Below are 138,435 nucleotides of genomic sequence, written 5' to 3' on the forward strand. Positions count from 1 at the left end.
AATCAAATAATAAAAACTTTTTTTTTGGTGGAAAAAAGTCTCACAAGACAAGAGTTATTATTTTGAGTTTTTTAATAAATATGGTATACGGTTATCTAGCATATTATACACGTTATATTATCGATTGTAATAAATATGATAGGATGTTGGTCGTGTATTCAATTTCGAAATAAAAATTATTATTTGCATATATTTTAGGGGCCAAATTTTTCGAGTTCGCTTTGGGCCACCAGAAACTCAGGACCGGCCCTGGTCCGGATGCTAGGTTTTCTCTCTCTCTCTAAAACTTTCTGGTTCTCTCCTGATCATGGGAGATAACAGACTGCTGCTGTTTCTGTTTCAGTTTTTGGTCCCGCGAATTCGCCTAGTATGAAAATTCAAACTCACACTTATTTATCATGCCAACAGGGCAACTAACTGCAGCTGATAACTTGATATTTTTGGGCTCTATTTATAAGAATAAGAGCAAGTCCAATCCCATCCTGTCTTAGGCCGAAAAAACCACTTTTTCACCTAAAATTATTGGCCTCAGCTCAGCCTCTAAAATTCAGCTCCACCCCCAGCCTCTCTTGAGGCCAAAAATTTGTTCATGTGGGAAACGCGTGTGTGCACTTTTAGTTGGTGTGCGAAAAACGTGTGTGATTTTATGTATATATAAAATACGTGTTTGAACTATTTTTCGAAAAAAAAATTTAGTCGGGGACCGACATTTGGTGGGATGTATTTTAATTACTAATATTTATGTTTTCCTAGAATTTTTAAAAAAAATTAAAACTAAATAGAATTACAAAAAATGTATTTTGATTTTTAAGTTATTTTTAATTTTTTAATTATTTTTAATTGTTCAATATTTTAAAAAAAAAAAAAAAAAACAAAACAGATCTGGTCGTTGGATAAACCAACGGCCAGATCTGTCCCCAATGTGACCGTTGGGGACCCCAACGGTCACATGGGGACCCCTTCAGTCGCCCCTAGGGGCGACTGAAGGAGGAGCCTCAGCCGGCTGGGGCTGGACTTGCTCTAAGAACACAAAACGAAGATAATCGAAGAAATGTTAAGGTCGTTGACTATGAAAAGATGTTAATAACACATATGGGTTAAGAGGACATTGTAAAATTTTGAACATGAAATTACTCTTGATTTCTTTCAATGCTTCATAACCTCTATTCTTCATTTAGACGAATGAAGTTAAACTAAATAGAGTAAAAAAAATAGTCTCTCATGTCCGGGTATCATCGAGGAACGCCTTACTCTACAATACCATCTTCAGAACTTCCACCAGAAAAATTAATTATGGCTCCTCCATCAATAACAAGATGATCTAACCTTTGAAGACAGCGAAGCGTTTCAGACAGACTTGGACATGTTCACACGAAAAAGAATTTGTTGATTTACGACCTGTTTCAAGAAAAGAAGTTAGATTTCCGTGATCATAGATCTGATTTGCCCTATACTGTATAAAAAAAGCAACTTGATTCTTATTCCTTCTAATTTCTGTGACCAAAAAGAGGAATTTTATTCATCTTCATGCCTGACCTTGCACATTGCAATGTTTGTGCTCTTGGTTGCATGTAAGCAGTAAGCCTAGACATTACATATTAAATACATTACCGGATATTGTTTTGCATTCGGTCCACACTTACAGAATTACAAAAAAAATTATATTCTAGTCACTAGAAGCTCAAAGATGACTACGACCCGCTCATTCCTAAAAATCCAGATGCCAAGATATAGATCCACAAACATATGTCTATTTCACAAAACCAAGTTAAAACTATCTTCATACATCAAATCAAGTGAAGAATGAAATACTAAAATCCATGTCGAGATGCTTTTACTTAACGGCTTAAAAGCTTTCAGGTGGTCCAAAGCGAAGTCTTCATGAAATGGGGAGTTAGACAAGATCTCTCAGCTTACTGCGATCGAGTTTTTAGTAGTTCAAGTAATCATAATGCTCGAGTCTGACGCCATTTTAGTTTGGGGAGCTAGTTTTTTTCGTTCAGCACGTTCACATAACTATACGACGATAAATGTGTGTGCACATGCGTTGCATTGGTACATACACGTATACATATGGCTTCTCAAGAAACAAAAAGGGATACTCCAGTGTACAAAAGGTGTGATCACAAAAATATGTTGGTCCGAAATCGTGGGGAGTTTAGAAATGTACCAGTATCCGCTAATAGAATTCTACATGAGACAACCGACGTAGTGAGTTCGGGGATATTGTCTTTGCAGTTGAGGCCATTGCACAAATATGAGATCGGCAAGATGGAGTTTGTAAAGAAGCAATCCACTTAACGAGAGCCTCCTCACTCTTGCAATACTCTCAACATAAAAGATGGATGACCATCTAATCCCCAATACCTATAACAAATAGCAGAATATTCAATAATATTTCCCTTCACGTAATTTTTTCAAAATATTTGTTTCCGTCGTACATACATCTTAGGAAATTTAAAACTCTAATAAAAGAAGAAAAGAAGTATTTCAACCTTAAAAAGGACTGCGATTACACAAAGAGGAAAACAAGTCCCGGGGCCATTGCATATGATCTGAAAGAATAGCCTCACTTGTTAAATAATCCGAAAATTTTGAAGTTAGTTCGATCATGATTGCGAAGTTATATTCAAAGTAAACAAAATGATAGGAATTAGGATTGAGACCATACCACTTGAGGCCTGATTTTTATCATTAAAGAAAGAGCATGAACCAAAGCAATTAGCGTTGTACCAACAGATGTAACATATGATTGACCTACTTCGCGGCTTCGATAAATTTGCATGAACTGAGCTGCCTCTTTTCCCTTCTCAGCACCTGTCTGCATTTTCCAACCAATTTAACAAAAGTTATTTCTACAGATACCAGTTTTGGAAAAATTAAAAATTCTATTTATCCTTGGAGCATCATCATAATTGCTTTTAAGTCATAACAATAAAGGAAGAAGCATTTTTTAACCATGAAAAGTTATTTTTCTCACTACCATTATTTGGAAGTTGGAATTTGGAACCTACAGACCATTAGAAGTCAATTATGCATTTAATTTTAAGTCAAGTAAAATTTGTACATTTAAATTTTGTTTTAGTGATTGTAGTTTCTATATGTTTTGTCGTGCATTCCTTCTACGTTGTATATACATCTGTAGATTATAGAAGTGGAAGTTGTTTCACGAGGATGTCAAAAATACCCGCCCTACCAAAGCACATACGAAGATGGGGAAGATAAATCCCTTTCATTTCTTCAATCATTGGAAAGAGCTTGGAAACCAAAACTTCACTCCGTAGACAAGCTAACTTAATAAAGAATGGCAGTTCCACGGTGAAAAGGTAATATTTATGACATACCTGATCACCCACAGAGGCTTCCAGTGCCTCAGCTTTTTGAAGACTCATATTATCAGTAGCAGCTGCGATATAGAATCGTGGAGTAAACCTGTCCATTTGAAGCACGCGGATGAGATTGAGCATTTCTGCAGTATGACCTCCTTCATGATTACGTCATATGAGGACCATATTAATTATGGTTTAAGATAAAACAAGAAACTACTAAAATAAAATCAATATAGATTCACGAGCTTACCTGAACCTAGGACGATTAGGGTGCTCAAAGGTTTTGAAGGAATGGTTTGACGAGGCTTTCCATTTTGGCGTAAAACAAAAAAAATGCGAAGCACAAAGATGACAATAATGGAGATGAGAACAGTCTTGAGATCCGGCATTGTCATTAAGGAGAAGCAACAGTCGTGCACCTTCTCCATAACGTGATTTAATATCTGGTTATGGTAACTTCTGAAAAAACTTTAAACAAAACAAACATTCACCAACAGAAAATAAAAGTAAAAGTAACTCATTCACTTGTTCGAGAACAATCAAGTTAAAGGAATATCTATCAATGTATACGAGACAAACAAAACCCAAATAGAGATAGAGTGATAGACGTAAACCGTTTTTCTCTCAACGAGAAAATTCCACATATAAGCACAAAATTTCTCAAACTATAAGTAACTACCTACTAAGTACTAACTTGCATTTAGTGTCATATTAACAACTAACCTTCAATTTATTCCAGAACAACATCACAACTAACCTAGTGCATAACTAATCAAAAACATATTGAGCATCTCCCAATACTGCCCATTTACTACAAAATAAACCAAAGCTGTATTAGCCATGCCCGACTAAGCATGCAGTAAGCTTGTTTAGTATGTTGTACTGAAGCCAATCTTGCACATATTAAAATAATAATCGAGTACGTACAATTATCCATTTTTCTTAAACCTGATTCTTGCATCTCGTAATACATAGTTACATACTTAGAGCTTCCTCACTAAAATCCATGAAGATCAAATCCAACTATGATTGCATGACACCCGACTACAGTCTTCTATGGCGTCTCAGAAAAACTAGTTTGAGCATCACCAATGCTCCAACATTTCCTACACATATTAATCAAAGCACGGGATACGAAAATATCCGTCTCAGTCTCCATTTTCATGGCAATCAAGTTCCTTTCGACACAATTTCTAAACCTGCCGAAGCTTTGATCATCCTCGTGACTACACGAGAACATCCTACTTGCTCAATATTGATCCCGTTCTAAATTACTTTCATTTATGAAATTGAATACCCTTTTTAGTATAACCGATTTCAAACCCATAAAAACAAGCATCCACAAGAGCATTATAAGTACTGCTACCCACATCATTATCTTTTTCACTTTCCAATGTGTCAAATATTCGACTTCATATCATATTTCATGGATTATTTCAACCTAATCACTGCTAACGTAATTGGGTTTAAGATAATTTGTAAACTGAATTGAAAAAGAAGGAAAGAACCGGGGAAAAGTGAATTGTAGAACTAAATCAAACAACAAAATTCAGAGTTGCTGAGTAAACCCTAATATACATATACATATAAACAACAGTACAATCTTGTATTCCCTAAAAACAAACAAATTCAAAAGTTTAAAACAAAGAAATGAGGGAAAGAAATTGAATCGGATCCAACACAGTAGAGGGAGATAGAGCTGAGAGAAGATTTCAGATCCGGGGACAGACCTCTCACTTGTTCTTAATATCCAAACAAGTACTAAATTATGGAGATGATCAGTCAAATACCCATTCGGCGATTCGTAGTTAATCTAATTCTATAATTCATAAAAGGAAGCAGTAAATTACATTAATCAGCAAAACCCTAACATTTGTTTATCACAAGAAAAAAGAAGATTGAGTAGAATAAATAACTTTGAATGAACAGACTAGTGTGGAAGGAGAAGAGTTGAAGATTATGCTAACCTGATTGGTTCGCCGGACTGATCTCTCGGCTGAAGAATGACTGCCGTTCAGGGAGGAGCAAGTCGAAGACGAAATTTTTTATAACATAGGCAATTACAAAATTACCCCTACCATTTTTTGTCTCTTCTTCTTTTTACAGGTTGACTAGGATGGTCTGTTATAACAAATAACATTGATACATCAACAAGATACGATAAAAGAATCACACAACATTCAAACTTTAAGTGAGTTACCCCTACCCGTTATGTTGTCGAATTGATTAGGTGTTGCTGCAAACTTGACAAAACATAAAGAGAGAAGTGAGAAAAAGTGAAAGTTAGACGGGGAAGAAGATGAGTTGGTGAAATTTTTCTTTAGATTTTATGCTGTGACAAATCAAAATCCAACAAAATCGTAAGCTGGCATTTACTTCAACAAGGAAAAATAAGTACATAAAATTTAAAGTTCGTGCCATTTTCATTTCTCAAATGACCAAAGAATTCAGATTTCCGTCAAACTCTATTTTTCCGCGTAATCCTACTTTGGATCTTTCTATCCAAACATACCATTAATCCAACATCAATGACCAAAAGAAAATCTTAAAAGATATTCTAAATTTTTGACTAAAAGCAGCTTCAACCTGTCTTTCTAACTAAATATAGAAATGGACACAGTGTGATTCCTAATTTTAACATAAAAAAAGGGTTTTTTTTAATGACCCCCAACTTTGTGACCAGCTTCCCGCCTGGCCCCCTACTTTACGAAAAATACTCATATGGTCCCATTCCGTTATAACACCGTCAATCTCTCTCCTCCATCATGTTTTCTCTCTCTGTCAAGTCATGTCACATCATCTGTTACGCCACCTCATCACATTCTCCGGCGAGAGTCCCCGGCCGGCGACTTCAAACCTAAAAAAAAATATATATTTTTTCTCTCTTCCTCTCTCTCTCTAAAATTTTTTTTCTTTCTTCTCTCTCTCTCTAGAACTGTTAGATCTAGAGAGAGAAGATTCATCACGAACAGAGATCTGTTCGTGATGAATCTGTATGATCGTGATGAACAGATTCATACCTCTGTTCGTGATGTTCGTGATGATCGTGATGAACAGATTCATACCTCTGTTCGTGATGATCGTGATGAACAGATTCATACCTCTGTTCGTGATGATCGTGATGAACAGATTCATCACGAACAGATCTCTGTTCGTGATGAATCTTCTCTCTCTCTCTAGATCTAACAGTTCTAGAGAGAGAGAAGAAAGAAAAAAAAAATTTAGAGAGAGAGAAGAAGAGAGAATTTTTTTTTTTTTAGGTTTGAAGTCGCCGGCCGGCGACTCTTGCCGGCGTAACAGATGATGTGGCATGACTTGGCAGAGAGAGAAAACATGATGGAGGAGAGAGAGTGACGGTGTTATAGCGGAAGGGGGCCATATTGGTATTTCCGTAAAATAGGGGGTCAGGCAGGAAGCTGGTCACAAAGTTGAGGGCCATTAGGGAAATGATGTCATGTCATGTTAATATGTCATGTCTTTTCTTTGATGAAATGAAATATTCAGCATTAGCTGCTCATTATATTCTATGTGGAAACAGCACTTGTATCTAAAGGGCACTCCACTAGGAATGTGTCCCCTCAACAGAACCTCCTATTTTTGTTCCCATTATTTATGTAGTTTTGACTAGAGCAAATAAAACCTGCCCCACCCATTTCTTCAGTCTCACCCCATTTTTGTGCACTCCATTAATTTTGGTTTGTGTCCGGGCTGACCTAGAAATACACTACCAATTTATTTTATCATTCACCTCCTATACCCACCACCTATAACTATAATTCCACTACCATGTCTTTTCAATGGCTTTGGTGAGGATATCTGAATATTTTAACCTAATTTTGTTTAGGATTTTTGTTTAGAATTAGGTTCATAACTAGATTTGATTAGGGGTCTTTCCACATTATCCTAATACTGATTTGCCTAATTTAGTACAAGAATTGGAACCATTTTTATTTTATGAGTTCCTATTTTAGGATAGGGTTATTGAGGAGTTTTGTCGTTTCCATATTCCTTACCAAAGTGGTCGTTATTTTCACTGTACTATAAGTTTATAACATAAAATAGACCGTCGTCCGCATAAACACTTTTCTAGGCTTATCAGAGTAGATACAAAAATAGAACCTTCGTAGGTACTTTCACATATAGGATTAACCACATCAACATAAAAGACTCGAATTTATCCAAACATGCTCTCAAGTAAAATGACGTAGCTATTCTCCCCTTCTGAATCCACATTTGTGAATAAAATTAATAATTATGTATTTCCCGTCTCAATCATCTCATGCTGAAAATACCTTGTACTTCTTGTCCAGATTTCTTGAAGAATTTATACCGTAGATAATTAATTCTTGGAAGGTTTTGGATCACTAATAGTATCATAATTCCCTTTGAAAAAGAAAAGTTGAAAGATAGAAAACAAAATATAGTGGTATATGAAATTGAGTGCTAATAATTAGTCGGCCCACAAGTCATTTTCTATTCATCTCTTACCTTAAGCACTTGTCTTTGGAAGACATTGTGATTTGATGTTAGGTACCCAAATAATTTGACTTAGAAAGTTTCTTTTGTCAAGAGGAAAATATCCCTTCAACAAAAAAAAGAGAGAAAAGTATTCGAACAAGAGGTGTGAAAGGAATTTCTTTTAGTAGATTCACTAATTGATCTAAAGTTGAAAGTTTTAAATCTTATCGATAGAAACTGGGAAAATAGACAAAAAGATCTAAGAAAACTACAAAAAAGAAGTTTAGAAGATGTTGCAGACAACCGTTATTTCATTACACCAACCGTTTTATAAACATAGTTTGAGCAGACTATTAGACTTTTCAAATATTGTGGTCGACTCCTTTGATTTTATGGTACTCGATTAGTTAAATATTGATGTTTCATATGTCATCGATGTTCTTCATTTCCTTGGATAAATATTCTAACATTGAGTTGTACCATGGGCATGGTCAAGCATTGACTTGTTCCAATGTAAGATATATCTACAGGGACATGAAGAAAACATCACATATATTACTTCTCTTTTCTCTGATTTTGATTTTATCGTCGGTGTCATTTACTTCTTTGTATCTATTCAAAAACCTACTGCTGAACATACTATACCTACAAAAATACTTGATATCATTTCGATTTGTTTTCCTTAATCAACAGAAAAACAGACAATATATTCATAGATGTTGTTAAGATAACCACAACACCTATTACTTTACATTATCTTACAAAAACAAAAAACATTACTTTTCATTATATGTGAAGCAACATTTCTACTCCAAGAAACAAAAGGGATGGCATTCTTTACTTGATTCAATTAACTTGTAACTAAAGAAAACATAAGATAATAGTTTTATTTGGGGAAAACCAACATAAAACTATTACCTTGTGGATGGAGGGAACAAAAACTAATAGGATCTTGATTTTCAATTACAAGCTAAATGGACATGCATCAATCATTCAAATCATTGTACTAAATTGAATTAAAGTATTGTTGATTGGGAATCAACTCTAAAACTACTTATACTAAATTGATTATGATTCTGCCAAATGAGAATTTAGATAAGAATGTGGAGTAACATGTATAATATTGGGCAAGTATCCAAAATCACACCCAAGAGAGGGAAATCAAGTTCTCCAATTTCTCTTAATAATCACGTATTCTATTTTTTTTTTCAGTTTTTTAACATGCCGAAGATTGCAAAAACGGCTCAAACGAGAGAAAGCAATCGACAAAGGGCGACAGTGAGTGATGAACGACCAAGATGAAACATCCATCTCCCGGTGTGAAATCGACTGGTTCATCCTAGTAATTCTTATTTTCAACTGTTTTTTTAGCCTTTTCATCATTTTGTATCTTCTAAACTTTATTGTTAAACAAAAGTAAATGAGCTTACATGCATCTTATCTTTATAGTCTCTACCTAAATGGATCTTAATCCAAGAACACTAAGATTTGAAATAACCCTTATATTTTCGATATACCAATCACATTTCTTTGGGGCGAAAGGATGTCGACATTTATTCATTATCGACACTCGTTGATCTAATAAAAATCAAGTCTTCATATATCTTCAAAATAACTAAATATTATTTTAGAAAATTACTTCGCTACAGAAACAAACAAAACAACTTCAAATATTTACATTACAAACGAAAAAGAAGATCTAACATCTATGTTTTTTGATATCATTAGAATGTGTAGAAAGTGAATGGGTCTATTCTTCCACAATGATATTCAAACCAGGGAAGAAAATACAAACACACCAAGGAAAGAAAGGAAGAGGAGATTGAGACTAATTTTATACACTTTATTATATTATTGTAATTTTATTTTCTTACCAACACAAATAAGAAGATTTCAACCTAAAAAGAAAATATAAAAATTAGAAAAGAATACAAGGGTAAAATCGTCAAAAAGAGGAAAACTATTATCACCATTCATTCTAAGAATTGTAATTATGCCTCCCAAAATGAGTAAGCTTTCTCGATCTATTTGCACAAAACGAAGCTGCTGTTGAAAGATTAGGTTTATTATTCGAAACCCTACCAATCTCTCCTGAAATTCCCACCGGTATATCTTTCTGATTCCGGTGATTATTATTAGGGCTTGCCCTGACCAAAGGACTCAAACAAAAAGCCATTCCAGATACATGCCGACTGTGCGGAGATTGTCCTCTCCGACGAGACACTGGCGGCGCCGTCGTTGATTTTCTCAGTCCTGGTGATGTTTCTGATAGATAATCACTTATTCCTATTGGAGATTCTTGATCTTCTTCTTCTTCACATGAAGGAGACATTCCTCGATCTCTAGCTCGGCATGAACGCCGATTATGATGATGAATCGAAGAATTCGATGAAGATTGTAATTGTGATTGCTTATTGTGTTTCTGATTTCCATGGTTGAAGGATGAGAACCAGGTGGATGAAATCGGAGATGAATTTGAAGTAGATGCAGTTAAATTTGCCCTAGAAATTGATGAAACTGAAGGATCTGGAGTTTGATGATTATCTCGTTTCTTAAATCTAGTTGTAAAACGGAACAAATTTGCTAGAAGATTGAACTTACTTTTTTTCTTCTTCTTAATTGTTGTGGTTGAGGTTTCAACGGCGGATGTGGATGAGAAGGTAGGAACTACTTGAGGAGTACTGAAGAATCTATGATCACTTAATTGACGATGAAGATGCCGGGAAGAAGAATCGTCGTTACGACGACAAATATAAGGAGAAACAGAACGAGGAAAGATTAATGGAGGTGGAATTGGATCAGAATTCCGACGATCTTGTTCTTCAGAAAGAAGAAATTGTGATCTTAATTTTGATTGTTCAGCGATTAGAATGAAAAGACGATCACGAAGACAAGAAGCACAAACACCGACGGTGCTACTTCGATCGGAAATATGTTTCTGACACCTCTTCATCTAATAAAACTTTTTACTGATTCTTCTTCTTCTCTGATCATAATCATCCTATGATCTTCTTGAAAGGAAATCCTTTCTGTTCTTTCTCTTTTGAGATTTGTTTGGTCAGATATTTTAGAGAGAGAAAGTAGAGAGAGAGAGAGAGAGTCAGAGGGAAGGTGTGTTCAGTGGGTGCGGGTAGGGGGGGGACTATTAAATTGAAGGGACACGCGGATTATAAAAAGGTCACCGTTCCCGTTTACTATTTTATTAGGAGAGAGAGAGAGAAAGTGAACTTTTGCTGACGGGAAATGAAAACGTGTGGCAGGCGCGTGTGTTGCTTTTGGAAGGAGTGCCCTTATGGTGTGTTTGGTTGTAGGATTCCTAAGTAGGATTCCTATCAAAAGTGGGATTTGGTAGGAATCATGAATCCTTGGTCTGTTTGGCTACCAAGAATCCTAGGACTCTTGAATCCTAAGGATTCCTAATTCCAAAATTTGTATTGGACCAAAATCCCACCCTACCCCCTAGGATTTGCTAGGATTTTGGATTAATGAACCTAAATTTCAAACTTAAAATCAACAAAAAAATATTTCCTTCTACAAAATCATTATTTTTTTTCAAAATCATTATTTTTTTTCAAAAATCATATTTTTTCTAAAGACGTTTAAAAATACTCAAATAATAATAAATCATAGGATTCTTAGTTGCCAAACAAGCCAAAAAATATTACTTGGATTCATGAATTCGTGGAATCATGAATCCCAAGGACTCATGAATCCGCGGATTCATGATTCCGCCATCCAAACACACCATTACTTTATTTCAATTTTCAGCCGGTTCTCTTTTGACTTTCAACTTTGGGCTTCGTTTTGGTCTTAAATATTGGGCCCGGACCTGGGCTTAGACTTGGTTTTGGTATTTCTAGCAGGGAGGGAAGTTATATGATTACCATGGGTTTTACAAAGCCCGTGCCCGTTCAAGGTAACCTCCCAAATGTCTTTTCTAGTTGGTTCATATGGTAGCCCTTTTAATGGAAAATAATGTAGCCCATTATAAAAATTAAATAATAAAATGAATTTTCATTAAAAAGAAGGTGCATTAAGGAGTGGGAGGGACATTTGCATTGAGAAAGGTATTTTGCTTTTTTAAGTTTAACAATTTAATTAAAACTTATACAAAGTTAAAAGTAAATAACTAAATTAAATCTGCAAAATATGAGAATTCGACTACGATTTATGTCAGTCGTTACAAGGCATTGATGCATCATGAAGATGTAATAAACACGATAACTGCCTAATTTAAACCAAGAATGAAAGAGCTCTAAAACCCGACAACGAAGAGACTTAAAGTCCGACAAATTTTTACATTATTTATAATCTAAATTACATAGGATAAATCTTGATGACAACTACTTTCACCGAAACTCGATCAAACTACTTCATTGGCTTAAGAGGGATGTCCAACCGTTGCAACAAAGGGTGGTGGACAGATTGTAGTTGTATTTGAATTTTTGTAAGCATCCAAATGATATTATGTCATTTAGAAAATTTTCTATGTACAATCATTTCATTAGATAATTAGTAGTGTTGCATCTTAGTCGGTTCGACCATAAAAAGTACACTCCTGAATAGAATACACCTCAAATTCTATCTCTAAGTTAGGTCAACCCTGGAATCACCTTTAAGCTTTAACAAATAATACTAACTTCTTTTATTCTGTGACTTATTATGAATATATGAAGGGCATGACTTAACTCGGATATTGGATAAATCATTAACTAAATATTTATTTAAGCAACTATCAATTGACCTCATTGACTATTTTATTCAAAATTATTTGAAGGCAAATACTTATTTGTCAACAATGTTGGAAGGTGTAGTAGTAAAGTTACATACATCATACATGACATGCGTATTGTGACAGGAAAACCTACAACAAATCGCAATAGATCTAAGGTGAACTAATTAGTTAAGAGTTTCATGCGGTACCAACGAAAGAATTGTCTCTACGAATCTTTTTTTCGAGATTTTCGGCCACATTTTTCTTTCAATATACAATGTGAGATATATTGATATGACTAGCAACGGAGTTACTTTTTCGATTAAGTAAATAGCACACCGGTATGACCAATGTTCCTCATCAGCTGTCTACTATTTGAGACACATAGCACGTACAATGCAATACACATCTTGATATAAACAGAACGACAAATAGAACGACAAATTACAGTGATTTATGTTCGGATTGTGTAAAAGGTTCCAGACAGAAGTCCACTCACTATGTTACTAGAAAAAAGAAGAAATTCATACCGATAATCAAACATCATACGAAGAGCAAAACCTTCTTGAAATATACACCAAGAAAACACTTAATATCTAAGTTTAAAGAATGTTTGTATCCTTGTCCCAGTATCTCACTTCATATGCTACTAACTATTCCAATAAGCATTTGAACAAAACCCTCAATACAATTAGTTTATACAATTTTTATTACTCCCACTAAATAACTTCTACCCTCTAAGACTAGACCTTCATGTTAGCTTAAAGAAACACTTATTACTCCAATCAATATCATTTTTATTACTCCAACTAAATCTTATTAAGTTAAACCTTATAATTAGTTAAACCCGGCCTGCTAATATTTTAGCTCCTCCTTGCAATACAAAATACCTGTGGAGGAATTTTTACACTCTCTGGTTCCAAATGTAGCTATAGTGTTGGGAGGATTACAACTTGAGAACTCAAATAAATGAACTTGAACAAGCTAATAGTATGATTATTAAGGAAGTATGGAGTAATATATACAGGTTGTATGATAAATGAAAAATTGTTTTACATATTTGTGGTGAAAAACACAATGACATGTTCATCAACAAAACAAAAATGATAAGATGCCCGAAAAAGTAGGACAAATCTAGGTCGGAATCCCACGGTGAACGTTTCCAACCTACATACTGGATTCAACCCCAGGTGTTGGGAGGATTCAACCCACTTTTTCTCTTATTTAAATACTGGATTGAATCCCAGGTGTTCACGCGGAGTTCGAGAGTAGGTTGAATCTAGGTTGTCCACGCCAGATTCCAACCTACATTCGTCCCACTTTTTCAGACAAGTTGTCATTTTTGTTTCATTGAACATGTCATTGTGAAGCTGCTTATGTACCCTCGTAGTTCTGTATCCAATTATCTAATTACATCACCCCAAGTATCTTAACTACGTAAAAGAAAGTCAATGGCAGTTTCTCTGAGAAGCAACAACGCCCTTCTTCGTAGGTCTTGTTCCCGACCTCTACTTGTGTTTGAATTCTTTAAGCAATTCGAACCTCCTTCATTATGCGTTGGCACACATTTTGGATCTTCGGTTTAGCTTGACAACGATTAGTTGGGTGGAAGATCCTTAAACTCAATTATCTATATGGTTCTTTGCTTTTTCTTTATTCTTTCGTACCCATTATGAAGTTTTCTCTTGTTGGCTTCAAGTTTTGTTTGGCATGTAAACTCTTCGTCTTTGGAACTTGATCATTTTTGTTGTTGGTAACCAATAACTTTTTCTTTTTCTGCTTCGTCTTTGCGTTTGTAGGTTGTGCTTCTGCAGCTATATTTTGTGGTGGTTGGTGTTTCTGAGATTCACATTTTAAACGAAGGATGATCTTATTATTTATCTTCACCCTTGTTGATTACTTTATGAGTAGCAACTTTAATAGTAACACTAACATAGGCCGCTTATATAACAATGTTAGCCATTTAGTTAAGAAGAGTTTGGGCAAGTTGACAGATTTGCATGAAGTTCGATTTTGACTTGATTTGAGTCAAAACTCTTAGTAGTCTGTAAAAAAACTCTTAGTAGTCTGTAAAACGATGATATCAAAATCAGTAATGGGTAACTAGGTAGTAGCTTTAAACTCTTCTACATTCTCAAAACCCAAAGTAAAAAAAGAAAACAGAGAGAGAAGAAGGTATATTATATATAGGCTGGAATGGGAATGAATTGAAGGGACCCCAAGCTTTCGACCTGTTGTTTAGCAGGAATTAATAAAAATGGAGATGCGGGGTATCGATCCCCGTACCTCTCGCATGCTAAGCGAGCGCTCTACCATCTGAGCTACATCCCCTCCTACATGTTTTGTCCTACGATTACCCAACATGTACAATGATCCTAGTCTAAACCCTCAGAAGTGTGCACTTTTTCAGTGAACTTTTCGACCTTGTTGGGTGTCACTTTGGGCATAGAAGTAGGCCATAGCCCCAAACTAAAGAGCCTTTGATGCTTATTGATGTTATTAATAGCATGTCGCATAAGTCTTAAACCTAGACTTCACTACTTTTCATACATCTGTATGAAAGAAAGATGGTCAAGAGTTCGGGCATTCTCGGTCAAGGCTCGCTCCTAAAGAAGTATATCGACCTGAAAAGAAAAAGAGATGGATGATCTCTCTCTTCCACTCTCTAGTTTTCTTTTGTGCATCTCCTCTCAACCAGATTTCTCTCTGATTCGACCTCTCCCTCTCCTTCAGCAGTATGCCACTAACATATGGCCCCATCGAACAATCGTTCTTTTTCTCATTTTTCCTATGATGGGGTTTGACAAAAGAAGAGGTCCAAGTCAAGAGAACTGGGATTGGGAAAAAGAATTTGAAGATGGAGATGCGGGGTATCGATCCCCGTACCTCTCGCATGCTAAGCGAGCGCTCTACCATCTGAGCTACATCCCCATTCACGTCCTTATCTGTGATCTCTATGATCAAGATACAACCTTAGATATTATAAAAGGTAATGCCAAAGTTCACCATTTTGGAACCCAACTGTGCATATTTTTTACATGCAGAATGATCCTAGTCTGAAGAACCCTTGTTATGGAAACTGAGTTGTGCACTTCTTCAGTAAACGTTTAGACCTAGTTGGGACTATCACTTTCGCCATAGAAGTAGGCCATAGCCCCAAACTAAAGAGACTTTGATATTTATTGATGTTATTAGTAGTCTGTCGTATAAGTCCTAAACCTAGACTTCAGAATCTTTCATACAACTTAAGAAAGATCATCTGGCTATGAGGACAAAACCCCGTATGCACTAGTATCCGAGAACAAAACCTGCATAAAGATGCATTGCCACCATTAGTAACATGAAGCAGTTGATCGCTAACCAAAAAAAGGAGCTTGAAGTATAGAATCGTTGTTGTACAAAAGTATTCCTTAACCAATAAAATTGGGATTATGATCAACTCGTGGTTGTCTTATTTTTCATTTTTTTACTGGAGGAAAGCAGAAATTATATTCGGAAACCACTGCGAAGATGCATTAACAAACAGTACAAATATTTAGAACTAAAAACTAATTAAAAAAAATACAAGTATCGTCCTACTAGGTAAAATTGCAAAAGGTTCACCAGAAGGAAATTTTGTGAAAGAGATCCATAAAGTATAAACTTAACTTCTTTCCACTCTCTACTTCCCCAACTTCGGCACCAACAAACAAAACATGTAACAGAAGTATTAAGTATTGTTATCAACAATGAGTAATAGATTTTGAGGCAAGCTATTGTTGTTCCTGTTGCAAAACTATACAACTAAAGAGTTGGCTTACCATTGCTACCAACGTGTAAAAGAGAACATGTAACGACAACTTAAGGTAAATGAAAGAGTTGTCCCAACAAGTCTTTTTTCGAGATTTTCGACCACATTTTTCTTTCAATATACGATGTTAGATATATTGATATGATTAGCAATTAAGTTACTTTTTCGATTAAGTAATAGCACGTCAATATGACTATCCATTGCTACCAACGTTGTTCAGTAGTCTACTATTCAAGTCACATAGCACATACAATATTGCAATATACATCTTGATATAAATAGAGCAACATATTACAGTGATTTATGTTAAGATTGGGTAAAAGGGTTCGAACAACATCCACTAACTATGTTACAAGAAAACGAAAAAAATGGTTCTTACTGATAATCAAACATCATTCGAAGAGCAAAACCTTCTTGAAACGTACACCAAGAAAACTCCACTTCATAACTTAGAAGATAAAATTTTTATAGTGATATTCAAGCTCAAGGTAAAAAAGTTAAACCCCAACCAAGATGCCCCAACCCCTACCATTAGCTTCTATTCTGGAAGCTGACTCCACTGAATCGAGTCAGATTTTAGATCTAACTAAAAGAACAAAATATTCCTTCAAACACTCTCTCGCACCGTCCCGCGCACTCTCCCTACCTCCATTAGAAGCCCTAGAAAGTTTTCACACCGTCCTCTTTGGAGAAACCCTAGAAATTTTGTGCTGATTCTCATCACGCATTCTCTCTCCATTCGCCAATGACAGAAATTCTGCCAATGGCGGAAATCGAATCCAGAGCTAATCGGCTCGGAATCGATTTCTCCCATATTGATTTTGAATCTATACAACTCCCACAGGGTGAAGATTTTGGCATTAAAAGGTACGAAACCCTAACGCTGCTGCATTCATTAGCTCTTTTTTCTTCTTCTCTTGTTTAAAAACTCAGTATGATTTTTGTTGATTTGTCTAGTGATGATGAGGAAACAATTCGTGATGAAGATGCTCTTCTTGGTTATGAAACTGGATTAGGGAACATTATTGTAGTTGATAATCTTCCTGTTGTGACTCCAGAGAAGTTTGAGAAGTTAGAAGGTGTTCTTAGAAAGATTTACAGTCAAATTGCTGTTATCAAGGAAAATGGACTTTGGATGCCGCTTAACCCTGATACACAGAAAACCCTAGGCTACTGCTTCATCGAATTCAACACTGCTCAAGTAATATCTCATTTTCGTTCTCTATTGGTAGTTCTGTAATACATGTGAAACTCTAAAAGATTTGTAAAAGTTCAATTTAATTAAGTCCTTATGTACTTTTTCCTAATATAGGTGTGAAATTAGTATGATGATCGAAGCAGACTATTTAGTTAGTATCATAGATTAGTCTACTACTAGTTTCTGATTCAGGATTTGCATCCAAGGAGGCTAAATTAAAAGAAACTAATAGACTATTTTGCCGAATTCCCCATCTATAATTTTACTCCCCAATGCTAAAATCTACACTTAGCATATATAATAAACATCTATCTCTAATAGTTAGTATGAACTTGGAAGAAACATATCTACCAAATATTCAACGAAGAGGTTGGGTTTTCTTCCTGATTGATTGCACATTATATAATTTCATGGTACGTACTCACTACAATAAGTTATATATTATTTATTTGAAAGTAGAGTAAATTGTATATATCTTGTCATAAGGGAAAAAACTTTTGTAGAGCATCTTAATCCAATCCCTTGATATGGTATCGTTCTCAAGTTGGTACATCATTGCTATTTAAAAAAAAATAATTAGTCTAAGCATAACTCTGAACCTATTAAATGATCTGGGCAGTATTCAAAAAAATTAAATGGTATGGGTTCTGTTTTGTCTGCACTATTTGTAACTAAGTTATAGTAAATGCTACACATAATGCAGTATGTTGGAGAACTACTTTTTATTCTACCTTCTTTAGTATGTTTGATGTTGCACTCAGAATTTGTACAGTTAAGTTTTCCCTGTATTAGACAATTGATATCTACTTCTTTTTCCGTGATAGGAAGCTGAGCTTGCGAGGGAAAGGACGAAAGGTTATAAGCTTGACAAAGCCCACATATTTGCTGTCAACTTATTTGATGATTTTGACAGGTTAATGAAAGTTCCGGAGGAATGGGCTGCACCAGAAACTAAGCCATATAAACCTGGGGTAATCCTCTTGATATGTTCTTTAATGTTTAGATCTTACAAATAAATTTTTATTTGTGTGATTTCGTCCTGAATCTCTTATACTTTTCTTGAAAGCTTAAAATATTTCGAGTGGGCGATATAATTTTGAACTTGTACAACAATGTCATGCGCATTCCGTTTGGCTTTGCCTCTCTAGTGATAAAGTTTTGACAAGACCTGAAACAGTTAAACCTTTTTGCCTCATCAAGTCATCAATTCCAGCTTGTTGTGTTTTTGGATGACTATATATATACATACATATATTCTTTGTCATATCTTTGCTTGTGTTTTTGCTTCTTTTCTTAGAGTTTTCAAGTTTGTTAAATTGATACTTCATAACTAGTAAAAATCAGATAAAGGAAGTGATCTTCGATTTTGCATTACTGCTGATGCAGAATACTTGAATATATTGGAGCAATGAAATCTATACTTTATCTTGTTTATGATTGTGTAAGTTGTAAATGTTAATTATATTGGTCTTTGATTTGGATGTAACAAACATTGATTATTCGTACTTTCAATCGAGTTGGTTGCTGTGCTGTTAGGTTTGATCCTAAACACAATAATACATGACATTCATATTGTGACAGGAAAACCTACAACAATGGCTCCTAGATGAAAAAGCCCGTGATCAGTTTGTTATTCGTGCTGGTGAAGAGACTGAGATCTTGTGGAATGATGACAGGCAATTAAAACCTGAGCTTGTTTATCGTCGTAAAGTAAGTAATTGTTTGTTAGTCTTATCATCATTTCTATAAAACTGAGCTTGTTTGTCATTTGCTGACGTTTTTGTCACATCTTTGAAAAGCTAGTTTATCATCGTTTTGTTTGGCTCAGAAATGGAAATATTTCGGTGGAAATTTCGCAGAATTCAATAACTTGTATGAGAAGCATGATTTGAGTTGTAGATAACTGGAGAAAGGTGTTTTTAGTATTAGAAGGATGGAAGTCAATGTACACTTCCGAGTGCATTTAGTTGGCTAAGTTAGTTACTCCAAGTTTTCGGCACTCTTCTTTTGAAAATCTGTACTGAGCTGTATTTTGCAAATGATTAAGTACCTTTACTCCCTGCTATAGCCGCTTCTGTTAGTTTGGTGATGTAAAGCTTATCTTCTCCTGAATATGATCTTTGATTGGCAGAACTGGACTGAGAGTTTCGTTCAATGGTCACCGCTTGGGACATATATAACCACTCTTCACAGGCAAGGTGCTGCCCTCTGGGGATGTGCTGCTACCTTCGACCGTTTTATGCGTTATGCCCATCCACAGGTTGTGTCCTATTCTCGGCTGTTCTCTCTCTCTCTCTCACACACACACACACTAATATCGTAGTTTCTCTGACGTCTGGTGTAGGTCAAACTCATTGATTTCTCTCCTGGTGAAAAATATATGGTTACATACAGCAGTCATGAACCTAGCAATCCTCGTGACACACATGTAAGCAGTCATCTTGTTCGTATATATATTAAGTGTATGGTATCTATGCCTGTTACCAATGCTTTTTATTCTTAATTTCAGAGGGTTGTCTTGAATATTTTTGACGTGAGGACTGGAAAAGTCATGAGAGATTTCAAGGGAAGTGCAGATGAATTTGCTACAGGTGGCACTGGGGGTGTTTCTGGAGTGTCATGGCCTGTTTTTAGGTGATCTTTTGTTCATGTGCATCCATTGGTAAACTCTCGACATGCACTCGTGGACGTGTATAACAGCTTTACAGTTTTATCTTTTCAGATGGTGTGGTGGAAAAGAAGACAAGTATTTTGCTAGAATTGGGAGAAATGTGATATCTGTTTATGAAACTGAGACTTTCACTCTTATTGACAAGAAGTCGTTGAAGGTTGAAAATGTCCAAGACTTCAGTTGGTCACCCACCGACCCCATTATTTCACTCTTTGTTCCTGAGACGGGTGGAGGCAACCAACCGGCTAGGGTGAGTTCCATAAAATTTCCACATTTTATTGTGAGATGCTGATTGTTAATGTCTCATGAGGAAAATTATGCCCTTTATTCACAGGTGAGTCTTGTTCAAATTCCCGGAAGAGAAGAACTTCGGCAAAAGAATCTCTTCAGTGTTAGTGATTGCAAAATGTACTGGCAAAGTAATGGGGACTACCTTGCTGTTAAGGTTGACCGTTACACAAAAACAAAGAAAAGCACATATACTGGCTTTGAACTTTTCCGCATTAAAGAAAGAGACATACCTATTGAGGTTTTGGAGCTTGAAAATAAGAACGACAAGATTATTGCTTTTGCTTGGGAGCCAAAAGGTCACAGGTTTGCAATTATCCATGGAGATGGCCCAAGGCCCGACATTAGCATCTACACGATGCGTACTGCGCAACATACTGGTCGTGTCTCAAGGCTAAAAAAACTCGAAGGGAAGCAAGCTAATGCACTCTTTTGGTCTCCGACTGGTCGTTTCATTGTTCTTGCTGGCTTGAAAGGTTTCAATGGGCTATTGGAATTTTTTGATGTAGATGAGCTTGAGACCATGGCCACTGGCGAACATTTCATGACAACAGACATTGAATGGGATCCAACTGGAAGGTACCTACGTCTATTCTCTGCCGAAACTCTTACCCTATTTATGTCTCACAATTCTATTTTCAAAATTTATTCATCTAGAGTTTGATTTAATGACGTAGCACTTTTTATTACAACATAGTCAAATTCATTGATATTCGGTTACGCCAAAATATTTTTTTTAGAAATTTCATTGTCTGCGTGACATTTTTGCAGATATGTTGCAACTTCAGTTACTTCAGTTCATGAGATGGAAAACGGGTTCAACATCTGGTCTTTCTATGGTAAGCTACTATATCGGGTTCCAAGGGATCATTTCTTTCAGGTAAGACTTCTTGGACTACTGTGATATTAGTGTTTGATCTCAAGTCATATGATCATTTCATCTGAATAGTAACATAACACTGTTGTACGAATGAACTTGAATGCTATGCAGTTTTTGTGGCGTCCAAGGCCTCCGTCTCTCTTGACTGCAGAGAAAGAGGAAGAAATTGCAAAGAACCTTAAGAAATACAGCAAGAAATACGAGGCAGACGATCAAGATGTTACAAAGTTACTAAGCGCACAGGACAGAGAGAAGCGTAAGACGTTGCAAGAAGAATGGCAAACGTGGAACAAGAAATGGAAGCAAATGCACGAGGAAGAGAAGATGGATAGAGAGATATTGCGAGACGGTGAAGCTAGTGATGATGAAGAAGAATATGAAGCTAAAGAAGTAGAAATTGAAGAAATTTTAGATGTTACAGAGGAGATGGTTCAGGATTAACTATTTTAAGTTTATTCAGAGTTTTTCGTGAGATTGTTTCATATTCTTTGACTGAGACTATAAACCATAAATTTGTTATAGGAATTAAGGAACGAATAGTGGTTGAGTAGAACTAACTATTTATGAAGGGTTAATGACTTAATTCACATGTCTCTTTATTGGAGAGGATTCCATTTTTGTAACCAGAAGAATTTGTTTGACCAAGTAAGAAGAGATTTTTTGGTAGCCAGAAAAAGTCACAATTTTAGTTTTATTGATTCCATTTATTGTTTGATTGTTGAGGTAATGTCAAACTCTTTTATTCAGTTCTTCCTGTGTAATTTGATACGGGAAAGAAAATTCTTTAACGAAGTTGTTCGGGTCCGCTTGATAGAGCATTTGATTGTTTTGAGTCTAAATACAGTATGTCTCATTAGAACAAATTGTGGAGTAGATATAACTTTTGAACAATTAGAAAGAGAACTTAAAGAAAGGGTTGAAGGTCATCCATCCACTTGCAGACCATAAGAAAAATAAAACCAAGCTATTACCAACCTCTTAAAGATCAGAAGAAAATAAAATTAAAACTCAAATTGAATATAATTAGTTCCATTTTGTTGATAACAAAAGGTATCGGTAAAACTACTTAAACAAAACATAGAATCCAAAACTTAACAAGTAATTTTAACTATCATAAGTTGAAACTCATCATCATTCACTTCCGAGCTACAAACACAAGCACTCATCTTGTGCAGCAGTTGTGATTGAATCCCGCACCCTAGGTCCTCCGACTGATCAGAACTTCCTTCTTTTCTTTCCTGCAGACTCTCCTTGATTGAATCCTCTGAAATCATCTGTTGTTGCTGCTGTGTTCTGCTTATTCATTCCTTTCTTCCCTCCAAATCCAAATTTCGAGTCCCTTCTTTCCCTGTTATTTCTCACCTTGTCATTGCCGCCACCGCCTTTCTTACCACCCTTGTAACCACCACCTGCTCTTGCCATTCCACCTGATCTATCACCTGGGCGAACTCCAGGTCTCTTCCCCTTAGACTTCCCGTATGTTTTAGGAGTACCATCTTCAAATGACAAACCCAATTCTTCATCAGCTTCTTTCCCTGGGGCAAATCCACTCTGTTGTCTTTGCTTCCTCCACTTCTTAACATTTTCAAAATCGTCTTTCTTTTGTTTGGATTTCTCTTTCATCTTTTGTGATTGCACTTCTTTAGCCATTTTCTTAGACTCTCTATTTTTCCTTCTCTCTTCAGACTCCTCTATCTTTTTCTTCTCAACTAAGAGCCGACCCTTCACTTTCACCATGTGTGAATCTGTCTTAACCATCTCTGCGTAATAGTCGGAAGGCCTGAGGAACGGAATATTCATTTTCTGTAGCTTCTCAAACGCTATTTTTGTTCCTACCAGTGCTTGGTTATAGAACGAAAGTTCACGAGCTAAATCATCATTCACGTCCACCTTTTCCTCTTGATCGATATTAACAGTCAGTTTATGAATCCATTCTAACTTCTCAGGCCAGCTCATATCTGCAAGCTGCTCATTGAGACCTTCTCTGTTGTATATAGAAGTTTTTGAAGGCTCGGCCAATTTTACATCTCCCTCTTCTTCTGACTCTTGTTCAGATTCAGGTTCAGATTGAGACTCAGAATCTTCACTCACAACATCTTCCTCAACTGGTTTTTGAAAGATCGAAGGTTTTCTTTTGAACCCAACCATTTCAATCTGATAACAAATCAATCAGGAAAAAAAAAAAAAAAAGAAATTAAAACTGAGGATTCAATTGACAATCAACAAATATGTCTAGTTTCAAATAACCACTCCTCCAACCCTAACCCCTAATCGATACAGTATATTACAAAGCGAAACCCTTTCTAGTATTTCAAGGACTGGTGATGAAAACTAGGTTAAGATTTGCACGATATGGGTCTTTAGGTATACATAAAAAGATGTATCCCTATCGACTCCTAGGTTATCTATCTATATGAAGCAGTAAGTAGAAACTGAAAAGATATTCAGTACTAGAGACAAACTCATAGAGACTAATAATGGGGTTATGTATTCAACAGTTTCTGTAATCAAACTATAAAACAAACGAAAAAAAACCAATTACCCTTCAAATAAATCGAAAGGTGTAAACCCTAAAACCCTAAGAGTGACTAATAGAATCCAACAGTAGTATGGAATCGGAAATTATGATGTGAAACGAAGCCTGAAAGGAGAGAAATGAGAAGTTTACCGGATGGGATGAGATGAGAGCTATACGGCGGAGCCTCGGAGAAAGACGAAAGCAAAAGTGAAAAACTCTGGAGGAGATGATGAAGTAGTTAAAAACCCTAAACCCTAAATATTGTGTCTACGCCGGGTCCCCTAAATATGGTCTGGCCGTCTGGGGCATCCAATTTTGGTTGGGGCATGTCGGCATGAAGATTTTAGTCAATCAAATTTGACCACTAAATTGAATTAAGTCAAGTACTAAAAGGGGATTAGTTAAGAAATTTTATTGAAGAGCTAAAGGGGAGAAGAAGCTTTAGAATAATTAGAGGGTTGCAACTTCAAATTTGAAATAAATAGTAAGTTATTATCACTTAATCTTATGTCTTTAGTGTTCTTTTGTGCTGCTTTGTTTGTAGTTTTTGTATTTCATGATCAAATCTAAAGATTTATTAGGGATTTCAAATTCAAAATCTAATCTATTAGTAAGTTATACTTATTAATTCTGTAAATATTGTTTTTGTTTTAATCTTTTTTGTATAAAGAAATGAGTTTAGATATTCGAGTTCATGTAGTTATTTTGTCAATATACTTGTGTACGTGAAGTGTTTGATAATATGTCTACTAATATCTGCCTAGCATTGCTAATTGTTTTTTTTCTCTTTATTGTGTATAGCTATAAATAAATTTAAACTACGCCCATGTACTTGTGCACATAAAGTGGTTGATAATATGTCTAGTAAATATCCATCAAACATAGCTCATTTTTTCCCTTTATTATGTATAGTTTTGACTTTGGACAATGTTTGTAGTTTCTAGATTCCTATATTAAAACTAATCAAACTTCATTTATTTTTGGTATATATATATACACATCAAAGATACAAAATAGATACTTCGTGATTTATTTTGTAAGTTTAGAATTTCAAGTTTTCAAGATAAATTCATGGTAAGTTCGTCACAAGAAAACAACTTAAGTAAGGGGTTAGTCCCACCGAACTAAAATCCTAGTTCCGCCTACCTCCATTTTCCTATCTTTATGTCCTCATTTCTCTGTCTTTCTCTTTTTTCTCGACTCGTCTCAAACTCTCTACCTTCGTTGAAAGAAAGAGAGGTTTGAGAGGAGCAAAGAACAAGAGAAGAAAAGAGAGTAGGAGAGAGAATGATGGAGGTGCTATCCGCAAGTCGGAGAGGTGGTTGGAGGTGGTGCATCAACAATTCTTAGTATATCTGCCCGAGCCCGCCCAATAATGACTTTAGTGTTTGTAGGTGCCCGTCTAATTTATATTTCAAACCTGATTCGCCTTAAATCCAAAATTCTAGCCCGACGACGTTCTTCTTTTGATTATTTGCCATGTGGTTGAATCCCTAGTTTGTGACCAGTTTTTCTTCTGCCCTCTTAGTTTATAGAAAATACCTAGATGAATCTGTTTTTGTATTTTCAATTCATTGTCGGAAGAGTCAACATTTCACTTTCCTATGCACTACTTTCATTTTATTTATGTTCTTTATTTTCTCTTTTCCTATCTCCTTCATATCTCTTAGCTCTTTGTCGAGCCCTAAAATATTCGTTTAGTTTTACTAGACAAGAAGATCTTGTTTTACCAAATAAAGACTTCGGCAAATGGCTTCCCCTAGGGGTGTAAACGAGTCGAGCTCTTAACGAACTGCTCGAGTTCAGCTCGACTATTGCTCGTGCTCGACTCGAATATTAACGAGCACGAGCTTAATACGAGCCCAAAATCATGCTCGTTTATGTAAACGAGCCGAGCTTGATCATTCTTTAGTGTATTACGAGCTACTCGTGAACAACTCGTTTAACATACTTTTATAATATTGTAGTACATAATTACGTATTAATATTGAAACTTGTACATGGAATATCAACCACTAAAAAATTATCGGAATATGAATCATTAATCATTATTATTGTATGTGACAAATGATCATTGAAGTGTTTTGATAATGTAGAAAGATTTCATTTGAAGTATTTTGATAAACGAGCTTAAAAGAATGCGAGCTCGAACTCGAGCACTTTCAAACTTATACGAACCGAGCTTGAACAAGTGGACAATTACTCGAACGAGCTCGAGCTCGAGCTCGACAGTCAATTACACGAACCGAGCTTGAACATCTTACTACTCGGCTCGGCTCGACTCGAGTACACGCCTTCCCCTTCCCTCTACCAGACAAAGAGGAGTGCGAGAGAGTGTGAGAAAAGAGAAATTAAAAAAAGAAAGGTCGTAGGGTGGTGGTGGACTGACCGACAACTTGTTGTAGGATATGAAGAGGAGAGAGGGGATGAAGATGAAGAGGTTTGAGAAATAATGAAATGTGAAAATAATTTGTTTCAAGAGGGGTATTTTTGGAAAATTAATACGATGAAAATACAAAAGAAGGGCCCAATCAGATATTTGGCATAAACTAGAGGGTCAGACTGAAAATTGGTCAGAAACGAGGGGACCAAACTGGAAATAACCCTTCTTCTTCCTACTAGCAAAACTTTCATAAACAAATCTCTAACTCCCAAAAGAATTTTTCCAGATTGATTTTCTCTCTCTACTCCATGGACCAACATCAAAGAGACATTCTTTTAGAAGCAGCTTCTCGCTACCCAATCCCACAAGGTACTAAAAAAAGATCATTTTTAGCTAAATTTCCTTCTTTTTTAACTTATAATTCTTTATGTAATTTGGGTTTCATGTTTTTTGATTAATTTTAATTGTATTAGGTGTGAAGATTTCATATGGGACTGCTGGATTTAGAGCGGATGCTTCAATTTTGTCTTCAACAGTTTTTAGAGTTGGAATTTTAGCAGCTTTAAGATCATTAAAAACCCAATCTTTAATTGGATTAATGATTACTGCTTCACATAATCAAGTTTCTGATAATGGGGTTAAAGTTGCTGATCCTAGTGGAGGTATGATGACCCAGGAATGGGAACCCTTTGCTGATTCACTTGCTAATGCTGTCGATGCCCAACATCTTGTTCAAGTCAGTACTAATCTCTTTCTCTCCCTCTCTCTCTAAGTTCAATTTGATATTTTTTTCATCATATTTGTTGAATTTGTTAACATTTTGATGTTAAAAAGATCTTGCTTTGTACTGGGTTTGACCATTAATTAAGTATTTTGGTGTTGATTGTCTGGCTTTGTTTATGTTGAATATAAAACTAGAATTAGATGATCACTACATTTAGTAAGGACATTGTGTGGATTGGGGTGGTGAGTGGAATATCTAATAAGAGTTGCTACTAATTCTAATTATTTTTCATTCTTGTTTATTCGATATATTCTGTTAGCTTCAAAATTGTACTCTCTAAGTGTTACGATCAATCATTTCTAATAGTATTTAACTGCAAGAACTAGAAGTAGACGGGATAGAGACATTCAGTTATGTGGTATTTTGTTTTCATTAATCACGAAATGTTGATTTCATTGTATTATTTATAGTTTATCAGCATTTGCTGGATTTTACTTTTGTCATGCTCAATATATATTTATGTTTATCGAGAAAGTTGAGTGCGGGGAACTTTGGAGTTTGGTGGTTCTGTGCTAGGTTAATCCTTTATAGTTAGTCTAACAGTCCCACGTTGCTCAGGAGGGAGTCAAAAGCCTGGGCTATAGGTGTGCGCTTAAGCCTAGACGTGGCCTCCGTATGTGGAACAAAACGTCACACCATGTTAGGTGGTGGCTAAGTGAGGACAAAATCGAATATGTGGGATGTCAACGGTGTCGCTGCCTACACTGATGGGTAGGGCAGTCGTGTGTCTTCACCAATGTCGAGACCTTTTTGGTGGACTGATGGAGCCTTTGCCAAGAACAAAACCCCTTGCCAGTGGAGGATTTGGGTGTCAAAAGAGGGGAGAATATCGATAACGTCTAAGACTTGTGGCGTTACAGTTAGCTTTTTTAGTCTGTAACTAAATGAAGATCGAAGAATGGGAGAATCTGATTTAATGCAGTGTTGGTGGGTAAAGTGAAGAAACAACTAGTGCATTTTGATGTTTTTTTATCATATTTGTTGAATTTGTTAACATTTTGATGTTAAAAAGATCTTGTTTCGTACTGGGTTTGACCATTGATTAAGTATTTTGGTGTTGATTGTCTGGCTTTGTTTTTGTTGAATATAAAACTAGAATTAGATGATCACTACATTTAGTAAGGACATTGTGTGGATTGGGGCGGTGAATGGAATATCTAATAAGAGTTGCTACTAATTCTAATTATTTTGATTTCTTGTTTCTCCGATATATTTTGTTAGCTTCAAAATTGTACTCTCTAAGTGTTACGATCAATCATTTCTAGTATTTAACTGCAAGAACTAGAAGTAGATGGGATGGAGACATTCAGTAATGTGGTATTTGTTTTGATTCAATCATGAGATGTTGATTTCATTGTATTATTTATAATTTATCAGCATTTGGTGAATTTTATTTTCGTCATGCTCAATATCTATTCTTTTTTATCTAGAAAATTGGGTATGGGAGACTTTGGAGTTTGGTGGTACTGTGCTAGGTTTATCCTTTATAGTTAGTGTAATAGCCCCATGTCGCTCAGGATGGCGTCCAAAGCCTGGGCTATAAGTTTGTGCTTAAGCTTAGACGTGACCTCCATATGTGGAACAAAACCTCACACCATGTTAGGTGGTTGCTAAGTGAGGAAAAAATCAAACATGTGGAACAAAAATGTCGAGACCTTTTTGGTAGACTCATGGAGCCTTCGCCAAGAACAAAATCCCTTGCAAGTGGACTTGGACTTGGGTGTCAAAAGCGGGAAGAATATCGATAACGTCTAAGACTTGTGGTGTTACAGTTAGTTTTTTAAGTCTGTAACTAAATGAAGATCGGACGATGGAGAATCTGATTTAATGAAGTGTTGGTGGGTAAAGTGAAGAAACAACTAGTGCAAGATATATTTTAATAAACTTCTCTGTGCATCAATTACTTACAAATTTTTTGGGTGGTGTGCACAATAAATTCTAGAATGTGTGTCTGTTGATTAGTTCTTATTTCTGTAACACTATTTTAAGACTGTAACAGAGCTTCTCTCTAACATATCAAGCAGTTGGTAGCTGAGTTTGCAAAGAAAGAGAGCATTCCTCTTGGTGGAGTGCAATCTGCGGAGGTGTTACTGGGAAGAGACACTAGACCAAGTGGACCATCTCTTCTTGAAGCTGCAAAACAAGTACGATTTGTTTGTTACTATGAACTTCGTAATATGTTAATTTTTCATATTTGTTCGTACTATTCACATATTTTTCGATAAACAGGGAATCAATTCCATTTTAGGTGCAGTTGCCACTGATATGGGGATTCTGACTACTCCACAGCTCCATTGGATGGTCCGGAGTAGAAACAAGGGCATGAATTCATCCGAACTTGATTATTTTAAACAACTTGCGAGCTCTTTCAGGTTAGTGCAGAGAACCTCCCTCAGTTCTCACTTTTTCGTTCTAGTGCTTATTGGTTAATGTGTTTCGAGCATGAACACAGGACCCTAATTGATTTGATCCCTGTCAAGACGACTGCGTTTCTGAGTGACCAATTGATAGTAGATGGAGCTAACGGTGTAGGTGGAGAAAAACTTGAACTGTTGAAAAAGCTGTTGAGTGATTTGGTCATTCAAGTCCGTAATTCGGGTAAGGAAGGAGAAGGTGTTCTGAATGAAGGAGTTGGCGCTGATTTTGTGCAAAAGGAAAAGGTTGCGCCATCTGGATTTGGCCAGAACGACGTTGGAGCGAGGTAAAGCTTGTTCATGTTCAGGAGTTAGCAGTAGTTGAAATCTGACTGGTTGAATATTTCTTTTTTGTATTTAACTACATAAAAGAAAAAGAAACTTTTCGGCTGAATGGTGCATTATAAAATTATCTGAATAAATTGATGGGAACTTGACAAATTGATAACCAAATTATACGTATGTTGAACCTATAAATATGTAGACATGGAGGGATAGTGGTAAATGGGGATTGTAAGTTACATAATGATGTGTTTCTCTTCAAAACGACATATCAATGCTCACTTTATCATATCGGACTTTAGTGTTTTTGAATCCATGCCAGCTTAGATTAACTCTTAATTAGTGAAAAAAGAAGCATATTCTTTGATAAGTAGATGCATCTCGTGTGAAGCAAAGAAGGATTTCAGTAACCATCTCTTCCTTCATTTTCATCTTGCGAGAGAAGTGGTTAGGAATTTGGACAATTCCCGAGGATTTGAACAAAATGCTCTGTTCTTGGGGAAGTGATTTTAAGCTATGCCAAGACCTTTATTAACTTGCCACATTTTTAAACACCCTGGTAAAATCTTATTATGGGATTAGTCCAAGTTCATCGATGCTAAGTGTACTGCTCTTTCTAGTGTTTCAGGTGCGCGAGTTTGGACGGAGATGCCGATAGACTTGTTTATTTTCAAGTTCGGCCCGAAACTAACAACGAGATCGAACTTGTTGATGGAGACAAGATACTGTCCCTTTTCGCTTTATTTATCCGGGAACAATTGAGCATTCTAAACAAGAAGGAAGATAAAGAAACAAACGACTCCGAACGGCCAGTATCACTTGGCATTGTACAAACTGCTTATGCAAATGGTGCATCGACAGATTACCTTAAACATCTCGGCCTAGAAGTCGTGTTTACTCCTACAGGAGTAAAATATCTACATGAAAAAGCTACTGAGTATGATATAGGAATCTATTTTGAAGCAAATGGACATGGAACCATCTTGTTCTCGGAAAATTTCTTATGTTGGTTGGAGTCGAGAGACAAAGAACTTGCTTCCAAATCTGAAGGTTTTATTAGCAACATAGTTTCAAGTTGTTTACAGGTATTTTGGACCTTAAATCATCTAATCATTGACAAAAATCTCATTTCAATCTTTCAGGGTCGGAGCAGCATAAGTCTGTCAAGAGACTGTTGGCAGTAAGTGAGCTGATCAATCAGGCGGTTGGTGATGCTCTAAGTGGCGTTCTTTTGGTTGAAGCCATTTTACGACATATGGGATGGTCGATCCAAAGATGGAGTGAACTTTATCAGGATCTACCCAGTAGACAACTCAAGGTCAGTAAGTTTAGCCTTATTCACAAAACGATTTATATTTTGAAGTTGCTGCAGTTTATCATGTACTATGTCGAAAAGATCACGAAAGCAACGGAAGTTTCTTTATCATCTATTATGATTAGTTTTCATTAATCTTGTGTTCATTATCTAGTCTGTAAACTAAAACTTCGTAATTTTATGTCACACAACTTCACTGCTAATAACAGGTTTTGAACACTTCCCAAAAGAAGATGCATTTAAGTTCTTTCACCGTGATCTTGATCTGTTAAATGCATTACATTTCCAATTTTCTTCTTAAATTTCAGGTAAAAGTTGTGGACAGAACTGCTGTTATCACAACAAATGCTGAAACTTTGGTCGTGAAACCATCGGGCCTTCAAGAAGCAATCGATTCGGAAATTGGTAAGACAATCTATAATCTAGGCTTTGCGAAGTTCTCTCTCTCTCTCTCTCCCTTCAATATATATATATATGGAGTCGCTTATCTCTCACTTGGTATTTTCTATATACAGCAAAGTATCCAAAGGGGCGATCATTTGTACGACCATCAGGTACAGAAGATGTTGTACGCGTATATGCAGAAGCATCAACACAAGAAGCAGCATATAGCCTAGCCAAATCAGTGGCACAACATGTGGATCGTTTCCTAGGGTTTAGCAGCGACTAATTCGTTCACTTTTTAAACTCTAACTATATCAACTGAACCAGAAAACTATCTGATTTCTGAGTTAAAAAGTTGTAAGCTGATTGATAATTGACTATTTTCCCAGGTTTCAGACCTGTTAGAAATTGAGTTTTGGCTTTATTGATGTTCTGTCCTCGGTGTAGATGAGATTCACTTTCTTTTGCTCGAGTGTTTAGTGTAGAATTAGGACCTGGAAATCAAATTCAAAAGCTAACCAACTGATCGTCGTACCTATTTCGCTATTTGCTGGCATATTAACCCTGTGCATACCCCAATCTAATATGCTAACGGTTAGCCATTAGTCTTCATGACGATATCGTTTCAATCCTGTAAGATTTCTCCTTCTGTTTGATGGTTGCTAAGGCATCGAACTAGTAAAGAAAATTATTTCCGGAGCGAATCTGAATGATTTTGTCGTAGGTACAAAAGGTTACTCTCTCTGTACTTACCAAATATTTTAATTCTCAATTCTTTTTGCTGCTGCAAGTTGGAGGGTTTATACTTAGACCTTGCGTGTAAGCAACCATCATCGCACAATTTGTATATTGTTTTTACGGGTGACCTCAAAAATTTATTCTTATAGTTAATATTATATTTTTCAAACAACAATCATGTCTACAAATACAAAAAATACCATCATCTAACAACAGGAAAAACAAAACCTGATTTTGAAACAATCCAGACTTAGTGTAGTGCCCCTTATTACGGTATAAGCAACTCTTTGTAGTGATGCCTTCTGAAGTCGTGAGTGGTGAAACCTTGAGGTACCAAAGCAAACAATATCGCTAACTGTAACAAAAGCAGATCCTCCCAATACTATAGGAGCCCCATATGTTGCTAAATTTGGGCCAGTAATGTTTGTAATTGGGTTCAGACACCTTATAGTCTATTCTGATTTTTGCAAAAATAATAATAACGTTTAGCATTTTGGCATATTTTAAGAGTACGAATTTAGGGTAAAGATTTGTCTCACATTACTAATTGTCCTTGGGCTACTACCATAAAGACATGCCAGATTAATATGAATCATAAGAACTCAACTTGAAAATATACCATTTAATTCAAAGGCAAGTACCAAACTGAAAATAGAACACAAAAAACAATGACTCGTAAAATAAGAGTCAGATAAAACCAATGTTACTGTGACTCTATTCAACAACAAAAAATGTTAATGTGACTCTAAAGCATCCATGGTGCCGACAAAATACGACCAAATTATCCCTTACACATCGATAAAGGAAGAATATAAAGAGAACTATCTCTGTGGATAGATTATTACGATTTGGTATTAAGAAAGTTCGGTCACATTAAGGATAACAATATAAAGTAAAAGGCATAAACTTGCCTAGTAAAATTAATGCTATGCTATAATTGTAAGTAGATATGCTGCTTTATTGCCATCGTTCAAGTGTATCATTAATGCTACATAATCACCACCTGGAAGAAAAACACAAACCCTAAATATTAAATCATAGTCGTACAAAATTGGAGTACTATTCAGAACTTAACTTATTTCAGATTCGGAAAAAGGAAAAAACACAAACCCTAAATATTAAATCATAGTCGTACAAAATTGGAGTACTATTCAGAACTTAACTTATTTCAGATTCGGAAAAAGGAAAAAAAACACCCCATATCAATGTCTTAAAAGCGGATCTCATGACAGAAATGACAGTTATTTTTAAGAAAAGATTCTCCACCCGTCATGATTTTTCTTCTCCGCTTTCTACAAGGTCATTCTTAGTGATACATACATAAAAGGTAAAAAAGAACTTCTCTTATCGTGATATTATAGTTTAAAAAAGTCCACCTTATTTTCGCTTAGCCTAATAGTTTAAGTCCAATAACGATCAATATTTAGCCACAATAGGACCTCTCATATCTAAAACTTCAATCTTATTGCTTGAAACAAGTATACGTGCATATAATGAGGATTTTGGAACTTCTAATTCAGTATAATATGTAATATTGACTTTCAAAACACTAACATTCACACACCACTAAACCTTCCTAGTCTTCTAAGATTGATTTGAGGAACAGCTCGATCAGTAAGATTCAATAGACGGTCTGTCAAGTATGAAGACATACCTCAAATACGGTGGTGTTGTGGCTGCCATATAATCTCTAAGCAGCCTGAAAACATGCAAATATCGAGTAACTAAAGTATAAACGTAAACAATGCTTGTGGAAGGTGCATGTTGAATTGTGTGGTTTACAAGTGGAGTTTTCAATAATCTAAAGACGTATAATTTAATTTTCTTTTCTCTTTTTTTTTTTTTTTGCCTTTTTCTATCTTTATCAAGAGAAAAAGGTATAAATTGCATTCTTTTTAGGAATTTTAGTATGTTGGCAATCATGTTTACTCCTAATGCCAGTGACTAGGGAGCATTAAACCTATTATGAACCTTCAACCTAACTTTGTGCTAGCTTTGGTCGGATTACTTCACTAGTGGTGATGGATAATGAGTGTAATCTATTAACTGACAAATGATAATAGACCGAACAGAAATGCCCTTTTACCTTCTCATGAACTGGGGCAAAAACAGTTTTGACCGACTCAAAAACCTCTCCAACAGGTTTTGCGGCATCAATCTGCAAAATAATAAAAAGAACGATTTTTCAAAAAATAAATAAAAAGAATGATGGGTTAAGTCAAAGCCTTTCATAATTATTGAACAAGGATAGAAACAAGATATTACCTTTCGAACCTTCCCCTTAGATCCATAATAGTCAACCACGGGGATACTAGATTCCACAAAAACCTTGAAGCGTTTCCTGATTGTTTCGATATTGTCATCTTCTCTTCCCTTCATTCCAACCAAGTGAAGAGTTATTAACATGAAAGAAAACAAAAATAAGAGGGATATAGACAACCTTTATGAGAGGTTGACAAAATTTCTACAAAGATAATTAAAAAGAAAGAAACAAAGACAAAGAACAATTAAAAGAAAGTTTGTATCTAGAGAACTTGTAAGCTGGCTAAATTATCTTACCTGGTTCCTACCTAAAAGACGCTTTTCCATTTCTTCTTCTGAGCAATCAAAAAATAGTACAAACTCTGGGATGATCCCCGTCTGTGAGACAAATAAGTAACATCCTTGATAAGAAATACATAATCACTAGCATCCAATTTATATAATTGTGTTTGTATATATATATATATATAAAGTTCACTAGTTCTGTAAAACGCTTACCACTTTTTCAAATGCAGCACGGTTTTCTTCATTGCGAGGGAATCCATCTATAAGGAATTTGTCGTTCGCACTTTCCTCCATAGCCCGTTGGAGAAGTTTAACTGTAACTTCAGAAGGAACAATCTTTCCTTCCTTTATCATGTTCTGGATCATGGTACTAAAGCAAATATAAAATGACAAAATGAATTATTCCACAGTTGATATTTAGTTTAAGAAACAGTTAACAGAGATGTTAATATATATGGGTGGTAGTAGATTTCAGTTGTAAATTTGCAACTAGAAGAAATACTTGGATTCAAGATAACAATGTCTCATTTTCCCAAGAAACCGTGGGATACGTCAAAACAGAAGGTCAGTTTGTCAGTTTCACCCAGTGTATGTGACTGTGCCTTGGATATGGTTATATGTAATATCCCTTTGGCATATTTGTTTCAGTCTCGAGAGTATTACGAGTAATTAGTGTCCTATAAAGTTACGTTCCAGTTAGCTTCATGTCTCTTTCTTATGTATTGGACAAGGATGATTAGGTAGAAAAAAAAAGTAATTATGACGTACCCATTTTCAGAACCAGATTTGATTTCTGCGCGAAGAAGATCTCCAGCACTGAGATGGGTGAACCCGAAGTGTTCAACAATATTAGCACATTGGGTTCCCTTTCCACTGCCTGGACCACCTGTTATATAATCACAATCACATTTTCAGTTAAATAGCTCTCTTAAATCCAAGTATTTCTTCCAGATGTGAAGTCACTGAAACATAATCTTCATTTGCACAATTGCACCTAGATATATACAACTGTATAACTCTCTGGATAGCTTTTTTCAGAGGATGAAGTTATACTTTTTATTGCTTAAACAGACGGAAGTACGGAACTACTGGAACTGACATTAAAGTATGATGACCAAGGAATAACTGACTAGACGAATACCCATCTATAGAACAATATCGTATTGCAGGCATAAATTATAGTAGCTTCACAAGCCATCCCATAACCTGACCAAATTAAGTTGATTCAAAACAGTTGGTATTTTCCTTTATTCGAAGTATATCTTCTAAGTACAACTGTTTCCTGTAGGTATTACATTATATCAAAGGTTCGAGACCAAAATCAAGATCTAACATTCCAAGGTCAAGATTCAAAAAATCAAATTAAGATCTCCAAGGTTCTACAACATATTTTTTTTTTTTGAAAATACAACATATTGCTCCAAAATATTTATTGTTTCTCAATATTTACTAAGTTTTTGATGATTCATATATCTAGTCTCCTAAATAGGATAAAAGTCCATAGAAGTAAAATCACATAGATTACTTATAAATATGTGCGGCTTCTGTAATTATCCATCGAGTTGTATTCAGCCACCAAGTCCAGCAAGTTGTAATTAATCGATCATACAATTGCGGAGAACAATAGATGTAGTCTTCGTGACCCTTTTTGTGGATCACAACCTACATCTACTAAAAAAAACCACAAGGATGCATATATTATTCTCTACAATTGTAGGAATGATTGGTTACAACTTGATGGAGTTGATAACTAAATGCAGGAACTCAGACATAATTATAACGTGGTTTAAGTGTTTTTATTTCCTAAAACTTCAACTTAATCTATTAAACTAGATCTACATGAATCTTCAAATATTTGGAAAATATAATAAGCCATAGTATTATATATCTTACAAGATTACTACTAATCTAGAAAACTATAGTATAGAAACTTGAATTTCTCGAAAATCTTAATTTAATTTGTTGAATCTTGATTTCGGACCTCGAATCTTCAATATACTCTAACAATAGCTACTCTCGTATTTTAAGTTTTAACCACTTGAAAATATAATCAACACAAACGGAATTCTTTATAGAGGTTATGAATTTTATGGGCATTTATTATACTTTTCTAGTGAAACAGTTGTGGACTTACCCAAGACGAAGACAACTTTGACCTTCTTCTGGTTGGCCAAGCTTCCGATTTCCTACAACAAAACTTGAGTTAATAATATAGAAGAAACTAAATTTACTGTACAATATATAATAATGACATAGGTTTACTAAACGTATGAATTATAAGCACCTTCCTTCAACCTTTTATGCCTACTTTCCATTCATTTGGTAGGATGGTATAGGTCAACTAAATTATGAGATAGTATAATTGTAATTTACTACATATTTGAAGGATAATCATATTATACACACCCATGCCCATATTAAACCATAAGTACATTTTTCCATCTCCAAATTATGAGCTTTGATCGTAGATGTTTAACAAGGCTACCTTCGACAAGTATAATAAATATATGGAGAAGTGGTGAATTAGAAAGATACCTGAGATGTAGCATCAACAACGGTACCCATGACAGTAGAGAAGGATGAGCTGCATTCCATCACAACGATTGTCAAATTTATAACTCAAAATAGGATGAATGAAGATGAAACTAAAAGAAAGGTATCATAGATACCACAGTTTCTGTGAAAAAAGAAAATTTGAACTTGAAATTCCTAAAATCCAACAAATGCAGAAACAACAATCCAACAAAAACCAATTAGAAGAATACCTAAAATCCTTGATCACATAATGAAAGAAAAACAGAGCTAGATCCGACTAGATCTAAGCATAGTTATTGAATTGATATTAAATTTTCTTTAGAAATAATGAAGATCTTTCAATAACAATTTCAAATCACTTGAATTTCAGTATTCCTATTACAAATGTCACAGATCTGATAAGAAAACAATCATTGAAAACAAAAGTTTAGTTGAAAATTTCATATACCATTCAGATCCAGATGAAATTTGTTGAAACAGCTAAATGTAATGACGTAAATTCAAATTAAAAACGCTTATAAGCATCAAAATGAGATTTGCTCAGAACTAGGTAAAATCATAGAAGATCAGAGCAAATAAAGATCAAGAAAAAGAAAAAAAGACAGAGATCTGTGAGTTACCTGATCGGTTGAGTTGGAGAGATGAAGCTTTGAAACGTATAAAGGATAGAGCGAGAGAGAGAGAGGGGAAGGGCAAAAAGCGAGGGAATTGAATAGAGAGTTTTTGGCTTTATATAGCCGATGCCGATCTCAATAAATTTTTGGTTTCCCAAAACTACCCCTCTCTATCGGGATTATGAACTTCAGTGACTAACTTGCGCGGTTGTGCCTAACACGTTCTGGTGGAACCTCATTCTCTTTTTGGACCAATCAGAATATCAGATGTCGTCGGTCCATAGAAGCAATTTGTTTCAGCATTTTTACAAGTAAATTTTGTAAAAAAGAACATTGAAGAATTTTTAGCGAATGTATTAGAAGATTAATCACAAACATTCTTAGGGTCTAGATTTTGGATTAAATTGCTAAACAACACTAAATGTGTTTTTATTGGTTTTATCTAGTAAATATTTTGTTGAATCTTATATTGTTAAAAATTATTTTTAACTGTGGAAACTATTTATTAGACACGACGTCTATTTGTTAAATTGCTAAACAAAACTAAAATCTGTTTTATTAGTGTTATCCAACAAATATTATAGGCCAGCGCTTTGGGGAAAGCTAAAAAGTTTCCGGGGTGTGAAGACTTGGTCAAAAATTGGTCAATTTTGTTTGACAATTTTATTTAGGGGGAAAGCAAAATACTTCTCCACCTCACCTCACTCTCTCTCCACCTCACCTCTATCTTCTCCGATTAGGTCGCCGGCCGGAAAATTTTCCGGCCGGCGACCATTAAAAAAAAAAAAAAATTCACCCTCTCTCTCTCTATAAACTCCGGCGAAGGAAACCCCTTCGCCGGAGTTTATAGAGAGAGAGAGAGAGTGAAAAATTTTTTTTTTTTTTTAATGGTCGCCGGCCGGAAAATTTTCCGGCCGGCGACCTAATCGGAGAAGATAGAGGTGAGGTGGAGAGAGAGTGAGGTGAGGTGAGGTGGAGAGAGAGTGAGGTGAGGTGAAGATAGAGTGAGGTGAGGTGTAGTGTTTTTTTTTTCCCCCTTAAAATTTATTTCCCCGGAAAATCTCTAAAATTTTACATATTCCCTTTAAAATTTCACACCCCGGAAACTATTTAGCTTTCCCCAAAGCGCTGGCCATATTATATCGAGAATCTTAAAAAAGAATCACTCCAAATTACCTCGAAAAATAATAACTATAAAATAGAATTTCTCTTTAAAAATGATTACTAATTTGTCTTTAACACAATCTATTTAAGAATTTCTTTTAAAAAGATTACTAATTTGACTCTAACACAATCTAATTTTCTTCTATGAAACCTAAATATTGCACAAAAACTCTTAAGAAAAATCATTAAGGAAATTCGTTGGATTAGACACAACTGAAGGTACCTTATATCTTTTTTACTCTTACGATAACATATATTCTGTTTACCTATTTATTGTGTCGAAAAATTATAATTTGATTCAGTAATTTTATTAATGTATTGCTTAATTAAATGAGTTAGATAAAGAAATAATTAATTCAAATCCACATATAAAGTGGACTCCGAATAATGTAAGGGAGATTTTATAGGCCCCCTCATTTTTGTTAAAAGGCCTCCCCTCAGTGATAATTTAGCAAGTAAAATGGTTCATGGGGAGGCCTTTTAACAAAATTGGGGAGGCCTTATAAAACTTCCCATAATGTAATCCCTGATAAACCAAATATAAGTAATCTACCGCTAAGAGGAGATGTCCCAGTACAACAAATTGCACTTGTTAAATCTAATAAAGGAAATCACTTTGCTAAGGTAATTTTGAAATAAAATGATCCAATTCCACAATTATATATAGGTTGGGGTCGCTATTATCAACCTTGTACATTCAAATTGGTCAATTTAGTTTTACCTCGAATTACAGCATGGGATGCTCTGATTGGATTATAATTTTTTGGTTATTTATTAATATTTGGTTATTTTTTTAACTCAATGTTCGATTAAATTTTATTTATGAACAATTAATTGTGGTAATCTTGTCCAAAGAAAAAACTGAACCCTCAGATTTTTAGGAGGAAAAACTCGGTTATATTTTTATTTTTGATGTTGATTTAGCAATTTAAGATAATATTTCATTATTTTTATTTAGTTATTTTTGTCCAATAATTTTTTTCATTGAAATAAAATTGTGCATAGCATGAAGGAGAAATTCGAGTACTTTCAATTTTTATTTTTTTGGTGTTAGTTAGCAATTCTTTTTTTTTTGTTAAGGATATATATTTATATTAGACTACATAATAAGAGTAGCATTACAATACATATTAAGAAGAAAATACGGAATATAGGCCCACTCTTTAGATCTTTCCTTCCTGCGCGCCCATTTAACTAGCTTGTCAGCTTGATTATTCTTTTCTGGTTTGATATAGCTGAATTTCACCTGCTGAAGCTCATGCTTTAAATTTCTGATTTGACGAATGTGCACCAGCGATTGCCATTGAACTTGATGCTTTGGGTTATTTAGGTGTTTTATCAGGTTGATATTGTCGCTTTCAATGATGACCTGCATATGATTGTTATTTTTTGCCCAAATAAGACTGTTGAGAATGGCTATTGCCTCACCTTCCTCGCTGTTTCTTGCTCTCGCAATTTTCACATTTGCTGAGACAAACTTCGACCGGGCATCGTGAACAATGAGACTTGTTCCTATTACCTGTTCCACATTAATAAAAGATGCATCCACATTAATTTTCGCGAAAGGGTGGATTGGAGGTTGTCGTTTGACGCTAGCAGTGTTATCATGTTTTAACTTATCATTGCTAATTTTTGGAAATGTTTTAATTAGATCTAGAAAATTATCCACGTTGTATAATGTTTGTTGAAAGCAGTGACCACATCTGGTTTTCCGTATATACCATAAAATTGTGACGAAATGAATATTATCAGCAGTATAACTGGTTTGATCCGGATTTTGCCACGACATAATCCATTCAGACAAAGAGGGAATATTATTTGAAATAATATTAAAGTGAAACCATATCCTTCTCGCTATGGGACAGTGTAAAAGAGCATGCTCTATAGATTCAGTTTCAGAACAGTTAGGACAGTTAGTAATATTACCAATATATTTTCCTATGCGTTGTCTGACTGGTAGTGCTTTAGTGCATATTTTCCATATAAAGAGCTGGATGCTAGGAATAGTGGGTATGTACCAAATGAAATTCCAATTTACTTCCTCCTGAGAAGTAGATTGGTCGACTGAGCTTAGGTGCTGATTCATGGATTTAACCGAATGGTTACCAGATTGTGTTAAATTCCATTATCTTATCTGTACCCTCAGATTGAATGGGAATAGCTTTAATAAGATTACAAATATTTTCAAGAAAGGTGTGACTCAGAATGTTATCATCCCATTTATTATCGATAATAAGTTCAGATACTTTATTCAAATCTGAAATATTTATATTCTGTAGATGTAGAATTCCCCCAGGGAACTATATTAATTAGTTGTATTTAGTTCTTTTGTGTAAATATAGAGTTGCGTATAGCATCCAAAAACAAATTCCATAGAGAATCCCCGTCTCCGAGAAATAAAAAGAATAAGTATTATAATACTGCAATTACCTTGTTACCCCTAATAAAGAGATAAAATTACAATTCTATATAGGGTAGTTGTTAGGTCTGGTCTCTTAATGGATCCGAGACATTGAAGAAGGTGAAGCTATAACCTTTCTTTCTGTTGTACAATGGGCAATCGCTAGAGGCCGCAAGAAGTACTTTTTTTTTTTTTTATGGAGACACAAAGAACATCACTGGTGTGGTAAATCGAAAAGCCTAAAAAATACACCAACCCCATTGCCCTACCTTTCAACAAAGAAACCATTGAACTAGTAGTCATATTTCAAAAGATATTAAAGAACCGTGTAAAACCATTGTTTATGTAGAATTAACTATATCAATTAGTCCCCAAATAGTGTAGGGACAAATTTGCAAAATGGTCTAAATTGCATAAAGCACCAAATCATAGTTAATACAATCAGGTGTTAATCCAACTTCATATTGTAACCTCAACTTCGAGTAACCTATTGTAGTTTCTCTTAAAAGAATATTAAGTTTTTGGCACATAATGGTTTGACATTATGAACGATTTTTGAGTCAACGGTCCAAAATCTGGGGGTAAATCCAAAAAAAAATCCACTCTTGCTCAAAAATTAGTTGCAGGTCCAAATGTCAGTTTTTTTTTATCCCCCTCTTGTCCTTGGACGGGACATGTGACGTTTTCCTGAAAAAAAAAACTGATTGGTAAATAAAATAATTTACCAGTATACGAAAAATTCGAATTTTCAAATTCCCGCCCAGCAAACCATCTCTTCCCGGTAAATAAAATAATTTCTTGTACACAAAAAATTCTAGTTTTCAATTTTTTTTAAATTTTGAAATTTCAAATTCCCGCCCAAATTTTCAAATTTTTTTGAAAATTTTAAATTCCCGTCCAGGAAAAGTGTCTATTACAGAAAAAAATTTCCAATAAATAAAATAAATTTCCGGTCACAAAATCTTTTTTTTCGAAGTTTTGAAATTTTCAAACGAAATTTCAAATTCTCGCCCAGCAAAAGTGTCTAGTACAGAAAAAATTTCCAGTAAATAAAATAATTTCCCGAAAAAAATTTCGTTTTCCGGGATTTTTTCGGTAGTAGTTCCGTAAATTTCTGAACAATACAGATTCTGATGGACGGGTTGTCAGATTCTTTTTTCAGAAAAAAAATCGTTTCCCGAGAAATTTCGATGGCAATTTTGTAATTTTCGATGCCATGAACGGTAAATATTTTATTTTTCAAGGGCCCTTTACGTAATTTTGAACCCCAAACTGACACATTGGACCTCCCTTTCATTTTTAGGCAACCGTGGGTGGGATTTTCATTTTGGGCCCCTTTTGGACCAAGGGCCCAATCCCTCCATTATGAACTAACTGATCAATATGAAGCCAAAAGAAAACCATATTAGTTTTAAAGACAAAAAAAGAAATCCAACAAAAAAAAATGTACGATTTGGAAATCAGAAGATTAGAAAAAATAGAAAATGAAGATGAAGAAATGATGAATATGATAACACAAACAAGTGATGAAGATCAAGATACACACAAACGATAACACTAGATATACGAAAAACGACAAAGAAAATAATAATCATACAAGATTATTAATATTAAGAAAAACGTAAAGGTTTTTATGCTTACCCCCTCGACGCTAATTAGAAGATTATTAATATTACAAAAAACATAAGGGTTTTTTAGCTCCATTCCCTCAACGCTAATTAGTAATTGAGTTTATCCCTTCCAGTAATTAGTAATTGAGCTTACTCCTTGAATGTAGATTTTTTGTCAAAAATACTAAGAATATGTTTGACACGTAATAATAAAATCATAAATTAAATAATATACAAACAAAAACAATCTTTACTAATAATATTCCCGATCAAATCAAACAATAAAGTAAGGTGGAATAATTACCACCTTACTTTTGATGAGACATAAAATGTATATATCAGAAAAATAATATGAAATGTCTTTTACGTCTCTTAGTTGTGGTATCTCGGGAGAGCTAAAGACTCCCCTCGTAAAATTCTGATGAAACATTAAGCAATAGGCGAGATTTGATTTTACCAAAATTTATCAAAAAGTATGAGAGGTTCATATGGAACTAGCCCAAATTGATACAATTGGAGAGAAACCAAGTTGTTATAAGATTATCCATGAAGCTTTGGCTATCCAGTTGAATTTTCATGGTACATTTATAAGTCCCTCGACCTCGGTAAGAAGAAATGAAGAACATAGGGTCACGGTTTGGGCTTCACGGGAGAGAGGGAAATTAAAAATCAACTTCGACGCAACATTCTCGCAAAGAAGAGCTGATTTGGCGGCTGTGCGTAGAAACAAGTATGGAGAATTTGTATGGGCTGCTACAAACACTGTTAGTTCTTCCTCGGCGATGGAAGCCGAAGCTAGAGTTGCCTACTTGGCAATTGAAATGGCACTACAACTACCGGAGTATGAATGCGTTATTGAAGGAGATGCCTTAGCTATTATTAAAGCATGCACAGAAAAAGAAAATGACATTCCATGAAAAATAAGATCCATACTAATGAGAATTCGAAGAGAAAGTATACCGCTACATGGTTGCACTTTTGCATTTTGCTACTGTAATGCAAACTAAGTAGCACATCTTTTAGCAAAGAATTTGACACAATTGAATTTAATTTTAAGAAGGGAGATCATTAAGACTCTCTCTCTTACATTTACATTGTAAGTTAATTAGCGGCAGATAAAACCAATATTTCAGCGTGCTTGAGTAGCTAATAAAATCGATCAAAAAGAATTGGAATCTTATAGTTTTGTCACGTGGAAGAGACTTCTTTTGTTGTTGAAAATGTGGAAGAGGCTTGAAATTCAAGTCAAACCTTTGAGGAGTGCGTCTAATGTTACCGTTTATCAATGAAATTTGAAGATGTCGAGGTCAAAATCGAGACCACAGGCTATCTTAGTAATTTTTCTAAAAGACGAGGGTTGTTATTTCACCTCCTTTAATTTGGGGACGGGCAGAAAAGGGAGAGTTTCAGCTTCTCGGATCGACAACAGCAAGGAGGAGCTGAGCAAATCAACTGAAGTGACCAACACTAGCACTAGGGTTTATCTTAAATCTTCACTTTCTCTCTCAAGGATTCATTTCAACTCTCAATTTTGGAATACGCCAACGTTGGGGACACTCAGATTTCTGGTGAGTGCACAATAAATACTTGATTTGATTCTAACCAATTTGATGTGTAATTTGCAAAAGATTCTGAATTGTTTGAATTATAGAGAATTGTGGAAATGGTTTAGGTTGTGTAGCACAATTGTTCGATGAAATTCCTCTTTTAAGTTATTGTTAGACTACCTAAGACTAGAAATTGCAAATTAAAAGACTTCAATCGACTGATGATTATGATTTATGAACTATGATTCTTACTTTCTTATAAGTTATGAATGTTAGATAAGTCCAAATGTTGTTAATTAGTCAATGTTCTTTTTGTCGATTGATGGTTATGATTTACGAATTATGATTCAACTGCTGAAATTATGGGGCCGCTGATTTGGCTCTGCCACATCCATGGCATCGGGCCCGAGTTACCCGACTAGCTCGGTCTCGATATAGTATCAGGCCTTGCGAGCAAGTGGTTTGCAATAAATGCAGTTTACACCATTTTAGTGTCGTCCCAATCAAGAAGAATGATATAGTTTCCGAACGATTCTTGTTGAAATTGTGAATAGGCAAATGTGAACTTTAATAATTGTAGAAGAATGAAGAATAAAAGTTCCATCCATGGAGTAAAGTTTCCTTTTTCTATATCCATTATAAAGAATTATTCTTTAAAGTATGTAAGAATTTGAAGACAACTCACGGTTGAGGTACAAATGAAAGAGATACTTGCTCCACTTTGTTCTTAAGAGATCATGTCTTTTTTGGTCATGCGATTCTTATTATTATACCCCCACTATTTAGTGGAGGAACTAAGGTATATCCTAGTACAACTTTTCGGTATGGTTGCTTAACAGAAGATATAGCTTTGAAGTTGGAATGAAGTTGGATGTTGACAAGAAATCTGTTCTCAATCCCAGATTGTCGGAATTATCATTGTAGATGCTGGTGATGGTCCAACTTACAATTACTTATTACGGTGACGCATTTACTTATTACTGTGCAGGCAGTAGCTTTGGCGATTCACTTGCTTGAATATTTGGCGGGAGAGTGATGAGAAGTGATCAAACAATGTATGATCCTTCTTTTCTCAATAGCCCAAGAAGGATCCTGAGTTTATCAAAAGAGAGAGCAACTGTGTCTTTTTCAGATCCGGATGACAAAGTTTCTGGTTTTGCTGTATCTGAAGAACATGGCCCGAAGCCTTCAGAAGTTTATGGCTTTGTGGGATCTATCACAACCATTGTCGCCACAGGAAATTCTAAAGCTTTTCCATGATACTCAAATGGGTCTAATGGCTACCCAACTGTCATCCTTAATATTCATGTTTTTGTTTCTGATGTTTCACTTTTCTCGTAAAAAATAATCTTACAGTCACTTTTTCTCTGTTAACAGTTATATACTTTATATGGGCATATACTCCTGAACAATGGCTACATTCTATAGGAATCACTTACTATCCTAGCAGGTCAGTGAACTCTCATTTTGTTTGCATTTCTTTCTATATTCTCCTACCATGTTATAGTAATTTTTTTTAATTTACAAATTCTTCTTGAAAGTTGCAAGGAAGGATCTAAGAAATGACCTGTTTATGCATCATCTTCTGAACAACATCCAATCTCAACATTTTTTCACTTCACACGGTATCATTATAGTATTGGAAGTTGATTTGATCGAGACTGGTTTCTGAAGTTTTGCAGGAAAAATCACCAAAGTTGTCCTAATTGTGCATAACTTTTTTTCCTTCTTATAATGAACTGTTACTGTTTTAGGTATTGGGCATTAGCACTACCAGCTTATGCCATGGTAACGATAGTTTTAGCAATTGGATTTTACATTGGCTTGAATTTCATGGCAACTCCTCCTCCCACTTCGTTGAATACGATATTTGGTAAGTCTTCTACCTGCTTATAGGAGCAAAGGATTTTTATCCTCTCAGATGGTGGTTTTGTATCATTGGTTTGTGAACTGCCATTTTTACGCTAAAAGTTAACCGAAGCCAGTCTCGACCTAAGAGATTAAACCATCTAGGCCATAAGTATGGGAGCCTTAAATCATGTTGTCCATCACAAAGCATCCCAAGTAGGGTTTTATTTTTGTGCATGCAATGTGAATGATGTACATATAGACTTTGATATCTTAACGCCATCTCATCCTAACGCTTTTGACTTTGGCAGATGAGTTCAGTCGAGAACACTGCAGTTTTGGAGCTTCAAAAGATGGAGATGAGCAACCTATTGAGCCGATATCAGATATTGGAATAGATCGAGTAAATGCTCTCATGTTCAATTCTGCAAATTGAGCGAAGGTATTGAAACTCCAAACAATCTAATGCAAGTTGATTTAACATTTCAACTACTTTTTATTAGCTTGATAACACAATTAAGAAAAAGAAAAATTAAGAGATTACAAGCTACATTCGAAAAACAAATACTAAGGTTGATTAAGAATTATAGGCGTGCACATGATTATAGGATTAAATGAATCATTAGCTAAATTATATTTCTAGATTAATTAGTAACTAAACTTGAATTCCTGAATCATATACATCTCCTGCTTTCCAATTCGATGGTATGTTATTAACAGGAACCACCCACTTCTCATCGTCGGTATCAATATCAGACAACAACATCCTTATCGATAGAGGCCCGCTCGGAGGGGAGACTATGGTCCATACAGCCCCATGGCTCCGATCTAACAGCTTGCAAGATAAACTTTGCGTCTGCATTTTCAAAATCAAATTTAATTCTTACTTCATTAAACTGTTAACCGATGAGTAGAAAGACTCAACATTTAACTAACCGTAAAAGTTTTATAACATCGGGTTTAGGTTAAAGATAATAAGGATATGGTGAAGGAAGTGATTATGTACAATATATACCTCACAGAGTTGAACAGCAGTGATGTCCTTCTTGCCTTGTTGATACCAAATAACAAAGGCCAAGTAGTAAGGGTAATTACTGCTCTCATCAATTTTGAAAGTGATATTGTTGTTTGGGTAGCTGCATGAAACCCTGCATGCATAAAAACATAGAGGAAATTATAAACTTTGCACAAATGGGCACATAGTTCACACATGTTTGTACTGAAATCAACAAACATCGAAATGTAGGGACGGTCTATTTAACCAAGACAAATATAAGCTTTTCTTTATGTACCTTCTATATTCGATATCAACCACACCGCGGTCCAATAAAGAAGGGGCTAAATCTTTGGTTTGAGCCATCTTCGCGTAGGCGTGCCTACTAAGTATGAAGTCAGAGTTACCACTTGAACCACTATCAGTAATTACTACAGTGACTCCATTATCTGAACAGTAGTCACTATTTGTACATCTCACCTATAAGAAAAGAACGATAAATGATTATAAGAAAATAATTTAAACATAACGTACAAAATAGGGCTAAGTATTTAAAAATCATGTAGTACTATGTATTTTCGTGATCAAGTTGCAGCACCTGATAGCATGCTCCACAACCTACACCATCTCTGTATAGAGCAGATGCAGCCGATACATCTCCACCGTTGATTTTCGCCCCGAAAACACCAAACCCACATGCTCCATCTGCCATAAAATACCACCAAAACATGTAAAAATAACTTCAACATATCATACTAATTAGTTTCTATAAAATAAAAAAGAGAATTTTTTAATAGAAAACTTGGAATTCTTTTTCACCCTGTGTTCCATTTTCATCGGAGTTCGGGTAGTAAGCTGCTGTAGAGTGAATGAAACAGTTGTTACATGTCGCGGCGTGAGCCACAGGTCGCCCGAGAATGAAAAAGAGTAGTAACAAAAGGGAACATTGAAAATACTTGGCCATTTTAGAACAATTTAGGTTAAGATGGGAAATGGGAAGCAATCAGACAAAGAGAAGGTAATACTAGCTATTAGTGGATATGAGGGAAATACACAAGAGTTCAAGTATATATATATACACACAGACACTAAATTGCAGACTTTGGTATAGGGTAAAAATTAAGACTTTTGAAATTTAGTTAAAGTATTGGAATACAAGAGTAAACCAATGTTGATGTCTAAAGGGTGCTCTTTAGCAACTTTTTTAGACTTGAAGTTTTATGTACATAATGAAGATGACTTTGGCTTTCTTATCCTATACTCCTAAATCTATACCTTAATTTGTACTTTTTTGTTTATCAATTGATGGCAATCCCCTTAATTAAAAATTTGGGGTCTTAATTAGGAAACATCTAAAAGTAAGTAGTAAGATATTCATTTGAATTACTACTTCATTTGAATTGCCTCCATGGGGTCGAACGCATGCAGGCAACTGGATGTGGCTCTCGGAACAGGCATATCGGGAGGCTTTTCTTTCTGGTTAGTTTTTGTTTTCTGTTTTCTCAACAAAAAAAAAAAGATATTCATTTGAATTTTTTTTGGTAGAATCTATTTCAAGGGTAGGTGGGAAGATTTTTCAGTTTTTTTTTTCTTACCATGTATAGTCAATTTTGTGTTTGATTAATATCTTGATAAGGAAAAAATTAGTGTAATGCGATTACGATTAAGTTCTTTAATCATGTGAAAACTAGTAGCTACGAATCTTTGAAATTCGAAGGCGACTTGGTGGCTGATATTGACCTTGATTTACATAATTAGAAACTAGCTAGCTACTAATGAAAGTCACAAGAGAAGGATGAGATATGTTATTCGTGGTAGTGGGTTTAGACCTAATAAAGATTGAATATACGGTACTTTAGAATTTAAATCTACCATATACATGTGCAGAAATTTTTGTTTGAAAATGACTCAATTCATGGATGTTAACATGACAGGAAGGAGACTCGTAGAGTATTCCGGAAGTGAACTAGGATTGCTAACCCTAGGTTAGGCTCGACTTTGTTAGGTTTAATCATAGATTAGAAATGCTCAACTTCATTGTAACTTGTACATTAAAATGCGAATACTAACTGTAATATTGTTAAATCACTAACTAGTTCGACTAATACATCTAGTTTGCATTCTTTGTCATATTAATCTTTAAACAAAAATAGATATCCTTCAAGAAAATCCAACGAAGTTTTGTAGGAAAAATCCAATGAAGTAATATACCCTACCCTCTAGTAGGAGGGCCGATTAGATAAATACTTGCTTAATGAATGATCATGGCAGGCGTATGTTGGATATTTGATTAGATTGTCATGATTAATTCCGACAGTCGTTAGGATATTATCATGTGCAGAGCTTTTCTTTCAAATGGTTATGATGATTATCCATTTGATCAAGGTTTCTTATTCTATATATATACTACGTTCCTTCCCCGTCCTACGGACGGGAAAGATCCCTCTTGGCTAACGCCTTCGAGGAGAAGAAAATAAATTTAAATCACAACATAAATAAGATAAAATTACAGGGGAGAGTGATAACCACGTGTTTGAAGAGTAGAGAGGGAGAACCGTATTTATATAATTTTGAACTGACTTAGAAGTCTAACCGAATCACTAAAATTAAGGGGAAAGTGGATGTGCAATCGTGAGTGAGAAGATGCCTGAGATATAGTTATTTTAGGGAGATTGTAACCGAATATTCAAAATAATTAATTGTTTACACTAATACCCTTATTTTTTAAGTCAAATTACACTAAAAAGGATTTTATATCAGTCGTTCGATCTAATCAAAGGTAAATCTCTAAAATAAAATGGACGGCCAGACTTATCCCCTGGATAACCGACTGATCTGTTTTAATATAATATACTAGGTATCTCCCGTCGGGCGCGACAAAATGCTAGCACGTCTAGGTTTTTGCTCGGTCTGCGTGACGTTAGACAACGATTTAGGTAGGCATCGCGTTATATGCACTCCGGTGAACATTTAAACTCGTTATGTTGGACGACTGGCGTAAGCCCGACGGGATTGACCGCGCCCGCAGGGCGCGGGAGATACCTAGTCAATAGTAAAACGACTAATTCAAAAAGACCACCTTGCATTACAAAAGAAATTACAGGTTTAAGATCCAATAATTTAGGTGTCAGGTCTATATAAAAGAAAATGACAAAAAATTTAACAAAAGTTGTAAATCTTAAAATATTCTGAATATTCACTTGTGCTTGACATAAAAGAAAATGTTTATCATTTGAATAATTGTAATGTTTAGAAATTGTCAAAAACAAAATAAGAACAGAATAAAGTTCACTCAACAACAACAATAAATTAAATATAAGATAGTAAAGAGTTAATGCATTAATTAACAAAAGATTAAGGTACAAAATAATGGTAAGAATTATAGTATTTGAGATATCTTAATTATTTGCGATAAATTTTTTCGACACATAATATTCCTTCACCAATCACGAAGGAACAAATGTTACAGATTTTTAAGCAAGAATTTATTCGTTACAAATTACATAAAGAAAATCAAATTCTTAATTATTTGCAATAATTATTTTCAGACACAGAATATTCCTTCACTAATCACGAAAGTACAAATATTACAGATTTTTTAAGCAAGAATTTATTCATTACAAATTACATAAAGAAAGACTTGTAAATTAAAGTATTTGTTGTTCATCAACCATGTCTAACACAAAATTAAAGAACTGTTAGTAATCCAGCAACATAATTATAATCTATATAGATTTTTTAAGCAAGAATTTATTCATTACAAATTAAATAATTATTATTTGTATCGTATCTGTTTATTATCTAAAGATTTGCGAAGCTTTGAACTGGTTAAAAGAAATTGTGTTATCTTGCTATGAACCTTAGCAACATCTCAAAATTAGAAAACTACAAATCCACTTTTTTACTTTAAATTTTCTCTCCAATTATCAAATTCGGGTTAAAAACTGATCCACACTCCACCATCCATTTTTCCAACTCTCTCTCCAATAATCAAATTCTGGTTGAAAACTGATCCACACTTCACCATCCATTTTTCCAACTCTCTCTCCAATAATCAAATTCTGGTTGAAAACTGATCCACACTTCACCATCCATTTTTCCAACTCCCTCCTTGGATAATGCATGAGAACTTCATTTAAGTTGGACATTCCTTCGTCGTTAGTTATCAAATTCTAAATAAACAAAGAAGTATTAGTTTACAAAAGTAATGAAAATTGGTCAACCCCAACTTACAATTAGACAAATTAAGAATAATCAACACCATTTTACAATTAGACAAATAATCCATTAAAAGTTGCAACTAATAAAGAGATCTAAGGAAAATGGGGATAACCATACCATCTTCAAAATAAAATAAAGGGAGCCCTTAAAAACAATTTAATTAACAACGATTTAATCAAATGAGAAAAGACAGCCATTACAAACCAAAAAAGAGAAAGAAATAGAGAAGCTGAATCCAAAATTATATTAAAACCTATGCTAGGATCCACGGTGATTACCGTCTTTTTCTTTCTGCCTACAAACAAAAACAAAATGAAAAATAAATTATCTTTTAAATACACATCAAATAAAGATAATATAAATCAGAACAATTGTTAGTTTTAGGAGCAAGAAATTAGAACAATTGTTAGTTCTCAATTATAAACCACAACAAAATAATGAACTTGAAAATATCTACCAACATGAACATTAGTCCCAGAGTCACCAAGAAAATGGAGAGGATTGTTGAATAAATGAGAGAGAAGAGAGAGCAAATGAAGTAATCGTATAAGTTGATATGAGAGAGGGAAGAGTATACTGTATTAGATAAGAAAGGGAGATATTCAGTTTCTATAGTGAGAAAATCAAGGATTTGGAGGAAATCATGGGGATTTTGTAAGGCCAGCGATTTGGGGAAAGCTAAATAGTTTCCGGGGTGTGAAGACTTGGTAAAAAATTGGTCAATTTTGTTTGACAATTTTATTTAGGGGGAAAGCTAAATACTTCTCCACCTCACCTCACTCTCTCTCCACCTCACCTCACTCTCTCTCCACCTCACCTCACTTTCTCTCCACCTCACCTCTGTCTTCTTCGATTAGGTCGCCGGCCGGAAAATTTTCCGGCCGGCGACCATGAAAAAGAAAAAAAAAAAAATTTCACTCTCTCTCTCTCTAGAAACTCCGGCGAAGGGGTTCCCTTCGCCGGAGTTCCGGTCTGTTGAAGAACAGGCCATTTCCGGTCTAATTTCCCCGGAAAATTTCTAAAATTTTACATATTCCCTTTAAAATTTCACACCCCGGAAACTATTTAGCTTTCCCCAAAGCGCTGGCCTTTTGTAACTACCTCTCTAATCACGTAAGACATAAAAGGGAGGTTTAAAAAACCGAAATTTGAAATAACTTAAACCATTAGATCATAACCTCAAGAGATTGAGTGACCAAGATTTATAAAGCCAACTTATGACATGGCAAAGAAATCTAGCCGAATTGTTATTATAGATTTGTAACTACCTCTCTAATCACGTAAGACATAAAAGGGAGGTTTAAAAAACCGAAATTTGAAATAACTTAAACCATTAGATCATAACCTCAAGAGATTGAGTGACCAAGATTTATAAAGCCAACTTATGACATGGCAAAGAAATGTAGCCGAATTGTTATTATAGATGGTTAAAATATGGTTACTAATTTATATAGTATACTTATTTTTCTTAAATGTAAAGCTAAATTGCTAAACAAAATTTCTGAATAATCAATTGTAAAGACAATAATCACTTGTGTGGTGTTTCTTTTTGTTCGACAGTGGATTTGAGATCTGATTAGAAGCCTAACTTGACTCGGGTCAAATTTGATAATACTTGTTTTTCATTAGAATTTCTAATTTGTGTTTTAGACTCATCGAAAATGACTGATTTGTATTAATTTAGTCATTTTTCAGATACAATATAAATATGAACTAATACAACGAACATTCTTATCAAATGAATTTGAATCAATTTGAGACAATAATAAAATGAAAACTACTTTTGTTAGTTTTTTTTTGTTGAATGTACTTTTGTTAGTTAGGACTATACATTGTTAATAGGTCCCCCAAAATTTAATGTGGAGTGCTTGCTTTGTACACTTTTCATAAATGGATGAGTGGCATTTCTTATATCTAACTTACAACTCCAAGGAGATATGTGCTTCTACAGCTTTCGCTATTATTGGCTACAACAAATTTTAAGTAGGATACCAATGAACTCTTTAAGAACTTTTCAAAACTTTTTGCATGTCACCTAGCCATTTGCAATTTATACAAACATGTGTGTAGCACTTATTATGCTTCGGCCTTTCGAAGAATAGAGTATTTTCATCTAGTTGGCACTGTGTCGTGATTTTAACCAAAAAAAAATAACATTAACATGAAACCAAATAGTTGAATGGGGAAAGTATTCCCCCACTATAGTGGGGTTATTTAAGGAATTTGGACCCTGTGGTGTTCATCAATTAGCCAACTACTAATAGTTTTCTTCATCATTACATTGGGAATCTTTGTGGAATGTTGAATTTAACTATTCTTCAAGAAATAGAGATACAGACACAAACATATAAACTAGATAAATTTGGAACTCCTGTGTTCCTTGTCATTGATTTGTCAATAAATTTATCCACTAAAAGGTATTCAACAAAATACCACAATGAAACTTTTTCAGTTGAATTGCATTGGTGAATCCAAATTCTCAAACTTTTTTTTAGTGGCCAAGAATTTGTAAACTTTGCAGTTAGTATAATTTTGTTGGGCCGCGACTTTGGCGCATAAAGAATAATTTCTGGGGAATAAATTCTCTAGAGAATCCATATTTTTCTGTAAATTCTCAAGAAATATTATTTTTTAACTAAAAAATTAACTTGATCAAACATTGTCTTCTAATCTTCATCTTCTTTTCTATCACTGCCACAACTTCCCACCACTACCATTTTGACCACCATTGCCTCCTCTTCTCTCTCCCCTCTCCTCTCTTCTCCTCTCCCACTTACTGTTACTCTCTCTCTCTCCCACTCTCTCGGTCTCTCCCACTCTCTCTCATTATCTGTCTATATTGCTCTCACTATATGTCTTTCGATCTATCATTGTTCTCTCTTAATCTCTCATTATTTATTGATCGATCTCTCATTGTTTTTTTTTCTCTCTCTCACTCTCTCAAACAAACACTGATCCGGCGAAGGGAAGTGTTCCCTTCGCCAAAACTAGACCTCGAGGAGGGGTTTGAGCGAAACCCTTTGAGGATTTCGTGGTCACGAAACGTTTCGTGACCACAAAATGTTTTGTGGTCGTGACCATTTCGTGGCTACAAAACGTTTCGTGGCCACAAAACGTTTCGTGCTACGAACTCTGTGAACTCCACAATGAGATCTATACATACAACAAGAGAGAGAGGACGAGATAGAGACTGCGAGAAAGAGAGATAAAGTCTGCGAGAGAGAAAAAGAGAAACTAATCTACAGAGAGATATGTCTACACCAAGAGAGATGGGAGTGATCTACAATGAAATAGAAAAATAGATGTAGAGTGAGAGCGACAAAAAAGATAGTCATTGAGAGAGAGAGAGAGAGAGGGAGAGAGAGATAGAGAGAACGAGAAAGAGACAATATGGGACCGTGCGAGAGAGAGATGGTAAGTAAGAGAATGAGAGAGAGAGAGAGAGAAAGGGAGAAAGAAGATGAAGATTAGGGGGCAATGTGGGACAATGGGAGAGAGAGATGGTAAGAAGATCAACGTATCTTCCCATGGTTCAACAAACAACCTACTTGCCCCCTTTGCCGCGCTACCCTGTATTCTATTAATCCATTATCTTAATTTTTCAACATTGTGTGTACCCTTCTTTGTTACAGTTTTGTTGGTTCCTGTACAACCGGCCCATTTGAACCGCCCAAGAGACAAACTTTACCCGTGACGTCACGTGGAGAGAGAAACCAAGGTTTGTCTCTTGGGCGGTTTAAGGGCAGTTCAAATGGACGGGCTGTGTAGAGTTTTTGTTAATTTTATGTGAAGTTCATCAATTCAAAGTACGTAGTTTAAATTCACTTCAGTGAGGACTGACAAAGCTAAGGTTTTAGTTTACTTGGTGCGTTCACTTGGTATTTATGACATGTTTTTTATTTAATTTTATTTTGAAAAAAGATTTATAGAAAGGGTATTTATGACATTTACATTAAAAAAATGGTCTATATTTGAATTTACGGAAAGTATGGGGTCATAAAGGAAGCTGGTCACAAAGAGGAGGCCAAATAGGAATTAACTCTTTTCAAATTTGGCAATGCTTCTTCTTCAAATCTTCAAGTCTGACAAATCTTACCAAAATGGAACGATGTTTGCATGAATTTCATACTGAATGTATCATCCCATGGTTGGGCAAACAACCTACTTGCACCCTTTGCTGCCTCACCATATCTTTAACTAATCCTTAATCTAGCTACTCTACGTAGAGCACTTTAATTAATTGAAATTTTTTATTAGTTAAATTAGCAGTCTTATTTTTCAACATGGTACGGTGCCTAGATTTTTCAACATTGAGGAAGAAAAAGGTAAAAGAGTAACAACAGAAAGTTAATATTTGATATTTTTTCGACAAAGTCGTGAAAAACAAAAAAGATGCCATCTCCATATTTATGTAAACTTAAGAGATTACACAGGAAGTTGATCACACTTTAGGAGGGCAATCGAAAAATAACCCTAACTTTAGTGTTGATTGTCATCTTTTGTGGTCTAATTAGGTCTAATTTTTTAGACTTATTGCCACCCCCGAACAATTTGCATCCTTTCTTATAGGCCCAAAGGAAAGAGATTGTGCTAGCCCATATAGGCATAAATAATTGAATTTATAGGGGAATGTTCTAGGAAGCCGCCACAATAATAATCCACCACGACAGGAATACTAACTAGTTTAGAATTCGTTCAACAAAAAAAAGAAACTAGTTTAGAATTAGAAGTTGTACTTATTTAGGATTTATTAGAATTTGCTTCGATCCCACTCTAGTTCCCTAACTATATAGTTAACACTCAACCCCTTCTTCTCATCTTGCTCCTCACTTCAATCTTCTTCTCAATATTACCCATAGAGATCAAGTAAGAGATTATACCAACAACAACAACAACATAAATTACCATGTCGCATACCTTCACGAAATCGTCATCGGGTGTCGTTATACAATTCCAGAAACCATATTTTTCGGATTGTTATAACGTCATTGAGAAAGTTCCCGAAGAACCCCAAGTTTTTGTCGAAATTCAAATTATGTGATGGAGACCATCAAGATGGGCCTCACGGTCGAACTAGTTAGAAGGCCTCATGGCCGAGCCCATTAGGATTAGAGTTTAGGAGTTTCCATGTTTTAGTATTTCCTACTAAGTCTAGGTTTAGAAGTTTCTATATTTGAGTATCTTTGATATTTAGGAATCCTAATTTGAGTCTATCTAGAAGTTTCTAAGTTCCTATAAAAGGAAGTCAGGTATGTCCTTGTTATTCAGATCAGAGAATATTATCAACTGATGAGACATGGAAATGTCCCATCTGAGTCTCTTAATTTAGACGAGTTAGTCTCTCTAGAGCAGTTACTCTCACGAATTACTCTCTTTTATGTTCAGATACCTTTTTACAGAGTTACGCGTGCAAAACGGATAAAGTCGGAAAGAATACAGACTAGGGGCATTTTGGTCATTTATTGATTCTGACTTCTTGGTCAAGGTTAGTGTTTGGATGGAAAGTAGAGTCCAAGACGAGCCCGTAGGCGAAAACGGAAGTCAAATCGGAGTCCGGATCAATAAAATAGAGAAGGTCAAAGTTCGGGTCAAAGTTCGGGTCAAACTTGGTGGACTAAATGACAAGACGGACACATGGCATGCATCCAGGAAACAATCGCACGAACCAGAAGAGACGCGGGCTACATTCGGGTACGGAAGGATGGCATTCGGGATTTTCTGTGGTCTTTGATTCCATATGATGCGATCCAAGATAAAGTAGTAACCCGTGAGTATCTAATGGCCGGGTTCATGTACGTGACACGTGTGGACATCTAAAGCAGTGCAGTAACGATCTTCACTCTTCCGCGAAACACTGGATCATTTTGATCCCTCCTCATCAGTACGTGAAAATTGAAGTTGCTATTATCTTCTCCGTTCTTTCTTGCCAAATCGAAGATACTCTTGAGAAGATTGTCAGTCAAACCGAGAGAGAGAAGGAGATATTTTAGAAAAGAAATCAAAACAGAGAGGGAAACCGAGAGAGAAGGAGAGTTGGATCACGGTTGTTAGAGATGGTTGTTAGGATTTTAGAGAGAGAGAGCACCGAGAGATTCGATTCAATTCGAATCAAAACAGAAACAAAGAATTTCGATTGGGTTTTGGTCTATAAAAACAGAAGAGAAAAAGAGATCAACGGGGACACGGTTTTAAAGAAGAAAACAGCTTGTAGAGAGAAGAACAGGAGAGAGAGAGAGAGACAGAACCGAAGCTAAGGAATTCGATTTTCTTGATTTTTGATTTTCCTTTTTGTTTCCTCTGCTTCTTAGTGAGAGAGAGAGAGAGAGAGAGAGAGAGATTACAGAGGAAGAGAGAGAATTAGAGAGAGACAGAGAGATTAATAAGAGAGTTATTGTAGAGAGAGAGAGAGAAACAGAAACTCGGTTTTAAGAAATTAATTTGATTTTTCGTGATTTTTTATTTCTCTTGTTGTTTTCTACTTCTTAGTGAGAGAGAAGGAGATTACAGAGAAAGAGAGAGAGAGATTACAGAAAGAGTGAGAAAGAAACAGAAAGGTTAGAGAGAGAAAGAAAGTTGAAGAAGATGAGAAAATAATTTTCTCAGAGAGGAAAATATTTCCGGGAAGACGAGAAATCGTTTTCCCTGGGGGTGCGTTTGGCAGAATTCTCTGGAAATCAGAAGGAAATCACTTCCTTAGGCTCTGTTTGGTGGGAAAATCGCAGAAAAGTTAAGTTTCTTTCTTCTTTTTCTTATACTAATTCAAATATTTATCGTTTCTAGCATGAGTAGCTAAATCTTTTCTATCTAGGGTTTTAGATGAAGTCATAATAATTATTTTCTCGATAAATTTATTAAAGTTTTTACTATTTTAACGATAATATCTTCCGGGTTTTTAGACCGTTCATGGACTAAAACCTGAGTTATATAAAGAACTATCTAATTAGATCAAAATTAAATTGTCGTTAGAATTGTTAGAAAGACGGATTCGAAAACCCTAGGTTCCCTTTTTCTGAATACCGACTTATTTCTTTATTTATTATTGAGTTTTATATTTTATTTTTATTTTACCACCATCAAACCATTTTTAAATCTCAATAGTTTTAAGGTTAGAATTTAGTTTAACTTAGTCTTTGAGGAACGAACCGGTCTTACCGGAACTATTACTTAGACGCCCGTATACTTGCGGGTGGAGACCCTTTAGGGTAACCTTTTAGGCCCATCATCAACCAAGTTTATTATTAATCAAGTTTATTGTTTATCGTTATTTTATCAGTTTTATTTCGTTAATTTAGTTTATTAACAATGGTGGATTCCATTACTTTTACGCTTCCGCAACAATCTACATCAGCTGGTATTCAGAGCTTTAAAAATCTGGGAACAAAAGATGAAATTTTTTTCATGGATACATCTCTCCTTGAGTGTTGGAAAATTTTTCCACGTTTAGATTAGGATCCCTTTCGAGATTCAAAACAATTTTATGTTGATCGAAAATATCAAGAAAAAATTAATACCGTCTCTAAAATTCCTTTATTCGACGGTCAATATCATATAAATTTTTGGATTCAACATATGGAAGATTGGTTCATAAACCAAAATATCCATGATGAAGATAAGGTTTTCCTCATCGAACAACATATGTCCGAAAGAATCTATGAACAATTCAATGCAATGCAATGAAGACTTATTAATCAAGGGAAAACATTCATAGACGATTGGACTACATTAAAAAGCATCTTCAGGTATGTTTTTCTCCCTTTAGATGAATACTTATCTTACGAAGAATCTCGAATCGAATCGAGAAAATTTTCTGAAATTTCTTCGCCTACCGTGACCATTACTATTGAAGGAGGTGTTCTTGATAAAAAAAATACTAGTTTTTCCAATGAGGGATGAAGAAAAATTCGTTGAGACAAATAAAGAAGAAGTGATCCAATTGGATAACACAAGCTCCGACGATTTATTTGATCCATATATAATCCCGGGAGAAGAATTAGTTGTTTCGAATCATAAAAATTTTCCGCATCAATTATGTCCCACATCACCTCAATCGTCTTATTATTCTACACCTACGAAAGTTACTACAACTTTCGGAGCCAAATGGGAGAACACTGAAAGAGAACCTGTCAGAGAAAGTTCACCACCTCCATACGCTTATTATACACCACCATCGTATTCAACACCTCTCATACCATCTTCACCACCACCACCACCACAAACGTCTCCTTCTTTTTCAGAAACGGGTCAATCGATGAAGTCCGGTTGCGATAAGATACTACAAACTTGTGACAACATCGCGACAATTATATGTCAACCATCCTCCTCACCTAGTATATCTTTCAATCATGGAGAAGAAAAAGAAGATCACGAAGAAGTCGAAGTTGAAGAAGATGAAGATAAAGGTGAAGAGGTAGATGAGTCTTCCTCTAAGAAGAAGGGAAGTGATCGTCCAACAGAGAAAGATAGAAAGAAAGATGTGCTCCATCCACGTATGCAGTTTGATGAAACAAAAAGTGTGGAGACAGCCCAAAAACGTGTTGTTAACCAAACCGAAGCTATAAATAGAGTTGGAATATTTAGGCATCTGCCTCAGTATGAACATGGAATGCAGTTTCCTGATCTCGAAACCAAGTTTTTTCAACTTGATCCGATGCATCTTGCTGTATACAAGGTTGGGTTCCGTTATTTAGCTGGTGATATATCTGGTGGCATTACACGTTGTATGGCAATGCTGGAAGCATTCAAAGATGCTATTAGAGATTACTCAACTGGGAAAAAGATCTTATTAGGGATTTAACTGCACAAATAGGTAGTTATGTTTCTTTTCTGATAGAATGTAAGCCACTTTATATTAGCATGGGTATTGCAATTAAGTTTTTGAAGAAACGCCTCACGAAATTACCTTTGACTCTTTCCTAATCAGTAGCACAAGCAACTCTTCAGTCAGACATTAATCGTTTTATATATGAGAAGATTATAGTCGTGGGTAATGTGATCGTGGAGCATGCAGCAACAACGATTAGAGATGGAGATGTGCTACTACCATATGGATCACCTACAGTTGTTGAAATTGATGAAGAAAAATTACGTGCTTATGAGAAGAGTCGCTTACGGTACTATTATGCCGTCGTGGAGTGTGATTCGAGTTCTACAACCGACCATCTATATAACAATTGTGATGAGCTTGCTGAATTAGAGTTCAATGACATTTTAGCTTCTGGTGATGGGGTTTTGACAATTCTCAAAATTGAAGTAATTGAAGGGGATTTATATAAGAAACAAGCGATTGAACATCAGTTTGATAATATTTCTAATGAAGAGTTTGATAATTTGAAGCGTGTTAAAGGGTTGGTTACTGATTTTACGAATATAGAGCAGTTGACTCATCAAACATCAAATTGTGTTTATTCATTGAACCAATTGAATTATACCGATCACATCTTCGATTCAATGTCCCTTGATGGGGTTTCACCTACTCGATTCTTTTCATTCAAGGAAGAAATTAATAGGACACTGATTCTTGCTTCCCAAAATACATCTACTACAAAACTGAATTTTGGTGATGTATTGGCTAAGGTGGTTCCAAACTTGACAATTTATGATGTAGTTTTGGTTTATAAGCATCACGAAGATGAACGTGGGAAGATCGTTCAAGTGAAGAAATTCAAGGTTGATTTTTCCATAAAGTATTATGTGGTGTTTGTGGTCTTCTTCATCAAATTAAAAGATGACGGGAGATGTTGCAATTTGTTGGAAGTTTCTTTCCTAAATTTATTTTTGCAAGCTTCTTTACACTATGAGATTGAAGCTAGTGATTTCGTCCAAGTGGGTGTCCTTCAACCCCAATGCACTGTTCATTCGAAGTGGGAATTAAGGATTGCATTTTTGAGTCTCACTTGAGGGCAAGTTCGTTCTCGGTCGGGGAGTATGATGGAGACCATCAAGATGGGCCTCACGGCCGAACTAGTTAGAAGGCCTCATGGCCGAGCCCATTAGGGTTAGAGTTTAGGAGTTTCCATGTTTTAGTATATCCTACTAAGTCTAGGTTTAGAAGTTTCTATATTTGAGTATCTTTGATATTTAGGAATCCTAATTTGAGTCTATCTAGAAGTTTCTAAGTTCCTATAAAAGGAAGTCAGGTATGTCCTTGTTATTCAGATCAGAGAATATTATCAACCACGTTTATTATTAATCAAGTTATTAATCAAGTTTATTGTTTATCGTTATTTTATCAGTTTTATTTCGTTAATTTAGTTTATTAACAATGGTGGATTCCATTACTTTTACGCTTCCGCAACAATCTACATCATTATGCCATATTATACGCTTTCTGATACTATTAATGAGAAGTTCCAAATTCCTATGGTCATGAAAATATTCCCTATCTCTTCTTCTGATTTAGTTTCCGATGATATCTTTTGTCATACCGATCTTGACCCACTCTTGTCCCTCATTTGTTCCGATAATGATTCGCCATGGTGTTCGTTCAAACAAACCGCAACAACACTTGGTAACGAAGTTGCCAAATATATAGCAATTACAAAGCCTAGAGTTGTATCCATTATAGTAAGAATGTATATTCTAGAAGTACATTTCAATGATGAAAAAGATGAAGAAGAAGCTCTGAGAGCTATTAACAATTTTTATGACACAATAAGTCTAGAGGATAGATGGACTACGAAATCAATAATTTCTTCAGAATCAAATATGTTAGAGATAAAGACGTTCAGCGATAACATCAACAAAGGTGAAGAAGAAGAAGAACGAGGCGAGTGTGCAATTTGTATGAATGAATTTGAGAAAGGGGTGAATGTTACCAAGATGAAGCAATGTTTCCATGAATTTCATACTCAATGTATCTTCTCATGGTTCAACAAACAACCTACTTGCCCCCTTTTCCGCGCTACCATATCTCTAATTAATCCTTGATCTTAATTTTTCAACATTGTATGAGCCCTTTCTTTGTTACAGTTTTGTTGGTTCCTTTACTAGTGATGATATTGTTGATATATATAATCAATGAATTTTGTTTAGTCGATTATCGGTATTAATAGCTTTTGCCGCTATAATTTTTTTTAACCAAAACTAAGTGATGTCTCAAATCAGTTAACAATATTAAATACAAAATAAACAAAGACGGCTACAGGAGTTTTCTTTAGCAATTTTTATTAAACAACCATGAAAATTGTCATGGGGTAGAAACAACTATCAGATTCTAAATATATATTGAACTTGTGAACCAAGAAAAAACAAAATAGTGAAGACATGTAATTAATAAGTTAGAGAATTCCCGATATATGAAAGATGAAGAACTCTATGCGTATTCTCATACTTTCACTCAGTTTAGACGATTAATAGTTGTTTTAGAGCATCTCCAGTAGAACACTTAAAGGAAAACTCTAAAATCCTAGTTGTTAAGTGCGAATGGAGATTTTCTTTTCAAAGTGGTAATATAAACACTCTAAAATTTTTCTTTTGTCTCAATGGAGATCTTTAAAATGCCTCTACTTAACACATGCAATTAGGAATACTAACTATACATGTGTTAGTGTCTCTACATGTCAACAACATTTGGTTGGAGTGGTTAGTAAGTTGATCTCTACCTTCTAGGTCAAGAGTTCGAGACACGGAATCATACCCCTTAAAATATGCTGACATGTAAAAAAGAAATGATTGTGCCTTTACCACAAAAATATATGAGGTTTTACCCAATTAGGTCAAAAATAATATTGGAAATAAGTATTGTGCATTAACCACAAAAATATATGAGCTTTTAACCAATTAGGTCAAAAGAACTTCACAAAAAAAAACGACATTCTTTAACCTTATCTGTTTTAAGCTGAGTTTGCTCTTAAAATATAGCAGACTCGGTTTGAATATACATTTTGCAAACTAAGTTTGCTTAAGTTTATAGCTGCAAATTGGGTTTGCGAAATTTTCCAGCCTAAAACTTAAAAAATTAAGAGAAAGAGAGAGAGATATGGAGAACGCGATAAAATAAATCAAACTCATTCCCTCTCACACGGTGGTGGATCCACATGACCTCCATAAAAAAAATATAGTGAAAGTTTATTTATTTTTGAAATCTGACGAAGATTGTTCTTTCAAATTTGTGGATGCTTCTTCTTCAAATCTTCAAATATGACAGAATATTACCAAAATGAGACAATGTTTGCATGAATTTGATACTCAATGTTTCTTCTTCCCATAGTTCGACAAACAACCTGCTTGCACCCTTTTGCCGTGCTACCATGTTTCTAATTAGTCCTTAATTTAGCTACTCTATGTAGAACATTTTAATTAATTGAATTTTTTTATTAGTTAAAAGCAATATCCATTTTCAACATTGTACGTATCCGCATTTGATTATCCCGTCAATGCTTTGAGTAACACAAAAGAGAGTCATCTCGGTATTTATGCAAACTTAGGAGGCCATGTGGAAAGCTGATTACACCTTAGAAGGGCAATCGAAAAATAACCTTAACTTTAAAGTTGATTATCATGTTTTTTGGTCTAATTAGGATGGATTTCCTCTTGTTAGGAGTGTGGTCATAGGTAATCCGATGGAGTATGTAAAACTTTTCAGCCTTATTGCCACCCCCAACAATTTCCTTTATTATGGCCCAAAGGAATGAGATTGTGCCCGCCTCTATAAAATTGAATATATAGGGGAATGTTCCAGGAAGCAGCCACAATATTAATAGTAATCCCATTAGGACATGAATACTAACTAGTTTAAAATTAGAAATTCCTAACTTGTTTAGGATTAGAATTTGCCTCGATCCCTCTCTAATTCTCTAACTATATATTAACACTCAACACTTTCTTGCTCCTCACTTTAATCTTCTTCTCCAAAATTACCCACAGAGAGTACCTAAGAGATCATACCAACAACAACAACATAAGTTACCATGTTGCCTAGCTTCACGAAATCGAAAGTGAGACTCCGTGTACAATTTCAGGAACCATATTATTCTGATTGTAATATCATAGAGAACGTTTCGGAAGAACCCCAAGTTTTTGTCGAATTTCAAATTATACCATATTATACGTGTATGGATACTATTAATGAGAAGGTCCAACTTCCTATAGTCATGAAAGTATTCCCTATCTCTTATTCTGATTTATTTTGTGATGATATCTTTTGTCATACGGATCTTGACCCACTCTTGTCCCTCTTTTGTTCCGATAATGATTCGACTTCGAGATGGTGTTCGGTCAAACAAAACACAACAAAATTTGGTAACAAAGTTGCCAAAACTGTAGCTATTACAAAGCCTAGAGTTGTATCCATTATAGTAAGAATGCCTGGTCTAAAAGTATATTACAATGATGAAAAAGATGAAGAAGAAGCTATGAAAGCTATTGACAATTTTTTAAACACAATAACTCAAGAGGATGTGTGGACTACGAAATCAATATTTTCTACAGAATCGGATACGTTAGAGATAAAGAAGTTCATCGATAACAACAACAAAGGTGAAGAAGAAGAAAAACGAGGCGAGTGTGCAATTTGTATGAATGAATTTGAGGAAGGGGTGAATGTTACCAAGATAAAGCAATGTTTCCATGAATATCATACTCAATGTATCTTCTCATGGTTCAACAAACAACCTACTTGCCCCCTTTGCCGAGCTACCATATATTCTACTAATCCATAATCTTAATTGTTAAATCCTTTTTTTTCTTACAGTTTTATTGGTTCTTGTTGCTGTAATCAATGAATTTTATTTAGTCGATTATCTGTATTAATTAATGATATTTTCAATCATGAGATTGATTTTATGTCGAGATAAACTAAATGTAGTTTAGATTCATTGACAAAGCTAAGATTTTAGTTGACTTGCTGCACAATTTTATAAATGAAATACCAATAATGTCCATAGATAATGGTTTTTGGGGCTATAATGACAAATAATAACAACCATTTTTTTAAACCAACACTAAGTAATGTCCCAAATCATTCAACAACAGTAAATAGCCGAAGATAGTTACAAGAGTTTTTTAGCAATCTTATTAAAAATAAATAAATTAAGTATTGACTTCGTAGTTTAGAATGTTTAATTCCAAGCGGTTATCATGATTATCACATCTTCTGTCCAGACTGGTCTAGTCCGAATTCCCCTTAAACGGGTCGGTTCCACCCATAAGCACTATTATGTTTATGTAGAATAATAGTCATTATGTAATGTAAAAGTATAGTAAGTGATACGGGGGACGGAGGGGTTGTAGGATCATGTGCCCCATATGCTACAAAAATAAACCGTAATGACCGTGATATTAAACCCAAAACCATTGAGCTACAGCCTAAAAACCTCCGTAACTCCGAGCATGAGTCGAAAGAAATTAAGAAAATACATGACATAGCGAAGTTACATAGCCTAGCACCAGGAATTTTTATAGGCCGCGATTTTGGGGAATAACGAAAAATCTCTGAGGAATAAATTTTTCGGAGAATCCATGTTTCTTTGTAAAATCTCTAGAGCATATATTTCTATAGGGAATACAGGAAAATTTACATCCATTCTTATGGGCAAAGGAAAGAGATTGTGCCAATGAGATGTTTTTTTTATTAAACCATAATTTCATTCATAAGTGATAACGATTACAAAATTACATGGTAGATAATTCTTATTCCTCTGAGAACTACATGAGAGTTACGTAAGTAAAGTTCACAGAACTTTCGAATGTAAAGTGCCTTATGAAGGAAAAGGAATTGACAAGACACAAACTCAAAGAAAAGACCGTAAAAGTCGAAAAAAGTGATCCTTAAGATCGAGAATGAGAAGACCCTAAAAGTCGACAATATTGAAAAAACTTATTTACATCCCTTCACACGCATCAGTATTGATTGCTCTTATTTACAAAATAGAACAACTGCCGCCATCATCGGAAAATCGCTACCACTACTGAAAGACCGCCACCACTACGAGGAGACTACCGTCACTGAATCGGAATGTTGATGATCATGTTTTCTAGTCTAATTAGGACGGATTTCCTTCTGTTAGGAATGTGCTCGTAGGTAATCCCATGGAGTGTGTAACATTTTTCAGCTTTATTGCCACCCCCAACAATTTGCATCCTTTCTTATGGGACAAAGGAAAGTGATTGTGCCAGCCCATAATAATAATCCAAGAATACTAACTAGTTTAGAATTAGAAATTGTACTTGTTTAGGATCCTACTTGCCCCCTTTGCCTAGCTACCATATATTCTATTAATCCACAATCTTAAATTGTCAAGCCCTTCTTTCTTACTGTTTTATTGGTTCCTCTACTAGGTAGTGTTGATATTGTTACTGTAATCAATGAATTCTATTTAGTCGGATTATCCGTATTAATAATATTTTCAATCATGAGATTAATTTTATGTTGATATATACTTAATGTAGTTTAGATTCATTGACAAAGCTAAGATTTTAGTTGTCTTGGTGCACAATTTTATAAATGAACTACCAATGGTATAATATCTATAGATAATGGTTTTGGGGGCTATAATGACAAATAATAACAACCATTTTTTAAAACCAAAACTAAGACGGTGTTTGATTTTGCACTTATTAAGTGACTTTCACTTAATAAGTGCGGGACGGCAATTTTAGGCCGTTTGTTTTTTCACTTAATAAGTGAATATCACTTGTAAGTGGGACCAAAGTAAGTGCAAAAAAATAAGCTCCAAGTTGGAGCTTACTTTTTTGCACTTACTTTCTAAGTGATAAGAAAGACATTTTTACCCTCTCCGAATATAATAATTACCAATATAATTATAACTAAAAAGAAAATCTTATACAATTAATAAGTAAAAAATCTTTTACGACTTTAACGATGACTCTTTTCCTTCTTCACTTATCCTTCACCTAAGCTTTTCTCCTAAATTTTTTGCACATCTCTTCCTTCATCAATCACGGAACCACCCAAACTCCATCATGCAACATAAGTTATTTCTCCTTCATAATTTTTAATTATTTGGGGTTAATATTTTCAACACACAGTATTCATAAATCGTAATTCTCTTGTATCCAAACTCGTGAGCATAATGATTTAGTATGAAATGCTAATGTGTAAATACTTTAAGGTCAAAATAGACAATTTCTCATTTTTATGACATTTAGAATTAATATAAAAATAAAAATCAAGCACTTAGAAGTGATGGAAAACAAACGCCATATCACTTACAAGTGATATCACTTACTAAGTGATTAGCAGTTAGTAAGTGGTAGCACTTATAAGTGCTAAAAAATCAAACACCCTCTAAGTAATGTCCCAAATCAGTCAACAATAGTAAATAGCCAAAGATGGTTTATCACATTGTGGTTGTTTCCAAGTCTTGCTCGACTCATCTTTGATTTCGTTCTCTATATTAGGAGGGATTTCTGTTTTTCCTCTCCTTTGAAAATCTGACCACATCTTAATGGCGTCTTTAATCACCTTGATGCTCTCTGGAACTTTGTTTTCAAACACTTTCTTGTTCCTTGTTTTCTAAATGTACCACAATAGGTAGAACTCAACTGAACACCTTCATCTTCTATTTTATGATTGATCCAATGTTGGAGTGTTTCAACAATTGTTTTCTCTGCCTCAACTTGAAAACTGAGTGGTGATTGAAACCAAACGTCGATGGGGCACACAAAGAATCTAAAGGGTTGCAGTTGCTGTTATTAGAGATGAAAATGGTGAGTTTATAGCAGCAAAAGCGATGTGGTTTGATACTAATTATCCTATAGAAACAGAAGCTCAAGCAGTTCTAGTGGGTATAAAGCTAGCGATTCAGCTGAACATAAAGGAAATAGAGTTTTTTTTTGTTGAGAGATAAAGGAAATAGAGTTGGAAAGTGATGCGATCAATGTGATCTAAACTTGTACGACAGGGGGATTTGATCCTTGAAAATAAAGAACCTGATTACTGAGATAAAAAAGAAAAGCTACAAAAATTGAAGCACTTACATCTCGACATATTCCGAGAACCCCAAATAAAGTCGCTCATGCTCTACCAAAAAAGAACAACAATATTTTTTTTAACCAAACTAAGTATTGTCTCAAATCAGTTAACAATAGTAAACCCAAAATGGCCAAACATGGTTACAAGAGTTTTCTTTAGCAATTTTATTAAACAAACATGGAAATTGTCATGTGGTAGAACCGGCTATCGGATTCTAAATATATATTGAACTTGTAAACCAACAAAAAACATAATAAGGAAGACATGCAATTGATAAGTTAAAAGAATTCGGAATGACAAGGAAGATGAAAAACTCCAAACCCTAGAAGTCCCAGGTTCAGTTCTAAGTAGGGGTGTACACGAGCCGAGCTCTTAACGAGCTGCTCGAGCTCGGCTCGACTATTGCTCGTGCTCGACTCGAATATTAACGAGCTCGAGCTTAACACGAGCTCAAAATCAAGCTCGTTTACATAAACGAGCCGAGCTTGAACATTCTTTAGTGTATCACGAGCTACTAGTGAACAACTCGTTTAACATACTCTTGTAATAGTATAGTACATAATTACGTATAGTGTTGAAACTTGTACATGAAATATCAACCATTAAAAAATTATCGAAATATGAATCATTGATCATTATTATTGTATGTGACAAATGATCATTGTAGTATTTTGATGATTTAGAAAGTTTTAATTTGAAGTATTTTGATAAACGAGCTTAAAACAATGCGAGCTCGAGTTCGAGTTCGAGCTCGAGCTCTTTCAAACTTATACGAACCGAGCTTGAACAAGTGGACAATTACTCGAACGAGCTCGAGCTCGAACTCGACAGTCAAATACACGAACCGAGCTTGAACATCTTACTACTCGCCTCGACTCGACTCGAGTACACCCCTAGTTCTAAGAAGAAGTGGATTTCATGGTTTATTCAACTTGGGTTACTAAGGTACAAATAATGTTGTTGAATTTTAGGCCATAGTTTAGTTGGGTTATAAACCCTTTCTTGTAGGAGTTTGAATTAGATAGTTATCGTGTTTATTACATCTTTGATGATTTATTGAACTTGGGGTTAGTAAAATAGGCATTTCCTATCCAACATTATTTTTCTGCCTACAGCTCTATACCACTTTTTTTTTGCCTATACCACATTAATATATAATTTTTGGGGTTCTAGTCCAAAAATCTATACCTAAACACATATTTAGTTCACCCTAATATTAATATAGTGTTTTAAGCCAAAATAATAATTATAATGGATATTTAGTCCAAATTGATCTATCGCTATAGAAAAAACATATCTTTATCATTTCTAACCATTTATATAAGAAAAACCCCACTTTCGAAAACCAATCCTCAAAATTCTCTCTCTTTTTTTCTCAAATTTTTTTCGATTGATTTCAAACTTATTATCTGTTTCTCAATATACACGTTATTTAATATCAATTACATATATTTTTACAACAGAACACATTTAGTATAGTTAAAGTATGTCTAGATGTCAAAGTTAAAGTGTTTTTGTGTTTAGTGATTCTTATTTTGTTTCATAAATAACACGTAATTTTTGTTAAAGCTCCATACTTTATTTTTTATATGTTTGATACATAACACATGATACATCACACATTATGTATCAACAATGTTTCTTCTAAAAGAGAAAATGACTAAAATCTTCTTTTCTGAGAAGATTAGACCTTAAACTTTTTTTAATTTTATTTTGGGCCTAAAACCCAGAGCCGTGGCTGAGAATTTGAGGGCCCAGGGCAAAATTTAATTGCGGGTCGTTCGTACATAAATAAATTACGTTCACAAAATCGAACAAAATGTAAGATGATGAAAATCATCAGTGATTCACATGTGTATTTATGTATTATTATTTTTTTGTGGAAAAAACATTTAACTTTCTATTTTTTAAAAAACAGTTAAAAAATTAATGAAATACACCTAATATAAGAATGGTTAAGACAAAGTGTAGTGGAGCAAAAAATAGAGATTGACTTAGCAGTTATATTCTCATCCAAAAGAAAATCAAAATGTAGCCATCAGGATTTGAACCCGCGTCAAAAACATGGAGGAACATCACCCTTCCCACAGAGCTACTGGTAATTAGATGATTAAGGTGGTATTGTAAGTTATATAACTACTCTGGCTCTTTAATAGAAAGTGGGCCCTTTTGAGGTGGGGGTCCAGGGGGGACGCCCTGCCTTTCCCCCCCCCCCCCCCCCCCCTTCAAACACGGCTCTGCTAAAACCCGTAGACTCAATAATATATTGGCCTACATATGCACACACATGCAAACAAGTAGAGACACATGTATTTCCCCCACTCAAACGTGTAAAGATTTGATTGCCAAAAATCTAACAGATTCCACAAAAATTTGATTCCAACCTTCTAGCAACCCAAGTGCGAATATCTTTTGGAATAATACTACAGTGTCATCTTTTGATCCCCAACAAATCCCCTTCCTCTTTATTTTCTCATTGCCTTCATTTTGATCTAAAAACCACCATCACCTTTTTCCTCCTTTTTTATCTTCCCATCTCACAACAAAAAATCATAATTTCTGCAGATTAATCTCATATCTCAAATATGACTATTTCATCAAATCCCATATCTGGAGAGAGGTATTTGATTGATCTGTTTAGTTATTTAGATTGAATTGTAGTTTGGGTATGACTTGTTTTGCTTAAAATCAGTAATGGGTTGTTATTTAATTTAGATTTAGAATGTTGGATGGATCTAGATTCAGACAATTGTTTAGTTCTTCTCTGTGTTATCTAGGTTTAATTCTGCAATTTTAGGAAGAAGCTGATCTTTCATTATAAAAAATTATTATCTGCTTTATTGGCTGTAATTTATTTGTTTTGGCTCAAAGAGCTTCTTATACTTCTTGGAGTCCTTATATATATCTTCTATTAATGGTTATTTGGTCTTTGATCCAATTCAAGAAGCCTTGCTTATGGAAGAAAAAATAAACCCAAACTTTGTTTCTTGAGTCCCCAAATGAATGAAAACTAGTGCATAGAATTGGATCTCCAAAATCGTATAAAGTACGAAAAATGAGGTGCTAATAACAGTTTTGTCTAGCCTGATTTGAATTAATATGATGTGAAATTAGGCAAGTTTTCTTGATCTCCTGGATTGTAAAATAACTTTACAAACATTTACATTTCGTGTATAATGTTTACGATTACGATTATGTGAGTGATATAACACATATGTCGTAAATTAGCAGCATCATAGACATTTTTGTGTTGGGTATTAACTTGTTCTCTTCATTTAATGAAAGCAACAGACGTTCTATTTCAAAACTTGCCCCTCTTGAAGCGGTATTATTCGATATCGATGGGACATTGTGTAATTCTGATCCTATCCATTTGCTAGCTTTCCAAGTGATGCTTCAAGAGGTATTTATTCTCTCTAATGCCTACAAAGAATTTCTTTATATTGTATCTTGTAAGATGAATTGATTACAGGTATATTTCGCAGATAGGTTTTAATGGTGGTGTCCCAATCGACGAAGAATTTTTCATAGAAAACATCAGTGGGAAGCATAATGAGGATATTTGTGGGGTACTCTTGCCTGACTGGGAACATCAGAAAGCATTAAAATTCATGGACGATAAAGAAGCAATGTTTCGCAAGTAAGACATTCAGCATCGATCTCCTTAACTTGCATATTTATCTTCCTTCTTTTATTTCTCCATCAATGAGGTGTACCTTCTTTCCTATACCTAGATTGGCTGCAGACAAATTGACGCCTGTAAAAGGTCTAGAAAAGTTGCGTAAATGGATTGAAGGTCATGGGTTGAAGCGAGCAGCAGTGACTAATGCTCCACGACCAAATGCTGAGCTCATGGTATCAAGCCTAGGTTTATCCGACTTCTTCGAGAGTGTCATCATTGGCGATGAATGTGAGCGAGCAAAACCTTACCCAGATCCTTATTTGAAGGGTCTTGAAGTCCTCAAGGCTTCTCCTGAGCATACTCTTGTTTTCGAGGTAACCTAGAAAATTCACTTCTTAAGGATTTTAGGTTCGGTATGACACGTAAGTTGAATTACAATTTGGAAACAGATTTTCGACATAGATATCTTACACCTGAGTAAAGCCCATATTTTGAATTTATCCTAGTTCGTGAAAATTCATTCTGATTTATGAAAAACTGCGACTTTTATCGGGTATCTTTAACCTCTGATAGTTCCATTTCTTTCGTTAGGATTCTGTATCAGGGACAAAAGCTGGGGTAGCAGCTGGGATGCCAGTTGTGGCTTTAACTACCGGAAATCCTGAACATTTACTGATAGAAGCTGGAGCTTCTTTGGTTATCAAGGATTTCGAGGACCCGAAATTGTGGGCTGCCTTGGAAGAACTTCAAGGCAAAGCAGCAAAATCGGCAATCGCTGCTTGAAAAACGGTAATCATCATTTACAAAAATAGTCCCATTAGATCATCTGTTGCAGATTTTAACTCCTGCATATAGGTAATAACAGAACAATTCAAATAAATGAAGTTTCTCTCTGAATAAGAATTTAAACATTTCAGGGAGGTTAAACCACTTAGACGTTATGTTTGTAAAACCATATTTTATGTGTCCCTCTGGGATATATATACCTAAAAACATTATCTTTTCTTCGTTATTATCATTTAAGATTAAGCTGAAGTATGTTCCGCTTCTATACTTGTATGTCTTCAAGATATATCTGAGTTTAGCATTGTTATTTATCGTGAAATCTATGCTTCTAGATCAGTAATTGTCTAGTAGTTTATATACATAAACCATTCTGTAAGTTTTATCAGGATAACGAAACCATGGTGAATATACATCATACATGGTAAGAAACTGATGTGAAACAGAACTTTCATGTGCAAGAAACTTAGTCCCGCGTTTCTTAGAAAGACGTCCCAGACCTGAGTTATAATATAGCACATTGTTCAGACATATTGGCTAGGCCTTTAGGTGAGTTTGGCGCGTAGATTGGTCAGGTGGAGAAGGTAGCCTGGATGGTGTAAGGCAGCAGGCTCATGCCAAGGAAAGCCTGTTCCATCTTTTATGTTGAAGCAGAGATGGGCGTTAAATCAGAATTATGTTCTCAGTTTAGGACAATGTCGATACAGTGACATTAAAGAGTTTATTTGTGTTGGGGAAGGGCAAGCACCGACCATGATCATTTTTTTCGATATTCTCATATACTAAACTACAAGTTTGCCATAGAAGCCTAACTAGCCTAAGCGTGTATCAGAGTAGAGCAGTCGGCATACGCGAGATAGAGCCAAAAGCTGTGTTGAAGGCATGTAGTGATAGGGAAGGCTTGTCACTGACATATCTCATGACCCTTTCTCAGTGTCTTCTCTGTTCTACCCTTCTTGTTTTAAAACCACTCTCACATAACATTTCCATCACCAAGGATATTGTTCATAGATTTTGAATCCAATTTTCACAAAAACAAAGTAATAAAAGTAACACCTCTTCATATACCCTAATACAATAGCTGCTCATAGATATCTTTTTGCTTATGATTTCAGACTCAACTGATTCATCTGAACTTATTCAACGGTAAAATAGTAATTTTAACTGAGCCAGATATATATATCTTCCAACAGATAACATATCAAATCAAATATTTATCCATTATATTGGAAGTATTTCAACAAGGTAAGCTCAAGAGATCAAATAATCTTGTATTTAGGCAGAGACCCAGCTCGACTAAAGTTGTATCTGAAATTTACGAACGAGTGTATGAAACTAAGCGGATAAATGTATATCTACATATAGTAAGACAAATGTACATCTACGTATAGTAAAAGTTCTCGATACTGAGATCAAGACATACAAAAAATCGTGTATACCACCAGTGGTTATTTTCACAACAAATTTAGTAAGCTGGTGGCAAATTGTAACATGATCCAATCTTCTAACAAATGTAGAATAATCTCATCTTGCCCAGGAAACAGAGTCTATCTCGTTCCTAGCCGATTTGTATAATTCCAGCCTCTTAGCACACTGCAGTCTTTGCTCCATCAAGGCAGGATCTTCATCCAATAATTGTGCAAGCTGTTTTCCCTGTTTATCAGATCGCGAAAACCAAATTACAAAACATACTAAGTGAATTAGGTATCTTGGTCCAACAGTCCATACTTGACGTGAGAAACCCTAGCTTACGAACTTGATTCTTTAAATAGGAGGTCCGATATTGATTGCTCAGGGACTCCAGGGAGGTTTGAACTAAGCAGTTAGGGGCGGGTCTGGGGTCGGGGCACCACCCATCTGAGCCGAGCAACTCGACGAGCTTCTACTAACTCATATTTATACACACACAAACTACTCCAATAATTTGATTCAATATGAACTTTGGAATTCCAAAGTTTCTTACATAACAACTCACTCGCGAGTTAAGGCATAAGATCAGGCTCCCCTGATCCCCGAGTTAGTCGCAATCCATATGATCTCAAGGTATGCTTGATTTTGATTGTGTAGTAGATAGAATTCTATTCATGCAACTACTACGGCTATTCTCAAGTTTTCTCCAAGTTCTAACCAACCAAATGTTATAATTTACAGGAATAGTGATAACATATAAATGGTGTAACGTTCTAGATTAATCTAGAATCTACTCTGGTCTAGGTATCATGCAAGTGTTACTACTTCAAGAGAACACAAATATTGCAAGAGATATTACCTCCATTTTACCCACTCGGGTATAGAAGTAGTGGAGTAAAGACAGCTTCGCCTCCCTAACTTGACAATATACCACTGATTTTGGTATGTTGTTCCTGAGAGTCTCAGAAACCATGCCTACATACGAGGAAACATTTGATCCAATCCTCCTGAAATGACCTTCTGTGTATCGATCAACTGTGGAAGCAGCTGGATTTCCTCCTTTTTCCACTTCTTGAGGGAGTTTCCTGAAGAAATCTACTGTCAGATAGGAGGATTCCATATCCACTAGCCGTAAAGTTGTCTTGCGACTGTCTTCACGAAACCTTTCCAAGGCTTCATTCGAAGCAGCTGCTAGTTCAGATTGAAGGGTTGGAAAACGCCTCAATTCCTGCTCCATATAAAAGCGATTAGTATCATTTACTTTTAGTCACCAGCAGCCAGTAAAACTTTTAATTTTCTTTACCTCGGTCTCTCCAATGGATTTCCTCACAAGCTCCTTCAGCACGAAGTGTACCTGTTGATTAGAAAATGATCATTTAAGTTCAAGTGTAACATCAAAGACAGACATTTTGTAATAATATTTTTGGTTTTTCTGTGTTGCATGCAAGAATCATCTTTTTCAACGTGACCTAACCAAATGTACATGATTTGCCAAGCAAAAAATGAATTCAACCTAGAGAAGAAACAATTGATGTGTAACTTCTAATGCCTGTCTACGGGAATAAGGAAAAAAGAAATAGACGTCATCAGAGTACTAACAGCATCAACTGAAGCTTCCGCTGGTCCTCTGAAGTAATTAAGAGCTCCTTCTATGAGACGCCTGTAACCTTGCTCAGGAGCAATGAGATGAGGTTGATAACCATCTGCCTCAGAAACCACTTTTCTTACATTTTGTAATGAGAGATGTCGATCAAATGGGAGCTTCTTCAAAGCAGCGGGAAGCTGATTATCAAAAACCCCATATATACGATCACCACCAGATCGTCTGTGGTAAGAATTAAAGAGATATGTGAGAACCCAGAACACTTCAATCTGGAAAGGTCTAGAAAAACTACTAGCATGGAAAAGATGAACAAAGAATAGTACGAAGTATATTGGATTCAAACAATAGACCATCTAAGGACTTTTTACTGCTGCTCTCAGCGTTTCATAAATGACATACAGACCCAATAGTAACGACTTCACAGTTTTGCTGTCAGTTGCAGTTGAGAGAGAACTTCGGACTTCGAAGGGACTTTCTAGATCAACAAAGATGGAGAAATAAAAAAACATTCACTAGAAGACTTTACCCTCCATCTAGGTGCTCCTTAAAAATCCGATCAAATGCACGGCAGACCTCCAGAATGGTGTACAACTGAGCCTGGAGATTTCAGAAAACAATGAGGTTATGAAGTAAATTTAACTAGTTCGACAAATGAATATACGTAATGAAAATTCCCTTACCCCTGCATCAACTGCAACTGGTCTACCAAGATGATCCATCTCCCTTTCAAGTTCATCAATTGTGTTATTTATCAAGGATGTGATGCTAGGTATACGTGACCTAATCACAGCCTCCAAGTGCTGGAACAATATACACTTGTTAAAAGACTATTTCTCAAACAATCCCAAATTTTAGTTGCAGACAAGGTAGCAATAGATTTACCTTTGAAAGAAGTTTAGCAAGATACTCTGAACCCATTTTACTTGCTAAGTGTCCATAATCAGGACTTGATTCGAAGTATTCCCGCTCCCTACGTCGTGCAACAATCATGTCAATATTTCTGTTGATATCAGCTTGAGAACGATTTACAATTCCAACCCAAGGATGTTGCAGCCGATATGCTCTTCCCTCAAGCACCTTCAAGAACAAAGAGAAGTTCAAGTAACATCCAAAATTTCAACTCTTGTGCACCATGGAAGCTCTGATTACTTATTCGGAACATATACCAGCAAGATTCTTTGTAGCATAATTCTTTATGCAAATTTTAAGCTATACCATTATGTTTCTTACTGACATGGAATAGATACAGGAACTTACATCAAGTGCATTTGTTCCCTTGTCCATCAAATCTAGCTTGGTTAACACCCCAAATGTTCTTTCACCTACACAAGATTGATCATAAATTTTATCTGGACGGAAGAATGAAAATATTGAATGGAAGTTCGATAAAGGAAACGAAAACACAAACTTATTTTGCGCCACATGAGATTTATAAAAGAAAGTTTTTATCCCAAACCACAAATGTTCACCGAACCTGCGGGGTCAACTTCTCTCGCGAGTTTAATTGCATCTGATGTCGCTATATCTTGATTTGCAGGAGATATTGCCAGTATGATGCTGTTAGGCTACAGAATACATGCACCGAAAAGTGGGTTAAAATAAAACAATTCAGCAGCATATTGAACAAATAGTCCATCTAACAGTACATTTTTAACTCTAAAATATGCTACAAGGGATGTGCTGGTTTTCCAATAATGTAAAATAGTTCGGAACCAATACTACGTACCTTCTCAACATAAGAGCGAACCATGTTTTCAATGTCTTCAACAATACTTGGCGGCTGTCCCTCTGCAGAGAACAACCTCATTCATTTAAAATTGTTTCCATACTTGGTAGCTCATTATTTGCAGATGGAGTGCTGGAGGAAAATAGCATGAGAAGAAAATATTACCTATCGCAACCTTAGTTAGACCAGGCAGGTCTATCAAAGTTAAATTGACAACTGCAAAGAAATAAAGGCATTAGATAGTCAACAACAAATAGATAGCATGTTAACTTGATAAAGGAAAAAAGAAAACATTTGGAAAGAGAAAAATTGTTGAAGTCTCAATCCTCACAAACGACATGGATGAGCCCGGACAAGGCCCTGCTGTGCTACTGCTGCAGGAGTGCAGGACTCCTGTCTACAGTCCATAGATAGTTTGTCTGTAAGAACTCCAAGGGCAAATAGGCGAAGGAGAAAAATATAAAAACTCAGCATCCACAGTCTGATAAAAGCGGATAAGGAATTCGGTGACCAGTTTATATGATATGAAGGCCCTAGCTTGCTCACTAAATGTTGTGTAACGAGGACATCTCTTGTACTAGTGACAGCCCAAAAGTAGCACAAAATTAGATGATCCTGTGGTGGACATTACCAAACTCCAGTGAAGGATAACCGAAGAACTGAATTCCACCCTAGAGCACATTTCCTTTATGTTATTGATCTTGCAAAAGGATCAATTTATTGTATTCACAAGTCATCAACTGAAAATTATGTTCATTGGTATGTCATAGTTAACACTTATTTTCTTCTTAAATGAGCAGCGAAAGTTGAATACGACTTGTCCAATTTAGGGTAGGCAATAAACTAGTAAGAATTAGTCCACGTTATAAACAAGCAATGATATCAAACAATTCTAATTTGACCCATTATAGTTACTAAGCCAGCGATAATTTAATATCTAATAACTTCGTTAAGTAGCATTGTATGTTCAATCCCTACCTTTGGGAGAGTAGATGCTCAGATGAATAGGAATGGGTGAAATCTGTTTGGATTTCCCAGTAATTCTATCAGTTTCATCCTGAATTTCATTTCGTACCATGCCTGTATAAGAACCACATGAAATAATCCAATAAAAATATAGTAATCAAAACACTGGAAACAGTCAAATAAACCAATTAACAAAATGAGGGTAACTATTTGTTTTCGGATTTCGGTATATTTTTATTATCGAAAACTATATTTTCTTATTTCAGTTACTCGATTTTCTTTTCGTAAAGCTTCTTAAGTGATCCAAACTCTAAGAACTTATAGAATTCAACTCCATTAAAATATCACTAAATCATTTTATAATGAAAATAAAAGAACAACAAATCTTCTAGTCAACTATAAAATTCAAGATAAGAGCTACTACTATTATACTACCCAAAAACAGAATCAGCAAAAGGAAGAATAATCGCCCAAGAAACTCAACATACCAAAATCGGTAAACCTCTTTTTTGGTAAGTGAAGAAATTCTGCGTACTCCTGTTGTCCTTCTTCCGTTTTTTGAAGCTGTAAAACTAATGGCCGCCTAGTAACAATTCCTGAAAACACCACAAAAATCAAAATCAACCTAACGAAGTAAAAAAAAAAAAAAAAAAAACTAATAACACAAACTAAAACCAAAAGTCGAAAACCCTAACCAGATCCTCTTGGAAGAAAATCACGTCCAACGATGCTCTCCAAAACAGAAGATTTTCCAGAACTCTGTTTTCACATAAGAAATTGAAGTACCAAATTTAAAACAGATAATCGGATTAGAGCTATAAAGAAGTAGAGATCAGTAAAAGTATAGAGAGAGAAGAAGAAGAGGAAAAACCTGGCCTCCGACGACGGCGACGGAAGGAAGAGATTCCCAGAGAGTAGGTAAAGCGTTATCACCGCCATAATCACCAAGAACAGTACAAGCCCTCTGAATTCTGTTAACAAGACCAATCAAGCTCTCCATAGTAGTAGTCATCTCTTACAAAAAAAAAAACCTAAAACTGTATAATCTGACTGATCGGAAGGATGATGAGTAATTACTACAAAGTAGTAGAGAGAGAGAGAGAGAGAAAGAAGAGAGGAAAGCGAGCGAGTTTGGAAATGAAATTACTACTGTATGAAAGAAGAAGAAATTGGCTTGTCTCCCACGTTTGAAATTTGAATGGGGTTTTTATTATTAGGACTTATTTTTGTGGAAGCACCCAAGAAGGTTATAACTAGGGGTGGGAAACGGGCCGGGCTCGGGTACCCGTGGGTACCCCTGTCTCGGGTTCGGGCGTTCCGGGTACCCACACTAATTGGCTACATGGTTTAACGGGCGGGCGCGGGTCGGGTAGATTCAAAAAATCTCTGCACAAAGCCCGCCATGGGCACTAGCCCGTTAGTTCCCTGACGGGCTTCGGGCGGGTCGGGCTCGGGCACCATCACTAACAAAAAATCATAAACAGAGAAAAGATCTCTAAAACCCTAACCCATAATAATTTCAAATTATAGCTTCAATTCATAAAACATGAAAGATCTCTAAAATCATAACCAAGAAAGATCAAAATCATAATTAATGCACAAATTTTCTTTAACATTTTTCTTGATCATCAACTTTTTTTTTTTTTTTTTTTTTTTTTGGAAGTCGACTACGATCTACGTATGTCGTTACATTTGGCACTTGATACATCATAGATGTGATAAGCTCGATAACCGCCCACTCAAACACTAACAGGACCGGGCCTATAGCCCAACTAGAACATGCCCTAAAGGCCAACAACATTATTTACACCCTAATAATCCCAATTCAAATAACCAAAGATTCCACCTTCTCTGGGATTCGAACCTGGGACCTCCAGGGCTTTCTGGAGTTTATGTCAACACCTTGGAACCACTTGGGCTACCAACTGTTGACTTGATCATCAACTTTTATACATAGATATAGGGTGAGAGAGATTCAAACAGAAAAATACTGAAAACTATACAAACATTACAAAGATAGATAGAGTGAAAGATGTTACAGATCCTAAACTACACAAAAAAAAAAAGTTATATTATCATCTTCATCATATGAAATGAGAAGTTACATATCTGAAAAAATATAGATATTAACCTTTCAGAAAGAAGAAATACAAGAAGAATATACAAGGTAAAAAGATCGTTACAGATCTGAAAAAAAACTACCTTTCACTTAAAGATCTAAAACGAAACTAAAAACCCCACCATCATTTCTTCATCGTGATTTCTTGACCCTTGTTTCTTCATCTCTGTCCCTCTCTCTCTCTCTCGGCTCTCTCTTAGATGGTAGAAGAGATTTCTGACGGGAGGCAAAAGAATGACTATGGTAAAAACTAAGACTTTTATAAAGTAAAACCCTAAAATAGTGGTGCCTATAGTCGGGTAGTTATAGCGGGCCTAATGCTCGGGTGATAAGATCGGGTAAGGGATTTTTGCATGATGCCCAAGCCCGCCCATTATTTAGAGGCGGGCCGGGCGGGCGCTACCCACCTCGGGCTTCGGGCGGGTTTTTTCCCATCGGACTCGGGCGTTCCGGGCCGGGTTTCGGGCTCTGGGGTGAAATTCCCAGCCTTAGTTATAACATACTACATAGTAACTTAATACGTAAGTGTAAGGGCTTTTAACATTTGACTTGGTAAAGGTGGTCGGACCAAATCTTTGTTAACAACCAATACCAAATTGATGACCAGCAGTTAGAAAGAAAAAGATTTTAGGGTGGATACTGTTAGTGTGAGAGACAATTGAAAAACATACTAAGATCATGTTTGGTAATCGAGTTTATCCTCTCGTTTTTACTGTAACTCTTTAGAACTAATTGGTAGTTAAATTTACCCTTTCCTTGTGTTAATATTGATGTAAAACTATGAAAAGTGTCTCTCTTAAGAACAAAAATACGATTCTCTAAGTGAAAATATCATTTCTCAACAAAAATAAATAAATAAAATGCAATATATAGTATAGAAGATCGTTGAACTCCACAAAAAATTGTCTTCTTTTTTACTTTAGCCTCCCTTAAACATTAATCCTGCCTGAATCCATGATCCACTTCGTTTTTATTCATTAATCTTCTAGTTCTGAAAATATATTGACAGCAATAAAGTCTATATGTGTAAATGTTGTATGGCAATTAATCAATAGAAATAATGGCAGAAAAATTCAAAGAATTTATGAGTCGTGCTAGTAAAGGGGCAGCATACCATTCGTCTTGACTATTACTTTCTGGGGTTGGGCTTAGTGATTTTTTTATTTGTGATGCATTTATAACAACCCTAACCAAGGCCCATAACCACGTATGACCTAAAACTAAAACACCCAATACACCCACCAAACTCGAGCGCTTCCAAAATATCAAACTCTCACAATCCTCTTAAGAATTCCTATTAATACTTTTACCAGAAGTTTTAAAAGCACTCCCATAAGTGCTAAAGGCGCCCTGACTACACAGCTTTCTTAAATTTCATTCATTGATGTGGAAAAACAAGTCCACGTACAATTTGGTTTTTTTTTTGTTAAGAGACGTACAATTTGGTTTAGTAACTAGCTTTCTTTCATGTTCAACAGAAAAAAAAAAAAAAACTAGCTTTCTTTCACCATCCATTAGTAAACGATGCCGTGACTTAGACTTCGGAAAATCCAGTAACACTCGTGTAGATTCTTTACCGTTTCTATTTACATTACCGAAAGGTTAATCTCTTTTAATCATTTGAGTTCTACTTGTATTGAGAAAGTCTGGCTTTGCCACTAACAACTCCCACGTCTCATTTTAGGCTACGTATGTTCATTTCTACGTATTATTGAATTGGAAAATCTGTCAGAGTGATTTATTATGTTCACGTTTATTTCTTAGGTCCAAACCTAATGAAGCCAAGGAGGGTATGACTATTATTTTGGCATCCCTCTACCAGATTTTCTTTTTTTTTGAAGTTGTTATTTGCTGGTGTCACTTTCTCTCGAGTAAGCTAGGCGGCTGTCACGCTTACCAATCATATCATATAGGTCAACAGTCAAATTTGTTCAACTCTTTGACCTTTCGGTCCGATACGACGTATACAACTTTTTCGGTCCGATATGACGTATACAACTTGACTGCTATAATACAACATTAAAGTGTTTATTAGTTCACCCTAATCTAGTAAGGACTTTTCTTTTGGAAGTCGACTACGATCTACGGACTACGATCTACGTATGTATACATTTGGCACTTGATACATCATAGATGTGATAAGTTCGATAACCGGCCACTCAAATACTAACAGAACCGGGCCTATAGCCCAACAAGACATGACCTAACCAACAATATTATTTACACCCTAATAACCCCAATTCAAATAACCAAAGATTCCACCTTCTCTGGGATTCGAACCTAGGACCTCCAGGGATTTCTAGAGTTTATGTCAACACCTTGGAACCACTTGGGCTACCAACTGTTGACTAACAACTTTCTTCTTATTCCTCTAGAAATGACAATTTTTGGATAAATCCAAAATTTCATGGCAAAAGAGTTACTTATTCAAAATTTGTGTTGGAACTATAATGAAAATTCATAACAAGTATAGGTGGTTAGGATGGTACCAAGAGCACTTGTTTGGGACTAGGGTATAACCCGTGTCTCCGCCACGGGATAATTTGCCGATCATATTAGTAGATGAAGACAAACTACAATCATACAACAAAAAGAAGTGTCGACCAAATTCCTACAAAATTCGTCTCTTGAAAATCAAAATAAAATTATTTTTTACCTCAATATTAACATGAACAACACAAATTTAAGATGAAAATTGTAGGTAGTTATTTTAAGAATAAGTGGGGAGTTATATGTTGAGAGGTAGTTAAATTAGTGGGAAAAAATCCAATGGTGAAAATTGAACTATAGATATTAACGGATGAGATTTATAAACCAAAGTTATGACATGACACCAAAACCTATGTCATTTGTTATATAAATGTAAAATCTTTTCCAAGTAAGCTAAATTTCTTCATAAAAAAAAAAGTAAGCTAAATTTGGTATATTTTCTTCAAACCGAAAGCGAAAAAAGAAAAGAATTTTGTGAGAGTTTTTCTTTTTTATAATTATTTTTTTGACCCCTTACTTTGTGACCAGATTTTTTTATGGCCCCCTAATTTTTGAAAATTCAAATATGATCCCTTATTGTTAACACCGTCAATCAAATTTTGTGGTTAATTTTTTTTGTTTTCATATTTGCCATTCTTATAAAAATGTTTTGTAAATTCAAAATTGACCCCCTAGCTTTTAAATTTGGGTCAATTCCCGAAAAATTATATCTATTTTAGAACAAACTAGGGGGTCAAAATGGAATACATTTAAAAATTAAAAACACCTCATCTCTCTCCTCCATCTCATCGCCTCTCTCCTCCACATCATCTCTGGCCACATCATCATTTTCTCTGACGAAAGTAGTTGACCGACCAAATTTTCCGGCGACCTTCAAACATTTTTTTCTTCAAATCTCTTCTTCTCCCTCTTATTTTTTTCATCTCTCTCTATCTCTCTCTAACCCCTCTCTCTCTTCTAAATACATAAAATTCAGTCTTTTAGGTCTTTAAATATCTTCAAATATCTTCAATTGTTATTGATCATCGGTTCTACACCTCCTTGATGGCTTGATCAGTCACGTATATGGTGTGTCTCATTAACGGCACAATCACATTTTTTTCCCATTTCAAACCAGAAAAAAAGATTTGTAGTCTATGTGGAGCCTATACATGACCTCATAGATGATCTTTTCTTTCATTCTAGAAACAAATCACTATCTCTTAACAAAAAAAAAAAAAGAAACAAATCACTATCAAATATATCAAACAATCTATTCTATATTTTATACTCCATATAATTCATTTATATGATAAGAATTGGAGGCAACATAAGAGGCATAATATATGATGCATGTATGGTCCAAGTAAGAAAAATGTCAAGAGAGTGTTAAGCATCCTCCCCTTTTATCTTATAAAATATTTTTCATCTCTTGTGACACTATCTAGAATGATCCTCAAAAATCAATGACTTGAAGTAAATGATTCTAATATATCATAATATTTAAATAATATATTTCAACAACCAAAATGAGAAGTTAATGACTAATTTGTTCACTAGCTCTTTATATATAAAGAACTCCACCTCATTGCATACAACACAATCTTTTGTACTAATCTTAATACAACAGTAGTAATGGCGACTACTCTATCCTCCCCTTTCTCTTTCTTGTTCTTCACCTTCTTCTTGATCTTAATCTCAGACACCCTTATCTTGTTTGTTCAATCCAGAACGTCTTGTGGCCCGACTCATCCGATCGGGGCAATCCCTATTCACCCCGGAGACATTGATAACTTGCAATTTGTTGAGAATCTTGAACACTTAGAAGCTGATTATTTCTTGTATGGAGCGTTAGGTTATGGCCTTGACAAGGTGGCACCGGAATTAGTAATGGGTGGACCACCACCTAAAGGAGCCAATAAAGCCAATCTTGACAATCTTACTCGAGATATTGTCACTGAGTTTGCATATGAAGAAGTTGGTCATCTCAGGTATATAATCTTTTCTAGATGCTGATAGGTACACAAAAAAAAACGTCTTTTATAGTATTTTATTCCACCGAAATAATATTTTCTATTTTTTTTTCTTTCTGAAAAGGTAATATGTATTTGTGTCTCCAACTCTAGATTTAAATAGAGAAACTAACTTGGTAACAGTTCCAGCTAAGAATTGTTGACAATTTTTCTGTTATTTTCAGGGCGATTAAATCAACCGTTGGTGGGTTTGCAAGGCCATTGATGGATTTCAGTGTCGAAAATTTTGCGAAAATAATAAATGATGCATTTGGATATAAATTGGAGCCACCATTTAATCCATATGCAAACAGTATCAATTATATGATAAGTGCATATACAGTTCCTTATGTGGGACTAACTGGTTATGTGGGTATGAATCCATTCCTCAATGGCTACAAATCTAGGAGGGTAAGTATCAGACTTTATTCTAATAAATTGAAATATAAATCTACAAATTAGAGCTACAAAGACGGATCAACGATCCAAAGAAAATACAAAAAATGTTTAATTTTTTATTATGTATTGCTTGCAGCTAGTCGGAGGTTTATTAGGGGTTGAATCGGGCCAAGATGCAGTCATACGGATGTACCTATTCGAGAGAGCAGGAGAACAAGTACACCCATACAACCACACTGTGGCCGAATTTACGAGTCGTATTTCTTCTCTAAGGGATCAACTAGGGAGATGTGGTCTCAAAGACGAAGGTGTAATTGTACCATTAAAGTATGGGGCCGAAAACAAAACAACTAGCAATGCTTTGTCGGCGGATTACAACTCATTGTCTTATGGGCGAACAGCGGGTGAGATATTACGGATAGTGTACGGATCGGGGAGTGAACATATCCCCGGGGGCTTCTTCCCTAATGGAGGAAATGGAAAGATTGCTAGACAATATCTAAAGAAGGATGATACTCAACCTTAAGATCTTGATTGTTATAGTTGGAAATTTAAATAATACATAGAACCTACGATATATTTGGATGATGTGTTGTTACTTCTTTGTTAGCTTAGAAAGTATTATCATGTACTTGACTACAATAGTACGATATCGTAGGTATCCAAATAAAGTCAATAAAAGTTTGTAGTATATTTTGTTATTTTATATATTTTCTGATCTTCTCTTCTACCACATTGATTCTAACATTTGTATTTTCATCTTAAATTCTCAAGCGTTATATGTTTTCTTCTACACCGTCAAATTCTATTGTCCAAAAGAATTGAGTAATTTCGATATTCCACAATAGTAATTTCGATGAATTTCACCAATTGCGTAGACTTGTCTGTCAACCCCAAATTTCAGTAAGTTGAAATGTCAAGTCGGTTTTACCCGAACATTCTGAAACAAACTAAATTGAAGCCCTGTTCTAACATCTAGACCTATAATTCTCCCTACTAAATAAATTGTTCATTGCAGTATTGACGTATGATCTTTGGGTTAAGTTTGTGGTCATTCAACTCAAAACTAATTGAAAATAAGTGGAGAGGACCTAGACCTTATATTATTGGTTGCTAGATACCTCAATTCTCCCATGTGAGACTATTCTCACACTTTGCCCCTCTTAATATTTAGAATCCTCTAAAGCTATACATATATATGTTTTGTGAATTCATCCCAACTTCGAAGATTAATCGTGTTCACAGCATTCTTATTGCACAATTGTGGCTCAAGGGTTTTATATATGTAGTGTTTGTGCTAACCGTTAGAATCCCTCGCACCTGGCACAGTCCAGGTACTAGTAATACTAAAGAACGGAAGAGAGTAACATGATTTAAGAAAAACTCTTTTATTATTGGATACGTGAACATTACTCTCCGTTGTGATTTGATTAGATCGGGTGGGAGAGAAACTTTCGTTTACGATGGATCAAAGCAGCGATACTAATAGCATTGCTCTTTACATTATTACTCACACAAGGTTACAAGGATATATAACAAAAGACAACAACAACGACGACCCAAGACAACATTAACATAGACATAAAAAGCGAATGGCGGTTATGACCCATTCAGCTGAAGGGAAAAACGGTAACATATGTAACTACTAGTGATTACAATTAACCACATATATGATCCTCGAAAGTACAATTAGGTTTTGACCTTACTATCGCCTAAGCCACTGGACGTTGGCAGTGCTTCCTGGGCGGAGTCTGCTTCCGCCTCCCTGGCCAGAATCTCATTGTATTTTTTCCATTTGCCAAAACAACAGTTGTGGAAGTGTTGGTTGTTTTCGGGGTGGACGCTGAACTGTGAAAAGATGAAAAATACACAATGTGACGAATCGTGGAGCCTTGAAAGAAACGACTCCCCGCAGGCTGCCAAGCATATACACGAGCACCTAGCTAGTTAGTGTAAGACGGTCTTGCAATCTTAGATAGTACAAATTTTTAAACTTTGGTCAATCAGTTGTCCTTTTAAGTCAAATTTAATTCACTAAAATCCTTATTAGAAAACAATATATTGGAATGCTCCGAAGTTGCAGCGTAAAATAATAGATAAATTTGTGAGGTGGAGTATTTGAGATTGAGGTTTACTAAAATAAACAAAAACTTACAAGTGTCGTCACTGTGATATTTTTTTTTTATCTTATTTCATTCTAGTGATAAAATAAAAAAGATTAAGAAAAATCATTTTTATTCATAATTAAATTATCTCCTAAGTTCAAAGTCTTGTATTTTTTTTTTAAATCAAATCGATGATGCATCAAGTAAGCCAATTTTTGGTTATTTACCTTACCACCTTAGCTCAACCAAAAAAAATTCTTTAGATAGTTATTTTCAAATCTCCAATCTTGATGAAAGTATTGTTCGGCTGCCCTGCCCTAGTCTTACAAACAAAATCTCGATTAAGCTTAGGTTTACAGACAAAATTTAGAGAGGTCTCTTTAGATCTTGTTTACCGACTAAGTTGCTCGAGATTTTTCCAACCTAGGCTCGTGTAGTTTACCATTTTTGTTCTCAATAAATATTAAAAATGACGAGTAATTGTTAAATGAAGGCTAAAAGTTATAGAACTTACGAGTACGAACAGTCCTCCCATCGGATACACCAAAATCTAATAGAAGTAGAAAACCTACAAAAACAAGGGAAGTAACTGAATTAGCCATCAGGGAAGTTTACGATGATGTTGTATTTGATCTAGTTAGTTTGTGGGAAACAGTACATATCCGGGAAGAATGTTATCTGTTTTTATAGTACAAGAAACTTCTTTTTATTACTCAACAAAAAAAAAAAAAAACTTAATAATAGATCAGAATGGAACACATGATCATATTTTATTAATTAGCTTAACAATGATCAGATCCACTAAGATAGTAACACATTCAATTAAGAGATCTACTAAATCTCTAAAATATAGGGCATAACTTCATAAGAGAGTGGTCATTTTTCAAGGGGCATGGCCAAGAGGTCAATTTTATTGGCCTAAATGGCATGGCACCTTAGTATTTTCAATGGCAACACTCAAGTTCTAAAACTTAGAATATCACGTAAGATATTTGTAGATCAATGATGATGATTTGAAGAAGGAAAAGAAAATGAAAGAAGAATTTGTTTTTAGAATTGGGCGTATTGAGTGTCTCCCCCAGTAAACACTCAGTTCGTAATGGATGCTAACAGACACTGACTCGAATAGCAATTCTTCTAGGCGCCTTTAGCCGCTCCCCCAAACCAAATGGTGGGGAACATTTTGACCCTAGACTTTACTCTGAAGTAATTGACATCCATTATGTTTGGTGGAGATCCACTATTTTTTTTTTCTTTTTGTTGCCAATGGTGGAGATCCAGTTAGAACAAAATCTTTTCCCTTTCATTCTTTAATAAAATGTCAACTCTTGATCCATCATTTTTAGAGTTTGAGTTGAAAGAATAACAACTGGAGTATATAAAATAGAAGAATACCTAAAAATGTAAGATATTGTACTTCAAATCTTGCTTTGGGTAGATCTCTATGAGAATGAAAATGTTGAAATTGTAAAATTCACAAGAAAATACGTTGTTTCTGCTTTTATTGTGGAAAGAGAATTTTAATATTTATAAAATTGAGTTAATAGGAAACCAATAAAGTAAAAATAACAATAAATTACATTTCGAACTTATATATGGTCTTTGGTACACGAAGAACACTACTTTGTAGAGTCAATGCATTAGAAAGGGAGAACAATATTTTTGGTATAGGGGGAGAGACATCTTACTTGTTTTCATAATGTGCTAATATTTATTGGGTTAAAAAAAACGTCATTCCACTAAAACCGTACTCGGTCAGAAAGAGATGGAAACCCGAACTTCTAATTGGTTGCCATAGGTTTCATCTCCAATGACGAAAGAAAAGATTCATACCTCTTGTTAGCTCCATTGATTTCGTTACATTTTCCTAGTTTAAGCTCCGCTGATTTCAAGGACGTCAACTCTAACAAGATTTCAACTTCATTAACTATCAATTTGCTACGAAGAATACAAGTAAGCAAAGGGATTCAATGTTAGGTGTGCTTCCACTAGTTGTGCCTTGGCTGAAATGATTCAAAGATCTTGGCCTCGGAAGACAAAATAAATGAATCGAGTAGATATGATGTGACTCAAAATATATATTAACGACATTTATACAAATGAAGTTTCGGCTTAACATAAAAAAATTCATGAATAATGAAAATAGTGAAATTCTCAACCAAAATCACTGAAAATGTTCATCAATTTCGTCCACAATTGATGAAATATAGCATTTTTTTTTGTAATGAATCGCTCAAAAAATAAATCAAATCCATCCGCTTTGGTCGAAATTTGTGGTTTTCAGTTTACCCAATTGAAAATCGTTTACGAGCTAGAACAAAAAAACGACTTAAATCTCTAAGAATATTTGTTCAACACAAAGAAAGACAAAGTAAGAATTTTTCTTCACATGATAGATATTATTTTCAGTACATGTTTCGTTTAAGTCGATGCATTCGTTTAAATCGATTTTTTCGCTTAAATCGATGTATGGGCCAAAGTACGTCACCAGGGGTGCCCCTAGAAATCTACGATTAATGGGCTTACATGGTGACCAAGCCCATGAATTAACAATTAAGGGGCCGACCCATTAAGTGAAGGATATGTCCTTGATGTCTGAAGGGATGCCCTTCCGAAGGAGTGTCCTTCGACCAAGATGACAATAAGTACGATTTGGCTCATAAGATAATGATGGCCTTATACGGAATATCATCTAGTCCGGTCGAATTAGAGATTGTAATGCTTAGCTAGAAGCCACTTACGATTGTCGGATGACTTCGGTTATCCGCGGCTAACATAGACCAGATCCTACAATGGGTTACACAAAGAGTGGTGGTTTGAACGGAGAGAACAGGCTAGTGGGAGATTGCCTATAGATGGATGTGATTCAGTCCGATAATGCGAAAAGATATAAAGAATCGGACTCGGAAAGGAAGCCCAGAAAAGTGTAAAACCCAATTTTGGGTCGACCAGATCAAACCCAATAGTGCGTTGATCATAACCGTCCATAAGAAAGGGGTGAGCCGGGCAGAACAAGCCCATTAAGGGGCTAGTCTGGTCGTCCACACACCATTAGGGGAAACCCTAATGAGAATCCCATATAGAAGGGATTCCCAATCAGGGTTTCTAACAAGTTTATCTTTTCTGTGGAACTTATGGAAACCTAATTGGACTGGGATTCTAATTACGGTTTTTCTATATAAGGACTAAGTTAGAGAACAGAAAAGGTGTAGAATTTTCTCAAAGAAAATCAACTCTCAGACATCTTAGAGAGAGAGGATTTTAGAGAGAAAAACTCTCAGTTCTTTCTATCTAGTCTACAAGAAGTTGTTCTTCATCTCAACCATCAAGAAGATCCTAACTGACTTAAAGGAAGGGAGTTCAAGTCAACCAACTCGGTGTCTCAAGTAGAGGAGCTACAATTGGAGCTCTTATCTTCTGAATACTGGTCAGGATTTAGTTCGAGGAAAAGCGAATAAGGTATTCTTCTTTCCATTCTAGTTCATCTTTAGTTCATGTATATGATCCTGGAAACCTAGTGTTAAATATATGATGTTTGAGATTTCGGTAACAACACTAGAAAGTAGTCTTAGAGACTTACAAAACCCAACAGTGGTATCACAAGCCGTTTGCATGAACTATCTTTGGCCAGACGAATTATATCCGTACTTGAACTATTAGATAGATTAGTTTGAATATAGATTCTAACATATATTTGATTAGTTTGAATGTGATTTAGACGTAATCAAATAGGTTATTTGAATTGGATTCAATAGCAATACGCCTTGAAAATTCATTTTTTGGAAAGAGTTTTTCAAAAACAAGTTCGTAGGGTTTATGATGGTTTAAAAAAAGTTTCAAAACAGAGTTTTTGGGGATGAATATCATCAAAACATCAGCTGGAACGAACCAAGAAAAGAAGGAAGAATGTGGAACAGTTAGGATTTCTAAAATTGATTTTAGGAACTTCCTGGTCAGACCGACCAGGATGCGTTTGGCTCGGTCCAGCACATCTCGGGATGCCATCCCGAGACGCGGGGATATCGAGTCTGGGATATTCCTAGTCCGTGTGAGACGGGGATTCCTAGTCCGTGCTGGACTAGGAGTACGAGACGCTGAAATCTCAGACATCCCAGCCGCGTCTAGGACGCGTCTGGGCATCCCAGTCAGACAAGGATAGTCTGAGACAACACGTCTCGGACATCCCATACGCGTCTAAGACACGTCTGGGGTTCCCAGCGTGTCTCGATCTAAGACCAAGACACTGGTCTACACGCATCGAGGATGTGTTCGAGATTTACTGTATTATAATTATACGCATCGAGGATGCGTTCGATACACTGGACACGGGTATGGACACTAGTCTAGACGTGTCTCGATAAAAAAATAACTTTTATTATAGTTATATACATAATATGTTCGAGATTTACTGTTTAAAAAAGTTAACTTTAAATACATGCAGCTAGTGGGAGGTTTATTAGGGCTCGAATCGGGCCAAGATGCAGTCACACGAGAGGTACCTATTCGAGAGAGCAGCAGAACTAATACACCCATACAATCACACAATGGCTGAATTTACGAGCCGCATTTCGCCTCTTTCTCTTTACAGTTTTGGTTTTGTTTGTTAAGGTTCAATGGTGTTTCGCCCTTCATTGTAACCCTCTCAGATAAATATTTTTCACTTTATATAGTTGATGAATTATATTAGCCTATTTCCTTCCATGTTTTACTATACTTTTGGCGTCTTCGGCTTCAGTGTGATTTAAGTCATAATTTTATCCTTTTATTATCATCTTGACTTATAGGGTCCAGTAAAATTTAGGAAAATCTATATATTGGAGTTTGCACGCTGATTTTATTCTTCGAAGAAATCTATATGATGTAAGCTTAAAATGATTCAAACTCAAAGTTTTATGGTGTAACTAATTTACACTTAAATTTATCTAATTTCGAGCTTACATTCTTATTGTTCAAAGCCTCTCTGCATATACTTAGCTTACATCTTTATGATTTTATTGCATGACCGACTTGATGTGATTTAATTTAGATTTTGTTCTATTTAGTTTTCCCGTGTTTCTCTATTACGAGGGTTGGGGTTTTTGTTACACAACTTAATAATGAATCCATATTATATAAGTTTGTGATTCAGAGTGGAATTCTCACAATGGTAATTTTTAGTAATATCTTGTTTATCAAAATTATGTCATCGGTTTGTGATACTTTTTTTTTTGATGAAGAGTGATACTTCATGTTTCAAGTTTATTTGTCACTCATTGCTTTTTTGGCAACAATTGTTTATTTCTCAATAAAAAGTTAAATCTTGCGGATTATTTTATTTCACCATTGGTAAGATATGATATGGTTACATACCCCTTTGCTAAGATAAGATATTGTTAAGATCATGATGATGGTTTATAGTGAGAGTGTTATGTTATATGTTACTAATTTCTGTAATGTTATTCAGGTCCAATAAATCCAACATTAGGATGAAAACATGAGTATATTTTTGAAGTCCTAAACCTACATGATGAAAATACAAAAACACTCTTTCGGTTGTAATTTATGATGGTACACATAGTTTCTAGATCTATAACATGTTCGAAAGAACTATCTGTTATCTGTGATAATACACGTAGTGTTTGACTTGGTATTTAAGTCAGTTGTAACCTCCATTTTTTGATTTTTTGAATTGTGAAATATTGTACTTATCTCTGTCAAGAGAGATCTTGTAAACTATCAACTATATAAATACAATAGTATAACCTAACTGTTAAGTATGGAGAATTGAATTCTTTTCATGGTATCAGTGGTTTAGGCTTTTCTTCATAAGATTCAATCAAATAATGTCTTCCTCTGCACTTTTTTCCTCTGTCACACCTTCTTCCTCTACCAACCTTAATCTTCCATCTTTAACAAGTTTTGCTCCCTTAGTTTCCATTAAGCTTGATCATACCAATTTCCTTAGTTGGAAGAAACAACTAATTCTTATAATGAAATTGCAAGATTTGTATCATCACATTGATGCTGCAACAACTTCTCCTCCTCCTTCCTCATTGACCACACAACAAATCAAGAGATACCAAATCTCCATTTCTCGCTTGGACTTGTGTAGATCAAACTTTAATTAGTTGGATAAACACAACTCTTACCCCCTTTGTTCTTTCCCAAACACCCGAATTTGATACGGAAAAATCTTTATTTTCTTATTTGCAATCAACATTTTCAGCACAAAGCACAACTAGAAAATCTCAGTTGAATCTTCATCCCCAAACGATTAAAAAAGAATCGCTCTCAATGGCTGATTATGTAGGTAAAATTAAGGAGATTTCAGATGCTATAGTTGTTGCACATACTCCTGTTCCTGATATTGAACTTGTGTTTCACACTTTGAGAGGTTTAGGATCAGATTACCACTCTTTTGTTACAGCTATTGAAACGAGGGAAACTTTGCCTACATTCAATCAACTACAGCCCTTGCTATTTACTCAAGAAACGCGGCTCAAACAACAAGAAGTTGAATCTAGTCCTACATTATCAACAACTTTAGAGATAAACCTCATCCGCAACCTAGAAGCCAGAATAATCAATCCTATGCAGCTCGTGGAGGTGGACGAGCTGGCAAATTCGGAGCAAGAGGACGTGGACGATCAGGTTGGACTTCTCATAATGGTTGGTATAGTCCAAACCAATCTCAACAAAAATCTCTCCTCCGCAGTCCACCACCTTCCAATCAACAACCCATTATTTGCCAAATTTGTGGGCGTTTGGGGCATTTCGCTTTGCAATGTTACAATTACACTCAAGGTTCTCAAACACAAGATCTTCCAAGTCCTTTGCTGTTTATCAACAACATGTTGTACCCTTTGACCCAAGTTATTATGCTAATTCAGGAGCAACGAACCATATGACGGGTGATTCGACGACAATGATAAACAGAAATCCATATTATGGCTCTGAACAGATTTCTATTGGAAATGGTACTCTCTTACCCATTTCTCATGTTGGTAATGTTTCTTTATAAACACCTTTATCCTCCTTCACCTTAAAGAACGTCTTTCACGTTCCGTCAATTGCGAAAATCTATTATCTGTTTCCCAATTAACTAAAGATTAAGATTGTTTAGTAATTTTTTATCGTCCACATTTTTTGTCCAGGATCGTCGAACGGGGAAGCTAGTACTTCACGGAACCAATAAAAATGGTTTATACAAGTGCTGGAGAAAATCTCTTCAAGGATTCAAAAATGTTGTTAGGATATTTCATTCTAGATTTTTAGGAACAAAAATAAAGAGTGATGTTTGGCACATGCGTTTGGGTCATCTCCATGCCCGTGTTTTTTCTCGTGTTATTTCCACTTCATTTCCTTCTAATAAAGGTTTGAAATCAGTTGGTTTATGTGATTCTTGTAATCCTTCTAAGCACCATCGACTCCCTTTCTCATTGTCTTCTACTAAATCAACTAAGCCTATTTCTAAAATTCATAGTGACTTGCGGGGTCCTTCGCCAGTAACTTCTACTTTCGGTTTTCGATACTTTTTAATACTTGTTGATGACTATTCAAGATTTACATGGTTATATTTTTTGAAAGATAAAACCCAAGTTCCTGGTTGTTTGAAAACTTTTAAAACTTTGGTTGAAAATCGTTTCAGTGTTAAATTCCAAATACTTCAAAGTGATGGTGGAGGCGAGTATGTTTCACACAAACTCTGTGGTTATCTCTTTGATCAAGGTATTGTTCATCAAATGTCGTGTCCTCACACCCTGCAACAAAATGGGGTGGCTGAGCGTAAAATATGACATGTTGAAATTGGCCTTGCTTTACTCCACCAAAGTCATTTTCCAAAATCTTATTGGCCGGAAGCTTTTAATACATCCACATATTTGATAAACAGGTTGCCGTCAACATATTTACAAAACAATTGGCCCTATTTTCTCTTGTATCATCGACAACCTGATAACCAATTTCTCAAAGTGTTTGGTTGTCGTTGTTTTCCACTTTTAACTCCTTACCACAAAAACAAGTTGGATTATAAAAGTGTACCTTGCATTTTCATCGGTTACAGTGAGATGCATAAAGGTTATAAATGTTTCGATCCTAAAACGTCTCGAGTTTATACTTCAAGAGATGTTTTATTCGATGAAAATTTATTTCCTTTTGCTCTCCCTGATGTTTACAATGCTGTTAAAGAAGTTACTGTGGCGGAGGCACCCCAGTGGGTCTATGTAGAACACTCTTTGGCTCCTCACATTATTCCTTTCTCAACCCAGTGTTGAAACTAATCCTATTTCCAATTCACACCAACCCATTGTTTCAAATTCAAATTCCCACTTTGTCCACCTCTTCCCACTTAAATGATGTTGGGACAACACAATTGCTACAAATGCTCCAGATTTAAGTGCAAACCTGGATGAGCCGGCGTCGGTAACGGTTGAACCATCTGCTTTGAGACGTGATGAAGCTAGCTCTCCTATTCGGTCGGTTCCAAGTCATCAAATGGTCACACGAAAGCAGGTGTTACTAAACCCAAGATATTTAAATCAATGCTTGCTTCGAGGTATCCTATTAATTATGTGTTTTTATCACAAATTAATTCTTTGGCGTAAGAGCCTAGTTGTTTCACAGAGGCTTCTAAACATGAGAATTGGCGGAATGCAATGGCTGATAAATTTAATGCCTTCGAAATAGTACTCGGTCTTCGGTTCCACAAACAACGTCGATGAACGTTATTGGTTGCAAATGGGTGTATCAAATTAAAACAAAGAGTGATGGTTCTACCGACCGTTATAAGGCACGTTTGGTAGGTAGCGAAGGGTTATTCCCAACAACACAGTCTTGATTATGATGAGAAAAATGCTTTTTTTGCATGGATTTCTTGCCAAAGAGGGATATATATGGGACCAGCCACCTGGTTTTGTTGATAGTCCAAATACTATGTTTGTCGTCTACTAAAAGTTTTATACGGTCTTAAACAAGCAGGGCTTGGTTTCAAAGATTTACTAATCTTGTTGAGTTAGGTTTCATTGCTTCAACAACAAAAAGTTCGTTATTCACTTGTCGTGTCGGTGATTCCATCACAATATCGCATTTTATACGTCGATGATATCTTCATAACAGGTTCAAACTCATCAACGTTTTCAATGTCAATTTTAGGAGATTTACAAAACTTTTGGGAATGGAAATTAAAAGAACCCAAAAGTGAATGTTGTTAACTCAGACACGGTATACAACTTGGTTTCATGGGCTGGGTATTGTGTTTTATTTAGGTAATCACTTGGTTTCATGGGCTTCAAGGAAGCAACCAACAGTTTCACGATAGAGTAGAGAAGCAGAATATTGTGTAGGACACTACCACAGCAGAAGTTACATGGATTCAATTCTTGTTAAAGGATCTAGATGTTATCCTGAAGCAATTACCTACACTTTACTGTGATAATGTTAGTGCGACATACATGACTCATAATCCTATTTTACATTTGCAAACCAAACATATGGAGTTATACTATCATTTTGTTCATGAAAAAGTACAAAAAAAAAAGACTCTTAAAGTGCTTTACATATCTACGCAACATCAAACTACAGTCCTTTTTACCAAGGGTCTAGTAAAAGCTCGACATGACAAGAATTTCTCTATAGGGTATGAAGAACAAGAAAGATTGTACTGTTTTGGACTTTGGATGGAATTGAAAAAGAGAGAGAGAGAGAGAGAAACGATCAGAACCTGTCGAGATTCAAGAGTAACATCAATTAATTATTAATCAGTGGATTGACAGACCATGAATTTTATCATCATCTCGTTTCTCCTCCACTTCTCTTTTTTCCACCCCCAATAATACACAAATTTCTAATTAATGAAAAAAGATAAACCCTAATACTAATAAAAAGGAGATGAATTGAGTTATTAGTTGCTCAGAACTTCTTAGAGGGTTGTGTTTGCCCGTCACCGACGGATCAATTTGATCCGCCTACAGACACTGTTTTGTTCATCATAGCTACTACTACTAACTTTTAATCATACACAACAAGATATGAGGTTTCTCAATATTAAGTATTTGAACCAAAAAAGAAAAACGTTAATCTAGAGAAAATAGAAAACCCTAGAAAGAACTTGGACACTAGTCGAGTTCATTGTGTTTAGGAAGGAGAGGAGATGCACTTTTATACCAAAGGGAGAAACCCTAATTCGCTCATTTGATGCGGCTACGTCTTCTTGGTCCTCCTCCACCGCTGTTTGCGAATAGGACAGTGAAGTCGCTTTCTCTTTTAACCCTAATTTAGATGACTAGGCCTGTTTGGAGGAGAATTTTATGGGCACTACGTTTCATTATTAGTAGTATTTTTTTTGTTTTTAGAATTTGACTACGATCTACGTTAGTCCTTACAAGGCATTGATGCATTATGAAGATGTAATAAGCACGATAACCGCCTAATTTCAACCGTTTACGAAAGAGGTCTAAAGTCCGACAACAAAGAAGCCTAAAGCCTGACAAATTATTACATTATTTATAGCCTAAATTACATAGGATAAATCTTGATGTCAACTGCTTCCACCGAGATTCGATCCCATGACCTCATGGGCTTAAGAGGGGTGTACAATCGTTACACCAAAGAGCGGTGGACATCTTTTCATATACATTGTATGCAACAAGAAATCGCTCTAGCAAAAGAATAAGACAATTTCTCTCTTTTTCTTTTTTATTGGTAGAGCTTTGATTGGCTCGAACAAATTTTTTTTTCTTTCAAAAGCTAAACACTTTAAGATGTCCCGAAAAACTAATCATAGGTTCGTCTCTCCATCTATTCTGTCTCTCGAACCCTTGACCTAGATGGTGGAAACCAACATGGTAATCATTGACCTCGAACTACTTAAAGTCATGGTTGGCACAGGCCTTCCTTTTTGATGGAATAGTTCATATCATGTACCTAGGAAAACTTTTGTTTCTAATCAATAGACATGTGTTCAACAAAAAAAAAATCAATAGACATGCAGTTTTAGAAGAAAAAGATTCTGCTTCACTGCGTAGAAGAGGACTAGTCGGAGAAAGCATGTAGTCAAGAAACAAAGCATGAGCACTAGTGCGTGTATTTATATCTCAAGTCATCATGAAGTATCGTGTAAAATAGCCTAAAATAACCCCAATACGAAGATGGACATATAACGATATATGTTTTTACGCATTTTTTGTCCCTTGCAATTGGTTAATATGCTTTTGGTCCCTTGGACTAGATTTCTGACCATGCTTATCCTTCTCCGGTTTAAAATTACACACCATTCATCGTATAATCTATCTTGGCATCTTGCTTGAGGTATGGAATATTAACTTCATAGTATATCACTAATGTCCTTTAATTTTGGAGATCTTCCATTTTTTCGTGATTGTTGTCACCTACGATATGATGCTCTTGTCTCTTTCTCCCATCTTGAAATACTTGTACATTCGTGCACACACAACATAAACAAACAAGTCGATCGTTGTCAAGGCTGCTAAGAGGAAGAAAAACCTGTCTAGATGACCTTCGTTAAGATTCTCCGGAATCCATCCTGGCTTACCATCTTTCTTCGTAATTTTCATGACTATAGTCACAAGCAAACTACTAACGTAATTCCCTAACGAAATTGAAGTCATGCAGAAAGCACTTCCAAAGCTTTTTAAACCGTCCGGTGCTTGCCCATTGAAGAACTCCAATTGACCAACATACATAAACACTTCAGAGGCTCCTATTAATACGTACTGAGGGATCTGCCAGAATATGCTCAGAGAACTTGAACCTTCACAATGGGTACAATCTTTGTTAGCAGATTTTTGTCTATAGACTTCAACAATGGCAGCCGAAACCATAGCTGTTATTGCAATAACTAGTCCAACTCCCATCCTCTGAAGCTCTGTAAGTCCTTTAGAGTTTATGCATTTTAGTCTACAGAGAAGGGGGATAAGAACTCGTCCGTAAAGGAAAATGACAGCCGCTACGCTGATAATATTGAAGGTTGACATGCTAGAAGGTGGAATATGGAAGTTTGAAATCTTAGTTTTCATTGCTGCTCCTTGTTCAATGAAGAGGGATGCCATCTGAGTGAAAACTGCTGAGTACAGAATTGTGCACACCCAAATAGGGATAAGTCTCAGTATGGATTTAACTTCTTCAACTTGTGTTACTGTGCTGAGACGCCACGTATTGTTTCGACCATCCTTGTCTTGTAAGGCCAAATCCTTGGGTGTGATGATCGCGGCTCTATCCAGAAACCTAAAAATAAAGGATTGGACTAATATAAGTTCACCGTGTTTGGCTACCATGCTTGGTGAAAAAAAAAGAAAGCTAATCTACTTACTTGAGTCCTCGAGTATGAAGTATTTTTCTTCCACCGTTGATGGCACATTCCGTTCCTTCAACTTCATATAGTTCATCGCCATCTCTCGGCATCCTAGCCCTCCATTTCTTTGCAGCTGCCGCGACAACTTGGGAAAATCTTGAGAGAGGGTTGCCATATGGTTTAAAATGACGGTACTTCGGAGTTCCGACAAGAAACACTACTAATGCAATGAAGGCAGATCCAGTGGATATCCAAAACCCCAAAGTCCACATTCCTAATTCAACCTCAACATAACCCAATACAGTATTTGAAAAGAGATGTCCAAGGTTTAGAGCTAAGTAGAAGTAGCTAAAGAAAGCTCCCTTTTGAGGTTCTTCTTTTGAGTGTTCTTCATCAAATTGATCTGCTCCAAATGTAGCAATAATTGGTTGGTATCCACCATTTCCTAGGGCTATCAAGTATATTGACAGGAAGAATAGTCCTTTTTCGATCGATGAGTGGGGCAGACATTCTAATTCTTGCTTCCCGCAGCCTTTCGGCTTAACTAGAAACATGTAAGAAAACAATGATAATAACGTCGAGCCCTGCATTATAAAAGACAGTAGTTAGGGAGGGCGAAATTCATTTGATTATCGTTAATTAGTTAGACAGCTTCAGACTGTTGACAACGCTTCTTGCCCGAATTTGTATAAGAAAGGGTTACTTACAATGACCAATATAACTTGAAAGATTATACAAGTTTTATATCTTCCCAAATAGGAGTCACTTATGAAAGCACCTACGAGCGAAAACATGTCAACAGTTCCTGTCCATTTACTAACGTTGTTTGCGGCGTCTGCATTGTTTTGTTTTAGAACTCTTGTCAAGAACAATACCAAGTTCACGCCAACACCAAAATATGCCAAAGTAGTCAGGCCATGATTGACTGTTTAACATGAAAAAAAAAGTTTGATTTGGTTTTCTTAGTATGACAGAACAAATTTTCTTTTATGTGAAAGTTGTGTGTGTGAAATAGGATCCTGTGATGGGTTACCTAGTATGATGAAACCAGCAAACCATCTGCCAGTTTTTCGACGAATAGCAGGACGACCATGCCGATCAACAGTTCCATCAAGAGTTGGTTCTTGATCATCATCTTGTACTGTTTCATGTTCACCCAATTCATCACGTCCTTCTCTCATTTTCTCATATATGAATCTTTACTCCATATTTTTCTTTCTTTTTCAACCAAAAGCAAGTTATTCTATTTAATTAGTCGATCATACATGATATATCTATTATAAACTTTTTTTTCATTAATTATACCACCAATCAATTGTTGTTACTTAAGAGACATTGGGTTACTGTGAATTAAGGTGAATGTTGTGTCAAATCCCACCCAAACGAGAAGAGGGAGCAATTATAAATGAGAAGATAATAATGTGGACGTATGCAAATTCCACCTTTAGATTTACATAATTTTCAGCTTCTTTTTAGTTTAAGAGTTTCACGACTATCATATTTCCTTCGTTTCTGCATTGTTTAATCATTTCTATAGTTGTTTCCACATTAACCAAAATGTTTCTATTTCTAAGCGGACCAAAACACAAAACTTGACCTAAAATTATACCTTTGTTTCATAATAGTCCTCCAATTTCAACAAATACAACAATCATCAACTGCAATTTGGAGTTCCTTAAAAGAATTTTCGAGATCCAAAGAACCACAAAATGGTGCTGAAATCAGGATGCTTTTTTTGCTCCTTGTTTAAAAAGAGAAGGAAACATTCAATTGTTTAAACACCACGATTTTAAGTTGTAACATTTGGAGAGTCTTGTTGTTCGCTCCGCTGGGTAGGAAAACACCTGCAATAAAGATACATCTCTCATCAGGCATCACTTCATATCTTGTAGCCAAAAGAATAATTTTACAAGGTAATTATATCGTGAATGAAAACAATCGAGTTACTTCGTTTCAACAAGCAAATGATGCAAAAAGATCTTATGAAGCAGCTTTTTCAAATCGATGAATCCCAGAACACAGACAAATAGATCAGTGTGCCACATTACTACGCACTAGAATAGCAAAAGGTGACCGTCCTAATTCTATTATGCGGTCATGTAAACGAGTTTTTTTACATTTTACTAATAAATCTTGTTGATATTTCTGAAAGTAGGATTCAGATATTTAGGATAGAAACTGGTACTACTACCTAGGTACTAAATCAATGGTTTTATTCAAGAAGTATATCAACATAAGCGGAAAAATTGACATGGAATCAAAGATAAACATCTACAAAGGATACAAAGATATAAAGTAGGAAGCAAGACAACTTAAATAAAGAAGATAGTGGAACTCGGCTACCCAAGGCCTATTCACATTAGATGGTGAAGGAGAGGGAAACTTCAATTAATCAATTCGTTCAAATGTATAACATCTAAAATACTTGTAACTATTTCTACCTTTTCCAAATAATGTTAAGTTGTAAACGAAATGAAGAATATGGATTAAATATCCAAACCAGACCAACTCTCAAGTACTTGCATAATCAACTCACCACATAGATGTTTAAAGTGATGCCGATACAAAAAATTAGGTTTTTTCTATTGGCCAAATTATCAATGACAACTAGTCTGCACGTCTAATAAAACTCTTTTCGTTTTTGGCTATATCCCTGTTAACTATACAAACATGAAATGTTAAAAAGGGGTGGTAACAGATATACCTTCTCATAGTGGGACCCTTGCTTCAATATCTTGGAGCCGAAGTGTTACAGCTCTCTTGTGGGCTTCCAGTCCTTCCACTTCAGCCATCTTTACCACATGTGGTCCAAGCAATTTTAGCCCTTCCTCCGTCAAACACTGTATAGTTATGAACTTGAGGAAGGAGTCTAGAGACACCCCACTATACATCCTTGAATATCCATATGTTGGGAGGACATGATTAGTACCACTCGCATAATCTCCCATGCTCTCTGGGGTCCAGGGCCCTAAAAATACAGAACCTGTCCCGAAAAATTTCGAAAAACTGTGTTCAAGTCACGCTAATAGACAGTCAACTAAACAGAAAGCAATTATGTACGAATTTTACCTGCATTCTCAACATATTCCTCCCAGTTCTCCGCATCTTTAACATTCAATATTAGATGCTCTGGAGCATACAAGTTTGAAAAGGAGATTGCCTAAAGATGTTTAGAAAAGGTAAATTTTAGTCCTAAATAACAGGGGGTATCGGGTTTTAAGAATGTAGAATCTCAATGACATATTTTCTTCAATACACGACCAAAAATTTACAAACAGAAAATAACAATTATTTATCAGTCTGCTAAGAAAGTGCAAAGAGAATAACCTCGCCACTAAGATTGTCATCTTATCACTTTAGACACCTTAACTATTTAATCAAATTTCAAATTCCTTTACCAACCATTCGAGTCTTACTTTTAAGTGAGGACATCTTTATTTCGCTTTATTGGAGAGTTGATATAACTAGAAAAACAGGTACTGGAAACTCACCTCAATCATATCATGGGCAAACACGGTGAAACTATGGGTAAGTGCTTTTGAAGCAAAATCCCCCCTTGGAAGGTTCTGGCACTGCTTGCTGAGTTCCTTGTCAATGGCTTCCACATCTACACCATCACCAGCAATTACAAGAACAACCTGACTATCAGGACCATGCTCTGCCTGAAAACCACGGAGTAGAAAATCTAAGGCATCAGAAAAGATAATTAGTAACCAAGTAGTTTATGCATCAAATATTAAAACTAGGTTTAGAAATATTTTAAATGCAATGTTGTAAAGCAAATTGGAAAAGCATAGTTTCTGTGGCACAACATATTTTAGGTATTGTACAAAGGTCTAGAAACTCAAACCATAACTACTGACAGATGAGTACAAAGACGAAGTGAACGACAATTAATATTATTGCTCAATACTCGGTAAATGTATACTACTACAACTTGGTCAAGTTGTATCAAGATTTCGAGTATGTTTATAAGGAACTACAATAATAAATCGTCATATTTGATCAGCAACAAATATATGAGAGTTCCAGTAGTGGGTTCGTAATTCCACAACAGAATATTTACTTGTGCTCGAGACTTCTTATCATGACGCAGATAGTTTCATCTGTCAATGTTCAACAGGTTCCATTCATGACGCAGATAGTATCCAAGCGTCTCTCTTCCATCGGAGCAGCCAACTGCCCTCGGCTAAAAAGCTGTCCTTTCTTGATTTCTTCGTCTCTTGGGGGACTTCACCTAATATGCTGTAATCTTTCACTTTTGCCTGCATACTTGCCAGGTACGGCCCACTTTTTATAGGTCCCTATCTTTGTTGTATAGTTTTTTCTTAATTTTGTCAATTCGTTAAAAAAAAGTTCATTTCATGGTATAGAATTCAGGAAATCATCTTAAACCCAATTTGTCAAGAGTTGGACGCCGGAACTGTTACCGCGTTCAGTTTAAGAATAAATTTTGAGAGGTAAGTCAATCTCGGGAATAACTTCACCAGTTAGAACTAGCAGAACTAAATAAAATTGATAGACACCTGAGAGAGAAGATCAGCTGCTACATGCACCGGGCTGGCATGTTTATCAGCAATAACAAGAACTTCAGACGGACCTGCTGGCATGTCAATAGAAACCATGGCTTCACTGTTCTGCATTGAAGATATAAAGGAGCATCTAAGCTTCAAACAAGGTAGAACCACTTGTGATACAGATAAAACATTTAGACCAAGTCAAATCCAGAGTTGGTATCATACTTGGAGAATCATTTTCGCAGCTGTGACATATTGATTACCAGGTCCAAATATTTTCTCCACCTGCAAAATTTGATCGTCATTTAGACCAAAACAGAAACAAAATTTGCATATTTGATGATTGAATTTTGTGTATAGTTCTATAGGCTTAAAGTCCATGTCAATGTTGGTCTCTCTCAAAAAATCATATCACAAGTGTATCAATGTTTTAGAGCTCTAATCAAGTAATCATAATAAATTCAATGTCTACATGGAGTAATTAAATAGCTTCGACAATGGATAACTGCAGGTTTTATCATGTACTAAAACTTTCCATAAGAAACTCGAAATTATCAATTTAATGATATAAATTTCAGACCCCAAAGTATTCGACGAAAATCTCTTTAGTTATTTGCAAACTGCTGAGGTCCTTGGACTTTTCCCTAATCCACATTTTTGCTTAGGCATACAATTTATGCGTCCCAATACCATGAACTCTGACTCATAAGTTGAGGATCCTCCCACCATTAATGATGCCATTTCAAAGCTTACAAAAACTAAAAACAATCATGTAAAGCTGAAGTAGGAAACAGAGAGAGCGTTTGTATAAACTCTGAGTAATCCTCCGTGGACTTAAAATAGTTGATAGGTTATCAGTTTAGAGCTAGTTTCCTAACATTGAAGGCAGACCCATTACAGTATTTGCTTTCACATCATTAAAACATCACCTTGGGGCAAGATGAAGTTCCCCACGCCATAGCTGAAATTGCCTGCATAAAAGGAAATAAAAAGAGGTTATCAACTTTGGAATCCAACATATAACCAAACGTTAAATCTGTTATTTACTAGCTACGTATGTATTGTTTTTAAACCTGGGCTCCCCCAGCTTTTAGAATATGAGTCACACCAGCTTTTTTGGCACAATAAAGCACCTCCTGCAGGAAAAAAGGAGTAACCTCGTTACCTAAGGAAATTAAGGTATAGTCAGATTTGTTGCAAAAAGAAAAGGTAGCACAAGAATATATGTGTAAATAATCACCTTGCAGATGCTACCATCTTGACCTGGGGGAGTAGCAAGAACAACAGTTTTGCATTCTGCAATCTGCGCAGGCTGGTGTACAGAACAAACCAAATGTCAACCATATTTGCTCATTCTTTTAACAAGAAAATTGCAATATGAATACTACAGTAACTGAACCAGTAGATGTATTAGTAACACAAATTAGATTAGTTACCACTGCAAGCATAAGAGCAGTTGAAGGTAAAACCGCAGTACCACCAGGGACATAAAGACCTACAGAACCAATGCACCTCGCCACCCGTTTGCATCTAACTCCCTGGTAAAAATTAGACCCACCAAAGAGGCACAAAATTAAGAAAAGACATGGGGTGTAGGATAAATGATCTTTAAACCAAAACCAATCCAGTGTTTCGGTTCTAACTCCTCATGCTGTTTTCTCATTGGCATAATCAAAAGTATACCGCCTATATGAGAAAAGATTACACATCACTTACTTTCATGTTCTCAACTGTCACCTCGGTAGACTTTTGAGCAGCATGAAATGCATAAATATTGTTGTATGCCACATCAAATGCCTCCTTAACAGCTGGATCAAGCTGCATCAAGTACCAAATAATTGAATTTTTTTCTATTAGAGTCAATACAGTAGTTATTTTACATTTTGCGACATCAACGTGCATCACTTACGAATCACAACCTAAGAAATATGAGTGTCACACAATTGCTTAATGGAGAGGTACCCCTTGTCTCTCTTTGGAAGTCAAGATGGTCTTTATGTCTATATGGAAAAGGCATTCGGTTATCGAGAACGGGAAAAAAGAAGACGAAAACAATATAAATAAAATCCCAAAAATTCTAGACTCGTCCAAGCACCAACCGTACTGAAAACGCAAAGGGTATTATTCTGGCGGGCGTTGAATTAATCTGTTACAAATCATGTTTTCCAACTTTCATCTTGAAATCTAAATCATACAGTCATGACATGACCTGCCACAAATTCAGTGATCAGTTCCATAAACTCTCTAAACTGAGGAGGGACTAAATTTGATATCTCGACATCTGAAGAAAAAACATTGTTATCCTCGTCAACAATGGAGACTCTCAACAATTATATGCCTACTAGCTTCGTAGGTGCCCCTACAAGATAATTACAACTTCGATATCCTCGTCAACAATGGAGTGTCTCCATTTTATCTCCCCCTCTATACCTCTTCCCCTCTCTACACTAAAGAGGGACTAATTGTTAAGCAAACCGTTGGATCAAATTCCAAATGAATGGTCTGCTTTCAGTGAATCAGTCCCTCGAGTGGTGTGCCGTGTGCGGTAGGTTTTCATATCAAGAATACTAAAGTCACCTTGAAGTTCCAAATGAAATGAGCTAGAGAGCTACTTGGTGCCACGTTGGCACCAAATCAGTCTCTACACAGAATTCTCAGATGGGAACTGTTACATCACATCTTCAACCGTCTACAAATATAACTTGACATTGTAAAACCTTGCTACAGAAACAGTAAAACCGTCAAAGAGTAAACCTCTTCGGAAATTGTCATTCAGATAACCTCTAATAGTTGTTATTAGAAAAAAAGAAAAGAAAAAAAACAGGATCTAATAAAAAGCCAATCTAATAAGAGGTGAAAGGTTATTCCTAGTAGTGTGAAGTGTGAACCACATTCATTCAAGAAAAAGTATCACGCAAACCTTCGGATCAGGAAGATCAGCAACTCGGTCGACTATTTTGTGCAGTGTGACTTTGTCGAATCTTGCAGTGTAACTACAGAAGTGAACAAAGACAACTTAGCTTCTTATTTGCAGAACTATTAAACTTCACAATTTAATAAGTTGGAAGTGCACAAGCGTGTAAAAATGAATGAGAAAATAAAAGAGAAGCGTAAAAGAACCAACTCAGAAACTGCAGCATCGCCTCTATCACGAACATCATCGACAATTGGTTGAACCTGGTATAATCAAGCAGGTGATTAGTGGGAACAGAAAAAATTTTAAGGCTTCATTACAAGAATTCATGTTTTCCGGCAACTTCATATCGAAATTCTCACCGTACGAAAAATTGAAGAGAAATCAATCCGAGGACGAGCCTTGAGGCTGTCGATCTCACTCTTATTCAGCTCCGACAGTTTATAAGACTTCATTGAACACCTAATAATATTACTCTTTGGTCCTGTCATCAGCCAAAAGATCTGTGACTTTAAATACCAAGAAAAGAAGACAAAAGAAAATCAACATATCAGATCGATAGAAAGGAAGATTAAAATCCTATTTGCTATTTCCTACAAATTCTGGCAATTATTGCAAATTTGAAATTCTATGGGTTCCATCCACCGGTTAAAGTGGATTTACTGTTAAAATGATATCATCCGAGATTAAAATGCAACAGTAAAGCTCTTATGGACTATTCACAACAAATTGATACTATAATTTTGTTGAGTAGATTTTGTATCTCATTCAAACCCAAATACGATGACTTCAGGCTTTCGTTCAACACAAACTTGAAATCTTGGATATATCAATTGATTAAAGATAGCCGCCTCTCTCTCTCTCTTTCTCTCTCTCACCCTACTTAACGAGGAAAACTGATACAAGGATAATAAGGAAAGAAAGATTACTTGCAGAGAAGAGGAGAGAGGCAATATATAAGTTGTTTGGAAAAGTACCACCATATCTTTGTGAATGTTGGACCAAGGATGATGGAATCGAGCATTTGCTCCGATTAACAGACAAAAGTCGAATATCCATCCACTACCTTCCATCAAAACATATTTGAATGTAAAGAGAGAGAGAAAGTTAAAGATTGACAGATTAAATGGAACTTCAGTGAGAATGTGAACTGATACAAAGATAGTAAGCAATACCAAGGGCGGAGCAAGGGTTCCAAGGCAGACAAAGCTAACCCTTGCCTTGATGTTGGCAGATTTGTTTGAACTTTGAATCAAAGAAAAGGCAAATCCTCTTACAATAACGAACTATTCAGAGTTAAGTACTAAGTAGTAACTACTAGCGAGTACTAAACTAGTAAGGATATGATTCACGGAACAATAAGGATTCAAATTCAGTCATTCAACTTTCAAGAATCAAGAAGACAAGTTATATACATAAAACAAACTAGGGTTTTTTCAAAAGTAAAAGAAATTAGGTTTCAAGAACTCACCACGCTAAATTCAGAAAACCAGAGTACCCCTCTACTACACTTTGTTCTTTCTTAGTTGTTTCAAGCTTCAACTCTATACCTATAAGACTGTAAAAGAGTAATAAATACAAAAACAGTTACTAGTACTTATAAAAGTTCATCGAGCATCAAATATCCACTACTATGAATCTATGAAAGACTGAAATACCAAATATCCACTCAAACGATCGACTCTTAAAGCACAAAAAACAGTAATGAGTACTTGTAAAAGTTCATCGAACATCAAATATCTACTACTATTAGTCTATGACGGATACTGAAATATCACATTTTTCATTCAAATGATCAACTCTTAGAGCATTAAAAAGAGTAATTAGTACTAGTAAACATAAAAGCTCATCACAAGTCTGACACAACTACAGGTATAACACCCCATTAAATGAGATAAAAATATTATCAGATTTTAGGGTATTGATTCGATTTCGAGTGCTGATTTTTACGTAATTCATGTGTTCTTGTTTAATAAATTGTTTTGGATTTGCAGAACACTATACCCGAATGTCGGCCAAGGAAACATCTCTCTTCAATCAACGAACTCTTACAAACACTGGTTCAGTTGATGAGAAACAAAACCCTAAATGGCTAAATGAACCAATATTTTGAATTGACAGGCCATGTACAATAATCCCTAATTTCTGATTAAAAATAACCTAAATCAGAAATATCACATCATTTCACTACCCAAACAACCAATCTTAGTTTTGCTATCAATCCATTATCAATAACATATGATATCCTCACGTACAAAAATCAAAATCTCAACAACAGAAACCATAAAATTACTAGGAAATGAACAAACCAATTTGCACAATCTATAGATAGTCTGAAGAAGAATGACTGGCCTCCTTCGACGAGAGAGAGCTCACAATAATTCGGTAGGGATAATAGCTGAGGGATTTGGTGGCCAGTGCTCGTGAAGGTGGTGGTCGGTGCTAGTGAAGGTGGTGGTCGGTGCTAGTGAAAGTGGTGGTCGTTGGTGAAGAAGAAAAAGATAGTTGCTTTAGGCAGCGGCTATCGGGCACCCAAATATTGTCCTACCTATAAAGTAAGTTTGTCAATGAATATCCTTGATATTCAACACCCGATCCGCATACGTATTCGAATTTTAAAAAAATATCCGAAATTTCAGATTCAGATTCGGATATTCCTTATCTGATATCGGATACAGATACACTCATATTCGATCCGATAAATATCCGTATCCGATAAGTAACATAAAAAATTAATAAAAATTTAAATTTATTCATAATAATATATAAAATGTATGGTTGAGATTTATTATTTAGATCTAATGGTTAACAACTCAAAAAAAAATTTAAATTTTGTTAAAGTTTCGGATATCGGATATTATTCGATATTCGTTGATATTATCGGATTCGGATATTGATTTCTAATATCCGTCGAATAATTATCGGATTCGGATAGCTTATCGGAATCGGTTACGGATATGCCTATATCTGATCTGATAAGCTACCGTTTACAAGCCTGGTATAAAGAATTGTCAAACACAGTTGGACTTTCTTTTGAGTCAAAAAACCAACAACTTCTGACCATTACATCCACCATTCCAATTACCACTACCAATTGATTGTCTAAGTGGTTGATCGTGTTAACATAAACTCTAAAAATTTTGAGGTCTTAGGTTCGATTTCTAGATGAGGTGAAATCTATGGTTATTTAATTTGAGTTATTAAAGATATAAATAATGTAAAAAGTTTGTCGGTTGTTAGGCCTCTTTCATGTTGTTGGGTTTTAGACCCCTTTTATCATTGGTCTAACTTAGACGATTATCGTAGTTATCACATCTTCATGATGTATCAATGCCTTGTAACGAACATAGATCGTAGTCGATTTCTCAAAAAGAAAAACGTTTATAACTGCCAATTTTCTTTCTCCTCCTCTCTGTTCCACAAAAATGGACCCTCTAGTTCTCTTTCTAAAGAGATTATATTCAGAACTATTATATGTTCAAGATCCAATATTGAAAAAAAAAAATCAAAAGTTTTCCTTAACCTTGTACGTGTCCATAAAGAATTCAAAATGTCTTGGCTTTTTAAAGCATGTCTGAGTCAAATAGCAATAATTCGAAACCACTTCTTTATTACACTATATTGGAAACTCCAAGAACTCAATCATATAAGATTTCTAGAGTATTGAAAAAGAGGATAGGATATATAAGATACAATGGAGGATGATGGAAGCAGTACTGGTCAGTGAGTATGTTACCGTCGTGGTAGATGTCAATTTATTTTGGTGGTCAATACGTGGACAATCATTTTTCTTATATGGACAACTATCTTATGTGGACAACTAAAATATTAATTTTTTTATATAGACACCAGTTTCTAAGGGGACATCTCTCTATTATTTTCACTCAAGTCCTCTTAGAATTAGATGTATTATTTTAACACCTCTCTCTTTTCCCATAAACCCCAAGTAAGTTTGGTCTTCTTCTACTACTTCATCTTCATCATCAACCTAAAATTCTAGAGAGAGAATTTTTTTAAAGAAGATTATGACATCAAACAAAGGGAAGAGAATTGTTGAAGGATATTCCTAACTAGAAAGATCAGATCTAAAAACCTGTTAAACTTTTAAAACCTAGAAATCAAAATTTTCAAAGCCCTAGATTTTTTTACAAACAAATAGAGTTGCTCGTGCTTCGGGGAAAATCGACAAAACACGAGAGATCTTAATTTCTGAGTTTTTGTAAAAAAAAGAAAATCTGACTTGCCAATTTCGTAGATTTCTTACGAAAATTTGGCACGACAGAGGGAAACTTGCCACGAAAAATCTAGCATATTTTCGTAGATTTCCCACGAAATTCTAGGAATTTCTTCTTCACTTCGATTTTTTGCCTTGAAATCGTTTTGTATTCTTTCAAACTACCCAAACGAAAATACAAAATAAAATTAAAAAAGTTAGAGTTTTACCTCATCAATGTAGGGTTTGATTAAAACCCATCTAGGGTTTGATAAAAAAAACAAAGGGAAGTAGTAGAAACTATAGTTCACTAAAAAACAAAGAGAAGAGGTAGAAACTATATTTTACTAAAAATTAAGGGAAATGGAGATTGATGAGTTTTATCTTCTTCACATTTAGGGTTTGATAAAAAACAAAAAGAAGTGGTAGAAACTATAGTTTACTTTTAGTAACAGTACAAGAATAAGAATAAGACTAAGAAGAAGGAAGAAGAAGAAGATGCTGAAGAAGAAGACAACTTAAGTTTTCAATTTTGAACTATTATTTTGTTAATGGTCCACAAGTTAGTAACTGTTAGTATTTAAGACTTTATGGAGTTGTCCCCTTATTAAATCAAAATCAACTAAGTCAAGCATAATTGACTCGCACCGGACACGAAAATAGTTGTCCATATAAAAAAAAACAGTTGTCCACCAGGGGCGGTCCGGGCCCAAAGCAACCAACGCGGTCGCTTTGGGCCCCGACATAATCAAGGGCCTTGTATATTGAATGATGTATGTTATTTTTCGAATAATAATTACGTTATAAAGAGAATTTTGACATGGATTGAGTTGTAGCTCACTGGATCAAGAGTTTAGACTTTCTATGAGAGGTCATGAGGTCGACTCCAAATTTTGTTTTGTTTTTTCTACCAAATACTATATAGGGTCCCATAATTTAGTTTCGCTTGGGGCCTCCCACATATTAGGGCCGACCCTGTTGTCCACGTATTGGCCACCTTTACTTTGGAGGTGGTCAGTGAGATCTATAGAGTTTGAATATCTAGGTTGAAGTTTGGATAGATTAGGTAAAGAGGAAGGTTAGATCTCTAGGTTGGGTTGACATCACCCGTAAAGTACTATTTATATCCTAAAAGAGAACTCGGGCTCCAATAGACTTTTGCAGTCAAATGATATTGACTAAGTCAATCTCTTCAGTCGGGGGCCAACAACAATTTTAATGTTATTAGCTGCTCCCCTCTCTTTTGCGTGAAGAAAGAGATAAATAAATGTAGGAAAGAAATGGGGAAGAGGGAAGAGAGAAAATTGGTGGCGGTAGTGATCAAAGGTGGTGGGTCGTGGACAGTGGTCGGAAGTTGTGGTGATTATCGGGGTGAAGATGAAAATTACGTGGTAACAATAACCTAGTTGATTTTTGAACTCAATATGATGGTGCCCCTAAATAAATTTTGTTTGACTTAAAGTTTTATGCTCCAAATAATATTTTGAATGCCCAAACCCACAGACCTTATGTTGTGATCATTAGATTAATTTTTATTTTAATGTTGGATGTTTGTGTTGGGTTCTCTCTACTAATAAAAAAGATTGATGAGATACATTAAACATCCATTTTACCTTGAGTTTCTTGACTCGGTTATGCAAAATTACCCACCGCCTCTCCATTTTCCTTCACCACATACTCCCTCACTAATTTGGTTCTACGAGTTTTGATCAAATCCAATAATATCAGTTCTCTTACATGAAAGAAATAAATCATAGAACTTGTAAGATTTGTTTTCACATATTGATGCGTCTCTGGCGACACTCACTCATTCCACGACATGTATAACACACAGTGGGGTAACTAATCCAAGCTATACAAAACGGGTTCGTATTGCCGTATCGGTTGAATACGACATTAGTTTATTACCATCCAACTTGTAGATGACATCGAATTCCACAACTTAAAAAGAATAGACAGCTCGCAAGTGCACAGAATACAAGTTGTAAGTCTCAGCTAGACATAATATAGTTATGGAATATGGATGTTGAACTTGTGTTACATATGGTATGAATTGTGCCGTCATTTAGCTGGAATTTGGTGCTTTGGCATACTATACAAAAATATCCCACGTTTTTCATTTAATGAATTATTATCATCCGTTGATGGTAACCTCAATCATCCTCATTCATAAATCTTGTGGGTCCGATCTGGCCCACATGAGCCTGATCTGACTCACTAACGAGTCAGCTTAGGCAAGTTGATAGAGATGAATGATAATAAAAGGGATTGATTAAACAGGGAGAACTAAAAGAAAAAGAAGAAATCAAGAAGAATTCTAACACGAGATTTACGCAACCAATTTAGGTACGATTTCTTCTTATTTTCAGTACACCATAACCCTATCTTTTCGTTCCTTTTTATTACAATCCTGTTAAATTTCTTTGTTAGTATTGAATTACAGTTACTAGATTGTTTCAACTGATTAGGGTTTACTATGTGGTACTGAAAAAGAGTAAATTTGATCTTTCATTAAAATATGTCTGATATTAAAATATGAGAAGTTTCAACAACTATAATGAAAAAGAAAAGTTCTTGTTTGTTTGCTATGTTGAATCTCTGGTTATTTGTAGTAATTTGATAAGTTATTGAGCTATAAAAACATGGGTAGATTTTCTTTTTGGAAAGGTTTAGATTCAAACCCTGGTTTTTCCCACTTAGAAATTTAGATGTTACCATTATACCAAAGTGAGCTTGGGAAACATGGGTAGTAGATTTCATCTTTGGGGAATCGCGTATTTTGTAATTAACCCCCCCACCCCTTGTGAGCCGGTTAGCTCATCCGACTCTAGGGGTAGTCCTCTCTTGGGTAATGGACTCTGTGCTTGGTTGGTTTGAGACAAGAAACCTGCCACGTTTTACTATAAGAGTTAATTGAAATTTGAAATACCCATTAAGGCTAGTTGGGATGTTCTTTGTGACGAAAGTGTTTTTGAGTTATAGTTGATATATTTGGGATGTCGTTTGTTCGTCCACTTTGAAGTACTGGTAAATTTAGAGGAATTTCCACCAAATTCCATGGTGATTAAGTGGCATGAGTGCCCTTAAATTCATTACAGGAGCATAATGGTCAACCTTATTGACCATGTTTCGTGTTCCCTCATTTGCTTGATACTTCATCTTGTACAAAATTGACTCAGTTCGGCATTAGAGGATAGTATATTTCAACGAAACACACCATTATAGGTTTTGGTGAGTAGAAATTGGAAATTTTCGGCATTACTAGACCTTGTCCACATAATCAAGTAGGGGTCCTGGACTGTTGCTTTTATACATTGCCGAGTCACTAACACCCTGCCGAATAGTTCGAACCTGAGCAAATAGTTTTCGATTTATGACATTTCCCTAGTTCAGTGACAAAAGAATACAAATTCAAAATATGCTTTAATTCAAAGTTCGATGCATTTCTGAAACAACTACTGCTTATTTAGAGGTTTGGGTATCTTCATTTACACATCATTTTTATTTTGATTGTGCTATAGAATTTGTAAAAAAAATGCACTGTTAGACTTGGGGTCAGGATATGCGAGAAGGAGTACACTGTTTTATAATGTCAAACACATTTCACGCGTTGTTTTGTTTCTTAAAAATTATGCTAAGACAGCCTGACACGGTGTAAACAATGTTATTGGTTACTTAAAAAATGACTAGACAACAGGAACCGTGTACAAGTATAGAAGATAGAAGATCTGTATAAAATGTCGATTGAGTTTAGTTTTCCGAATGTTATATTTGCATGCTTCACCATGAGTGGCAGTATCTGATGAAGACTCGTTAAATTGGCATATTACAGACATCTCTGTTTAGTCTATATTTTGTATAGATGTTATTCCCATCTATTTGGCATCGTCTACAGTTTCAGGAAATATCCGTCTTTATATTCTTGTGTTGTTGGGTGATTGCTCTTGAATTGAAATAACTGTGGTCTCTTGTATTCAACAGTAGTCATTGTATGGATACCAAAGTCCCTGGCAAGGAGGTGTCTCAAGAGCTGACCCGGGAGTCGCTTATTGCTATATCTCAGGATACTGAAGCCCATAGCAAGGAGGTGTCTCAGGAGTTGATTCGAGAGTCGCTTATTGCTATATCTCAGGATAACCAAACCCCTGGCACGGTGTCCCAAGAGCTGGCTCGGGAGTCGCTTATTGCTATCTCTCAGGCAATCCCTGATCAGATTATTTCCGCTGAACTCTCAGCTGAAGACTTTGTTATCCCGGAGTTGGTTGAAGTTAAAGCTGGAGATGGTGCTGCAAGTTATAGATCCAAGCTGATCTCAATTTCATATCCGCAATCACCGAATACTAACACTTTACCAGTGAAAGACTACCACTTCACCAGTTACAGTCGCGACCCTCGGCAATTAGCTTAAAGCTGAACTGTTATACGTTTTAATGTTCAAACCAGTTAAGTTTCCACTCGAATTCGTTGGTATTGTTTTTTTGTTTGATGTAAACTTAAACATAACAACAAATTGTTTTACCAACAAATGTATAAATGTATGCTCTTTTGAAGCCTTTCTTGGGAGGAATACATAATAATGTTTTATATGTTAACATCTCGTTTAGTTCATCTGAAGTTGAAACCCTAGCACTCGGTGTCTTGAATATTTTCTGGCATCTCATGCCCTATTTGTAGTTGTGATGAACTAAAGATTTGTACAGGTATTGAAGTTGATGATTTGTATTAAACTTCTGCATGTATAGGGACTCAGTTCTGGACTGGTCTAATCTTTCTATGAAATATATAGGCTTCTAAAATGCATCGTAATTTGCTTCACTCATATTTTTTCGAATTATCCGAAGTCCTACTCATTTGCATCAATCTTGTCTGAGGAAAGCCATTATAGTCACTTGAAGCTACTCAGTTTGACATAAAATCAGCTCAAATTAGTCATTCAAACGAGTTATACTTCACCACTCAAGCCAGACAAATTACCTAAATTTGGTAAACGTTTCAAAATTTGATAACTGTAACCAATCCTGCAATTTTGGATACAACATTCATAAACCTAAGAAAATGAAAAATTCATCACTAAAAATTCTTTTACAGCAAAACTGCAGTAGATTGAACACCAGATTTCATCCATGACACTAAATCCTCTCTTGTTGCAGTAAAACAACCAGCTTTCTCTTCACACTGTCTAAATGGTACACCAAGTTTCTTCAAATGTGAATCAATAGAATAAGCCAATCCTTGAGAGAATTTATGAGTTCCAGCACCTGTATAAGCCGAAAACAACTCGGGTAAGTCCTCTTTTCGGTCCATGATTTTCGATAAAGTTTCCATCCATTCTTCAAATGCTGTATAAGCTGCACCAACAGATAATGATCTAAGATTCAATGACCATTCTTCTGATGTTTTTGAATGTAAACCAGGGTATAATCCATAAAGAGTTCCCAAGTAAAGCAACTCATGACCTCTCTCATGGAGATTTCTGTTTCGACATATATCGATCAAGCAATTACAATACGGTCTACGAACTTCTACCACAACTTTGTTCAGTATCTCTTTGAATTCATCTTTGATTTGATCAAAACTTGCTTCTTTTTCATTTAACAATCTAACAAATGAAACCAACTTAGGATTTCCTTTCTCTAAGCAATTAAGAACCATCTCAATTTCTTCATTGTCTTCTTCACATAAAGCAAGAACAGATAATAAACACCCACATAATCTATCATCAGGTTCAATTCCTCTTTCAACCGAAAACTCGAAAACTGTTACTAAATCGTCGATTCTCTTAGCTCTCCCTAAGCATTGAATCAAACAAGTACAACCCATTACATTAAGTTTAATACCAAATTCACTCATTTCATCAAAAAGTTTCATAGCATTATCAACTTTTCCTCCTCTTCCATAAATATTAAGCATTGCTGTATAACTCCAACTATCTGGCCTACATCTTTTTGATTGTTTCATTTCTTCAAACAGTTGTTGAGCTTCTTCTTCTAATCCAAGATCAGCACACATACTAAGTAAAGTATTATAAAGCATGAAATCCATTTTCCACCCATTAGTCTTCATTCTATCCCAAAGTTCTAAAGCATCTTTGCCCCATCTTGCTTTTCCATAAATCTTGATCAGAGCTGTTAAAGTTTTCTCATTTGGTGTTAAACCAGAATCAATCATTTCCTCAAAAAGGGTTCTTGCTAAACCAGGTTTTCCAGCCTTACCCATTGCTTCTAACAAAGTATTATAAACAACTAAGTTAGGTTCAACTTCAAGTGATTTCATTTCTTGTAAAACATATCTAATTCCATCATAATCTCCAGCTTCACCAAACATTTTACCTAATATTGAGAAAGCAATTGGATCAGGCTTCCACCCACTAGCTCTTCCTCTCTCATATAAACTCAATACTTCTTCAACTCTACCTAATTTTGCATAAACATCAAGAATAGCAGAGTAAGTAACTTCATCAGGCATCAAACCAGTTTTATACATTCTTTCAAACCATTCAACAGCTTTATCAAAAAGGTCACACCTTTTTGCACAAGTAATAATGGTGGAGTAAGTGATGTTATCAAGTTCAACATCATTCTCCATCATTTCATTAGCAAGATCTTCAATAAGCTGAAATTGTTTACCAAATCTCAAAGATTTCATAGTAACATTGTAGAAAATTGTCTCAGGAGGAGAAAAATCCTTTTGGGTCTTGAGCCAAGTCAAGAATTGATAAGATTTTGGCCATGGTTTCAAAAAATTGAGAATTGAAAGAGCATTTTCTCTTGTTAATGGTTGTGGGATTTCTTCAAGAACTGATAGGAAAGAAGATTCAGAAGATGGGTCACAATCATTAAGTTTTTTGCAGAAAAGTTTGAGGTCTTTGAGTTGAGGGTTGTAAGAGTAAGAAGGTCGTTTATGGCGTTGAAGTGAGAGAACTGAACGTTTGGGTTTAGAAGGATTAACCCAAATAGACTTGGGTTTAGAGAGAAGATGAGGTTGAGGTTGATCAGAGAGAGTAGTGAGAGAAAGGGCTTTTAGTTGTTCAGAGAGAGAAGGGTTTTTTTCTTGGGAAGAATTTGGAGGAGATTGAGTTGAGTTACATAGAATGGTAAACCTTTTCTTGATTGGGTTTCTGAATCTGTGAGGAGAAGAAGAAAAGAAGTTAGTGGGTTTCTTATTAGGGTGAGAAATAGTGAGATGAAGATCGAGAGTTGTTGAAACTGTAGAAGATGAAGCCATGATTTTAGTGAGATTTTAGAGAGAGTGAGAGGGAAGAAGAAGTGAAGAACATTATCCTGTTTGTGGAGATATTTCGTATTGAGTTATCCAGTGCTACGCAGTGTCGCATTAGGCTACTACATAAAATATTTTTATAGGCCCTCCAATTCTATAAGCAATTCAATCCTATCATATAGGCATTCCTAGTTGGGTGCATCTATAGATGCCCTCTCTTTTTTTTATTTAGGCCCGTTCTCGCTCTCAGCGCCCACACAGACTGCTTTGTCCACCGGTCTCGAAATTGTTTTTTTTTATTTAGGCTCGTTCTCGCTCTCAGCGCCCCCACGGACTGCTTTGTCCACCGGTCTCGAATTGCTCAGTCCAAAACTTTTTTTTATTTAGGCCCGTTCTCGCTCTCAACGCCCCCACGGACTGCTTTGTCCACCGGTCTCGAATTGCTCAGTCCGAAGTCCACGAGAAGTGTCACAATCCTATCCTATAGGCATTCCTAGTTGGGTGCATCTATAGATGCCCTCTCTTTTCTTATTTAGGCCCGTTCTCGCTCTCAGCGCCCCCACGCACTGCTTTGTCCACCGGTCTCGAATTGCTCAGTCCGAATCTTTTTTTAATTTAGGCCCGTTCTCGCTCTCAGCGCCCCCACGGACTGCTTTGTCCACGGGTCTCGAATTGCTCAGTCCGAAGTCCACGAGAAGTGTCACAATCCTATCCTATAGGCATTCCTAGTTGGGTGCATCTATAGATGCCCTCTTTTTTAATTTAGGCCCGTTCTCGCTCTCAGCGCCCCCACGGACTGCTTTGTCCACGGGTCTCGAAATTGCTCAATCCGAAGTCCACGAGAAGTGTCAAAAGAGGGGAGCCAAGAGTAAAGGGACGGGGCGCCTATAAAAGCACCCATCCCAATTTTGAAGGAGTGAAATGTGGATGAGTTTGATTAGACTTGAGAAAAGTAGTACAAGAGAAATAACTTTTCATGTAAGCCATGGCAGATGAGACAACAAACTATGGAAATGTCCAACTATGAAGCTTATCACCAATAATTGTTCATTTTTTCTCTTATGGTCTTATTATTCAAAAAGGCAAATAGCTCTCATTATATTGCCGGGTGAAATTTGAGTTCAAAAGTAAATTAGAGCAATAAAGTGATTCAAGTATACTTACAAGTGAATCTAGCTAGTTTAGGAGTGGGTAGGTCAAAAGGTGAAAGATGCTTTAAATAGAGTGTTGGTTTTTCTATTAAGAGTGTTACATGTACAACTAAATGGTTTACAAGGAATTTATGCCGACGTAATTGCTGAAATTCAAAGAGTGACGGCGGCTTGGTTCATACATTTTACAAACTAGCCTAAAGTGATCAATTTATTAGATTTCATAGGTTTTGCATAAAAGATAATCCGGGTGTTCTTTCTTGACAGTTGAGGATCATCTTTAATGGGTCGAAAGTGTTCATTTCACTCAAAAATGAGTTATTTGGGTGGTATGTAGAAATCATAAACGGAAAACATTGAGATTTGGTGTGAAAAACAATGAGTACGTAGTTTATGACCGAACGATCGTTCGGTCATAATAAATCAAAATAGGTATTATTTGCTTTACTTGATAACACTATTAAAGAGACTACAACAATATTTTCAGGCTATTAAAGAGACTACAACGATATTAAAGAAATAATCGATATCTTTACAACTCACAGTATAAAAGTCATTTGCAATGCGAGTTATTTGTCATGGCCTCATGGGATACCTGTGATATGACACATACTTGTGATACTAAAATTTGTGCGGCTATTCACGTAAAACTGTTTTGTTAATTATTGTTTTCACATCAAATTTGCAAGAAATTAATATATTAAATTGACACCTACGAATATTAGAAAATCGACTAACAAAGTCTTAAATTTGTTGAATGAGTCATTAATCTTTCAACATTTTTCTATGCAGCTTAACTATTCTCACACCTGAATCCACATCATCTCAAATGTGACGCTCTGAATGCTAATGTGAAACAACCCATTTTGGAATTCAAACTTGGTGCATGCTATGGCATATAGAGTATCAAAATGAGTTAACTATAGACACCTAAATATGTGTGTTGGGTCATAGAGTGAGAGAGAGAGAGGGAGACTGATTGGACATTAAGGACCCACCTTCCACGCCCTTTGTGGGCGATTACATCAACAGACAAAAGAGTTGATGATAATAGACAAATAAGGGCCGAAAGACCCAAACAAGTAGTAATCATATCTCACAATAATGTGTTGATAATGTTGTCCCTTTTCAATTCCCTTTCCCTATGAAAAATTACAAACATCTACAGTTTTTTACATATTTATTCAAACTTGTTGTTTTTTTCAGCTTCCAATTCATACTTGTTCATCAAACTATTGCCCTTGTAGTATTGGAAAGTGGTCTAAATTCTAAACTATGACTTAACTTTGTTTTGTCAAAAGGAAAAAAAGAGTGTCGTTATTGGTATTATTAGTGTTGTTTGGGTCGTTGTTTTAGATGTAGAAACGTATTTCATCAACACAAGTCCTTAAGAGTTTCATGTTATAATTCAAAAGCTATGGTTATTTCCGATCTTTTAGGTTAATGGAAATTGGTAAAGAGAAGGCAGCCCAAGGATGTGTTAAAGACTATTCCCTTGATTCCTTTTTCTTGACCTTTGGGCAATATTATTGGGGGTATTAGACTTGCTTGCAAAGATTAACCTACAAATGAATTTTCTTAGACAAACTGATGTAGATTGTTGCGGAAGCGAAATAACTTTGGAATCCATTACTAAAACTAAAGAAGAAACAAGAAATAACTAACGATAAATTAAAATAATTGTAAAGAAAGAAGATGCAATCAAGAGGTTTGTTTATAATTCAATTCAATGTCTTACAAGATAAACTGGGCTTCTTTTATATAGAGATTATGCTTTCCTAATTAGACTCAAAGTGGGAAATAAGATAACTACTAATATTACTTTCCTTGATTGCTAATATTAATAAACATAGAAACCCTAAATAATAAAATAGGAAACTTATAATAATATAACTTCTAGGCAGTTAGGCCTATAGTTGGAATAGCCGTGAGGCCCATAGGTGGATGGCCGCCATCATACTCCCCCTCCGTGGAACAACTTGTTCCCAAGTTGGTGTCTTCATAAATTGGCTCGTCCGGAAAAAATGGATAAATATCGGAAACATTAAAAGTGTTGGAAATATTGAAATCTGATGGAAGATCAATCACGAACGCATTATCATTGATTTTGTGGAGAATCTTGAATGGACCAAATTTCTTTTGGCCGAGCTTCTTAAAAGTACCTACGGGAGTTCGTTGCTTGGAAATATAAATCATGACCAAATCGCCTTCTTTGAAATCTTTATGAACACGATGACGGTCGGCGGACGTCTTATACGACGAATTTGCCATAGAAATATTATGACGAACCTCATCATGTAAAGAGAGGATATGAGAAGCGAAGGTGTCGGCCATTGGGTCGAACTCGTCAATAGAAGGAAGAGGGACGAGATCGACTACATGGTTCGGCCGAGATGTATACACTATCTCGAATGGCGTCTTCCTCGTAGTACGGTTAACGGTGCTATTATAAACGAACTCTGCATGAGGAATAGCGGTTTCCCAATTGACACCCCTATCTTTGATAATACAACGAAGTAGGTTACCAAGAGAACGGTTGACAACTTCCGTTTGTCCGTCACTTTGAGGGTGACATGTACTACTGAAATTAAGCTTAGTATTGAGTCTCTTCCACAAAAGCGCCAAAAGTGGCTTTGAAATTTCACATCTCGATCAGAGACTATACTTTTAGGTAACCCGTGAAGACGAACAATCTCCCAAAAGAATAAATTAGCAATATTAGAAGCATTGTCAGTTTTCTTGCATGGAATAAAGTGAGCCATCTTGCTAAAACGATCAACGACGACCATAATTGAGTCTCGTTCTTTCTGGGAACGGGGAAGACCAAGAACAAAATCCATAGATAAATCCTCCCAAATAGTACCCGGAGTTGGTAATGGTAAGTAAAGGCCTGAATTTTGTGTTTTGCCTTTACTTGATTGACAAACATAGCAACGCTCTACAATACGGGAGACATCTCTTTTGAGTTTAGGCCAATAAAATCTTTCGGAAACTAACGTGAACGTTTTGTCACGTCCTACGTGGCCCTCGTTGTGTAATTCTCGAATAATATGTTCCCGAAGAGAAGAGATAGGAATACATAACTGATTACCACGAAATAAATAACCGGAAGAGATAAAGAACTCACCTGAAGAACGATTTTGACTGCATGAATCCCAAATTGTACCAAAATCGGGGTCATCTTTATATTGGTCGGGTAAGATCTCAAAACCCGGAACGTGAACGGTCATAGTGGTTAATAGACTAGCTCTCCGACTAAGGGCGTCGGCCACGGTGTTAGAAGACCCGGATTTATGCTTGATAACGAAGTTAAATCGTTGAATAAACGAAATCCATCTCATATGCATAGGGTCCGCGGTTCTTTGATCGTTAAGTGTTTGTAACGCTTTATGGTCCGTATATAGGACAAACTCGACCCCGAGGAGAAAACGTTGCCAATGACGGAGTGCTCGGTAGAGAGCATAAAATTCGGATTCATAGACCGTCCACTTTCGTCTTGCGTCTCCCAATTTTTCACTCATAAATTCAATAGGTCTTTTATGTTGAGATAGTACTGCTCCAATACCTAAGCCTGAAGCGTCACATTCCACTTCAAAAGGTTTGGAGAAATCTGGGAATGCCAAAACTGGAGCTGAACATAATCGTTGTTTAATTGTAGAGAAACTATCATCTTGTTGGGGTCCCCATAAAAACTTACCCTTTTTTAAGCAATCAGTAAGTGGTGCCATAACTGTACTGAAATCCCGTATAAAACGTCTGTAAAAAGAGGCCAAACCATTGAAACTACGAACTTCGGAAGGTGAGGATGGAATAGGCCACTCAGAAATAGCTCGGACTTTGGCGGGATAAACTTTCATACCGCTTTTACTGATAATGAATCCCAAAAAATAAACTTCATCCAAGAAGAAAAAACTTTTGGGAATATTCATGAATAGTGAGTTTTGTCTCATAACCTCAAAAACTGCTCGAATATGATCTAAGTGATCATTTCTTGATTTACTAAAGATGAGGATATCATCGAAGTAAACGACTACAAACTTGTTCAAAAAAGGTTTAAGAAATTGATTCATGAAACGCATAAAAGTACTAGGAGCGTTAGAGAGGCCAAAAGGCATAACTAACCATTCATAAAGTCCTTCCTTTGTTTTGAATGCTGTCTTCCATTCATCTCCTTCTCGAATCCTAATTTGGTGATAACCTGCTTTGAGATCAATTTTGGAAAAAATTGTAGCCCCTGTTAGGTGATCAAGCATGTCTTCTAAACGAGGGATTGGGAAACCATACTTAATGGTAATTTTGTTGATAGCTCTACTGTCAACACACATACGCCATATACCGTCTTTCTTTGGAACCAAAAGTGTCGGAACTGCACATGGACTAAGGCTTTCCCGAATAAAGCCCTTAGATAATAAATCTTCTACTTGTTTCTGGAGTAACTTATGTTCCTGAGGACTCATCTTGTGGTGAGGTAAATTCGGTAAATTAGCTCCCGGTATAAGATCAATTTGGTGTTGAATATCCCTTAAAGGTGGAAGAGAAGGTGGTGTGATGGAGGGTATAAGATCTTGGAATTCGTCAAGAAGGGGTTTAACGGATGGGTGTGGTGGTCGGTCGGTGGATGATGTGTCTTTGGTTGCTAGCAAGAAGCCGCGAAGTGGGGCTGTTGGTGGTGCGGTTTCGGTAGGGGTAGGTGTCGGTGGTTGCTGTTTTGGCTGCTGTGGTGTTACGGTGGTGGTGGGTTTCGGTTGTTGTTGTTGGTGGTGATCGGTGATAGGTGACACGTTGGGGTGGTGGAGCTGGTTCGGGGTGATGGTGTAGGCTCGGTGCGGTGTAGTGGATGGGACGTCGGTAGGTTTGTTGGCTTGCCGTGATGGAAGTGTTAACCGAGAGATCGGTTTTCTCCGTTAACGGTAATAGTTTAAGGGTACGGTTAGACCAAGAAAACTCGAATATGTTTGCCCGACAATGATATGTGGCGTCGACGTCAAAAATCCATGGTCTTCCGAAAATAAAATGACAATTATCCATATCGACGACGTCACAACAAATTGAATCACGATAATAAGAGCCAATGGAGAACGGGAATGTGCATTGGGTTGTTACCGATAATTCTTTTTGATCAGAAATCCAACCAACTTTATAAGGATTTGGGTGTTCAGTTGTAGGTAGTTTAAGAGCATTGACAAGTCGTTGAGAAATCATGTTCTCTTCACTACCATTATCGATGATGAAATCGCAGACTTTCTTGTTTATTGTAAGTCTTGATTTGAACACTTTATTCCTTTCTGGATGATTTGTTGGAAAAAAAATTTCAGGATTTTGAAGGCTCATGATACCAGCTGATGTAGATTGTTGCGGAAGCGAAATAACTTTGGAATCCATTACTAAAACTAAAGAAGAAACAAGAAATAACTAACGATAAATTAAAATAATTGTAAAGAAAGAAGATGCAATCAAGAGGTTTGTTTATAATTCAATTCAATGTCTTACAAGATAAACTGGGCTTCTCTTATATAGAGATTATGCTTTCCTAATTAGACTCAAAGTGAGAAATAAGATAACTACTAATATTACTTTCCTTGATTGCTAATATTCCTAAACATAGAAACCCTAAATAATAAAATAGGAAACTTATAATAATATAACTTCTACGCAGTTGGGCCTATAGTTGGAATAACCGTGAGGCCCATAGGTGGATGGTCGCCATCACAAACTTTAAAGGTTCTAACATTTACAAGTCTTGATAAGTTAGCACACACATACCATCATTTCATACTATAACAAGCTAAATTAAACAAGATGTGGGACATTTTGTCTCGTAATAAGTTGTTTATGTAAAAAGGCATATGACTAAGTACCAGTTGTGTCCGATCAATAGTTGTAAATCGTGTGAAACATTTGACACATAGTCAGCGTAAAACACGAAAACGAAGAACACGTTAACAGATGGTGTAGAGAAAGGGTATCTAATCTATATATACAGGGGCGGGGCTAGTAAGGGGCATGTGGGGGTGCATGCCCCCACATGCTCCCAAGACCTCTCCTAACACTATCCCTAAACAAAAAGATTTATTCTTAAATGATATTTTTTATTTCTTTTCTAGGTAGCAAACCCACTATTTATTTCAAGTCTACGGAAAAATAGTGTAAAACCCATCGCACTATAATATGATTCTTTAGCCGTGAAGTGAAATATATCGACTATTTTGTAATTTAATTTCTTGGTAAACCTAGTCTAATGAGTAACACGATTTTTTCCTAATCATCTCCTCTTTCATAATAAAATTATTTTTTGGCATAAAATATACATTTTTATTTAGTGTGTTAGATTAATTACCTAGTTTGACTATTTTAGTAACCATTAAATTACAATCAAAAATAAATCGTAAAATATTTTAGTAAAAAACGTTACCGTGTATAGTCAGTTTCCTTAGAAATCAAATAAGATAAAAGCATGAATATATATAATTTATTTACTTTCAGAATTTTGATTGCGTGTAAAGTTCTTCCACGAAAAAGCAAGTGTAGTTATTTTTTGGTTTCCTTTGTATATATTTCTAAATTAAATTGTGTAATTCTTTTTTCTTAAAAAAATTGAACTAAATTACCCTAAAAATATAATTAAGAATATAATGAAATTCACCTACGTATTTCATATATCATTCAAAGAAGATTAAATAGCAATAGGTTGATTGGAAAAAAAATTTGCTAGAGTTTGTTGTTTTCTAAATATAATAACTATAGTGTAGGACGAACCACTTTTATACTAAGTGGTTCCAAAAAGTATTCAATATAGTAAATTAAAATGTTACGGGCTAATACATATTGCTTGATTTATTATTTTATGTGAGTTTCTCTTTTTAAAAGTGCCCCCACAGAAGAAAATTTCTGACTTCGCCACTGTATATATATATAATATTATTTTTTATTTCCTCCAACAAAAGAAGTGGTGATTTTGCTCTTGTTACACTTAAGCGCATACACTTTAAAGCACTTTTTTGAAGGAAAGAACAACCTTTTGTAAAAGCACTCCTTATTAGACCAATAGACAAGCTTATAAGCAAATTAATAAACAATGAAAAAAAGCATTTTTGTCCGACTCAAGATGACGTGTATAAACCCTATATTAACGGTAATTTAATAATTTGGCGGGAACCACAACGATTTTTTACAATGTAAACGGTTCTAGTTCCGGGCCCACAACTTTGGAATTTTGTGTTAATTTTTCAAACAATCAAACTCTTTCTCTCTCTATCTCTCAACCTTTCGGTGTTTTTTTTTGCTTTTGATCTCCTCATCTCTTTACCATTTCTATATAAACAGAATCCCATTTTCTTCTTCTTCAACACTTCAATTGTCTCACCCTTTCTCTCTCTCTCTCTCTCTCTCTCTCTCTCTCTCTCTCTCTCTCTCTCTAAAAACTGTAATTCCATTAATTCAAACACATAAAACATTCACATTTTTAGAAGTTTTAAAGATAATTCAGAAAGTTTTATAATCTGGGTATCAGTTGAAAACAAGTTTTATTTAGATTTTCAAGTTGAATTTGGGATTTTAGGGTTTAAAGGAAGGAAGGGTTTGGGTGTGTTTAATTATAAGAACAAAATCTGAATTTGAAAGAGATGTTACTATTGTGCAATTCTTACATCATCTTTTATTCAGTTTTAGACAAGAAACTTTCTATTTCTCAAAGCTTTTACTATTGGATCTTCCAAATCTTCAATAGATACAGCTTGGGTACTTGATTTCAGCTCCAAATTTGGTCTAATCTCCATCAGTTTTTTCTTTTTTTAGTTTCTGTTTTCTCCGATTTTATTTTCCGATTTTGGAATTAAGATGGGATCTGCATCACTACCACCTGGTTTTCGATTTCATCCAACTGATGATGAATTGGTGAGCTATTACTTGAAGAGGAAAGTAGAGGGACTGAAATTTGATCTTGAAGTTATTCCGGTTATCGATCTTTATAAGTTTGAGCCTTGGGAATTACCAGGTACCCATTTTACCAACTTCTTGATAATTCCAATTAGCAATAAGAACTCATTCGAATGCGTCAACTTCATGAATAGTTTCAGCTTACTCTCCCTTGATATGGTTAATAAATCGTCGAATACTATTTACATTTGTGGAATGCTGAAACAAAGCTTAGACTAATCGGAAGAACATCGTGGGAATAAGATTGAAGAGAACTTTCTTAGGGATTAGTAGTGTTCAATTAGGTCTAATCTATAAGCTAAAACATTTGAAGGTGTACTTTTTAGGGAGGAATCTCACTTTAATCTATTACAAAAGCCGATTTAATCGGGTTTGTTTCCTTCTTTTAAAAAGATAAATTCTAGTTGAACCTAAATGAAAAGAAACTACAACAGTTAGTCTTTCCTAATGTGATTAGTTTAATTGTTAATGAATATTAAATTTTGTTACTACTTTCAGATAAGTCATTCCTACCAAAGAGAGATATGGAATGGTTCTTCTTTTGTCCACGTGATCGAAAGTATCCAAATGGGTCACGAACGAATAGAGCAACAAGAACTGGATATTGGAAAGCCACTGGAAAAGATCGAAAAATAGTAAGCAAGTTAGAAGAAGTTACTGGTTTTCGAAAGACCCTGGTATTTTATCGAGGAAGGGCACCTTCTGGTGATCGAACTGATTGGGTAATGCACGAATATCGGTTATGTGATGATCTCCCTCATGGATCATCTAGTTCTCAGGTATTCTTTTTTACTTTAGTCATTCAAAATTCTCTAAAAACGTTATGAACTATTTGAGTGATGAGTTTACTAAAATTAAATCTTCCAGGGAGCTTATGCTTTGTGCCGAGTAGTTAAGAAGAACGAGAAGATGGGTGAAGTCCAAGGAGAATCGAGTTCCAAGATGATAGGAAGATCTTCTTCAATCGGAAACTTCAATTCGGGAGGATTTCAAAATGAGAATTTGAATACTTACCATGGGACTCCTACTCAAGCTACTAACACTAACAATGGAAGTAACTACTCAACACCTGTAACTTCGCCTTACGAGAGTAGAATGATAGGGGAGTTTGATCCAATTTCGACTCAGACCCGTTCCATAAACGAATGGATATCGCCAAATTTGACTTCAGAGGTACCAAACAAAATTAGTCAAAACTACTTCAAGAACAGAATTAAAACCACCAATGAAGTTCTCAGTATGTGCTTGTTGATTCATTTTAAACATTTCAGGTTTATATGCAAGGCGAAGATTTACTCTCTGAATACTTAAACGGGTCGGAGTTCTTAGACTCGAGAACATCATGGAATCCATGTCAATCTGGTTCTTCTGAAATCTCTCAAGGGCAATCTTACAACATGGACGGAGTTGAGCAAACCGACAAATTGTTCACTCAGAGCAACTATTTGTCGCCTTTTACCGGAGGCATGAACTACATGGGATTCTGCGAAGATTCAACATATTCAAGCTTCGAGAGGAATCTGAACCCATCAATCAACGGTGAGAACTTTTATTCGACGTTCTAAAATGTGTCTACATTATAAAGATTCTTCTGTTTAGCTCATTTGGTGTTATAATTTCAGGGTGTGAAGCTTGGAATCCTGCAGGATCTACTCCTATTTGTAGACAAACCAGTGGAGATGGAATTGAGCTTACTAGTTTATGGGTGCAGGAAGAGATGACTTGGTGATTGAGAGAGATTGGAATCGATCAACTCATCACGGATAATGTTAGAATTGGGGTTTCTAAGATCACACATTTTATCGATTGGTCTTGGTGTATACTATACTATACGTACTTATGTTTCTTTTAGGTTCAATAAGAAAGAAATCCAAGGGCGGTCACTTTTAACGATCGACATTAGGAGATACTTTCATTGTTTGAATAGCTTCGTACGTAAGAGGCATATTTTTTTTTTTTTTTGAATCGTTAAGCGTGTGCCTCGAACCCTTTGAATCGTTAAGCGTGTACGTAAGAGGCATATTTACGTCGTTTTTAGTAGTCATTTTCTCTATTATTTATGGGCTTAGACGTTAAATCAAATTCTTCACAATGCTTACAAGTGTGATGATCACTTTTAACGATCTGCACTTCAATATAGTTTCATTGTGAAGATTCTTAGCTTCTTATGGTTTTACGATGTAAAAGTCATATATGAAGTCTCTGTTATGTCATTATCTCTATTTATATGAAAAATGTCTTATTATCTACTTCAATCTCGTTATAAAATTGAAGTATTGAACTATGAAAATGTGGAGATATTCTAGTAATTTTGCTAATCCTTCACCACTCCATTGAGTTTTAACTCAATTCTATGATAACATGTACTAAGTAAATACACTCAAACTCTATTTAAACTCCATCCGTGATTATAGCGATGGTGAAAAGTATTGAAAAACTATCTTGTTTTGTGAACATTTCAGACTTATTTGTTGAGAGGCACAATCTAAATGGGCTGAGCCAGGTTAACTATAATATATCTCAAAATGTTAGCTATTAGGCTACCTCTAAAGGAAACAACAGGTTCACCTGGTCTTCGAAAACAGTTCAATTTTCCATGAAACTATTGAAAAGACTAGCAAGTTCCAAAAACTTATATGATGGTAAAAGATATAAATTTCTGGAATGTCACTTTAGTAACTCTTTTCAGTGAGTGAGAGAGTATTTTGCTTATTTATTGGAGTCAACTTTTAAAGAAACAAGTTACTTGACTCAGAGCTACGACCGTTAATGTTTGATGAAAAAAATTGTTAAAACCTATTCTTTCAGTAAAATGATTATTATCGCAAAACAGATAAAGATAAAATAAAATTCTTTTTATAAAGAAAAAAAAATTAGCAAAAGAAAAAATTTGAAAATAAAGTGATGCTAAAAGTTCATATTTTTTGAAGTTTTGGAAGTAGAGGTATCATCTAACCAATACAAGTAAAAAAGAATTAGAATTTTGGAATCATATATGATATATGTAACAAAAATGGATATTATAACGAGTAACGAAGGGAACAAGAAAAACTAGACACTCTGGACAAAAATCTTATGTGGTTTACCGTGATTCGCGACATTCCATGAATCTAAATCATCGGAAGCACGAATCACAACAAACCAAATTATATTTCTGCCCATAATCTGTCGGTTTTTTTCTTCTCCTATCATTATAACATCCCCTTTTCAAAAACTAATTTTATATGATGAAAGTTTAGAATAGTATGTATGATTTACATAGATATGCCTTTTCTAGCCTTATTACTAAAATCATATAGATCAATAAAGAGAGAATCTTAGGGAAGGGACTCATCACTCAGAGGTCCTTTTCTGCAACATAAACTATATCTAAAATGTATTCTCTCTTTGGTTTTTCAAAAGCTTCCTCGAATAAATTCTCCGTCCCGCCCGTCTAGTCCCCCCATGTCCCATGAACTAAAAATATATAATCCCCTAGGCAAGTAAATGGTTTCCTTCTTTGTCAGGCAAAGGAAAGGGATAAAATTCAAACCCATACTTATAAAAACACCGTCCAATTTACGTGTCTTTTCAACTTTTGTCCGAAAAGTTCATGCCTCAATCTTTGTCCCAATTTTTAGTGATCACGTATGCTCTAGCATCGTTGTGTTGCTCGAAATTGTTGCCTCTATTCATTCGCAAAGTTACTTCCCCAAACCTACCAACCGTCGGGTTGCTCGAAAGTTGAAAATTCTTTCGGGGGATATACTTAGATTCAGATACGTTTAGTAATTATAGTTTGAACACAAAAAGAGGTGAATTTCAGTCTTTTTATAGGTAATAATCCAGCAATCAACAACCATCATTGGCAATCTTAAGAAATCATTCGCTTCAGCAGCAGATTAAAACATCTTGTACATGAACATTTTAAGAATTTTACTCTATTTTATTTGCTAAGATACCTGAACAAGCATGAGGATGGTGCAGATTACTATTTGATCGATCAAATTGTAGCTTCAATTTCAGAGTCAGTTTCGATGGGCTCTGGCACATCAATGTTCTTTCGACCTCTCAACCTTGACGAAACATTATCAATGGCGGAATTCAACTGGCTTATCTTTGCATTTAGAATCTCTCTTCTCTTCTGTACTCAGAAAGAAAATTCAAATATTGAGAACACATTTGTTGATCGAAATCTTAAGCGGCATTTTAAAGGCAAATTGTTACCTCGAAACCATCATCATAGTAAATTGGGCGCTTAGCTCGGCGAAATCCATCTTCATCCTCATTAAGAAGAGATCTCCTGATCTGATTGAAGGAACATTAGAAAACTAAGAAATCAAACAGATAACAAAAATTGTATCAACTTTTCAGCTAAGCAAGTGGGCCAGGATCTTCTTAGATTGGAGAATGCCTGACCCCGACCCACCTATCTGAGCCATGTAACTCAGTCGAGTTTTTACTAACTCTAGGATATGTATATCCCGTGTGTGTGTGTGTGTGTGTGTGTGTGTGTGTCTAGGATATGTATATCCCGTGTGTGTGTGTGTGTGTGTGTGTGTGTGTGTGTGTGTGTGTGTGTGTTCGACATGGAACTGGCTCGGGCTACCCCCAATCCGATCCCCAAGTTACTTGGGTGGATCAGCCAACTCCAAACTACTTTGTTTTTGCCGGGAAAAACACATAAGCTAACAGAACTTCTAGCAAAATTTGGATAAAATAGAATATCTCGTTAAACCATTAAATCTAAGTGAATATCTTATAGTCATTAATGTTGGAAATGATTCTTGTTGATGATGTTTTCCATGACAGAAAGGAGTCTCTATATTACTGGATTTTTAAACAGATAGTCATGGAACCACACCAAAAGGACTGTGAATAGATTAATGCATCAGATAGGAAAGATAAAATAACAATGTGGAAGCTTGCAACAATGAAACCAAGTTACCTGTGGAGCAAAGATATATGCAAGAGTTCCTAAAACTGCACCTCCAAGAACAAAACCAGCAACAAAATCACCACCTCCACCTCTCCTATCATCACTTGGATATCGAAAAAAGATGATTTATTGAGAGAATTCATCTAAAGATGTAACTTAAATACTGGCTATGAGATTTTCAAATTGAAAGTGGGGTATATACTCAATACCCATTGAAGGAGTGAGTCAGAGAACACAAAAAGTGGTTCTCATAAGATTGTCAAATCGAAAAAAAAGTTGAACGCAGTTGGGAACATATACACATTTGCGATAGTAATATATAACATGGAGCAACAAGTAATCGACAACTATTGCTATGAATATAACTCAAATGTGAGGCAGGGGGGACTTAAAATTGCGAAGTAACAGATAACAGCTACTAAAAGGGAACTTTACTATCTTACAGATTGGTATATTATATTTCTTTCCCTAAAGCTACCATACTATTAATATAAAATTTTCAATCACTCTCTTAAATCACATCTATTCTTCTAAAAATAGTAAGAGTAATTACTAATTGACTAAACTTCAAACTAATAACATAATACGTACGAGTATTCAGCACAAACGGACAGTTTCTTATTTGTTCCTGGCTGCTTTGTTTTTTGTTGAAATGTCAACCTTGATGAGTTCCCAAAGAAGTTTCGCTTTGTAGTCCATGGTTCTTGCTGCTTGAAATGGGATCCACCTACATCCAACAAGAAACCTCGTATTCAGCATAGAAGAGGGCAAAAAAGCACTAGGAAAATCTGAAACAGTCCAACTACTTTCCTATTAAACCTAAATGCAAATCCGGTATAGTGGGAATTCTTAAAGAACTTTGCAATTGGTTTTCTACTAATAATAGAAGTCAAACAAGACATCATGCACTCAACCACAAAAAGTGAGCCCAGAACATGCAAGAGAGCTTGCAAGGGATCATAAAAAGATGTCACAACTAAAACATGAAAAAGGTTCTTGCCGTATCTAGGTTCTTGGTAGCTAGTCTCAACCACCCATGCTTAATACGTCATTAAATATCTCACCACGTGTTGGAAAACTCCTTACAAACTCAGCAATCATGTTTAAGAAAGGCCGAAACGGTAAGCAATTATTTTAGTTTATCTCTCTAACCACTGCTAGAAACCCCTACAAATTTAATGTCACGGATTGATGATGAACTCTTTGATCATCAAAACAGAAAAAACTAATCCTTAAAAGGGTGTGGGGGGAAGACTAAGTTAATCCAATTAGGTATTATTCCCAAAGTTAAAAAGGCAAATTACGTGTGTAGGACATCACAGTTTGACCATTTCCTCCTTATTTGGTTGTTCATCAGCGTTTTTAACGTGCCGTCAATATTCACACCATTATTGGAAGTAATAACCTAAACTCTATGCTTTAAAAGTCCCCGCCTAGGCATTGCCTGGGCGCCGATCACACGCTAGTCCCCATGTGGCCGCTCGACTAGGGTCAAAAGTTCTAGTCCTTTTAGAGAAGCGATTAACCCGGCGCCTAGAGCCGACTAGCCTACTCGGCTAGGCCTCGAGTTACTCGTTCATGGGCCAGTTAGGTTTTTTTTTTAGAAACGAGGTTTTCCTAAATCTAGGTTTTAAGGGTTTTCCCTTCACTCCTTCAATAAGAACTAGCTCCAATCCTCCATTGCAAGTAAAGTTTCTCTCTCTATCATTATTTTTCTTCTCTTTACCTCTCTAACTCTCTAAGTAAGTTCGACCTTGTTTATTATCTCTCTCTCTATACTCTAATTGTTTCTACATCTTGTTCTTATCTCTTAGTTGATTTTATTTATAATTTTGTATTTCTAATGTATAAACCATGTTTATAATGATAATAATTTATATATAATATATGTAATTATATATATACATATATATGTATTTATATTTTAAGTTTAACCGATGAAATTCGACTGGTCCCGTTGTCATCCCGCCTGGTAGCTAGGCCAGGGTCGACCGACTAGTCCCGATTTCCGACTTTTCGAGCATAGCCTAAACTACATAAAGAGTTTTTAACAATTTCACGATGAGCAATATACACGCATCTTTTTTGAGTCTTAGGCCTCACAAACACTCCCTTTTTAGCCAGTGGGTTTTCATTCTCATATCCTAACACCATACTTATGAAAGAATCAAGTAAACAACATTTGGTGAATATTAATTGAATTTAATGAAACTGAATCAAGTTGAATTAGGTTCATGGAACAAAGAGATTCAATATAAGAAGAAGAAGGCAATCAGATTAGATTAGATTATAAGTAGAGCTAAAAATGATCCCTAATTCAAGTTGATTTGTTTGGTATTATTAGACTAATAATATCTGAAAATAAAAACAGATATAAATCAAAAAGATTTTACAGAAATCAGTATTATCACAAGAGAAATTTAGACAAAACTATTAACGGATGAAATGATAGTAAGAACAGAAACTGTTCCAGTAGAAAACCCTAGATAATAATCAGATTAGTTCAGGTAAGAAGATCCACCAATTGAGAGGAAAATACTGTTTGAAGTAAGAAGACCTAACCGGTGATCGTAAGAGCTGTTCCTGAAGTCGCCATTGAAATGAAGAGTGAAGTGACGGGCAATCCGATGTGAACTGGTTCTTCTTTATAGTGTGAGAAGATCTCCGACATCAGATGTCCGGATATCTTTATGGGCTTAAGGATAAAACAGAACAATTCAGCCCAATCCAATTGTTTATCTATTTATTAAATAAGGAGAAAGCTATGGGCACCAACAACAATAGCACTGGGAGTGGCCAGACCCGTTCAATTTACCCCAATACCTATAATCTATGGCTCATGGATTTTCATATCAAACCTTGGAGTTTCAGAATAAAGAGCGAGTGCCGGACCACTACACCAATTAGTAGTCGACGTCACCATTTACAGCTACTTACCAAAAGATGAGTTGCTGAGACAGTCAAGGCAAACGTACAACAATTGCGCAATTTTAACTCTGGGTGTACAAATATTTCTACTTTTAACGACAAGTTATCATTTTTTAACACGTATATTTGTTGTGAGCAAATATTATGAATTTATATTTACATTAATGTGATCTTCGTGTTTCTTCTCACTGAATTTGTTGATTTTATTAACTTTTCAAAAAAATTTAGGAGCGGACCTAATCATCGTGACATTGTGAATTATCGTTTTAAGAGTGCATAAAATCATTTGTGTGCCCTCATTAAATATTTTTTTTGTGTCATTACATAACTATTTTGTAAGCATAAAGTCTATGTCTATTTCAATATGCAAAATATTTTCATTTTCATTAATATTATCACGTGAAATCATATATGTTCACATAGTTAGAAAAACTAAGAATTTGATGTCATATAGTATTTAACTACGAACTTTTATCAACTAACTCTTAAAGAATTCGATAATATTACATGAATCAAAACTTTGAATTCAACTCTACTACATTGTTAATGAAGAAAAATAATGGGTTTTCAAAATAGGACAATTGCTAATGAAGAAAAACATAGTAAAATATTACTAACATCTTTAGAGATACAAAATCCATTAGATTCTTTTTGAACGGGATCTCGAGGAAAGATCAACGGTTTTAATCTAAACTTTCAGGGGCTTCACGTTATCTATCCAGAATTTATAAAATAAATAAACCAGAGTCTCGTTCTTCAAGAGAGACAGAGAAAGAGATAGACACCAAAAGACTCCAAACCCATGGCCAATCCTCACTAACCCAACCCAAATATCTTCTTACCCAACTTAATTAAATCAGTTTAGTAATGGAAATTCCATTAATTTCTCGATTTCGAAATCCATCTCTTTTACAACTTTCATCATCATCTTCTTCTTTCAGAACTACTACTTCTTTTATAGTAGTTCCAAATTTATCTGTTAGAAAACAGAGGAAAAGGGTTAATGGAATTAGGGCTGCTACATCAAAAGGAGATAGTGAAATAGATGGTGGAGATAGAGAAGGAAGAGGAGGATTAGGATTTTCAGCCTCAGGTCCTGGAATGGAAGTTACAACTTTTAATGATAGTTTTAGTAGTAGTGATTCTGAGTTTCTTGTTTGGGACAAATTAGGAGCTTTTATAAGACTCAGCTATGGAATTGGTAACTTTATTTCTTTTTCTCTGTTTTTTCAATCCTTCATTTTAAATTTTATACAAAAATGATCAATTTCCTAATGTTATTAACTTAAAAGAATCTTAAAATTGACTTCAATTGGATTCAAGAATGTTTGTTTTTATTTAACTCGTGTTTTCTAACTCGAATCAATGGTGATTTGAGCTGATTTTGAGTCCAATTAAGTCAAACAATTTAGATTCAATCGCGTAAGACTTATTTCATAGCAATATTTACTATCAAACAATTAGGTTGTGCCTCAACTCGAACTTGTAGTCTAGGGTAGTATTATTTCCCGGCATGTCATTGAGTTTGTGTACTTCTCGCTTCCCCTACGAAATTTTCCCATCCAGAGAAAGAAACGGAAATGCTAAGTTCCGATATTAATTGAGGACTTAACTAAAGAGCTTGACCTTTGGAGTTCCAAAATCTATTTCCGCACCACCGCAAACTTAAGTGTTTCCTTGTCGGTTTATTGTTTTGGTATGTTGTGATGGAATTCAGGTATATATGGTGGAATGGCTCTAGCAGGAAGGTTCATATGTTCTGTCTCGGGAATTGATTCCTCGGGAGGATTTAACTTGTCGTTAGATGCCATTCTTGAAGGACTAGGATATGCCGCTCCTCCAATTATGGCTCTTCTCTTCATACTCGACGTATGTAAATATCACATTATCATCAACTCATCTTAGTTAGTTTTCGACTGTTTGGTTTTTCCTCTTTCATTTGTTTCAAGCTAGTAAGCAGTTCTTCTTTTATCAGTACTATTGTTTCTTGTACAAACAACCAGAGATTAGAGAAAATCTCGAGTATTTTTATCCATATAAAGTCGATTTTCATATGTTTAAACATAGCTTTTAATTCTGAATGAAGGGTTTGATTGAAATGTGAAAACAGGATGAAGTTGTGAAGTTATCGCCTTATGCTCGCGCCATTAGAGATGTAGAGGACGAGGAGCTCCGAAGCTTCTTCTATGGAATGTCGCCATGGCAGGTATTAACATTCAATCTTTGTGTAATAGTTAATTGGTAACCCACCTTAGGTTTAAAGGCTTTTACCAAATACAAGAAACAGGTTTTTAGTGTTGCCAAATGTTGTTGCAGTTCATTCTCATTGTTACGGCTAGCTCTATCGGGGAGGAGCTTTTCTATCGAGCTGCTGTTCAGGTAAGTCATAATAGCTTTTATTCGTGAATAATAACAACACGTACTCCATTAAAAGAATAGTAGTTAAACAAGTTTCAACTTGGGTAGGGAGCATTATCTGATATTTTCTTAAGAAGCACGGAACTGATGAAAGATGCTCGAGGAATTGCATCTCTGGTAATACTCTAAAGCCATTCTCTTATGTTGCTCCTGTTTCATGCTA

The 138,435-nt window shown here is 35.5% G+C and overlaps 16 protein-coding genes, 2 long non-coding RNA genes, 4 other non-coding genes and 1 pseudogene across 43 annotated transcripts in view; 8 read left to right on the top strand and 15 right to left on the bottom strand.

Annotated features, from left to right (window-relative positions):
• Positions 1-1,040: 1,040 nt before the first annotated feature.
• LOC147569786 (uncharacterized) lies at positions 1,041-5,440 on the bottom strand. Of its 6 annotated transcripts, none has more exons than XM_086656304.1 (8): positions 5,297-5,435; positions 4,354-4,555; positions 3,580-3,788; positions 3,345-3,484; positions 2,672-2,821; positions 2,496-2,555; positions 2,171-2,367; positions 1,041-1,398 (listed from the first exon to the last, which is right to left on the bottom strand). In XM_086656304.1, exons 3-7 carry the CDS (start codon positions 3,755-3,757, stop codon positions 2,191-2,193), a joined length of 705 nt encoding a protein of 234 aa, XP_086512430.1. In that variant the 5' UTR covers positions 3,758-3,788; positions 4,354-4,555; positions 5,297-5,435; the 3' UTR covers positions 1,041-1,398; positions 2,171-2,190. The 6 variants fall into 6 exon arrangements, with proteins under 6 accessions (XP_086512430.1, XP_086512429.1, XP_086512428.1 ...); XM_086656303.1 differs by having other exon boundaries at positions 3,580-3,797; positions 5,297-5,345; XM_086656302.1 differs by lacking the exon at positions 4,354-4,555 and having other exon boundaries at positions 3,580-3,797; positions 5,297-5,440.
• A 4,169-nt stretch (positions 5,441-9,609) lies between these two features.
• LOC147569787 (uncharacterized) lies at positions 9,610-11,811 on the bottom strand. Its single transcript, XM_086656305.1, has 2 exons — positions 11,533-11,811; positions 9,610-11,076 (listed from the first exon to the last, which is right to left on the bottom strand). Exon 2 carries the CDS (start codon positions 10,738-10,740, stop codon positions 9,766-9,768), a length of 975 nt encoding a protein of 324 aa, XP_086512431.1. The 5' UTR covers positions 10,741-11,076; positions 11,533-11,811; the 3' UTR covers positions 9,610-9,765.
• Positions 11,812-14,759: 2,948 nt separating this feature from the next.
• On the bottom strand, positions 14,760-14,832 carry TRNAA-AGC (transfer RNA alanine (anticodon AGC)). Its single transcript has one exon. It is a non-coding gene; the product is annotated as a tRNA-Ala (tRNA).
• A 527-nt stretch (positions 14,833-15,359) lies between these two features.
• TRNAA-AGC (transfer RNA alanine (anticodon AGC)) lies at positions 15,360-15,432 on the bottom strand. The gene has a single exon. It is a non-coding gene; the product is annotated as a tRNA-Ala (tRNA).
• A 1,308-nt stretch (positions 15,433-16,740) lies between these two features.
• On the top strand, positions 16,741-22,004 carry LOC147569790 (eukaryotic translation initiation factor 3 subunit B-like). The gene is made up of 11 exons (XM_086656306.1): positions 16,741-17,158; positions 17,249-17,492; positions 18,314-18,460; positions 19,071-19,199; positions 19,621-19,749; positions 19,834-19,917; positions 19,999-20,123; positions 20,212-20,410; positions 20,495-21,027; positions 21,220-21,328; positions 21,440-22,004. The coding sequence occupies exons 1-11, from the start codon at positions 17,037-17,039 to the stop codon at positions 21,767-21,769; spliced, it is 2,151 nt and encodes a 716-aa protein (XP_086512432.1). The 5' UTR covers positions 16,741-17,036; the 3' UTR covers positions 21,770-22,004.
• A 302-nt stretch (positions 22,005-22,306) lies between these two features.
• Positions 22,307-24,268, bottom strand: LOC147569791 (putative rRNA-processing protein EBP2 homolog pseudogene; annotated as a pseudogene). The gene is made up of 2 exons (XR_015231340.1): positions 23,997-24,268; positions 22,307-23,482 (listed from the first exon to the last, which is right to left on the bottom strand). The product of XR_015231340.1 is annotated as a putative rRNA-processing protein EBP2 homolog pseudogene (transcript).
• On the top strand, positions 24,218-31,830 carry DRT101 (phosphoglucosamine mutase-like protein). The gene is made up of 10 exons (XM_086656307.1): positions 24,218-24,330; positions 26,516-26,598; positions 26,703-26,965; positions 29,038-29,157; positions 29,243-29,385; positions 29,466-29,714; positions 30,338-30,759; positions 30,852-31,027; positions 31,333-31,429; positions 31,540-31,830. Exons 2-10 carry the CDS (start codon positions 26,538-26,540, stop codon positions 31,692-31,694), a joined length of 1,686 nt encoding a protein of 561 aa, XP_086512433.1. The 5' UTR covers positions 24,218-24,330; positions 26,516-26,537; the 3' UTR covers positions 31,695-31,830.
• A 1,010-nt stretch (positions 31,831-32,840) lies between these two features.
• On the bottom strand, positions 32,841-44,572 carry LOC147569793 (UMP-CMP kinase 4-like). Of its 2 annotated transcripts, XM_086656309.1 has the most exons (12): positions 44,387-44,572; positions 41,362-41,426; positions 37,849-38,084; positions 37,229-37,277; positions 36,828-36,879; positions 35,462-35,579; positions 34,907-35,063; positions 34,706-34,786; positions 34,412-34,519; positions 34,233-34,304; positions 33,801-33,845; positions 32,841-33,149 (listed from the first exon to the last, which is right to left on the bottom strand). In XM_086656309.1, the coding sequence occupies exons 4-11, from the start codon at positions 37,256-37,258 to the stop codon at positions 33,837-33,839; spliced, it is 627 nt and encodes a 208-aa protein (XP_086512435.1). In that variant the 5' UTR covers positions 37,259-37,277; positions 37,849-38,084; positions 41,362-41,426; positions 44,387-44,572; the 3' UTR covers positions 32,841-33,149; positions 33,801-33,836. The 2 variants fall into 2 exon arrangements, with proteins under 2 accessions (XP_086512435.1, XP_086512436.1); XM_086656310.1 differs by lacking the exons at positions 41,362-41,426; positions 44,387-44,572 and having other exon boundaries at positions 32,959-33,169; positions 33,257-33,845; positions 37,849-37,940.
• LOC147569794 (Phosphatidylinositol N-acetylglucosaminyltransferase, GPI19/PIG-P subunit) lies at positions 44,422-47,907 on the top strand. Its single transcript, XM_086656311.1, has 6 exons — positions 44,422-44,585; positions 45,553-45,797; positions 45,938-46,014; positions 46,319-46,437; positions 46,724-46,854; positions 47,133-47,907. Exons 2-5 carry the CDS (start codon positions 45,600-45,602, stop codon positions 46,846-46,848), a joined length of 519 nt encoding a protein of 172 aa, XP_086512437.1. The 5' UTR covers positions 44,422-44,585; positions 45,553-45,599; the 3' UTR covers positions 46,849-46,854; positions 47,133-47,907.
• On the bottom strand, positions 46,882-48,918 carry LOC147569795 (expansin-like B1). The gene is made up of 5 exons (XM_086656308.1): positions 48,226-48,918; positions 48,005-48,111; positions 47,705-47,886; positions 47,428-47,560; positions 46,882-47,268 (listed from the first exon to the last, which is right to left on the bottom strand). Exons 1-5 carry the CDS (start codon positions 48,368-48,370, stop codon positions 47,068-47,070), a joined length of 768 nt encoding a protein of 255 aa, XP_086512434.1. The 5' UTR covers positions 48,371-48,918; the 3' UTR covers positions 46,882-47,067.
• A 2,316-nt stretch (positions 48,919-51,234) lies between these two features.
• Positions 51,235-52,227, bottom strand: LOC147569796 (uncharacterized). Its single transcript, XR_015238821.1, has 2 exons — positions 52,085-52,227; positions 51,235-51,922 (listed from the first exon to the last, which is right to left on the bottom strand). It is a non-coding gene; the product is annotated as an uncharacterized LOC147569796 (long non-coding RNA).
• Positions 52,228-70,851: 18,624 nt separating this feature from the next.
• LOC147569797 (haloacid dehalogenase-like hydrolase domain-containing protein Sgpp) lies at positions 70,852-73,233 on the top strand. 2 transcript variants are annotated; one of them, XM_086656314.1, is made up of 5 exons: positions 70,852-71,180; positions 71,852-71,963; positions 72,046-72,200; positions 72,295-72,556; positions 72,774-73,233. In XM_086656314.1, exons 1-5 carry the CDS (start codon positions 71,146-71,148, stop codon positions 72,963-72,965), a joined length of 756 nt encoding a protein of 251 aa, XP_086512440.1. In that variant the 5' UTR covers positions 70,852-71,145; the 3' UTR covers positions 72,966-73,233. The 2 variants fall into 2 exon arrangements, with proteins under 2 accessions (XP_086512440.1, XP_086512439.1); XM_086656313.1 differs by having other exon boundaries at positions 70,936-71,180; positions 71,846-71,963.
• A 989-nt stretch (positions 73,234-74,222) lies between these two features.
• LOC147569798 (phragmoplastin DRP1E-like) lies at positions 74,223-79,924 on the bottom strand. Its single transcript, XM_086656312.1, has 15 exons — positions 79,542-79,924; positions 79,366-79,429; positions 79,159-79,266; positions 78,683-78,784; positions 77,870-77,920; positions 77,705-77,766; positions 77,453-77,543; positions 77,236-77,300; positions 76,861-77,055; positions 76,659-76,778; positions 76,505-76,575; positions 75,975-76,200; positions 75,679-75,729; positions 75,235-75,603; positions 74,223-74,618 (listed from the first exon to the last, which is right to left on the bottom strand). Exons 1-15 carry the CDS (start codon positions 79,680-79,682, stop codon positions 74,490-74,492), a joined length of 1,845 nt encoding a protein of 614 aa, XP_086512438.1. The 5' UTR covers positions 79,683-79,924; the 3' UTR covers positions 74,223-74,489.
• A 4,780-nt stretch (positions 79,925-84,704) lies between these two features.
• Positions 84,705-86,362, top strand: LOC147569799 (ferritin-like catalase Nec2). Its single transcript, XM_086656328.1, has 3 exons — positions 84,705-85,249; positions 85,456-85,681; positions 85,806-86,362. Exons 1-3 carry the CDS (start codon positions 84,894-84,896, stop codon positions 86,193-86,195), a joined length of 972 nt encoding a protein of 323 aa, XP_086512454.1. The 5' UTR covers positions 84,705-84,893; the 3' UTR covers positions 86,196-86,362.
• Positions 86,363-97,460: 11,098 nt separating this feature from the next.
• On the bottom strand, positions 97,461-97,548 carry LOC147569800 (small nucleolar RNA snoR14). The gene has a single exon (XR_015231667.1). It is a non-coding gene; the product is annotated as a small nucleolar RNA snoR14 (small nucleolar RNA).
• A 107-nt stretch (positions 97,549-97,655) lies between these two features.
• On the bottom strand, positions 97,656-97,745 carry LOC147569801 (small nucleolar RNA U61). The gene has a single exon (XR_015231567.1). It is a non-coding gene; the product is annotated as a small nucleolar RNA U61 (small nucleolar RNA).
• Positions 97,746-98,801: 1,056 nt separating this feature from the next.
• LOC147569802 (protein NRT1/ PTR FAMILY 7.3-like) lies at positions 98,802-101,468 on the bottom strand. The gene is made up of 4 exons (XM_086656315.1): positions 101,094-101,468; positions 100,768-100,985; positions 100,079-100,644; positions 98,802-99,993 (listed from the first exon to the last, which is right to left on the bottom strand). The coding sequence occupies exons 1-4, from the start codon at positions 101,239-101,241 to the stop codon at positions 99,138-99,140; spliced, it is 1,788 nt and encodes a 595-aa protein (XP_086512441.1). The 5' UTR covers positions 101,242-101,468; the 3' UTR covers positions 98,802-99,137.
• Positions 101,469-101,482: 14 nt separating this feature from the next.
• LOC147569803 (histidinol dehydrogenase, chloroplastic-like) lies at positions 101,483-110,694 on the bottom strand. Of its 14 annotated transcripts, XM_086656320.1 has the most exons (19): positions 110,487-110,694; positions 109,907-110,035; positions 108,966-109,049; positions 108,667-108,761; positions 108,421-108,557; positions 107,854-107,975; positions 107,702-107,754; positions 107,498-107,570; positions 106,294-106,395; positions 106,014-106,115; positions 105,818-105,889; positions 105,651-105,713; positions 105,507-105,548; positions 104,803-104,862; positions 104,587-104,697; positions 103,552-103,722; positions 103,130-103,220; positions 102,765-103,043; positions 101,653-101,904 (listed from the first exon to the last, which is right to left on the bottom strand). In XM_086656320.1, the coding sequence occupies exons 5-18, from the start codon at positions 108,548-108,550 to the stop codon at positions 102,769-102,771; spliced, it is 1,467 nt and encodes a 488-aa protein (XP_086512446.1). In that variant the 5' UTR covers positions 108,551-108,557; positions 108,667-108,761; positions 108,966-109,049; positions 109,907-110,035; positions 110,487-110,694; the 3' UTR covers positions 101,653-101,904; positions 102,765-102,768. The 14 variants fall into 14 exon arrangements, 12 of the variants coding, with proteins under 12 accessions (XP_086512446.1, XP_086512443.1, XP_086512442.1 ...); XR_015231342.1 differs by lacking the exons at positions 108,421-108,557; positions 108,667-108,761 and having other exon boundaries at positions 101,483-101,657; positions 101,846-101,904; positions 108,963-109,049; positions 109,868-110,035; positions 110,487-110,549; XR_015231341.1 differs by lacking the exons at positions 108,667-108,761; positions 110,487-110,694 and having other exon boundaries at positions 101,483-101,657; positions 101,846-101,904; positions 108,963-109,049; positions 109,868-110,035.
• Positions 110,695-113,943: 3,249 nt separating this feature from the next.
• Positions 113,944-116,290, top strand: LOC147569804 (uncharacterized). The gene is made up of 2 exons (XR_015231343.1): positions 113,944-114,050; positions 115,686-116,290. It is a non-coding gene; the product is annotated as an uncharacterized LOC147569804 (long non-coding RNA).
• A 387-nt stretch (positions 116,291-116,677) lies between these two features.
• Positions 116,678-119,066, bottom strand: LOC147569805 (pentatricopeptide (PPR) repeat-containing protein). The gene has a single exon (XM_086656329.1). The coding sequence runs from the start codon at positions 118,926-118,928 to the stop codon at positions 116,787-116,789; it is 2,142 nt and encodes a 713-aa protein (XP_086512455.1). The 5' UTR covers positions 118,929-119,066; the 3' UTR covers positions 116,678-116,786.
• An 8,351-nt stretch (positions 119,067-127,417) lies between these two features.
• LOC147569806 (NAC domain-containing protein 71-like) lies at positions 127,418-130,257 on the top strand. The gene is made up of 5 exons (XM_086656330.1): positions 127,418-128,066; positions 128,507-128,787; positions 128,876-129,181; positions 129,280-129,547; positions 129,631-130,257. The coding sequence occupies exons 1-5, from the start codon at positions 127,910-127,912 to the stop codon at positions 129,735-129,737; spliced, it is 1,119 nt and encodes a 372-aa protein (XP_086512456.1). The 5' UTR covers positions 127,418-127,909; the 3' UTR covers positions 129,738-130,257.
• Positions 130,258-131,799: 1,542 nt separating this feature from the next.
• Positions 131,800-135,644, bottom strand: LOC147569807 (uncharacterized). The gene is made up of 5 exons (XM_086656331.1): positions 135,489-135,644; positions 133,518-133,653; positions 132,936-133,029; positions 132,215-132,295; positions 131,800-132,131 (listed from the first exon to the last, which is right to left on the bottom strand). The coding sequence occupies exons 1-5, from the start codon at positions 135,595-135,597 to the stop codon at positions 131,991-131,993; spliced, it is 561 nt and encodes a 186-aa protein (XP_086512457.1). The 5' UTR covers positions 135,598-135,644; the 3' UTR covers positions 131,800-131,990.
• Positions 135,645-136,592: 948 nt separating this feature from the next.
• LOC147569808 (uncharacterized) overlaps positions 136,593-138,435 on the top strand; it is a 3,041-nt gene continuing 1,198 nt past the window's right edge. Inside the window, exons 1-5 of the mRNA XM_086656333.1 lie at positions 136,593-137,055; positions 137,572-137,723; positions 137,965-138,060; positions 138,171-138,233; positions 138,321-138,389. Of these exons, the coding sequence (XP_086512459.1) occupies positions 136,722-137,055; positions 137,572-137,723; positions 137,965-138,060; positions 138,171-138,233; positions 138,321-138,389 (714 nt within the window). The 5' untranslated portion in view covers positions 136,593-136,721. The remainder of the gene's footprint in view (positions 137,056-137,571; positions 137,724-137,964; positions 138,061-138,170; positions 138,234-138,320; positions 138,390-138,435) is intronic.

Source organism: Eschscholzia californica, unplaced genomic scaffold (assembly GCF_041429995.1).
Source record: "Eschscholzia californica isolate CP2 unplaced genomic scaffold, dmEscCali1.0.p SCAF_1, whole genome shotgun sequence".
Lineage (NCBI taxonomy): Eukaryota > Viridiplantae > Streptophyta > Magnoliopsida > Ranunculales > Papaveraceae > Eschscholzia > Eschscholzia californica.

Bases quoted from the DNA above. Each gene is read 5' to 3' on its own strand.
- LOC147569805 (XM_086656329.1), bottom strand. From the start codon at position 118,928: ATGGCTTCATCTTCTACAGTTTCAACAACTCTCGATCTTCATCTCACT.
- LOC147569787 (XM_086656305.1), bottom strand. From the start codon at position 10,740: ATGAAGAGGTGTCAGAAACATATTTCCGATCGAAGTAGCACCGTCGGT.
- LOC147569799 (XM_086656328.1), top strand. From the start codon at position 84,894: ATGGCGACTACTCTATCCTCCCCTTTCTCTTTCTTGTTCTTCACCTTC. The intron at 85,250-85,455 runs GTATATAATCTT...TGTTATTTTCAG, and splicing joins GAAGAAGTTGGTCATCTCAG to GGCGATTAAATCAACCGTTG. The intron at 85,682-85,805 runs GTAAGTATCAGA...TATTGCTTGCAG, and splicing joins ATGGCTACAAATCTAGGAGG to CTAGTCGGAGGTTTATTAGG.
- LOC147569797 (XM_086656313.1), top strand. From the start codon at position 71,146: ATGACTATTTCATCAAATCCCATATCTGGAGAGAG. The intron at 71,181-71,845 runs GTATTTGATTGA...ATTTAATGAAAG, and splicing joins AATCCCATATCTGGAGAGAG to CAACAGACGTTCTATTTCAA. The intron at 72,557-72,773 runs GTAACCTAGAAA...TTCTTTCGTTAG, and splicing joins AGCATACTCTTGTTTTCGAG to GATTCTGTATCAGGGACAAA.
- LOC147569786 (XM_086656303.1), bottom strand. The intron at 3,485-3,579 runs GTAAGCTCGTGA...GTAATCATGAAG, and splicing joins CCTAATCGTCCTAGGTTCAG to GAGGTCATACTGCAGAAATG. The intron at 2,822-3,344 runs GTATGTCATAAA...TGGAAAATGCAG, and splicing joins AAGCCTCTGTGGGTGATCAG to ACAGGTGCTGAGAAGGGAAA.
- DRT101 (XM_086656307.1), top strand. From the start codon at position 26,538: ATGGACCAACATCAAAGAGACATTCTTTTAGAAGCAGCTTCTCGCTAC. The intron at 26,599-26,702 runs GTACTAAAAAAA...TAATTGTATTAG, and splicing joins TCGCTACCCAATCCCACAAG to GTGTGAAGATTTCATATGGG. The intron at 30,760-30,851 runs GTTTTATTAGCA...TCAATCTTTCAG, and splicing joins ACTTGCTTCCAAATCTGAAG to GGTCGGAGCAGCATAAGTCT.
- LOC147569793 (XM_086656309.1), bottom strand. From the start codon at position 37,258: ATGGGTACCGTTGTTGATGCTACATCTCAG. The intron at 35,064-35,461 runs GTACGTCATAAT...TATTTGCTTTAG, and splicing joins AAATCTGGTTCTGAAAATGG to TACCATGATCCAGAACATGA. The intron at 34,305-34,411 runs GTAATATCTTGT...ATTATTTTGCAG, and splicing joins CTAAGGGGAAGGTTCGAAAG to ATTGATGCCGCAAAACCTGT.
- LOC147569790 (XM_086656306.1), top strand. From the start codon at position 17,037: ATGACAGAAATTCTGCCAATGGCGGAAATCGAATCCAGAGCTAATCGG. The intron at 17,159-17,248 runs GTACGAAACCCT...TGATTTGTCTAG, and splicing joins GAAGATTTTGGCATTAAAAG to TGATGATGAGGAAACAATTC. The intron at 17,493-18,313 runs GTAATATCTCAT...TTTCCGTGATAG, and splicing joins TCGAATTCAACACTGCTCAA to GAAGCTGAGCTTGCGAGGGA.
- LOC147569794 (XM_086656311.1), top strand. From the start codon at position 45,600: ATGAGAAGTGATCAAACAATGTATGATCCTTCTTTTCTCAATAGCCCA. The intron at 46,015-46,318 runs GTCAGTGAACTC...TTACTGTTTTAG, and splicing joins ATCACTTACTATCCTAGCAG to GTATTGGGCATTAGCACTAC. The intron at 46,438-46,723 runs GTAAGTCTTCTA...TGACTTTGGCAG, and splicing joins TTCGTTGAATACGATATTTG to ATGAGTTCAGTCGAGAACAC.
- LOC147569803 (XM_086656320.1), bottom strand. From the start codon at position 108,550: ATGGATATTCGACTTTTGTCTGTTAATCGGAGCAAATGCTCGATTCCA. The intron at 105,549-105,650 runs GTTTAAAAACAA...CCTTTTATGCAG, and splicing joins TAAAAGCTGGGGGAGCCCAG to GCAATTTCAGCTATGGCGTG. The intron at 103,221-103,551 runs GTGAGTTTCCAG...AAACATCTTTAG, and splicing joins TTGCCCATGATATGATTGAG to GCAATCTCCTTTTCAAACTT.
- LOC147569802 (XM_086656315.1), bottom strand. From the start codon at position 101,241: ATGAGAGAAGGACGTGATGAATTGGGTGAACATGAAACAGTACAAGAT. The intron at 100,645-100,767 runs GTAAGTAACCCT...TTTATAATGCAG, and splicing joins TTCAAGTTATATTGGTCATT to GGCTCGACGTTATTATCATT. The intron at 99,994-100,078 runs GTAAGTAGATTA...CTTTATTTTTAG, and splicing joins CTTCATACTCGAGGACTCAA to GTTTCTGGATAGAGCCGCGA.
- LOC147569795 (XM_086656308.1), bottom strand. From the start codon at position 48,370: ATGGCCAAGTATTTTCAATGTTCCCTTTTGTTACTACTCTTTTTCATT. The intron at 47,561-47,704 runs GTACATAAAGAA...TTATGCATGCAG, and splicing joins GTTGATATCGAATATAGAAG to GGTTTCATGCAGCTACCCAA. The intron at 47,269-47,427 runs GTATATATTGTA...TTGAAAATGCAG, and splicing joins CTGCTGTTCAACTCTGTGAG to ACGCAAAGTTTATCTTGCAA.
- LOC147569798 (XM_086656312.1), bottom strand. From the start codon at position 79,682: ATGACTACTACTATGGAGAGCTTGATTGGTCTTGTTAACAGAATTCAG. The intron at 76,576-76,658 runs GTAAGGGAATTT...TGAAATCTCCAG, and splicing joins CAGTTGCAGTTGATGCAGGG to GCTCAGTTGTACACCATTCT. The intron at 75,604-75,678 runs GTAAAGAAAATT...TATATGGAGCAG, and splicing joins AATCCATTGGAGAGACCGAG to GAATTGAGGCGTTTTCCAAC.
- LOC147569806 (XM_086656330.1), top strand. From the start codon at position 127,910: ATGGGATCTGCATCACTACCACCTGGTTTTCGATTTCATCCAACTGAT. The intron at 128,067-128,506 runs GTACCCATTTTA...TACTACTTTCAG, and splicing joins TGAGCCTTGGGAATTACCAG to ATAAGTCATTCCTACCAAAG. The intron at 128,788-128,875 runs GTATTCTTTTTT...TAAATCTTCCAG, and splicing joins ATGGATCATCTAGTTCTCAG to GGAGCTTATGCTTTGTGCCG.
- LOC147569807 (XM_086656331.1), bottom strand. From the start codon at position 135,597: ATGTCGGAGATCTTCTCACACTATAAAGAAGAACCAGTTCACATCGGA. The intron at 133,030-133,517 runs GTACGTATTATG...TCGATATCCAAG, and splicing joins TCCGTTTGTGCTGAATACTC to TGATGATAGGAGAGGTGGAG. The intron at 132,132-132,214 runs GTAACAATTTGC...TTCTGAGTACAG, and splicing joins ACTATGATGATGGTTTCGAG to AAGAGAAGAGAGATTCTAAA.